This window comes from Sinohyriopsis cumingii, chromosome 3 (genome assembly GCF_028554795.1).
Source record: "Sinohyriopsis cumingii isolate HCF-2022 chromosome 3, ASM2855479v2, whole genome shotgun sequence".
In the NCBI taxonomy this organism is placed as follows: domain Eukaryota; kingdom Metazoa; phylum Mollusca; class Bivalvia; order Unionida; family Unionidae; genus Sinohyriopsis; species Sinohyriopsis cumingii.
In genome coordinates, this window is record NC_142963.1 from 98,393,094 (window position 1) to 98,537,272 (window position 144,179).

Genomic DNA, 144,179 nt, shown 5'->3' on the forward strand with positions numbered 1-144,179 from the left:
ACAGATTTTCACAATCATTCAGCTACTATATGTAGGTGTCATATATATGCTATATGTTAGTTACAAGCAATTGTTTACATACCGACATCGTGAAGGTACCATATGTGTGCCTCATACTGACTTCTTTACCGTATGCTATAGCTGTTTTAGCCGATCAAAAATTAATCATATAGTCAGGGTCGGCGCTACCAAATAGGCAAACTAGGCAGCCGCCTAGGGCGCTGATTTCAGGGTGCGCATTTTTAATTTTTTTTATTGTTTATAAATTTGGAAATTGATATTTTCCGGGGGGGGGGGGCGCCAGAATCTAACCTTGCCTAGGGCGCCAGATAGTCTGGCCGGGTCTGGCGCCGGCCCTGCAAATAGTCTTTTAATTGTTCAAAGGACGCTTTAAGTTCCTTGAGCAAACCGATCCATTGACAAATATATTGCACATTAAGTCCCGTGTTAATTTCCACTTGTATTAAAGGTTATATACATGTATACATACGATAGTTTTGCCTTACAAAGAGATCACTGTGTGTCAACTATATAACCTCGAAGTTATATCTTGTGATACACTCTTTGCAATGGAGAACATGGATGTTAAAGAGTTAAAAGGGAAAAAGCAATCGGCCTCGAACAGGAGAGTTTTATGTATTCTTATATCTATGATGGCTGTTTTCATCGTTGCTATTATCTTGGTTGGAGTTCTTGTCTGGAAGTTTTCAAAATGTGGTGATGATGTGACGCCATTATCTGAAAATCTCAGAGGAATAATGACCTTTGGAACCACCACTGAAATTCCTAGAACAACAACGGATTTGCACGGTGACGGACCATGGAAAACTCTACGACTATCTCGAAGCGTTGTTCCCATTCACTACAATGTCACTCTCTATCCCGATTTTTATGAAAATAATGGCTGGTTTTATGGCAACGAGACCATACTCCTCAATGTTACAGAAATAACCAAGTACATCCTGATACACGTTAATTATTTAAATATAACAAAAACGCATCTGAGATTCAACTCTAATGGGACAAGTATACAAATTGAGGAACCATTTGAATACCATCCAAACCAGTTTTGGGTGATACAGACCAAAATGCCAATTCCAGGAGGGTCTTTAATAGCTCTGGACTTGCAATTTGATGGGTCTCTAACAAGGGCTATTGTCGGATTTTACAAGAGTACCTACATCAACCATGACACAAACGAGACAAGGTAACGACAACACACGCTCTAATACACACACTCTTTATCAACTATCAAACAAGCATTAAGGAAATTGTTTATACTGAATACTTCTTTACCTGAAAATATGTTCTGTTTTTTGCATTCATAGATATGAATTAGAAATGTGCGTGAATGTGCATCTGTGATGTCAGTTCTGACGATACTTAGGAAACAAAATTTGATGATCATCCAACCGTCCTAATGATCAAAGCACTTTCATCATAATTTTAAGTGCACAACTAATAGGAAGTAAAATTAATTTTGCAAAGCTTTTAACGGTCTCATAATATAAGAAGCAACATCTTTTTTCGAAACTGCTTCAGCACGAAATTACTGTGGTAGTGTTTGGAATCGGATACACCGTTCATGATTGAACACCAGTTTCATTAAAAGCGATTGGTGAATGTATGATAATACAATAAGTTCTCAACATGACTCATTAGTTTGTCCACGTGGTGTATTGCCAACACGGTTATTACTTGATGTTCAGAGCAGCGTAAATTTCGCTTAATTGAATTTCGACCAAACTTCGATCACTAAAATTTAAATCTATTAATTCACCATTTCACTGAAACTGAACAAAGCTCTACCATAATAGAAACATAACTTATTGATAAATAGCATCTCTATTATTTACATGATTACCACAAAAGATAAGAAAATAGGGGAAAAATCTCTCTTTTTGATCGTGTCCTAAAAGAATTTGCGATGTGTCATTATTCAAGTATAGATGTCCGTGCGAGATTTGTACTTAAAATATTCAGAGGATCTAAATGTACTTACATATTTTCATTTGATAACATAGAGTATATGGATGATAGGTACTTGACACCAGTCTCATTCAGAGTTTTGTTGCAATAATCCCAACTGTTATGAATCGATTGCACATTTTTTGCCATGCTAATGGATGTAAACGGCTATGTTCTACTGATTGTTTAACTTCTTGCAAATCGGTAAACTTTGAGGACTATTTTCGGTTCCCAACCAGTTTCCTGCACACTTTAGGTGAAGCTCTGTCTACTCTATGCCATCTCCTTACGCCATAATAATAAAAACAAGTTTAACCAATGTCATAGCAAAGTCCTTTCTACACTCCAACACTTACCTCTAATGCCAAATAGGACATAGAGGCTTTAATTTTAAAAAACTTAATGTTTGCCTGGACAATATGTTTCAAAAACTGTTGTTAAATGTTAGGGTCATATAACGTCAGCGTAGGTGTTCTCACTAAAGTGACACGATTTGGGTTTTGAAAGATCACAATGCGTAAAAAAAGCGAGGAATGCTTGGCAGAGCAGGTGTAGGATGCACACTTAATGTTTGAAAAAAATCAAATGCCTGGTATAACCAAATATTATTTGGCGTGAGAAAATTCCTCAAATCACTGTTATGACCGATCTGTCGTTACTCTGTTTATCATAATATATCGGAGTCGATAACCCTTGGCGTGCCAAGATCGGGATATGTATTCTGGCGCAGAGTGAAGAGTGAACTACAAGCTAACCAAAACTGAATGCTTTATTGATGAACTAAACTGATTTGACCACAAAACGTAGAAAAACTGGAATTATAAGAAATCCATGATCATGGTTGGTATTTATCGATGGGTATATTGTAACCTACTTAATCACAAAGTTAACATAAAGTCCATAATATGGGTCGCCCAGCCCAGGCGCTTAAGCCATATCCTCGTCATGATATGGTCATATAGTGTGCTGAGAAAACAACCAACCAACCAACCAAACTTTGCGACAATCGGATATGGTGACATTACACAGAAGAGAAGAGCATTTGCAACTGAGATTAAAATGTGTGTTTGGCTATGTTTCAGCATGTCAGGCGCAAACCGTTACGGACAGGAAATGGTGATGATTATTGACAATGGATTTGGAAGATGGATACCAAAAGCCCTGATGTACCAAATCTCCTTGACTATTTTTTTTTTTTTTTTTTGTGATCAACCATCGTACTGAATAGTCCACTTGTAACTATTCATATAGAGAGATTCCTAGAATTGCTTTCATAGATGATGCCCGATTTTTTACCTTAAATCATATATGTTGAGGTTTTCAAAATAATGCTTACTGTAACAACTTACCTACGAGTACCACAAAAGACGATTACTCAAACGAAAAAAAAAACAACCTAAATAGTTCTTCGTGTCGGGTATATTTTACGAAGAAGAAAAATAAAGGCAACAGCCATGTTTACGTTGGACAGTTTATGATCAGATTTGAAACAGTGTATCTTATTTTAATTTACCCTTCCGCAACAATTTCATCCATCGACAATATAATAGATTTTAATGATTTTTTTCGTCTGGTAATATATATTTCACCTATTACTGTAAAATACAATAGAAGAGTTCCATGGAATACTACACTGTGCGTGTGAATGGTGTTATGATGATTTAATCTTACGCAGGTAGACAAGGCAGCACCACTATACACTGTTAATCAAAACTGATGAGTTCAGTTTAACATAGTCTCGTATGTCATTTTCTTTAAATTGTCATATTTTTCCTCTCAGAGACCGCTCCGGTGGCCTAGTGGTTAGAGCGTCCGCCTCGGATGCGGGAGGTCGTCGGTTCGGTCAAAGACTTACAAAAATGGTACTAACAGCTGCCTCGCTTGGCGCTCAGCATTAAGAGGCTAGTGTTAGGACTGGTCGGCATGGTGTCAGGATAATGTGACTGGATGGGACATCGTGCTACATGTCTGCGGCATGATGCGCCAGTGCTAGACATCGCTATAAACTGCCACGCTGCAGACATCGTAGCGATTTGACTGAAATTGTTTTAAAGCTACGTTAAAAGTCCAAATCACACACACACTTAGACAGACGAGGAAGGAACACTTAGTAAAGTAAATCACAATACACGACATCAGTAGAACACGGTGTCTCGTGACTGAATAGCTTTCTAATGGTCTGCTGAGAGAGGCATGCATGAACACTAGGTACCATAAATCATAACAAAAGAGTCCCGTTGAACACGGTGTCTCGCATAATAACGGCTTACGTAGACAAGGTAGAAACACTTAGCACTGTACACTACAATACTCCATTCCCTATGAACCCGGTATCTCGCACGTGAATGACGTTATGAGAACATATTTTTCGTCTTACACAGACAAGAGAGGAACATTTAGTACTCTAAATCACAATTCAAGAGTACAGTGGAACACAGGGTCTCGTATGTGAATGCCGTTCTGATGAAATAGTGTATTCTTAACCAGCAAAGGCAAGAACACTTAGTACTGTAAATCACAATATGTTAGCTTCATTGAATTTCAGGGAATTCATTAATTGCAGATTTTTAGAGATATGCCATTTTCGCAAATAACCTAAGGGCGAAAATATAAAATGTTGTGGTAAATTTACTCTTTATGCACTTGGGCAATTATGCATTATTGCCTGCATTACCCTTCGAACACCAATAAAATGAATACGGTGGGTTTATTCAGATACAAGAGGTACTCATACCGCACATCAACACGTACATCTTTCAAGCATGGCTGATCTTTATTTAAAATTACTGACTATGATCAATCAATTACTGACATCAATAAAGCCACATCGACCTGTTTTCATTACGGACTCTTTTCGTATCATGGTACAAACAGTAATCATGTGGTAATATAATTGCAAAATTTCAGTTTATTGCAGCATCTGTCTGTAAAGATGTACGACTTCCATAAACATTAGCACACAATCTTAACACTGTCGACAGTGGCTCCACCAGTTTTCTGCTTTCCTATGCAAGGCAGCTACTCGTAAACTTGTCAAGGAACAAACGTGAGACATATAGCAATATTTTCTGCAAGTTTGAGATGAACAGGGATTGGTGTAGCATATATAAGACTTTGAAACATTCACCTAGTACAATCACATTATTGACAGTAGTACCCGAAGTTCCTGCTTACTACTTACGAGATACAGACTATTGTGCTTCCAGCTTCAGATATATAATAATAATATCTCACAGTTTCAACTGAAAACTACACATGACATGTGACATTCAAAAACTTTAACACAGGGCCTAACGTAAATTTAATTCTTGACGTCACCACCGAAGCTTGAAAACTGATACTTATGCTTAGTTATTTGCAGTAGAGACGAAGCCCATTTAGAATATATTTACCCATTATGATTATCTTTACCCATTTTGACTATCTTTTTGCCCATTATGATTATCTTTACCCATTATGATTATCTTTACCCATTTTGATTATCTTTTTGCCCATTTGACTATCTTTTTGCCCATTTGATTATCTTTGGCCCCTTTGATTATCAATGCCAATTTTGATTATATTGACCCATTTAGATTATCTTCTTTACCCATTTTGATTATCTTTTCCAATTTTCGATTATATTTGCCCATTTTCAATTATACTTGCCCATTTTCGATTATATTTGCCCATTTTTGATTATATGTGCCCATTTAGATTATCATTACCCATTTAGATTATCTTTTCCCTTTTTAGACTATATTTTGCCTGAATGAACTTCTATCCTGATTCAATACGACAACCAAATTACCGGTTTTAGTCACTATACTCTGCCCTGAAAAACAATACAGAAAGGCGCATTGGTCGGAACTTGGCAACACTAACATCACTTTTCAAAGTCGTCATACATCCAGCTATTATACAATACGATATCCAGTTTGTTATGCCATTAATATGGTTGTCTCAATGTTAGGGCCATTTCGCAGCGTTGACCGTTACTCTGGTTATTGTATGTAACAATGGCATTCGATTCTGCAGATATCTTGCAACATCCAAGTTTGAACCAGTAGCAGCCAGAAGAGCGTTTCCCTGTTTTGACGAACCTAACATGAAGGCCGAGTTCACGGTGACCCTTGTTCACAGACCCAATTACACTGCACTCTCTAACATGCCGGTTGAGGTAAGCTTTCTAAATCATTGTTATAATACGTGAACAAATGAATTTATATAATGTTCTTGTAACTCTTACTGTTCATGGGCGTCCGCATTTGGGTGGAATAAAGATGGAGGAATTCAAAAGAAAAATTCATTGTAAGGTATATAAATATATCCCTCTAATTTTCGCTTAATCCCCTCACCCGGACTATGGCTTGCCACCCACCCGGAAAAATTCTTGCAGACGCCCATGTATATATTGTTCATCAATATTTAAGGGATAGGGGTGCTGCAAACCATATTGCTTGTAAAATACGCCCTTTCACATCACAATCACAAGGAAACATCAGACCATATCATGAGACATAATATTATTCCAAATCTGCAACTTTACATGCAAAAATGTGTACACTATTTAGCAGGGATATCTAGTTGTTTTAGCGAACGGGGGTAAAACCGAAATACTTTAGAAACTCCATGTCGTTTTGAAGCTAATTAAGGCATGGTGACACATCAATGTGGTCGACTTAGAACTGGCAAACAAATAATTTTCGGTTATCACTCAGATCCTTTATAAACTTCCTCGTACAGGTTGTAAAAGAGCTGTACTATCTCCTCGTATCGGTATGGTATGTGTGTATGTGCCCTGATATGAGCATTTGAATTTGATAGGAAGATATTCTTGCTAAAACATTTCCTTCTGTAGGTCAATCCATAACGATTAGTATAATAAGATTCTTGTAGACCATATAATAATCACGTTTGAAATGTTCTCCCCTTTGATTCTAACGCTGTTTGGACATCTTCACATGATAATAAGTACGTTCAAACTTTATGTATGTTTCTTATGTCGTCGATTGTAAATGTGATTAGCTAAACGACGGCACTGGACAATTGGCCGAACGCTTTGTATCCGTTTTGGCCCACGCCCTTTTCAAAAGCCGAACGTTTTGTATCCGTTTCGGCCACGCCCTTTTCAAAGGCCAAACATTTTGTATCCGTTTCGGACACGCCGTTTTCACTCATAAACAAATTGTTCGGGTTTGGTTCGTAAAGTTCGATTAGCGATACCTTTTTATAAAGTTAAGCAAGTTTTAGAAAGTCATTGCTCAAAGTTATTTACCTGGATGAAGATTCTCTGCTATGAAACTAAAGGCCTTTTTTAAAACTGAATATCTTATTTTTATCACTTTTCAATGGAAATGCTCGTAAGTAGCAAGATAGAATTGTAAAATTAAAGACTGTTCTGTTTTACGGTCATTTTGAATCATACACACGTATATGTGGAGGTCTTTAAATTATAATGCCAGATTATACAGTGTTCAATAATTCCAGTATAATTATATGAATAATTATATTTATACCAAGAACTCGATATTAGATAACTTTATACTAATTTTGTTATGCTATTTATATTATCATTGCTTTAATTTTCTTCAATTTGATATTTTAATGCCCAAAATTACACAAACAATAGATTCCCATAACCTTTTATCACACAATGCATGTGAGGGACCCTGAATTCGTTCCTATGATACATTATTATGTAATACTAAAGGTACTCACATTATAAAATAATGTTTTTATTATAACGGAGGGCATCATCAAGGTCATGTATTTTTATTGTCTTTTATTTGTTCATCATGGTTTATAGGGTATCGGAGTTTGGGCTTTCAATAATGGTCTACAGCGTACACAATTTCGAACGTCCGTGAAGATGAGTACGTACCTGGTGTGCTTCATAGTGTGTGACTTTAACTTCAGTGAAACTACGACAAAGCACAACACAACGGTAGGACGGCTTTAATAACTTTTGTTTTTAAATATTTAATAATAGATACTAAAATGTATCTGTGTGAGAGCATTGATGTTGATTAGAGTGGCGAACAATGTGATATCGCCACTGTGGCAATATCAACTGTGGAATTACTTTCTTCTCCACTTTAGGAAATTGTATGCCCTTACGTATGTTATATTTTCCATATTCTCCACGTTAGGAAATACAGCTGCTCTGAACCGACATCAAAGAATAAAGTTCTTTAATTTGCGATTTTGACTCTCGTCCCATTCATAGTCATGTTTGAAAACGATGGAGAAATTTGGGGATATGTGCGTATTGCTTTCGAAATCCGATTTACGAGTATCTGTTATCGAACTAGACTGCAATATTTCCAAGGGCATATTACTCACGTTTTATTGCAACAATAAAGAAAATAATCATAATTATACCGTGCTAAAATAGTCATTATTCAATTATTTTCTTTAAATATGTTGCTTTTAGGAGGCTGAAATGTTTTTAGACTTCTCTATGATGCAACCTCAACACCAAAGATTCAGTGTATCCATCCGCGCTATAAATATGTTAATAATTTTTTTAATCTTTTATCTTTCGTATTAAAACAGTGATTAATTACACAAATGACGAAATAAGAAGCATTATTGTAGGACATTAACTCTGAAATTTCTTAAACTATTGTTAAATTTCGGAACATGTTTAATCCGTGTAGTAATACAAGGCTGGCTGCATTGAAATAAAATGGAAAGTGTATAAGCTAGCTTGCATTGTTTGCCTTTAAAATTAAAACGAACTGAAATCTACGGGATATGAGATAATATTTCGGTCGTGAAGTGGATACATTTCGTACTGTATCTAATGGCAATACAATGTTTCCACTTCATTTGTGAAATATTTTGCTACACTTACTCAAAAATACAGATATCCTCTATTTATCCTTCAACGCTTTGAGCTTTATTCAACTACTGTGTAGCGGCTCGTAGCTGTGTGTGTGGACCGCTCCGGTGGCCTAGTGGTTAGAGCGTCCGAGGGATGTGAGAGGTCGTGGGTTCGATCCCCGGCCGAGTCGTACCAAAGACTTGCAAAACTGGTACTAACAGCTGCTAGGCGCTCAGCATGAAGAGGTTAGTGTTAGGACTGGTCGGCATGGTGTCAGGATAATGTGACTGGGTGGGACATCATGCTACATGTCTGCGGCATGGTGCTCCAGTGCTAGACATCACTATAAACTGCCACACTGCAGACATCGTAGCGATATGACTGAAAAATTGTTAAAGCTACGTTAAAAATCCTAATCACACACACACACACACACACACACACACACACACACACACACACACATAACTGTGCAGTATCAAACCTTTGGCGCCTTTTCTCTGAAATATTGTTTGGGTGGAAATAAATTTTAGCGCAACAGTGACATAGATATTGTACTGAGCTCTATCTACAATATGCATTAAAATACTATTTACAGTGCGCCGCCAAGGCAAAAACTCAAACCTTCTCAAAATATAAACATTATACCATCATATATATATTTCTCTCCATTAATATATACGTTTAAATATAACAGCTAATAAACTGTAAACGGAGTGGGGATGGAGTGTACAGGGTACATGATCTTTTAGTTGTGTGAAAACATAATATATTCGATACCCTTGATGCAATCTTTGTATTTTGATCCCATTAGTAGTATTAAATTCAAAATGAGCGGTATCTGGCCTTCCAATGTCAATATCTACTTACAAATAATGTACAGTCCTACTAGGATTCAATGGCATGCTGTTTGATAACACTGAGAAGTCCAAGTTAATATCAACATTGGATGTGGGATTTAAACAACATGTAAATAGATCTCAGCCATGAAAGATCACCACGGCTGCATTACGGGTTGATGTTGATCAGTAGTATTAATTTGTGCAAGTAACATGTGATATATTTTGCAGTGAGCCACATTAAACCAAAGACCATTTAAGATTATATATATATATATATATATATATATATATATATATATATATATATATATATATATATATATATATATATATATATATATATATATATATGTAACATATACAATATTATATTGCTAACACATTCTGCCATAGAAGTATACATCACAAGTAAAACAAGATATGTTCAATGACGCCTAGGATAAGCCGTAAGCCTCTTTTGGGCGTGTTTTCAATAGAGTCCTACATGTCGTCATGATTTAATTGGTATACATTTTATCAATGAATATACAATAAAATAAACGGATTAAAATAACAGGTTACAAGGACGGTATTCTTACAAACCATACAAGTATGGTGCATAATAGCTGTGTCATTCAAATTGAACAATACACGCATTTAATCAAGATGAATTGAATATTAGGCTTTAAAAAAAAGGATGAAACGTGGATCACGGAGATCTTTGGGCACGAATTAGCGTCCTACAATGGAAGTATTTATTTAAAGGTTGAAACATCTCTCTATTTAATCTTGGTATTACCAACGACTGCCTTCGGTATTATATTGATGATGGTATGACGCTCTAAGAACTAATGTTAAATATGCTGGGCCAATGATGTTCACGGTGTTGTATACATAGTTTATTCTGAATTGTTGAACTATATTTTCCGCATTTCATATACCAGCACAAAAAAAAACAGATTGGAGAACAGTAGATATTGAATCCTTAGTTTTAGTTTTAATCCAGGACGGACTGAGCCCAGAAAACTACGAGGAGCACAAATAATCAGAACTACACTTAACCGATGCAGATAACAAATTATTATTTTTAATTTTTTTTCTCTCGCACAATTACCATGTTTATCAAGTACGTCAAGCTTATTATGAACTTTCTTCATCATACCATCTACTTTTGTCTCACCAGATAAATATTGAAAAAAGTTAGAGACCTAAATATTTTACTGGGTTTTCTTAATTCTTTCTTTTGGGTAGGAAAATTTACATAAACATTGATACATACAGAAGTGAGCTTTAATTATTTATAATATTGGGATGCTACTTATAAACAATGAGAGAGAGAGAGAGACTCTTTAATAAGATTTACATACATGTTGGGAAAAGTTACAAGAACAATTATTTTCATGTTGGCCTGTATATGTCATTTTAAAAGTAGTGATGTAACCTGTGGAAAAGGTTCTAAATATTTATATATGCAGTTTTGGTGGGAATTTGTTAAATATTTTCCATGTAACTGAATGTCATTGTAATAAGGCCGCATTCTAGAGCTTACTGGCACTTACCAAAGTGGTCGCCCCACAGATGATCACAGCTAGTAGACCTTTCTGACAGTCAAGATTTACGGTTGCTTGTCCAGTGTGTACATATTAGACACTGCATTTAGCAGATGGAAATATAAAAATCAGTTGAGATTTGTCTAAAGTACATTAGAATAAGCATGGTTATAAAATAAATGATTAATTGTCTTATTGGTCATTTTGTGACTATTTTTCTTTCTTAGTCATTTCCCCACCTATACTGAAATTTTGCCCGACTGCAAGTTCTTCCTTTGCCATTGGAAACTTGTCTTGACTACCATAACAATCTTCATAGAGTTTACTGATATCTTATATGAAAACACCCACATTTGTCTTTATGTGTGTCATGGATGCCAAACAAGAGGTCGTTCGAAACTTGCGGCACCATTCCATTTCTTAACAAAAAAATACTTTTTGTATTTGTATGTTCAACCTTTCTTTTTGAACTCGCTTATACCAATTCTTTTATTTTATTTAAATACTCTTTCAATTTTTATCTTGAAACTTTCGTTCATTACCCCCGTCAGAGGACGAGCAATAGCTAGCAGTAGTAATTGTAAATAATAATAATAATAAAAATAACCATTATCATTGATCATTTAAGCAGATAGAAGCTAGCTGCAAAATATCATGCAAAAATAAATACACAAGCAACTCGTCAAAACACACACACACACACACACACACACACACATACATATATATATATATATATATATATATATATATATATATATATATATATATATATATATATATATATATAACTGACCGCTCCGGTGGCCTAGTGGTTAGAGCATCCGCGTCGGATGCTGGAGGTCGTGGGTTCGATCCCCGGCCAAGTCGTACCAAAGACTTGCAAAAGTGGTACTAATAGCTGCCTCGCTTGGCGCTCAGCATGAAGAGGTTAGTGATAGGACTGGTCAGTCTGGTGTCAGGATAATGTGACTGGGAGGGACATCATGCTACGTGTCTGCAGCATGATGCCCCAATGCTAGACATCACTATAAACTGCCACACTGCAGACATCGTAGCGATACGAAAAATTGTTAAAGCTACCTTAAAAATCCACACACACACACGCACACACACACACATACACATTAAACTGAAGTTAAAGTTATACAAGGTGAACATACTGTTATCTTCCTGATGTATGACAGCTACCAAGTACAAATGTTATGCTGTCATCACATTTGGTACATTCCTTTATCGCAACTGATATTAGTGTTAGCTGACTACTGTTTAGTGGGTCGCGGTCACAGGGATCATCTATCCCAGTTCGACATTGCTTTCTACATGTTTCGTTGCACATATTTATGGCTCAGAACCCTTGTTATTTGGCTCCTAAATAGCTTACGGAACCTTTCCACATTGTCTATTCGCAGACACAGAATTCTTCAAATAACAATAACTTCAGCAACAAACTGCGAGGTTTCACTCAAAGTGAAAACCTATTAAATTATCCACATGTCACTGAGAAATTATTACAACGAATAAATAAACTTCACAATGTCTTAAACTTAAGTTTTGTACAGTAATCATTTCGTTTCATGTAAAAATGATAATAACAAAATACTGATCCTCAGGTTTTCACAGGATAACAAGTTTTTAATTTGCTGAAAATATATTTAAATCATGACAGTTATTTATAATATCCGTCGAGAACTGTTAAAGATTAGGGTCGAAAGCGTTAGTAAATACTTTAACCGGTTTCGCGTAATGTATTAAACAACCCGTAACTGGTTAATTGCAGTCAGAAACACTTCATGTACAGAGAATGCGAACTGGCAAGAACTACAACATGATCAAACTTTTCACTTTCTAAATTCTAGTTAATGGTTTCTCCTACATTTACTAACACGCTTATATTCCCCACTTGATTTTGCACTTTACGTATATATTCTACCTCTAATTATGGTATCATATTCTCCGCCATTTCGTACAAGAATTAGTACCAGTCAGGCTGATTCTCAGGATCAAAAGATTCCAAGTTTGGAATTTTGCGTTGACATATTTAAAATGATTTAGTCGCAAGGGGTTAATACGCATGAACAGTGAAAGGAAGAAAGTACGGTGTGTGTGTGTTTGTGTGTGTGCGTGCGTGTGTGTGTGTGTGTGTGTGTGTGTGTGTGTTTAACACTTTTTCAGTCATAACGCAACGATGTCTGCCGTGTAAGAGTTTATAGTGATGTCTAGCACTGGGACATCATGCCGCAGACATGTAGTATCATGTACCACCCAGTCATATAATCTTCACACCAGACTGACCAGTCCTAACAGTAACCTCTTCATGCTGAGCGCCTAGAGAGGCAGCTGTTAGTACCAGTTTTGTAAGTCTTTTGTATGACTTGGTCGGTGATAGAACCCGCTACCTCCCGCATCCAAGTCGGTCGCTCTAGCCCAGGGGTCACAAATTCAACCACTGTTAGGGCCGCATGAGGACATTTTCAATGACCCAAGGGCCGCATCACCTTTGTAATCTCTCATGACACTTGTGATGTTAATAAGTATGCGGGTCGCATTGTTGCGACCCCTGCTCTAACCACTAAGCCACCGGAGCGGTCAATTGTTTGTGTGCGTGTGTGTGTGTGTTTGTGTGTGTGTGTGTGTGCGCGCATGCGCGTGTGTTTGTGTAAAGTTTGAATAAAGATGACATAAGACACATTTGCAAAATTTAAATCCATGCGAGCCTATTGTCTGGAATATAGAAATGGACTGTTAAATTGAACAGACCAAAGACAGAGTGAACAGATACAGAATGAAACTGTTTGGACATGTTACCTGTGACTAAAGCATGGTCCAAACTTACAAATAAAACATAAGTCATCATTATCAAAATAGCCTGCAAATTAAATTAATTAGTTTCCTAATATGCCATTTTACTGCATAAATAATTAGCACTTGTGATATTAAAATAAAATGTTGCATGTTCCTCCAATTTAAGGACCATCTGATGTCATGCATGTACTCAAAAGAGTTAAAGCATGAGATTAGTCATAGGAAATACGAGTATATTATAATGGAAAAGAAAACGAAATACAATTCTGAAATTCGACATTAAAGCAATTCCAAGCAGTTAAGTGTTATGACCGAAAATAATCATAAGCCAAAATAAAATATCTTTCACTTTCTTATTCTCTTGATAATTTATGATGTTCGCAACAGCAATTTGCGACTAAATTTGTTGACTATCTGAGCAAACATTTCTTTGAAGACCGATTTGTGATGAAAATAAAACACACTTTATGCTTTCAAAGCTATATAGCTGCATACCCAGTAATGGACTGGTAGCTGACCCGGGTTATTTTCAAAACAATATGTAGAGTTTACATTGTCCATAAAAGAAAAGAACTGTCCACGTTACAGAATAACTCCACTTTTAAACTAACGTGCACATAAAAAAAAACATTAAGAACACATAATTTTAAAGGTATATGCTATGGCAAATTTGGCAACGGAATCTCCGACTCATGCTCTTGACTTAGCCTCCTGCATCACGTGTGCTTCAACTTTAGCTGAAGTCGATGGTTGCCTATCAATCAACTAGAAATAATATGCTGATCGTATGCATTATTAGGTACTAGGACAAAATGGTAGCGGACAAATTGGTACGGACAAAATGGTATGGACAAAATGTTAAGTGGACATAATGGTATTGGACAAATTGGTATTAGGATTAAATGGTACAGACAAAATGGTACGATTACAATTTTATTGATACGAAATGTAAAAAAGCAGACAAGTATTTACTGAATAACATTAATAGACTGCTATTGTGAACTGACCATGGGTGATTTATAATAATTGCCCATACAAACAATTTTTTTTTAAATTTTAAAATAAAAAGCAAGTCAAGAAAATTAAAGCGCAAACTGTAAAGCTACATGACAAAAGACAAGTACATAACCTCTGACTATTATAAAATATCTTAGAAATAGAAAAAATAAACTAAAAAATGTCACACATTCAAGGCATACTCAATAAAATGTATCATATGAGGTCAAACTTTATTTGATCTAGTGGCAGACAGTACACAGGTCTCGTAAGTCTTACCAGGTTTTCTAGGGTGTCACTTTTCCGCTAATCGCAAATGTCACAGTTGCTGCAATATATTGTCTGCGCATTTTTGACATGCGCGCAAACGACGGGACACCAAAATTTAAGTGCAGTTAGAAGAACTTTTAAAGGCAAGGAAGAGCATGGAAGCGTGACACAAACACTAGATCAAGTTATTCCTATGATTCATGGTAAAGGCTTAATTTCAATGCCAGAAAGCCAGGATGCTGAAGGTCATCATAAAGTTATTTTTAGTTGTCTGATTTAATAATGAGACCAACATAAACTCTATCTTAGATGATATGAATAACCATTGTCGATTAGTGCGTGCCTGGGTTGAATGCACAGGTATATTGACATAAATTGCTTTTTTAATTGTTGCGAATTTTTCAGTCGTTAAAATTGCATTGAATTACTATTTAATATCGTTGCATTTTGTAGATTCGGCGTAAGTTATTTGCAGTTTCACTTAATTTTTTTCAAATAAAATACAATTAACATTTCCAAAGTTACACGAATTTAATAAAAAATCATTTGTATTGATATCTTTTTCAGTTAGTTTATGGATGTGTGAATATTTTAAAATGTGTATGAAAATTAAATTTTATTATGATTTTAGGTAATTATTATTTTCATTAGCAAGCGAAATTCTAATATATATAATATATATATACCATTTTATTCTGTTTTGTCCCATACCATTTTGTCTGCAACATTTTATCCATACCATTTTGTCTATACCATTTAATCCTAGTACTATTTTGTCCCATACCATTTTGTCCGTAGTATTTTGTCCGCACCATTTTATCCATACCAATTTGTCCAATACCATTATGTCCACTTAACAGTTTGTCCATGCCATTTTGTCCGTACCATTTTGTCCGCTACCATTTTGTCCGGCCACCCATTATTATATTTTGTTTTTAAGAAGAAATAACATAATGCCAACATTTATAGTATATAGACAATCCATTGTAACGATTAATAATGTGGAAGCAGAAAAGCTTTTATGTTAGGCACAGATGCTCTGAAGATGAAAAAGCACATTTTTAATCTAGCAAGGCCAGAAAACTGGTTCTTTTGCGCAGGCCATCATTGCAAGCGACCAGGCAAACTAACTGACTCGGAAATAAAATGTTTCAGTTCACTGGAATTTTCAAAAATGTTGGAAGTCAGATCCACAATGTTTACCAAATGCATACTCAATAATGCGCATCTTCTATGGAGCTGACGTGGTTTCCGGCAATTACTTGACGTCGACAACGGTTGGGCCCTGGGAACCGTTGTTACTCATTTCCGCTTTGTGTGGGTCACTAATATAGAAGTGCAGTAACAAATTCCTCCCACCACAACGACAATTCTATTGGACGAGGTCAACTGCATACATCAGTACAAGCTGTCCAGTTAAAAATTCCAACAAGTAAGATCATATCTTTGGGTTTCTGAATTTGAAGAAGAGCTTTTTGTATAAGAAAAATCAGTCCAAAGAGATGTTTCGACGCAAATATTCAAAACTATTTGTTTAAGCTTCTTATAATTTCTCAAAGCCAAAGTCCCCCCCCCCCCGAATTACCAGTTTTACACAGAGCACACGTGGTCTTCATTTTGTCCTTTTCAAACATAAAAGATCTTTAAGATTGCGGTCTTTTATTCACGTTTTTACTCTGGCATGTCAACTGTCATGTGTAAACACTTGCAGTGTTATCCAGCTAAGGAAAGCTGTATGTACTGTAATGAATTGACTTGCAAACACCCTCTCGATCGACAAACAAGCAGTGATAATCATGACAATCTAATGATGTGTTACTAAATTCGTGCTTTTTTACAACACACACCCAAGCAACAATATTAACTGGAGTACCTTCCAACTTACCATTTTGTAGCATACCTTAGCATTAGGCTGTACCGAGGGAAAGTGCGCAGATCGATGTTCATTTGTAACACAGCTTGTTTTCAAGGAAAAAGATGGGAGTGAAAAAGTGTATGCAGATGGGTTTTTGTTCATGAATTTAAGGATGTAGTTAAATACGCTTAGTGTTACTATTTAAGGCGGTGGGGTGGGGATGGCGCGGGGAAGGTAACTACTAACCGGTCATCAGACGTTGTAACTGCTTACCGCCAATACTCGAACCGTCTCCGGTTATCCGTGTAATCGTATCTGTCCAAATATAAATCATGCTAGAATCAGCCGTTTAGTAATTTAGTAATGTGGGACTGAGCGTATCTCGAACAATAGTCTCAAAAAAGAATCGTTCGTCAATTTCATCTCAATCATTATATGTTTAATTGGAATAATCATTGTTCATATAATTATATTATCTTCAATTCATCTTGACTCAATCATATCTTTGCCACATATTTGAGCATCGTATGAAATTGAATTATTACATTTCCAAATCCGGAACATCACCTAAAAGCTGTATGGTTAAATCAAAGCGGTATAGGAAAAGACTCTGGCCTGTAAGGCTAAATGCTTTTCTCAACTGAATACAGATAAACTTTCTTCATTTAGAAGAAAAAAATCTAAACTTATTATTTTAAAAGGGTTTCTTTTGAATCAATGAATATTCATTCTCAAACATCATTATTAAAAGTTATCCATCGTTCAAATTTTTTACTATAAGTACGTTTTTTTTCTTTCAGTTCAAGGACTATTTTTCTCGTTTTGAATTAATTGCTATTTGCACAATTACACACACACGCACACACATACACACACAGATATATATATATATTACTATCTGAAACAAAATTCCGTTAACCATATAAATCTTATTACATATTACATATAAAAGCAAAACATCATGGAGAATCTTCATTTAGACAGTACATGATAATACAAGTAGTTTATTTACCTTTACGTTCAGTGTCTAATGCTACATGATCTCCTACAGTTTGAAAGCAATGCTATTACCAAAGAGTATAAGAGTGTAACTGGCTACATCTTATACATATGCACCCACATTTTTCTTTCTGTGTGTCACCGCCTCCAAACAAGCTGTCGTAGGTTCAAAACATCCAAAAACATTTCATACTCTTTTGTATTTTCATGTTCATACTTGTGATTAACTAACACATCCAATTTTTTTTTAAATGTATACTTTTTTAATTTTGATCTTGATTGTTTATCACTTCCTTCCTAAGACAGGAAATAGCTGGTTAATATCATAAACGTCTGTGTAATAAGTAATTAAGGAGAGGGAAATCACTCTTCAAGCCCGCCAATTCCATCTCCCAAGGAGCTGTTGTGGGGTTCAACGCCATTTTTCAGCACATGATAGGCTATGCATGGCGACCAGTACTAATGGTGGAGGAAGAACCCGGAAAAGCCCGGGAAGAACCACCGACCCACGAGAAGCTACTGGCAAGCTTTCTCACATACCCACATTAGCCGAATCCTAGACTCGAACCCACGCAGACAGAGGTGAGATGGCAGTGATCGGTAACGGAGAGCGCTGGAGACCACTCGGCCACTCAGGGGCCCCCTCCCAAGGAGTAATAAACCACTTCCACATCAAAATTATGCAACTAATCCGACCCAAATTATGATTTTTCTGCAGGTGCTTATTATTTCTCACACAACTCTGAGGGCCTCCAGGGTATGATCCACCCATTATAACACGGAAAAGATGGATAAAGCTTCTTGAAAAAGTAGGAAAATGTCCATAAAATTATATTTAACTTAAATACGTTATTCTGCTAAGTTTGTATTATTATTATTATTATTATTATTATTATTATTAAGTTTGTAGTATGAGCACATATTTATTGATAAATATTCTTTCATATTGCTGTGACTCTGGGGTATATCAACCTGTTTCCCATATTTTCATAAACAGTTCAAAAAGCAATTGTTCTAGTAAAACTTTGGTACACAAATATATTTCGAACCCTTTTCTAACATTTTTTTTTGAAGAGTATGGATGACAAAACCTTTTCAAAAGAGAATACGTATATAATGTTTTTTTTTTTATTTCGTATACGAGAACAACTACTGGCAGAAAAGTTCTCCCAGTGATACCCCTTCCAAAACATACTACCTTACAGACTTCGTGTGTCTATGACATTGTATTTTAGATTTTTCATATTTAAGAAAATCATATTTTCGTACGCTGACAACAAAGCGACTTAATATATTATATTTGTAGATTAATAGACCATTATAGACAGTTTGAATGGGCATATCAGCAGTTATACCTATTTTATCTCAGATGTAGTAGAGAGTACATACGTATATGAATAAACCACAAATTCATTTTTCTATGACATAAATGTTAACGTTTGAGGGAACGAACCTATTTTATTCGATGCTTGTCCCACTAGTCAATATGTTTAATTTAATTCTTGACTGAATTAAGAGCAAATTGATGAACAATCAAACGTATTTGCTTCGCGACATTTTCTCAAGTTAAATGTCCCTCAAACTATAAACCATTAAGTATTAAGTAATGGTGTCTAGTGCTCCCCAGCGTCGAGACTGGTACCCTGCTCAATTAATAACTAGTGGTCTGATTTATATAACCATGCTGACTGAATCTCTTAGGGAAGGTATAACCTATTCATCCACCCGATGTTGGCACCAGATGTATTATATCGATTTTTCACGTGCGTTCTCATTTCTTTCCTTTCATGTTATTTTCTTTTGATGGGCTTGGGTATTTAAGGATATTTGATGTATGGCTATTATAATATTATGGGTAAGCATATCTACCAAGAACTGGTGATGGTCACCTCCCTTTTATTTTATGGGTTCCCGTTATGTTTGTATTTGTTTTGTCTGGATATTGTGAGTTATGTAATCTGTACCTTGAGCCTACCATCTTTGCTGGATCCCCACTGTTCCTGAAGAGCAGTAATTTTCTTATCTCTGTCTCTCTCTCTCTCTCTCTCTCTCTCTCTCTCTCTCTCTTCGGTTGTATTCCTCAGTATATTGTTTCTCAACGCTTAAGCCTCGTGTTTAGCCTCAACTTGCCTCAACTTGTCTCAGTTTTGTCTGCTGTGTAATGTTTTATTACATGTTTTAACATATAACTAGACATCGTGAAAGAGGAATCAACACTCGCTACATTTGATACATTAAACGTCTACACTAAAATTTCGCATGTCTTTAGAATAGAAACAGTTAAAATTTGTCAAAACAAGAAAAATAAAAGAATGTAAACACGATTCGCTCAGGAATTTATAACTGACTCCGTTAGACGAGTACTTGAATGCAATTCATTTTTCCGTTAATGGAAATTACTACATACAGGAAAAGGTACAGCCACAGACAGGAAGGCACCAACGCAGAGGCGTAGCTATGATATTTTGCGCCCGGGGACGAACTATAAAATTGGCGCCCCAGCCCCTCCCTTTTTAATCACATTTTTGAATATTACCCTTGTTTACTTATTATAATGTAACGTTGTAAGCCTCATTTTGGCGCCCCTGTACCTTGGCGCCCGGGGACATATGTACCCCCCTGCCGCCCCCCCCCCCCCCCCGCTACGCCTCTGCACCAACGTATGTTACGCCAGTCTTGGGTTCCTGGGAGAGACATTATTTGACAGACTGATGAATAAACACGGACACGATTTTGGGAATAATTTGGTAAACAACTTGAAACAATGTTTAGACGACTTCTTTATTATACCGAACAAACATATATCTACAGACGTATACTTCCATGATTTTAATAGATGCAAATCATGCTCTACTGTAACAGAACGAAACTCGCTTAAAGTTTAAAATGGTAAAATATTTCAAGTTAAACACAGACAGTGATTGAAATTCAAAACAATGTGATATGTGTGAAATATAAAACATTTTACATAGGTTAGACAAAATATGAACGAAGAACGAGAATGTCAGTCTACAAACTGTAGAGTCATTTAATGATAAAACTTGCTCATTCATTCACTAAACGCCAGCGTCACCCGTTACATGATAATAAATGGATCAGGGCGATGAACAAAAGGATGTAACAGATGACGAGACCTCAGACAGAGGTCCTTCAGCTTCGTGTGCAAGTGTTAATAACAAAAACTCGAGCTGGGTACCACGACAAATTGTTCTATCCATACCGCGATACGTACCATGGTATAACGCAAAAATAGTAGTGACCAACAAAATTAATTTTATGGACCATGGACCTGGGGTATTTTAAATAACATTTCTGGTTCTCAAATAGCTAGGAAAATACCATGATCTGACTTCATAGCATAATAGCACCATATTGTATCCATTATTTGAAAAACAACGAATCAGCTCAAGATAACAGAAAATGAAATATCTTCGCTCAAATGAAAATCGCAGCTCCACCCACACCCCATGCCCAAAATTTAATGATGTATACATTATAGTGGATCAATTTGCTGTGTGTATCGTATATAATATTTGTTGCATAAAATGTCAGCTAAGAAATGTAACTAAAGTGTGACGATTACGCCGTATAAAAAATAAAAAAAATTGCAGACACTATACTGTTCATATAAAAAGCAATGAAACTATCAGTACGATCTCAACACCAGGGTCAGATATTTACAGAAGAGCGCCAGTAAACATAAAACACACATTGACTCAACAAACGAGAAAATAGTGCACTTGAGAAATTACATAATATTTAAACAAAAACGACTGCTCTCCAAAAAATCTTTGGACGATTCACTAACAAATGAATATATTTGCATAACAGAATGAAATACGCTAGTAAATAAATAAAATTATGATATTTCCTTTCTTCTTTTCTTCAGTGGGAAATTTTTGTAAAAGTTGGATTTGGTCCTTATAATCATCATCGTTCGGCTGCCATGTTGGTATACGTTACATGAGTCAAAAAATGTATAATAAAAGTTCACGAATATAATTACATTTGTAATATTCAACATTCATTTTTAGCGAATACAGCTATTTTGTAAAAACTTTAAATTGTTTGTCGTGAAAAATGAAAACATGTTTAAAATAAAAAAAAATTCATAGCGAGCTTACTCGAGGATTTCCGTTAATTCCTTACTTGCGGAAACTACCGAAGTACCGGTACAGTGACAAGGTACCTTGGTACGTACCACCGAGAAAAAAACCACGGGTATACTGGAAATTCCACGCAACTCTAGCAAGAATATCAATAAAGTAGCTAAGAATACGAACCTTTACTTTGACAAGAACCACATTTGTTTAGCATTTAATGCCACTGGGTTGTGAATTATATAACATTTACAATAACAACAAAATTAACAACACAGTTAACGAATCCGGAAAAACTTATTAAACGAAAAAGATAAGGACCTTCGGGTCGTTACATGCTTTAATTTTACAAGCAAAATGCTTTATGCAACACTAAACGCGATACAATGAAAGCAGATTTTTAAGGTATTTCATTCTGATACAGTCAGTGTTGGACTGGTTTTATCATTAGATAACCAAACAATATGAACCCTCGAAATGATTTTGTGTGTCCGTGATTGCTAGTTTTAAAAGACGCAAAATGGATTTAGATAACTCCGGCACCACAATAGTGGTTTGGACATGTGGTTAACAGTGTGTAACACTTACAACTCTAATTTGTACACGTACGTAAGCCATTTACCAGGCTCAACTTTTTCCCCAAATCTGTTATGCACCTCGATTAAGAACACTGCACTCAAACTGGAGTGTCCACTGAGCAATCGTGGTTACAAAGAAATATATAAAGCTCTGGAATTTGTTACCTGGTTTTTCGGTATGGTTGTTCATAACAGTGTTGAAACATTTTACCTAAAGATCGCGATGGCCGATCGAGCTTAATAGATGCTAACTCGTGCCAAGGGATTGTTAGAAAAATCAACTGGTGCATGACAATTTTGAGGTAGTAAATAGCTGTTGGACACTCATATCAGACGTGACTCAAATCAGGTTTTATTAACGCTATTTTCATTTTTAAAAGAATAGATGATTAGTAAACTCGCCCGACATTTCAGGAGTTGGTATGAAAATATTTGTTTATCTTCAGGTCAGGGTATATGCCACACCGGATAGAGTGGAGCAAGTAAAATATGCGTTAGAGGTTGCAAAGGTTACAATGGACTTGTATGAAAATCTTTTCAACGTTCCGTATCCTTTACCAAAACTAGGTAAGATTTTTCGTTTTAGCTTTCTATCTTGTAAGCAGTGTTGCAGTTGCTAACCTACTGACGTAAACCGCTAGTTGGGATTTTACGATCCATTATTTCGTTTTAACGTGTCCATGTGGCAACTATGTAAAAGGAGGGTGTTACCTGTGTTCCATTTAAAGTCTCTTCCCTTATAGATATGCAGCTTATCTTAGCATTATACAGTTTTGTTGTTGTTTTGCTTCTTTTTTTTTTTTTGTTTGTTTGTTTCCTTTTTTCATTTCGATTGTTCACGTGCGGGGTGAAATCTGCACGAGTTACCTTGAATTCCGCCGTGAGGGAGAGACGAAATGTGTGTTTCAGATCATATAAGATGAATAAGTGTTGACTTTGAGAAAGTCCTCAATTTCTCTTCACAAAATGAAATTTAACCTTTTCATGAGAATGCAGGATATTATGGATGAATATCAGTCCTTGATGACCCATTGTTCCAAAACAAGCAATATAAGAAAGGTTTGGAGGGGAAAAAACTAACTAGATTTGACGGAGCTATTTAGTGAAACCTGGAACATTTTGGATTATATCATTGTGATACATCAAGACTATCAATACATCGCCACATTCCAGGTTATTGGTACATCAGCACATTCAAAACTGGAATTGATTCGGATCACCGCTGGAATTAATTTGGAAATCTAAACATTTGGACTTATGGTAGAACGTTTAGGACTATTTGGAATATAATTCACAATACGCTAAGTTCTGTTTACTTTATTACTTCGGGGAAAAATTGCTTGTTGATTTTTACCAAACTTGTTGGTTTTCGTTCTTTTCTTTTACTTAGTTTAATACCATGTGTTCATAACAGTATAATGCAAGTAAAGCCGAATTTATATCGCGCAATATTTATTTCCTTATGAATAAGCAAATTTAATTACAGAAATATAACGTTTCATTTCCAGATTTCCTCTTTGTTTTATGATATTATGTTTTAATTTTAGTATTCAAAAAGAGCTGCCACACTGGTCTCCATAGTCAGATGATAGTTTCTTGATGACCTTGCTATAATCAATCTCAAATGAGCTTGATCACATATTGTCCGAAGATAGACTCTTCGGTTAATAGTCTGGACTGGTTTCGGTTTGCGGGTTTGACGCCATTTTACAGCACATGATATGCATGGTGATCAATCCATTAGTGGAGGAAGAATCCGAGAAAACTCCGAAAAGAACAACCGACTAACGGGAAGCTACTGGCATGCTTTCTTACATACCCACGTTGACTGAGTTAGACTCAAACCCACACGGACATAGGTGAGAGGTACGTGATCTGTAAAGGCAAGTGCCCTTGACCAATCGGCCAACCAGGGCCATGAGTAATCTGTGCATGGCCAGATTGTATTTGATATAGCTAGTCTTCAAAGTCGCCCGAGTTTATTAGTTCGATTGATAGCTGTGAAGATTTATGCTAAAGATATTTACCGTAAAGATATAACTGAACTATGTTTTATTTATTTATTTATTTATTTATTTATTTATTTATTTATTTATCTATTTATTATGTAAGTAAGTAAATCATTTGGCAACGCACCGCTTGTAATGTACTGCAAATCATCCGGACGAGCCGCATGCAAGGGAAACAACTTTTAAGCGACTATGATTTATTTCGTGGACAATTTATGGTTCTTGATACGGTTTTACTTAAAAAGAAAATAATAAACCCCATGAAATTAAAGAATAGGTTATGTCAGTGGGTTTAAAAACTTGTCTACAATAAAAAAAATACCTCAGCCGATTGGGATAACATCGTTTAACGATTCAAGGTTCTTAAATATAGATAGGTGTGATCACATATATGATTTTGGCATAAATAATGTGAAACGTAAACTACTCGGTGGTGAAAGCAAAACTCAGCGAATAAGCGGTTTCGTGGCAAAAAATAAACTATTCTGTCCAAATGAACTGCGCAACTTCAAAACAAAACGTTCATCCCCCACCCCCGCCCAGCGACAAAAATTATATTTGTATATACTATTACCTTCTTTGTGACATATTTTTTTCTAAAAGTCGTTATTTTGAATTCATGTGCTTCCTTTACAGACCTTATAGCTATACCCGACTTCGTGTCCGGAGCTATGGAACACTGGGGACTCATTACGTTTCGAGAAGTGAACCTTCTGTTTGATGAAAACGAGGCTTCAGGTGCCAACAAACAAGGGGTGAACCTTGTAGTCTCTCACGAAGTATCACACCAGGTAATTTTTAAGTAATACATAATGAAGTTGCAAATGTCATTATTGCATTTGTATTACTAACCTTGACATTGAATAATTTCTGAAGATTAAACAAATCCCGAGAGAGTTTGTCCTTTAGTAATTTGACCTCCAGTTAATAGCTTTATTAATAATGTTGTTTGAAGTCCACGCAACAAAGACATTTTTAGGTGGCTTAAGTATTTTGGAGTTCTGACATAATTGCTGTTCATATAGCAAACGAGTACCATGTTTCCAATTTAATTTTAAATTGATTGATGTAAGACCACTATTTATTTTGTATATTGATTTCTTGTTTCCGCGCTATTTGGAAAAGGCATCGGGATGTTGTTAATTTGCCATTATGCGTGCTTAAGTTCATTATTGCGCTTGGGCCTATTGTAGTACAACTGATGTTTCACCTTTAAAGACAAAGACTTAAAAATCGGAGGGGGGAAAGGCGAGGAAGGTAGAGTTTCCGGATCGGGAACGTAATCAGTAACTTCTATAAACGCAGGAACGATTGGGTTTTTGTAAGGTGGATTGCAATTTTTCGTCACCATGATGTATCCAAGAAAAATTCATAAACCATGCGCGTTCATGTGTGCGTGTGTTTCAGATGGCGATTATCTCTTATACTGTTTGAGATACTTGACAAGTTGTAGCTGTAGCGTCTTCGGCATTTGATCTTATTTTACAGTGGTTTGGTAACCTGGTAACAATGGATTGGTGGGACGATCTGTGGCTCAACGAAGGATTTGCAACGTTTATGGAGTACATAGGAGCGAATGAGAAGGAACATGACTGGGGCATGGTCAGTTCCGGAAAATAGAATATTGTTCAGATTTGATAAGCTGCATTCTTTTTATTTTTAATAAATTAGAGGCAGATAGATTTATTTGTATCTGACGTAAAAGCAGACTTTCGGTAAGCTGACACAACAGCAAGCATTCTGCAATAACAACATAATACTCTTAGACATTTCTGCATGGCCAGACCGGAAATATGTTATCAGTCATGGCGAACGAGGGAAATTGAAAATAAAGCATTTTAGTCTGGCATGTTTATTTTTATTTAATTTGTACAAAATCAAATGAAAATTAATGTTGAAAATTAGTTTTTTTTAGCAATATTATGACAATCTCATATTCAGATTAAAATAAAACGTCCGAGCAACCAGAACAGTTGTGAATTTTTGCAGACTAGTTGGAAGTGAACAGAATATGGCTTGACGGCAACTAATGACAAAACTCGTTGCTCCGAAGAAAAAGAAATCTCGAATTTATAGATCTATCAAAATCTGATCTAGATTCCATATTGATTTTTAATTTTAAAATATTTAGTATCCAAATGTTTTTCACTTTCCCGTGATTGGTTCCTTTAAAACCTCGTTTTCTTTGTTCAGTCAAATTTAAATTGCATTTATTATTTCCACTGCACTCTCATCAACAGACAGATCAGTTTATCACAGATGAACTGCAAACAGTAATGGTCCTTGACGCTGGCGAGTCCTCTCACCCAATCATCAACAATGTGGAGAATCCGGACCAAATCAACGAGGTCTTCGATGCAATTTCCTACAGCAAGGTGAAAAAAGAAATTATTAGATAGTATGATCTTAAAATGAACTGTTATATATTCTCGAAGCTTTATTAGCAAGAAGGTCCGAACAGAACTTAGGTATAGTTCTTGAAGAAAATTTGCCTCATTGAAATTTAAGATGCAGGTAAAAGAGCTGCCTGAAACGTACATAAACTCTGCTTTTATACTGGCGAAATAGAGTGTCAAAATATTAAAACTTCCGCTTGAGATTTTGCTCAAACAATTTATAGAATACGGAGCCATACCATTTTATTCAGAGTTCTTTGTTAAGAACCTTTGGATAATTTGGATGAAAGGAAAACCTGGTACCGCTTTATTTCTGAAGGTTCCATTCATGTCATTTATTATTACGTTTAATTCCACTTTTTTCTGGAAGAGCTTACTCAGATAAACTCCAATGACATCGCTTACGCTCTACTTCTCGTAAAAACCGTATTTATGTTTTCTTTAAATGTATTTATATACAGAAATTGTCCAGGAAAAAATGTATGAAAACATTTTGCGAATATGTTTAGTCATGCTCTTTCAAAGACTGTGGGGGCCCTAGTGGCCGAGTGGTCTAAAGTGCTTTCAGTTACGGATCACTGCCATCTCACCTGTCTGCGTGGGTTCGAGTCTCGGATGCAGCCAATGTGGGTATGTGAGAAAGCTTGCCAGTAGTTTCTCGTGGGCCGGTGGTTCTTTCCGGGGTTTTCCCCGGTTCTTCCTCTTCTATTAATAGTGGCCACCATGTATAGCCTATCGTGTGCTGAAAAATGGCGTTAAACCCTACAACAACAATAACAACACCAAAGAATGTGATGTATCGCATGAATTATCCGTGTCTAACCTAAATTTAATTTACTGTACATTGTGTGCGATGGAGCTGTTTTTTGCTCAAGTCCTGAGAGAACACGAGAGAAAATGAAAACAGAAACCAAGCTAGGAAGACAATGGCGTTTTACAATCAAAAGGAATAGTTCTCTATACGTAAGGGGACAAATGATATTGTGATATCGTGTCATTTCTTTTTATGAAATAGCTTAGGCGTTAAACAGGTTCATCAATTTTGTTTTCAACAGGGAGCATCCGTGATAAAAATGCTTGAAACCACTTTGGGAAGAGACAGTTTCTTCAAAGGCGTGTCACAATATTTGCGGAATTTCAGTTACCTGAATGCAAAAACAGATGATCTTTGGGCCAAACTAGGAACGGTAAGATATCAGTTAAATTTAAACAGCTTCGTCAGTTTATGGAACATAATAAAATAGTCACCTCACTAACTAGCTCAAAAATCATAATGATTTCACAAAAAATGGAATAAAATATGCTATTAAAAATGGAAATTAAAAATATACAGCAGATGAAAGTGATACAAATTGAGGACACTACATGAGTATCCATTTCAAATTCACTTTATAAAACGAGTCGAATAATTTATACTATTTGCAAGTATTTGTGAGCAAAAAGTTGTAATTATTCAAGGAGTTTCATAAAAAAATTTGCAAATGTAAGATATCATGCATCGTATGACGAAAAATACTCATTTTATTTTATCAAACTGCAAAATAGTGTATCAAAATGATATTATAAAGCTTCGAATGACTCGGTCGTTATGCCTTTCTTTTTTTCCTTTTTGACATTATTTGTTACGTCACGAGTTCTTCTTACACGTGTGAGATACATAGAGGATCTCAAATTGATAATGATGTAGCGTTGAATTTATCAAACGAGTTGAATAGTGCCCACTTTTGCTAGCCTTCTGTATAGTTGACACTTTACTTGTAAGATTGTGTAGATTAATAGTTTTTGATAAGTCAGCATATTAATATATCATTTTATGTGACCCTGAGTAATCCAAACAAACACGTGAAATTCTTGCGCAGTATTATCTTTACTGATTGTGTGCAACTGTGGGAATTTTTCTTACCCCACCTTCTACAACCTTTTTTAGTATCACTATCAACATTTTGGCGACCTTTTGCTCGTATCAATTGCCGAAGAGGCATTAGAGGTACAAATACTACGTTGTCGGAATCTGTCCTATTTGCTATGGAAGTGGTTCGGTCAATGGGTAGAGGGCGGGGGTTACCCAAGTGACATAATGTTATTCAATTACGGCATTTGTATGTGTTAAAAAGCTTCAGTGACCTAATGTTTCTAATTATACAATTTCGAATTTAAATAAAATTTGTGAATTTCTACTGTGTTGTTCCAAATCAAAAAAGGCAAAAATCCAGTCACAAATGCATTACAGTAAATCTGGAATTTCTGCGTCCACTAATTATCCCCTGAAATGAATATCCAGTTATTGGAATGCTTAGCAGTATTAACTGACACGCGTTGGATGAAACATCGTAAACATCGTCTAAATATATGTATATGGCTTAACTAACTCAAACCGTGTAAAGTATGTCACAGCACAGGAATTTCTATGGTGTTTGATGATGCTGTCAGTCAAATGTTCTACTGATTTAGAATTATAGTTCTTGGAATTATAATTTGTAAACTAATATTTGTTTTTAAATGTTACTGGTTATAGAACTGCGTATTATTAATTAAATTTTCGTCTGAAATGTACAACGTCTGCGCAAGTATGAAAAAATTGTTTCTTGTTTCTTTTCAAACTATTTCCAATTATTTAAGGCCCGGAAAAGTAGGACATTATTCATACATTTACCATTACGTCACTACCAATTTAGGATCCTCTGTTTATGAATCCAATAAGCAATAACCTGTCATCATTATAATGATTTAAATGAGAGAGGACATACATCGAAAATGATCGCAATAACACTACCCATTACGTTCAACAACCAGGCGTTTTTTTTTTTTTTTTTTTTTTTTTTTTTTTTTTTTTTTTTTTGAAGTGATGATTGGCCATATATTTATATTTGTAACTGCTTTATATCAGCTATAAATACGGATCAGAATCAGGTCTAGTTTTGTTACAAACGAAGAATGTTTGATTGAAAAGCATAGCACCATATACTAGCTTTTTTATACTAAACGTTTGAAACTATTCAGTAAGTACCGGTGTTGTCAAATATAAAAAAATAACGGATCAGAACTGGGTAAACACGCTGTTTTGCTCTGCAGAAACATAAAAGAGTAAGGTTTATGCATTTTCAACAAAGCTTTCTCCAAATGTTAAACATTGCGCAATTAGTGCATAATTAATCAGTTCATTCAAAATAATGCTAAAAGAAAATCTTTTCGACCGAAATTTAATATATTTTGAGGGTTCGGGTTGGAGACGGGTTGGATTTTTTTTCTTTTCTTTTTTTTTCTTTTTTCTTTTCTTTTTTTTTTTTTGCTTTAGCCTGAGTTTCTAATTAAAGAAGTTTCAGGAATACCAGCTGGTTGTTTTAGGTATAAACATTATGTGTCCCCACAAAGGAGCCAAAAGAACATTTCAGTGATCGATTTGAAGTGATTTCATGTTCGTAAATACCATTCACATTTATTCAAGTTTAAATTTTTAAAAAAATATTCTCGTTTCTTTTAAATTTACAGTTACAATTGATCATTGCAGATTTCAGAATTCTAACTGTTCTGGGCTTGAGTTTTATCTGCGTTTTGTACTACCTGGTTAAAACATGAGTCATAAATGCAATAAAATATTTCATAAACTTTGGACATATTGATCATAACTTTTTTCTAATTAACAGAGTTCTTTCCACGGACGACTTCTATTCATACATTTATCTATTGTTTTAATGATACTGTACAAATATTTACGAAAAAGAAAACTTATTTTAAGAATTTCTCAACTAAAATATTTTTATTTCAGGTCGGCAACACATCTGTGAAGGTCATGATGGACACCTGGACTCGACAAATGGGTTTTCCCTATATAAATGTTACCGTGATCTCAATGCATGAGGTACAACTAGATCAAAAACGTTTTGGCGTCAATTCTTCCATGGCTATTCATCAATCGGATGCGCCATTCGGGTAATTATTACTTTACTTCTCTTGCCGGATGTGACGTCAGTATTATACAAGAAGGACAAGCTCTCTCTATCTCTTTAATTAAGAAAACGAAAAGAAGGAAGAAAAGAATGAAAGAAAGAGAAAATTTAGCAACCGCCTGCTGTACTGATCTGGTTTTAAGACTCGTTGATAAAGAACATATTTCTGCAGGAACTACAAATGCGTGTACTTTCAAATGTGTTTTGTTGATTCAAAACTTCGTTTTTGCATAAGCACTGTACATGACGAACTATAAATGGAATTTCGTGTCTCGTTTTTACGAACTTTTTCACTTAGTCCATAAGTCAGCTAGGTCAATCAGTCGGTGCTACTAGGGAAAACGACCGTGGTGTCATTGTATTTTAGATTACCATACGAAAACAGAAAATCGACGAAAGACCTTCCAACTAAGTAGCTTTTTGTCTGCATTAACACATCCTTATTTACTGTTATTATTCTAGTTAAATTAAAGTTTCTCTGATATATTGATATTTTTTCATGATTCGGCGATGTCCGTCAGGAAACAACATACATCAAGCGAACACGGTTTTAGCGTTATAATATTAAATTAGAATAAGATTGAACTCGCGCTTTTCTATGAATATTTTATGTCAGACATGAAATACAGAATTATGTAAATATACCTAAAATATAGATGGATGAATCTGTGCAAAAAATACTCTTTGTTCCTTGATAGTTGGTGAATCACATTCCTGTTTTGCACCTTCTATAGGTGATTTTCACGTAGTTTCAATGCTTGCGTTTAAATGTAATAATATAGGTTGCTGTATAATGCTTTCAAATTATTAACTGTTCTTGTATGAAGGATTCCTTTGATAGTCGTATGCTTATAAAATGTAGTCGGTCACCTCATGGTTCTATAAAGGTGTATGTTTCTCTGGTTAGAAAAATCGATGACTATTGTGCGGAATTCCTTAACAGGCTTTATAATGTAGTCGATCTTTGCTGGGTAGAGGAAAGGATGCGTTTAAATAGAATAATCGAGTTAGTGTTTACAAAGAATTCGTTTTCAACATGACCCATTTAGAGGAAAGAAGTTCTTTAGGATATCGGAAAAGTTAACGTTAACGACAGAGACAAATACAGCCGGTGCATCGCCGTCAGGGTTTGCATAGATTTTTCCCAGACCTTCAATACCTTTTCAAATACCGCAGAGAAATCAACCACTTTTTCTCTCCACTGTGTGTACGGTTTTCTCTGGATGTAGCTGGGCACACTTCCATCTGACTTTCCAGCCAGGGTCTTCCACATTGTGCATTGTATATTGGACACTACGTGCAAACCAGTAAGGCTCTGACGAAGACAACATCCTTTGCTGACCAGATAGCCAAAGATGTAGATATAGTCCACAAACTTCGGAAGATCAGAAGATGGGCAAAAATGCATGCATTCTTTGTAGCCAACGAGCTCGTCTACCTTGGAAGTGTCGTGGACTCGGTTACTGTCGAAGGTATTTTCGCGTAGTTTGTGTATCGAAATGTTCTAGAAGTATCCGAGTTTGCTGTTATGGTTGCCTTAGGCCTTATGCGAATTACTGCTTGTTGACACATACCCTCAAAATATAATGTCCACTTGGTGTATCTTAGATTAAAGCAAAGAAGTCTGCCAACGAAGAGGCAGGTCGATAAAGGGTGGTAGCGCTACTAGGGTCGGCAGATTTATGTCCAACAGCCCATAATTTGACTGCAGCAATATCTGGTAGATTCCAGGCCGACATGTTAAAATGTAATGGCCACGAGCTTTGGTTGTCAAACGTCGCGGTTGTACTAGAACAAAAATGCTGTATAGCAGCCGATAAGAAACTCTGCAACCGATTGCAGCATATATTGGTTCCAGTCAGGAAAAAGGGATGCTAGGGTAGAATACGAAAGCATGGATGTCGAAATCTGCGGTTGTCTTGGGGGTAAATACGTTACAGTAAATGAATAATTCGGTTTATATGCCCTGTTTGGGGACATGGATGGGAAACAACTCAAAGGCACACATCCATGACGTTCCAAAACCCCTGGGAAGGGAGGCTAAAATATTAGACCGGCCCCGGGGTGCTGGTATAGAACACAGCAATCCAGGCTCTATCTGTATGTGTGTTTCTCTGTGTACGTGTGTGCGTGAGCGCAAGCAGCAAACCCTTGAGTCCAAACACCTGTTTCACATGTACTGCAGCAGCAGAGAGACTGAGCCCACCAACTATTTCGTCCAACAGGACCATCTATCGAAAACTTTTCTGATAGAAGTTCTTATTTCACAAAAATAACCCTTCTATCCAGAAACTATGATGACTAAATCCTCTTTTCTGGATAGAAGGGTTATTTCGACAGCGATAACTCACTATAAAAAATGTTTCTTCACGTGGTGACGTCGACGAAACACTTTGTGGTCCAGTCTCTCTGCTGCTATCATGTAAAATATTTTAGGATTTTTAGTTAAAAAATGTATCTAACCCAACTCGGTATCGTGTCCTAGGATCATGTAAATTTATTGTTACAAACCCGTGTGGTTTTCGCTGTGCATGACTGAAGAAATTTCTGAATCTATTTATGTCCATGTCTCCGCTGCACCAAGTCTGATGAATATTTCTCAGCGTGTGTGCGTCAACTCCGTTAAACACTGCAAGAACGTTACAATTATCTCTGATCACTTTTGGAATTTGTGTATACCGCTGAGTCACATAAATGACATCAGTGTTTTTGTGTCGACCACGGGAGAATATTCTGGCTGGATTTTTTTGTTTATCCAACATTACATCATCGTACACAACTAAGTTGTTAATTGATCCATCAAGGTCGTCGACGGATGGAGCTTCTTCGATGTCAGTTATAAAATCAATAACATCTTCGTCGTTTATCGATTTTGCACTTTCGTTAAAATCTTTTAGCACTTGATAACACCGCTGATCGTCCACAGACGGGGCTATCAAATATAATTTATCCCACTTCATCCACTTCATTATCAAATTAAGTCAAATTAAGTAACAACTGCATCTTACCCGACCCAGATGGACCTATGATAATCATTCGGATTGAATTTGGTAGCGCTGAGTTATGTTTGATTGGCTCTCGTCGCTTTGTCGCGGAAAAGTCAGTGATTTCCATTAGATATATCATAAAATAAATATGGATTTATATTGTGTGAAATGCCGAGCACGTACCCCAACTACGGATACAACAACAATTACAACAAAAAATAATCGACAAGCGCTTACAGGCAAGTGTGAACGATGTGGCACAAAAACATTTAGATTTATTAATAAAAAAAAGCGGAGGTGATATCGCAGCCAAGTTAACAGCGCTGCCAGGAGCTCCGTGGGCTAAATATCCAGGAGAAAAACATCTTCCAGGATATAATTACTGTGGTCCAGGAACCCGACTTGATATCAGACTTGATGCTCAGGATCATCCAAAACCCGGTGAGTATCCGATAAACGCTATTGATAGCGCGTGCCATGCTCATGATGTAGCTTACCGAAGCAAGGATTTGCAACAGCGCCATCTCGCGGACGTGAAATTAATTCACGCGTTAAATGCCATCCCTGATAAATCTTTAAAAGAAAAGTTAACATCCTGGTTGATAAAATCCGCAATGAAAGGTAAATTAGCGTTAGGTACTGGTATATAATGGAGTCGATTCATTATTCCCCAAGCGGATACTGGAGAGGTAACGCAGCAATTGATAAACTTGCCAGCGCGGCATCAGTAACACGCGCGGTTGCCAAAAATTGGTTATCCCGACAGGCAATATGGCAAATTTATCTACCGCGCCCTAAACAAATTCACTTTGCGCATTTCGATGTTAGTGTACCAAATGAGGTTCATCAGGCTGATATATTATTTCTGCCACATGATACTATCCGAAGACGCACATACAAGTACGCGTTAACCATAGTTGATGTTGCCAGTAGATACAAAGATGCGGAACCGTTAACAACTAAAACAGCATCTGAGGTTGCTTCTGCGTTTGAAAGAATTTATCGGCGAGGACCTCTGCGATGGCCAAATTTATTACAAGTTGATCCTGGCAAAGAATTTCAAGGTGCAGTATCATCGTTGATGAAACAACATAACGTCACCATACGACGAGGACACACTGAAATTCACCGTGATCAGGCAATTGTTGAGCGATTCAATAGAACACTTGCTGAGCGGTTATTTGGATATCAATACGCGAGGGAATTCATTCAGGATACGAGATCGCGCGAATGGGTTGCAAGATTACCGAGCGTGATAACTGCGCTAAATAATGAAATTACCCGAACCACCAACATGAAACCTTCCATCGCGATCACAAAAACACAAGGTGTTTTTCAAAAAAATATACCACTACAACGAAAGAAAGAAAAACAGCAAATACTGGGTAATGTTACTGTAAGATATTTATATGAACCAGGTGAACTTGAAGGTGGTAAACGAAGAGCGACTGATCCCATTTGGAGTGTTACCACACACAAGATATCCACCGTGACAAGATCCACTGGCAGACCAGCAATCTACAGGCTGGATTCAACTGCTCCTCAACGCGGATTCACCCGTGAGCAACTTCAGGTAATTCCCGAGGACACACAATTGCCGCCAAAATCACTGAAGTGACTTAACTAGCGCTGACACCCCGACGTCGATTACACTCAAGACAGGTCAACATGACATTATCACGTGTATGACCACGACTGTTATCTTTTCTGTCTACGGTAAATTGTCTTGAATTTTTATTCGAATACTGCCATAGCATTATACAATTACAGCTCGCACAGTGATTATTCTGTTGTTGTTTCAACGCAACAATGAAGTCATCGTCAAGATCAAAATCGCGATTATTTTTTTTGTCACTCTGTTTGTAACCGGCGAGTTTTTTTCTTATTATGTTGCTGTTGTTTTCATCGCTATCAGCGTTTGAATGAAAATCCGAAGGATTTTTCAAGACAATTCTTCGCAGTTGAGATATTCTTCTGACTCTGGACACCGCTAAGTAAACTAAGTTTGACCATTCGATTCGATCATCAATGATCCAGACAGTTGTATCTGAAATAGTCAGTCCTTGAGAACAATGAATGGTCATTGCGTATCCTAGCGTCCACGGGGATTTATTCATCGCTAGTGCATCCTCGACAGCATTGATGTCAACTAACACAATATCATTCAATACTAAAATCTGTTTCTCTGTCTTTCCTGGAATATCAACATCTATATTTTGTAACCGCGTATCAGTTGGTCTATAACATAACGGCGTTGGCAGCATTGGAAACTTTTCTTGTTGCAACCGAAATAGCTGTTGTTGAAGTGTGTCTCTGACTATCTTTCTACTTGCCACTATCAAATCGTCTGGTTTCCACACTCGTAAAAAGTCACTCATCGAAGTTTCAGGAATCATCTCGCGTATGATTTCACATTGAATTTTATTCGGTTGTAGCCTGATTAGTGTTTTAAATTCTTTCAGCGTTGCATCAAGTGCTCGGTAATCATCAGACACTTCTTCGTGATAATCAACAAAATTCCTCAGCCAATCATGCGGAGATGCGCCGACAAACGGAGGTGGTTGACCGTGATCGCCGCACATAATCACTGCAGTATTTTTCGTTAACAGCCAATCAAGAAATGTTTTTAACGTTTCCAGCGATACCGTACAAATCTCATCCCAAATTATTATATCATTGATATATTTTGTTCCCATTCGATCTGACGTCCACACACCGCCGCTGTATTTAAAAAAGCTGTGATAAGTACAAGAATTGACTCCTCGCTGTTTCATCTCTCTGGCAAGCCTGTGTGTGGGTGTTAGCACAATCATATCTGATTTTCGAAATAATTCAATCGCTCGAGTTGTTTTACCAGACCCGCCCGGCCCGTTCAAATAAACAGTTTTATGTCTGGTGATTGGATCATCCACAGACGGTGGGGAAGATATTTCTGACATCTCGGATTTATAATAATTATCCTCGATTGCAACATCAGCGGATTCACAATACTCGTGCAACATCTCGGCTTTTATTCTCCACGAACCCCATTCATCTCCGCCGCAGAATTTCATTATACCGGTCAGTGATTCTGAATATTTCTTGTCGATGTAAAATGAATCCGTGGCAACTCTGACTGCCATACCAGGAAATCGATTTACCATCGATAACAAATTTATAGAAACATAAGCCAGCATTGAAGATCTCAAATGTGTGTATTGAGGCAATTCTCCGTCGATATAACTTACAATTGTGCCCAACTTTTTCCCGTCGGACAAGAACACATCCTCCCTGTTACAAAATATGTCTCTGGCAACCGCGTCGGCGATTATAAAATCCAATTCAGCTTCATCGATAATCTACCGCGAGTGATGCATTTTATGATCAAATGCTGCACCCTGAGTAAATTTACCGATTATTCTTCGTCCAAGATCTTTCGCTGTGCTTTCACTGTTTTTGAGTTTGATCTTGAGAATTTTAGGAGCCTCACTGACAATGACATCCATCGGGGTATTTGGACACTCTCGTGCATACTCGCCGATAACTTCTTCGAGGGTAACACGCTCCGGTGTTGGTAACCAAACTGAGGTCTGCGGTCGATAACATATGATTGCTTCACTGACAGTCAACGATACCAGTATGCCGCTGTCAAGCATATATCGCAATAACACTATTGGTACCCAGCGCTTTTCGACGAAGTGTCTGCCAAACCAAACATAACAAATCGGATGAAGCCCCGTAGCCAATTCAAACGAAGTCATACGAGCAAATCCTGTCAGGTCAGCGTCGGGTAAACTGCCGTTTACGGCGACTCGTGTCATCGAGTTCGTGGGATGTCCAAACCGCGCAAAGTATTCGCGGCACTCGCCGTTCCCGAGAAAGCTTCCTGGGTAGCATGCAATCATATCCACGGAAATCATATCCCGGTAGTTATACCGGGTATTCCACAACCCGCCATGACCATACTCGACACAACTTAACTGTATATCTGAAAGAAACTGACTTCGGGTTGGTCTCCACGAATTTCTTTCTCTGGCGGCGTGAGCGGCAACACTTGGAACTGTAAAACAATTAACCAATAACTGTTCATCGCTAGCATTTCTCACATACGTTTTTGCGAGTTTTTTCATTTGTTGTTGCAACGATTCTGTTCTGTATAATTCTCCGTTGGGTCTCACAAATTGATCATGCTCAGAATCTTCAGAGCTCCTAAATAACCACACTGACACAGGGTCGGTTTTACTCAGCGCGTAAATAACCTCGTATATGTTTCCAGAATAAAACTTGACAACACGGTCTCGTGGAAATATTGTAACCGCATCAGTCCACGCGTGCGAATTATGATCAATAATTTCAATCGGTGTTCCTGACTTTTTATAATGCTTCGAATTCTATAATATCTCTCCGGTTAGTGTTTTTACTGTTATTGAGCATTTTAATTTACTTGATAGCGCAGCAACATCATTTATTGTTGCCCCGGTATTCTTAACCGATTCACCCCATGATGTTATTTTTTCACGTCGCAGATCGGTTAAACCGCTTCCTCGTTTTGCGTTTTTAAAGTGTTCCATTACTCGCTCGGCTACACAATTCAACACCAACGACGTAGTCGTCGACGCAGTCATTCGCATCGGAGCGAGTTTATCAATTTTTGGTTTTTTTACAGGATATATTCCTTAAATGACTGCGGTTACAGGATACGCTCGAGCGTAATATGGTATATCAATCCCGGTCAGCATTCCTGGTTTACAATTGCTGCTTAACAGAGCGGTCTTTCCGTTAGCAAGAACAGGGTCGAGTTTGTCACAGATAATCCACGTATCGTCTTCAACGTTGACAATAAATTTTATTCTGAAAAAATATTTCTTTTCACGTTGATGAAAATCAATATAATCAATAATTGTTTTTGCTCGGGCATCAGTCATTGTAGCATCGATGATGACCTCATCACTGACATCGTCAGCGTCGCAGATAATTTTAAATGTCGACCATGCATGAGATGCGCCGTCGTCGCGAAATTCTTTTTTACCCTCGTTGATAATATTAAACAGATCAGTTAGATGCCGTCGTCGTGGATCTGGGTTTAGCCTGTCAAGATCGAATCTCCCGGCGCCAACTGCGGATAATTTCGAAAACACTGTCATATTATATTTAAGACAAATATTTAAATAAGAAAATATTATATATACAATGAACAACTGCAAATGGTTAAAAGTTGGATCCGTAACAGTCTGTGGTAAGCCCTGCAGGAAAGAATTCTGCGGTGAACACATACAGAGCATCAAACGAGGAAGCACAAGACCTATTCGTTGCCTGCGATGTGGCAGTGGCGTTAGGGGTAAAACACAATTATGTGCTGGGTGTGGGGGGAAACGATACCGGGAACTCAGGCGATATTACAATAAAAAAAATAACGGAGACGCGCTAAAATCCGAAAGTGATTATATAACTAAGTTTTCAGACAAATTATAAACTAGACAAATACATGAAGTATATATGAATCAAGAATTTGTCTCACATCCCACAATCAAGAATTACGAAGCATCACGACAGGGAATAGTGAGACACTGCAGGTTGAAAAAACCAGTTGGTGTTGTTACTAATTCTGGTTATCTCCATTTTAAGGTTTCTGGCGGTAAAAGCTACTATAATCATAGATTCGTGCACGAGTGTTTCCGCGGAGAGATCAAAAACGGCTTTGTAATTGATCATATTGATAATAATAAACTTAATAATAATTTATCCAATCTGAGAGTTGTGACGCAGAGCGAAAATTGCAAAGCTGGTAATACTGGCCGTAACAATAAAAGAGCCAAGAAGGTTGTTTCAATAAATTTAGGTACGAATGAACAAATAATATTTCAATCGATATATGCAGCCAGTAAGCATTTTGGTATTTGTGCACCCTCAGTACGAAAAGTCGCAGAAAAAATATATAAATCCGCGTTGGCAAAAAAGTATAATAATCAGAAAATTATATTTCGTTATCACGAGAATTTTCCAAACGGAGATAACTCTGCAGCGACTGTGTGAAAGTCAATGATACAATTATTTCCCCCTTGACTTTGTCAAGGTGACTTTGTCAACAGAGCGCTATAACACTTTACAGGTGCGAGCAGACGATTTTCTGCACAAGGAAGTAAATAACCCACCTGTATAAATTTCACGACAGGTAGATCAGTATATAATAATTTTTAAACCCTGTATTATCAGATTGGAAAGTGGCACAATGGTAACGCGTTTGACTTTCGTCCCGGCGCTATCAAATGTTATGTTCGAATCCTCGTTACGGACATACTATCGACGGGCCCGATTTATAGGGTTTTTATAATAGTTGGGGGGGGGGCCAACGAAGTTGCACAACTTTCTCCGTTATCACCCGTCAGGGGTGATCTTTTGCCCCAAACGGGATTGATTTCAGGGGTAGGGGTGCAACTTCGTTGGATGTAGAATTATAACTCCGCATCTGTCTGTGTTGTCTATATGTTTGTATCGTCCTAGGATAAGTTAGAATTAAGTTATATGTTTGTGTACCGTCCTAGGATAAGTTATATATACAATTGTAAAATACAACTGCTGTAAATATGCTTCTACTGTAAATACTACATGTTTGTGCCGTCTTAAGATAAGTTAGAATTAAGTTATACCACTGTGTAAGCTTGCTAAAAGGCGGTGGCATTTTAGAAGCTTTACAGATGTAAATACTATGTGTTTGTGCCGTCCCTAGGATAAGTTAGAATTAAGTACTAGGATAAGTTATATGTTATGTGTTGTCCCCATATGAGCCTTGCTAGCATATCAAATGGTAAGCTAGGAGGTTCACAAATGGGGAATGTCTCGTCGTTTCGCAAACACACCCTCTGGGCTTTCTAGACTGTTATTTGGCAGTTTAGGAGCTCAATCGGGGGGTAGTGTTTCCTCCCCCTCCTGAGTTTGGTAGGATGTCATAAGACACCCTAGAGACTCAAAGGAGATGTGATGTTTTTTTATTTTAAATATTTAAATATTTAAAGATATAAAAATATATATAAATATGAATCAAGAAAATATCAATAATGTGATTGATGCTATTAAAAAGTTAGAAAAACAAGGATTTAATATATTACTAAATGTTGAAACTATTCTGTCTGATTTTGAATCATTATACGAAGCTAAGCGCGCAGGGCGTTATATTCTTCCTGCTCAATATCGATTCATAAAGATGATTCAAAATAATTTGTATAAATCGCTGGCCAGCGTAGCGGAGACAAAAATAAATGAATTTGTTCCACTGTCTCGTGCAATCGAAAAGATCAGGCTGGCACTGGCAGCCGAGTATGAAACAAAGAAGATAATTAACAATCGGGTCAGAAAATTAAAGCATTGTATGTCCGCTGACGAAGTCAAGGGTGAAAATCCAGAGAATTTAGAAAGCAATGATAGCTTCGTCACGGATGACGAAGTAAATACCTCACCTTGATTGCATTACTTCCTTGACGTCGTCCTTGATTTCATCAAGGAAGTGAAATCGGGTACCTAGAAGTGAAATCGAAAGTAAAAAAAAAGTAATATTTTTTTTTTACTGTGTAAATTATGCAACTGTCCGATTTCACTGATTGCTACTAGCAAATACACCCATGAATCCGTGACTTTGGTCAGTGGTAAAAAAATATATAAAGTAAAATATTTTTAAAGGATGGAAATATCTTCGATATTTTTAAAAATCCTAAAGGATGGAAATGTCTTCGACATTTCTACTGCAGTATTTTATCAAGATGATCCCGTGAAATGCACGAGTGAGCAACATTGAGGATTTGGTCTGCGTCACAAGTAATCATCGTGATATTGTTTTCGCGGAGTTGCTTCAGCTGAAAATCTGTCAGTAAAAAATCATCATTGTCGTACTTATCGATGATTATTTTAACAACGCCCGGAAAATGGTTTCCGGTAAATATTTTTCGGATGAATTCTTCAAGCGCGCTTTTGTTGTGTATTAAACATTTCACGTGTTGATACATACTATTATTTTCGCGTTCATTTAATATAATTTATTACGACAGTGCTGTCGCTGATGGTGATGTCGTTGGAAACGCCAACCGGGCTATCATCGGAATCACTTTGTGATTCACAATCACGCTGTGTTTCACTGTCACTGTCAGCGAAATCACTGTCAGAGACATCTTCATCACTGACAACAAAATCACTGTCAGAATCACGCTGTGATTCACAATCACGCTGTGTTTCCATGGAAATGTCAGAACTGTCAGAGAGATCTTCATCGGAATCATACTGTTGGTAATTCGAAGATTTTTTGGACATTATTATGATAGCGATATCGCTAATTGAAAGTCCTTGAAAAAAATCGAAGATTTTTTACGACTTCACCAGCAAATTAATACTAACAGTCTCCCCACGCAGGTCCAAAAGTCTACCCTGTTGGTCAGTGACTTTAAAATTTATCCTTGTCAGCGTAGGGTTATGACACCGCAGAAATACAGGATTGATTGGCTCTTGCACAATCAAAAACCCAGGTGGTTCTCTAGGAGTAAATGAATAAAATATAAACCCTTGCTGGGCTTGATTTGATATTGTTGTGTCTATGTTGTAGCTGCCATCGATTACGTCACATACAAGATTGACCGCGACGACATCAGTGATATTTACGATTCCCGGAGAAATATGCCGGCCATCGCTCACTGTGGAATTATTGTGTGCTAAGATAGTTGGCGGTGGCAATATTCGCTTGTACTGGTCAAGAATATCCGGGAAGTATTCATCGACGATATCAGTGACGTGTTTTCGTAGCGTGGCCACGGGGACGTATCCTGGAAATTTAAAATTCGGTAGTTCAGCTTCGGTCAGCGAGAACCTATTCAGAAATTTTTGTTTATCGCTGGGTTTATTGCCAATTATTGACAGAATCATTAGCTGGTTATAATGTTCCATATCGTAGGCAATCTGATTTAATATCTCAATTCGTTTAATAATTTCTTCACGTGAACCTGTCACATCGGAAAGATGTTCTTGGAGGCGTTGTCGTAGATGCGCCAGTTGCGCTCGGTGAAACACATTAACAATTTTAAAATATTCAGTAATTCCGCTTATACGAACACTAAATCCCTCCCGCAACCGCGGCTCACCGTTAAGTTCTGGGAGGGTAAAATACCACATAAGATCTCTGTCATCTCCAGGGGGGTTGGGGGCCAAGCCAATCGACGTTGTTTTTTTTAGATCATCAAGATGTTGTTTGTATTGCGGTGTAAGTCCGTGATATGATTGTTTATCGGTGATATAATCAGACTTCGTTGGTGTCGGTGGTGGCAGTTGTGTCAGTGGTGGATTTTCAGGCCATTCTAGCACGGTTCTGATTGAACTGTTATAGATATCAACGGCGTAACCCGGTGTTGAGATTTCGATGATCGTGGACAGCGTTGGCTCGTGTGCAGTGATTGATATTTTTGCTTCTTTTCCGGTGATACGTTTGATTTGACGCTGTATTTCTTTGTTGATTTCTTCTATCTGATAACTCCCAGTGGGAAGTGTAATAGTATTCCAATCTGGTGTCCCGTCAGGGTTATTCTGATATGAAAATACAAATGAATTATCGGCAACTGTCCGTGAAATGATGTCGACCTGATGTTGGGCCAGCTGTGATATGCTCGTAATTGTGCCAGCGCTATTTCGGTAACTGGAATTGCAGTTGGAAAATTAACATTAAATTCAGGTTGCGTCGAGGATATTGATATCATTGTGGTCCTTACCGGAGTTGTATTTGCGGCTATGTCGAGCAAAGCTCGATGCTGAAGTATCTCCGTCATTATTTATCCTCATCGTTTTCAAATTAAAATTCTTTGCACGCTCGTAATCGTTGTATATGCTGGACATCAACGTGAATTCGGAATCTGATATTGTTGTATCGTCAAGGCTGGATGATATCAACGAGGACAATTTCGAGTAGGCGCTGTTGGCCGCGCTGTTTACCCGGTCATATTCGTGTAATTTTGTTATCGCGCACGAGGATATTTTTTTGCAATTATATTAGCAACTCCTGCGATCGTCGTTGATGATGAAATTGTGATTGTGATCGCGATTGCGGTCGTTACCGGAGTTAACGCAGACAATAGCACACTCGTGGATGCAACTACCGCGGATACCGAATACACTATTGTGTCTAGCTCGGTCACACGCCGTTTGTATTTTTTTATTTTTGTTACGCATTTGTCAATGGTGTTTTTCAGCGTTGACTGCCATTCGCGTACCTGATCATACCGGTATTGCTGAGCGTCTAATGTTGTCGTTGATGCTGATTTCATTTTTATTATTATTTACGTTGTGACTAAATCACAACGTAACCAATTGAGGTGTTTCTGCGACGAATTCCAAACACCACCAGTAAGATGTTGCGGTTAATTTCTTGTCTGCGGCTTCAAGTATAAATATTTCTTCGGTTCCGCTGTTCAATATTACAGTTACAACCCCGGAAAACCTGTCGGTGGAATGACGCCATGGAAACGTTGTGAAGATTTCAAATTTAGCGGCGGAAAACACAGACAACCTGTACACGCCAGTGGCTGTTGCTGTGTATTTGATAGTATTATTTTGTCGGGACCATGTTGCGAATCCCGATGATACCGTGAATACGATGTTGGTGATATGCCCGGGAGTAACTCCAGTGGGGACTTTAATCAGACTGGTTTTGTTAACGATCTCAGGAATCCCCGCTACGATGTTTTGCTGTGTTTGTTTGATCGTGTCAATGTCGGTCTTGATTTCAGAAAGTTTTACGTCGATGACTGGAGGAGTCCCAAAGAACTTATCAATGGACTCATCAGCCTTTGCGAAGTTTCTTCGAAGTCTTGTAAACGAGCCCACGTGAACATCATACTCTGCCCGCAACGTGGCTAGTTTACCGTCAATGGTGTCTACATATTTTTTGTTGGTGGCATCTTCAGGACCTTCCGAATCCGCTAACACAGTTATTTTGTTACCGTTCATGCTGAGTTCACCTGTCATTGTATCACCGGTCTTCGCTACACGGGCTAGTGCAAGTTTTTGCATATCATCTCGGAGAGCTGCAATTGATATCGACGAATCTCTGATTCTGCCGCTGTCAGTGAATACAACGATGTTGTCCGTGGTAGCTCCAATAACCCTGCGAATTATGTCATTCCACTTAATGTTACTGGTTTTTAGTTTGCCGTGCCTGTCCTGAAAAATAACAACCTCATCTGGGTCTATCCCGGTTAACGTTAAAAGATTATCAATTTCATCTTTGGTCGCATACGCTGATTATCAATTATGGGGTTGTTTAAATTTGGAAATCACATCTGTGGTGTATTCATGCACGACTTTGTGAGGAGGACTCGCTGATTTCGAGATCGCATCAAGAACATTTAATACTTCACGACCGCATATCGGAGGATCAATCAGTGTTTGTGTTGGTAACGTTGACTGCCAAACTGGAATGTTGGAAAATCTTTGGACGTACCTGAAAAACTCAACTGGCGGTGCTAGCCCGTACGAATCGAAATAGATAATTCCATGTGGATCGATCGCGTAAGCAACCCAGTGAGTTCCAGGACCTTTCTTGTTGTCGAGATTAATAATACCGGTTTCTGTGCTCGCCGGTCGTGCTGGTAATTCATCTCGCATAAATACACCTCTGAAATTCTTTATACGTAATTGTTTAACAGCATCAAGCAAATCAAAATTAGAAGCTGGAAGCTTCAACATCGGTGTGAAAACGCTAGCGTTTTTCAAAACACTTAGAACTTTTTTGGGGTACCATGACGCCGGAGTTCCTGGAAGTCTTAGACCGGATCCCTTTTTTTGTATCCTTTCCCGGTGGCTTTCTTTAGTGCCATTCCAGCTGCGGTTCCAACTGCTCCTAACGCGGCTGCCTTTGCTGCTGAGGCTGCTGCTGGTGCTAGTGCTGCGGCAATTATTGGAAGAAATGGAAGCATTCCGCCGGTTTTTTTGACCATATCTTTGACCGCGGCTGGAGAGAGATCAAGTCGAACTCCAGTCGTTGCTTGTTTCGCTTTATTGAAATGTTTTTGTTGGGTTTTAGTTAATGACAGTTTGTTTGGACCGCCCGCTAGCTGATCGTGTTTTAGTGTTATTGATGTCCCACATGTGCTCGCGTTTTTCGATTGTAATTTCTTCACCTGACCAGAAGTCAGTGTGACATTAACATGACTGTATGACATTTTATTTAATACGATATTGATCTAAATGTTTACAAGTTTTCCACGGGAGCATCGATGACTCTCATTCGACCGCCAGTACCTTCACGTAACATTGCTTTATCGGAAAGTATGACCGCGACGGCTCTGTAATTAGCTATAGCTCCTCTATTCACGGTAGCCCTGAGGTGAATATCAACGACAGACTGTCTGGTTAAATCAAGATGCTCCAGCGAGAAGTAATAGATTGGATAATGAGATATAAAATCCAACTGTGATATTTGCAAACCAGTGTCGATATTTAGATCACGCGCTAGATACTTTGTCAATCGGTGATATGCACGTGCAACATGGTTGTTAGCAAAATTTAATTGTATATTTTCAGCTGGTTCTTGATGCCCGTTTATTTTCAGAGAAACGTCAGTGACACCAAGTTGATCAAATATCATATGCGGATGTGTTTATGAGTTTAATCGTGCAACATCCTGAAAAGCAATGAAAATATGTCGCGGCGCTGAAACCCCCTGCTGTGTTGCTATATTCCACGTGAATAAACCATTGATGTTACTTTGAATACTATCTGTGGTTGTTGTAAACCACGATATCAGCGTTTTGCCACCCTGATCCATGAAAGAAAGCAGTCGCTGTTCTTGGGCAATTGCAGGGGACAACACTGGCATCCACAGTGATAGTTTTGTTATTTCTACTTTACCAGCATCACCTATAGGTCGCCATAGCGCATCATTGTCGTCGCCTTTTCTAACAAGCACGACTGTATGTTTTGCTCCGAAAATTACCTTTCTGATATCCCGGCAAAATCCAAAGATATGAGACAGCGGAATCGCACAAGAAAAATTTCTACGATTACCTACTAGCGTTTGTCTGCGTGTAGCGAAACCTAAATTAAATTCTGCATTAGCACCACGAACCAACGGCACCACATCAGCGTCAGCGTTACCGGCAAAGTTTCTTGGTCGTCTAATATTGTACTGATCACTGTTAGGAAAATTAGAAGTGTCCTTGGCAAACATCATTGATGGACCAGATGATCTTGTATAATCATCAGAATATCTTGCCAGACCAATTATTGTTGTAGCAACATCGACATTATTCTGAATCGCTTCGATATTTTTTCCATCAATCATATAAATAGCGCTACTAAACAGCGCCATAATTCCATTGTTGACAAAACCGATTTTAACATCAGGTCCGTATTCTGTGTTATTGTCTCTTATAATTTCACCTTCTACCTCAATAAATGCTTCAGCAGGCAGGAAATATCTACTGGCATCCTGAACCTGAAGTTCAATTCGTCCTTTTCTGTTTGGATCTCGTGCGTCATACGAATAATACTGATAATCACTCACTGATTCATTTTTAGAGGCTGGCGCGTCTATGTCGAATGCTGTGTCGGATTCATGTTTGTACATTTTATTGTAAAAGTTATCGTCTAAAACGAAGACCACTTCCCGCGACCAAACTCGTGTTTATTTGTTCAGGAATTTCGTTGACTAGCGCAGCTAGCTTTTGATTTGCGGCTTCGTTTATTACTTTACTGACATCCGCTGGCATGTCTGCGGTGGCTGGTAATTTTACCGGTGGAGGTTTTCTGCGTACCAGTCGTGCTAGTATGCCCTTGATCGCCGTGAATGCTTTACCGGCAGCGCTACCAGCAGCGCCAATAGCTTTATCTTTAACAGCATCAAAGGCTTTCATGCCTAATTGTTTTACGATCGGTATTGCTTTAGGTGCCACTCCAGCAAATAAACCCGTAACAACATCGCCGAATCCGTTTCCATAAGTCATCCTGTATACGGGTAGTCGTGAATTTATCACTCTGACCATGACTGGTCTACGTTGAGAATTGTGTACTATCATTTATTTAATTAGTTATTTCTCTAATCGCGGCGACTTCAGTCGCTATCGACGAGCTCATCAATAAGTTCCCGATAGATGTGAGTATCCATGATGCCGCCGCGAAATAGTCGCTGACAGATATCAGCCGCTTCATTAATTATTTCCGGAGAGTTATTTCCAGCTTGTTTTCCTCCTATGAGAACTTCTAGCCGTGATACATCATTGATGATATTATCAGGACAAATATTTAAACCCTTTCCAGTTTTTGGTTGTTGTCCTACAATTCTTGGGGCTAAAACATCTTGCGGTAAACTTTCAGGAGATGTTGTTAAACCAATTATCGGCGACCTAGTTGGCTCGGATTTTTGACGACGTGGACTTTGTTCAGATGCAACCTCATATTCACTTAACGGGACCAGGTCAGTATCTGCTATCCTCTGCCGTTGTTGTTGTAAAGATGAAGAAGGTTTCTGCTGGGAGGATTCTAGTTGTTTTAACTGTTCGGTATAAACTCTTTTTGCTTCTTCAAGGAGACCTCTGTATTCTAAATCATCATCTCTGGCTTGTTTTTTGTTTTTATATATACGATATAGCCATTTAATAAAATTATCATCATTCACGTTTTCAAAACCGGGTTTTAAGATACTAGATTTATTAAACATACCAATTAATATTTTTCTGGGCAATTCTTCTCTTGGAGTATTTCTAATATCTTCAGCAAAACCCTCCCTAAATTTTGCAATCAGTCCAATATTTTCCTTTATTGGTTTGGACGCGAGTTCAGCACGAATTTGCCCAATACCTTCAAGTATTTCTTTGCCGACGGGCGGAGGTTGAGCTACAGCTATATCAGTTGGAAGATCTCGTAAAATCTTTTTTGTTTGTTTGGTTCTTCTAGCAATCTTTTCAGTTTGCTCAGCGGTTTGTTTTAACACTGGAAGAATACCCTTTTCATCTCCCAATAAAGCTTCTTTGGTGACCGCCGCAGCCTTTTCAGTAGCTGTTGTAACGGGTTTAAATAATTCTTCTGCACCTGTTGCAAATTCAACTTGTGCTTGCTGCCGTGCTTGTAATTTTTCTCTGACACTGTCTCGCACAGGAAGAAATTTTTTTATTGCTTCTAGTCGCTCTCGAGCTAGTCTAGCAGAATGTGCTTCTCCGATGTTGGCCATTATTGTTAACTTAAATTTTTAATTCACAACAGAAATCCTAAAATATTTTACATGATAGCAGCAGAGAGACTGGACCACAAAGTGTTTCGTCGACGTCACCACGTGAAGAAACATTTTTTATAGTGAGTTATCGCTGTCGAAATAACCCTTCTATCCAGAAAAGAGGATTTAGTCATCATGGTTTCTGGATAGAAGGGTTATTTTTGTGAAATAAGAACTTCTATCAGAAAAGTTTTCGATAGATGGTCCTGTTGGACGAAATAGTTGGTGGGCCCAGTCTCTTTGCTGCTACTGCTTTATAGGTATCTAGACCGTAAATCCCATTGCTGAACTTGGTGATGTATATACCCGTAATATTGCTAAATCACTTCTTTCATTTTTCAAAGAATCTGAGACTGTTAAATTTGAGTCACATTATTTCAAAATCCCCACCTTCCAGCTGTCGTTTTTATAACGGTAGGACTGCATACAAAGAACGATTGTTATGTATATTTGATTTAATTATATCTGATCTAATATATATTTATTTCAATTTAATTGTTTGTTTGTCGGTTTTAGATTTTTTATTTTTCATTACATGCTATTGTAATGTAAATGTATTCACTGGAGATGTATCCAGAAAATAGTTTGACCTTGACTGTTCATTTTGTAAACAACAGATGTTGACCTAGCTCCTGACTTTGATTCAAAATTAGTAGAAACCACGTAAATAAGTTCTAATTTTTTAAATGATTGGTTGCTGTCGAGGTCATGATGGGACTACTGATTTAAGATGTAAACAATTTTTTTTTTCTTAGAGTAAAATTTTTGGTTTTCGTCAGGGCCACACAGGGTGTACGTGATCTTTACATAATTTCGACGAGGTTCTGAAACATGATCACGTGACCCCTTTTGGCGTTGTAAAATACGCTGTAACCAATATTTTGGAGAGATATTCTCAGTAGTATTTGGGCTCTTACTCTGGAAGTTGTATGTTGTGCTGTTTGGAGTTATATCAAATTACGTGGATTCAAAAGGATTAATTCTTTGTTTCCTGGAAAATACGTGTGGTCGTGTGAAATTCCTTAACGAAGACAGCTTTTATAAAAAAAAAAATGTTCTGATTTCCAAAACTGGAGAGATATTTCTTGCTTCTACAAGGAACTGTAGACTTCAACACTACATATTACATCATATGTCATCGTCTTCCATCTTGGATTCTTCGTCAGGACTCGAACTTGAAATCATTAGAACATTTTATCATTAGGACTTCAAAAATTTTATTGGATGATTATTCTTGGATTCATTTTGGATTTGATTCTTAAAACTGTAACTTCATATTTTTTCAATTTTACAGAATTTTCCAGGGAAATAAATTATTGTATTTTTCAAAGCTTGTTGTTTTCACTCTTTCTTGTATTACTGTTTATTCGAGCCTAGACACGTAACATAAGACGATATTCATCAGCGCATTTATTCCCCACAAAACGTGATATTCGTTAGCATAACAAGAGGTGTTATCATTTCATAATAATCTATATGCACTAGCACACCCCTACTATAGTGAGATTTTATGTCATACTAAAAGGAAGAAATGATAAACATGGTACAATGCTTGCACTGAAAAATCCCCAAACTTGAGTAAGTTAAGAGAATAGTTTTTTTTTTTTTTTTTCTTACGCGTACTTCGGTTTGTACAATCATCCGAGCACCGTAAAATAAATTGTGAAGCTTTAAGTGAATAATTCAGTTTGGTGTTCTCTGTGATCTGATAAGGCAAAACATCTACGTTAGTTCTCATGCTGGACATACGCATACAGAGCTCCACCATTCGCTTTATATCAATCCTGTTATTAAATTTTGCAGTGTCAGACTGATGGCTTTTTCTCATCCACAATTATTTTATTGTGTTTCAATTAGCACCAAAGACGTGCTGCGCTATTTAAAAAAATAACTGGCTATACGGCACTGTTAATATCGATTTTTCTGACATATGTCTTAATGCCCTAGCGAATATCGACTTTTGTAATATGATATGCTTGAGTCTTGCAGCGCTTTGACTATCGAATTATTATTTCAATGTTGTCATATCTTTATATGAGTTAGCTGGTGAACTGCGCAGTAAAGTTTGGATTTCATTTTTTGGTGTGTTGATATATTCATACATAATTGGTTTGGTGTCGAAGGAAATGCTGTATTGTACTAATAAATCAACACTTCTTAGGCGAAGAAAGTTAATTTAAATCTGGAGATTGTATCCTTCTCCTAAGATTATCTCTCGTTTGCGTATGGTTGATTCATGTACGCATAGAATTGCCATATACGAGTTTTATGAAACGTTTCCTATAGCTGCTGCTTTACTTATCTTGAAATCAATCAAAGATGCCAAATGGCCAATATCCAGCTGTTACCCTAAAGTCTGCAGACTACTGATTAGGAGATGAATGATTTTGATTTTCCTGGGAGACGGCGATACGATGATCGGGGAAGAGATTTCCAAGTGTAGAAGCAGACAAAGCTGTATCCAAGATTTGCCTTAAACGTTACGAAATGAAAAGGGATATCAAACAAAAACTTAATTTAAGGACATACACAAATGTTTGCATGTGTACATTTTATATATATGTATCTCTCTCTCTCTCTCTCTCTCTCTCTCTCTCTCTCTCTCTCTCTACACCCCCCCCCCCAAAAAAAAAAATGAAGAAAAAACTCTGGCACATGTATACTAACTATAGTTTAATCCAGTATCTTGAACGCACTATTATGAATAGCGTTTATTTTATATTTTCTCATAAACTGTTGTTGGGGAGTCCAAGGCTCCAAAAAATGGCACAATAATGTGTCGAGGGTAAAAAAAAAATCAAAAACAAACCCAAGTCAAAGAATTTGCCACTCCAAGTGATACCTAACTGGAGTGCTTACTTCACTAAAACTAAAACATTGTCATTAATGAAAGTATATACTCACAGCAATATTTTACTCATTGATATAAAAATCAATTTATTTATTGTCATCCGTCACAAAATTGTACTTAAATGTGCATTCAGATTTTTTGTAGTATGGGCTGCGGAAGAAAATGATATAATTTAATATATTTAAATTTAAACATTGAAAAAACATAGGGAAGATAATTTGTGTAAAATAACTTTAATTAAAAGACATATATTTGTTTACTTAGAATCACATGCCTTTATCAAATGTCATATTGAAGAAGGTAATAGTAACACGTGGCCTCTCCGTCTCGGGCACGAACAGAAAATATGACGAGAAAACGAATTCCTTCCAACAACGCAATATAATCACGATAAGATGGAAACGCGGTGAGGCAAACGTGTACTTTATGATGGGTTACATAAGACTACATAGGAAATAGGCATTGTCCAGATAGTATGATCAAAAAATGACTGTCTCTTGCATTCATAACCCATAAGAGTTGAATCTTTTCATTGCAGATACAAATGGATCTTTAAGGTTGACTACGCCACCAGTACGGGTGAGACCGGTAACTGCTGGATTCATGGACAAGAAAGAGGTAACGTGCATTGAAGCAGAACGGATTGTTTTGTACAAAACAAAAGATGGCTTGAAGAGCGGAAATTTATTCAAATTAGTCACGGTCAGAAAAATAGTTTTTTGTTTTTTTTGTTACTGTCCCTGTATATATTTGGCGTTGTATTCGTTTGGCTCTAATACTAACACATGTATATAATTAAAAAAAAGTGTCGCTTACTTCATTCATTTCGATCCTTATGGGTTGCTTACCCTATCATTTGCTTAGTACAGTCATCATTAAAATTATGGCTCACAGGAAGTGAGCAAAATGGCCAAAATTGAAGTATCACTGGGGTGATTTCTCATTTTAAATGAATAAAATATTATACATTTGTCTGGACAGTTAAAATATTTCGTACATTATCTTCTCTGCTGACATTAAATGATACTATTAAAATGTTGTAACCTGGGAAGAGTTGTTGTTGTAATTGACAATAACGAACATGTGTGCTCAATTAATAAAAAACACAAGTGTTGCTCCTCCACGGGAATTTAACCTATTCTGTCAGAGTAGTGTGGTTGCACAGTCGAAGTGACTTACCACCGAAGGAGTTGAAATTCAAATCTTAGTGAAATATGAGCTTATAAACAGAGGTATTAATTTATTGTCATATTATGTACTTACTAATTCAAACTGATTTTAGTATGTTTAATCCATTGTAATATTTATGTATATCAGCTTACAAAGATGCTATAAAGACATAACATAGTGTGTATTTTTATTTTTCCTTCTTTGTAATGTATTTAGTCATACGAAATGTGTGAATATCAAAAATTAGACGTCGTCTAGATTACTAATTTTTCCGATGTTCTGAAAATGATCCCAACATCAAGAAAAAAATGATTTTCTATATCGAATAATTAGAATGCAATCGTCCGTCACTGTCTACGACAGACAACTAACTATGATACCATTATTTTAAGTTTGGATATTTTGACACATGTACATACGACCCACAATCCGTGGAACTTTCTGTAAAATACTCAACTCTCTTCATCGCCATAACCATAATAAAGCATACATTCTACCAGACACAAAATATATTCGTACACGTAAATTGGCAAAATCTAAATCAGCAGTATAAGTTAAGGTCCCTCGATTCTATAGCTCTACACACACACACACGCGCGAGAGTCCCACCATGTGATGTATTACATACACATATATGTCGGGAACAAAGTGTAATGCGTTTAGACGCATAGCGTGAGTGAATCTTTCCCCACACAATGGACCAACATGACTTTTAAGTTTGAATTACAACTGCTCATTTCGACCTTTACCGATGACCTTAAAAGTGAACATTTCTGCGGCATCGACTGCTCATCGCAATCGAACGTATCTTGAATCATCCTTGCAATCGAATGTATCTTGACTCACCCTTGCAATCGAATGTATCTTGAATCATACTCGCAATCGAATGTATCTTTACTCACCCTTGCAATCGAATGTATCTTGACTCACCCTTGCAATCGAATGTATCTTGAATCATGCCATGGTTTCAATCATGAACAAGAGGATTTCTATTTTTGTGTCATCATTTTTTTTTTCTTTCATTCTTTTTCGGTGGTTTTTTTTTCTTCTTTTTCTTACGGCCCCCAAACAGGAGAAATGGTTTCATTACTTTCATCAACCAGCACTCAATAATCACAGCAATAAACAGGAAAGTGACAGAAGGGGACAAATTTTGTTTCTTGACATAACAAAGTCTATATCAGTCTATTCACTAAGCTTACACATTCGATTATTAATGTAGAAAATATGTATATGCCTCTTACTGTAATTAATTCATTGTTGGCCTCTCTCTTTGAATATGTCATGGATTATATATTTCTACCAAGGATAAAAGAGGTACTTAAAAACAGGCATCTAAACACGTCTCATGCACCTTTCAACATAGGAATACACTGCTATTGCGCTATGCACTTTTAAACATGTCTAAATGGAATACAAGCGACTGTCCCTTGCACTTTTTCCACGTGTCGGAATGTAATACACTGTGATTGTCCCATGCAATCCAACATTAAGTTCTACGATTACAACAGGCTGTACAACAGATAGTGATATGTTTGCGAACCTATTTTATTTATCTCACATTGTCTAATCCTTACTTTGCTGTCTCAATAATATATTTTTTATTGTTTCAGTGTCTTTTCCTCTAAAATTGGACTTAAGTGCTGACACATGGATCAAACTTAATTTGAATCAGATGGGTTACTACAGAGTGAACTATCCGGATATAATTTGGCGACGTTTCCCGAAAGCGCTTAAAACGAATATAACAGTAAGTTATGTTACAAGCAATTTAAGGTACACACAAAGTAAGACTTTACGCTAACGCGGTATCTTTACGCTAACGCGGCATCTTTTTATTGCCTCTTTGGCAATAACCCTAGATATCGCAAGTTCAGTTCATGAAACGTTACGCAACACGCTTTCCGATGCGATCCAAACACTATAAAATAATAAAATATTAGGGAATATTTTTAGTCTTAAGAGAGCGATCTTTTCATTATACACCTAACGTATATCCTTTATTCTCCAAATTCGGCCAATGTAGAGTTTTGTGTTAATTTATCACTGTTTTGTTTAATTAGGGACTCGTACGTACGCGTGCACATGTCCCTGGTACTATAACTTCAAAACAATAATTTATGTCAAAAGGTATGCGAAAATTAGTATGAGAGACAACTTGATACAAAGTACCATATGCCATAAAAAGTTAAATCGGCAAGATTCTCTCCTGATGATAATGATGATCATGATGATGACGACGATTTTAGCTATTATTATTATTATTATTATTATTGGTGTCGTTCTTGTTGTTAATTTAGTTGCATAATAGTAGTGATGGTAGTTATTGGTGTTGTTGTTGCTGCTGCTGCCACACTTGTCATTCTCTTAATATAATAATGGGGCTTATTTCCAAATTTTATTTCATAATCTCCTCTGAACCCAAAATGTATAACAAGACACTTACTCCGCAGTAAAATTTGAAACTATAAGAATAATTATCCTTACTTATATCTAATACAAAACGAACAAGAATAAAGTTATATTGTCTATACGTTCATTTGTGTTGATAAATCCTGTTGTTGCATTTACAGACAGAGTTTCTTATAAGATATACTGAACTTTTATTTTAAGATTTTGTGAACGTGTATGGGTCTTGTCGATGCGGTGACTTTTTTCAAACATAAATATCAAAATTCGAATTGTTATTGTGAAAGAAATGTACAGTATGAACGATCCTAGGTATTATATGAATGTACGACGAGCAAATACTTGGCAAGGGAAATAACTATAGGAATCCAGCGACAACATTTGTCCCCCTTTATGATACATCGTAGGTTTTCACCATCCAATATTGATCTTTTGGATTCGAGTATAGCCTACACTCGTGAGTTTGATTGATAAACTATGCAGTATCTAATTATAACAAACAGTCCCCTGACATGAATGAACGATTAGTATTGACTAAACAACAGAAGGTGTACAATACAATAATTTGTTATATTTTACCTATGAATATAATTGTTCATTATATTATGGTTTACATATATTTGCACAAGCGTTCTGTATATATTTTTATGATCACATTTTAATATGCATATTTGTGTTGTTGTTGCTTTTGCTGCTGCTATTGTTGTTGTTTTGGGCTTAACGCTATTTCTGTGCGCAAGAACGGTTATACATGGCGGCTAGTATAACTGGTGTAGGAAGAACTCGGGAAAACCCCGGTAAGAACCACCGACCCACGGGAATCTAATGGCAGCTTTTTCACATACAAACATTAGCATAGCCGAGTCTCGAATCCTAGCGGACAGAGGTGAGATAGCAGTGTCATATGATGGCGAGCGCTTTAGACTACTCGGTCACCCGGGGTCCCGAATATGTATATTGCCTATTATGTTAATGCATATTATTTCAAATTACATTTTCAAATAAGAAGATTTAGTGCGAAAAGATAAGACTAAAAAATGTTAAAATGGCCAAGTAGCACTCTAACGGTTACTATTTAAAACCTTGCTAGAAAGAGCCTATAAAACATATTGATATTCTGCAGCAGTATATTATCGTTCACACTTAATTAACCCAGTTCTAGTTTGACCTCACATTATGGGTATGTAGTACTCTATGACCATAACCTATACTTTCCGCCTACCTACCCCTTCCTCCTCCCCGCACATTTTACTTCAATGCTGATTTAACAAAGGAAAACATCAAGGATATAAACATGCACAAAAATTGCTCATTTTATTCATTGATTTTTACATTTTTACTCGATTGTCGCTAAGCCGTCCCTAACACTGGCATCTTCTCGTTTCAAACCAAGCGGAAGTTTTAATTGTAAAAGAGGGACATGCTCAGTGTCGCTTCCGTTTGCTGGAAGAGTCCATTTCCATTGAAGTGGTGGAAGCAAGGCCTACACACACACACACACACACACACACACACACACATATATATATATATATATATATATATATATATATATATATATATATATATATATATATATATATATATATATATATATATATATATATATATATATATATATATATATATATATATATATATATAAACCAGCGTATTCTGCATTCTATGTATGCATTGTCTCCTAATATTTCCAAATAATTTGAAAATGGAGATAAAATATGCCGTTACGTTTTAGTGTTTCGGAAATTTATGGAATTATTCGGAGCTTACGAAACACTATTATCTACATCATTACTTTTGTGTGAAAACCAGACTCGCCCACACAAATATGGACTCCGTGTTAGCGTTGAAATTCCGTTAGTTTTGAAACTTACAGAAGACGACAATATTCGGGACCGCTTGGTGACATTCGAGCTAGAAATTATAAATCAGTGAATGAAAGTAATAAGTTTTATATACTTATTACAGCCTTGATGCTTTTCGTTTTAAAACGGGAAGAGGGTATAAGCTGCCTGGAAGGGGGTAGGCGGTAACTACATGGGGTTTGGGACACGTGCTATGCAACTTCCCACCCCCCACCCCGATCCACCACTTGTGATTGTTGATTTATAGTCTTTTCTTGAAAACAAAATATTCCTAGTTTATTTTATCTTTTCTATTTTGTTATTTTTAGATTTTATCCCCAGCGGATAGGTCAGGTTTGATTGATGACGCTTTTAATTTAGCACGTGCTGGATATATAGACTACGAACTGGCCTTGGGAATGACGTCATACTTAGATGTTGAAATGGATTACGCCCCGTGGAAAAGCGCTGCAGAAGGCTTAAACTTCATTTCCAGAATGTTCTCTTTTACTCCTCACTTTGGACTCTGGCAGGTATTTGTCAATTCCGTTTTGAAGAATGCGTTACGGAATAAATGCACAATTCTGTTATTTAAGGTTAATGTGCCCTTGATGGTCAGTACGTCATATTTATTGGCCATGGGACTTCATGTGAGTACCGCAGTAACTATACATTGTAAATAACTCTTACTCGTAGGAGTACATACATTATATTGGGTAAAATATGTACAAATGGTTAATCAAAAACAAATTTTGAATTAGCCCCCTACACATTAAGTTTTACAAGGTAAGTTTGTCATCGGTAACATCAATGACCGTTATATGAATATGAGCACTACGGTGTGAAAACACATGTGCGTGTGTACTTTCGTGGATACTTATAGTGGTTCTTTCGAATTGGTTTTGAAATTTCTTCGACTTCATCATTTTCTGGTGAAATTTTTAACCTAAACAAAGTTAACTTGTTTGATTAAGTGGCAGTTAGTTCAATATTGTTTTACCTATTTGTAATTATTGTAATCTAGGTACCCCTCTCGGTTAAAATGAATTACAATATATAGTTTATGCTGTGATTATTTGAAAGTGTATGCCTAAAATTCATGGCCTAATGACAGAGAAGGGTTGCTATACATTACATCGTGCATTGCATATGCATATGTTTTCATATGCACTTACAATCCAACACAACGACAATTATTCTTGTGCATCCATGCAAGAAAAATCATTATATCACACGACTGTTCAGAACCTGTTGAAACCTATAGGAACAAGTGTCCGCATACCATCTTATATGTAAACACTCACATTTGTATGTGTTTCTCGGCTGCCAAACAAGAGGTCTGGAATTCGAAACTCGCGGCGGAACCCCAAACATTTTTTAAATATTTTTATTTTTTGTTTTTATCTTCAAACTTTCTTTTAAACTCTCTCACCCCAAGCTTTTATTTTCTTTTAAATTTCTTTTTATTCTCGTCGTAGGATGTGCAATCATTCTAGTTTTTATATAAAAACACCCACATTTGTCCCTCTGTGTGTCCCGGCTGCCAGACAAGAGGTCGCGATTTCGAAACTCGCTGCTACATCCCATTTTCAAATAAGAAAAAAGTTTTTTAGGTTCAAACATTCTTTGAAACTTGCTAATCCCAATTTTTTCATGTTTTTTTTTCCTTTCTTTATTTTTCATGTTGATTTTTTTTTTACCACTTGCGTCCTAGGACGGGCAATTAAGACAGGTCCGCAAACAGTTGTACAATTCTTGACGAGATTATTTTCTTGCCGGTAGAATCAGTATTTTTGTAAATAGCAAAGAATGTTGCACCGCATGATATTCACGGAGGAATGAAATGGTATAACACAGTTTTCGTAAGTACAATTCCGAAAACACAAACCTGTCCACAAACATACATGCCGGTCCTAGAGATCAAGGGAGATGTCGATAACGAATAATACCAAGCTTATAAGAAATGTAGCACACTTTTCGGTACTAAAATATAATTAAAAATGACAAGGTAAGACTTATATGGGCATTTGTCCCTAGAGTGGACCATTTTCAGTATATTTTGCGCATATAGTTTTATAAATTTCGAATTATGACAAAACATGACAAAATGTGACTGAATCTTAATCTGAGTTGAAATAAAACCGGAAATAAATAATTTTATTCAATTTTCATTTAATATTCGGTTTCCCCAATGTTAGGTAATATTTACCATAGAACGCATATTGGTACGTTCACATTCTTGTCTTGGAAGAATTAAATAATAAAACATCATGTATTTTAAAGATAAATGCGGAGATACTCGGCTATGTTATAGCACGAAAATGTTACTTTTTTAACAAATTGAAAATGTCATTAAAAATCTTACCCTACTCTTACGATGATATCTTCCTGTCGTGAGTGGATTTACTGAATGACTAACCTTGTATAATGAGATTTAATATCTATATTTGCGGAATCTGAATTTTATCGGATGGCTTGAAAGCAACACCTGATTTCAGCATGTATATACCTTTCATTTTACCTTTCTTCACTAAAATTAGAAACAAACTCAGAAGGGGAAGAGTCGCTTTAAGAGCTGTCGAGCCCTAGTATATTTAACTTCTCCGTCTCCTTTCTCGGTGCTTTCATTTGTCGAACTCTTTGTTAGTAATGTAGTCTTCCCTGTTACGGTAGCTGTAGAGTCTGGTTTATACGAATCTTCATGTTCAAATTACCCGTTTTCGGCAATGTATGAATATTATTTGTCTTTCTGTCCATTTTTACTTTTTTCTAACTCTTCGTCTGCCTTCAGTCTCGTTCAACAAATCTCTTAAGTAACTGAGAGATTTGCCCTTAACTGACTGTGTGCTTATGGTCTGTACAGTTGATTGTTACCAGCAGATTTGCTCACCTATTTTTTTCTTCTGTCCATCTATACATTTATATCTACTAGCACTTTTGTGCATAAGTGATAAATAAAAACATGTTTATAACGTACTCTCGAGATGGTAGAACGTATCAAAGCATAGAGTACTTCCTACTTTTACATGGTGAGTTTGAAAACTTTTCGAGCGAAATCTTAAATGTGTATTATCGAAACATATTTTATGTCATCTGCCCAAAACTGAAAACAAATATGAAATTGTCAATTTATGTCATCTAAGGTTTATTTTATTATGAACGCTAATAAATCTGCCAGCCAATCAGCAAATTTACTAAAGTTTTGTAAGCCTCGTTTTCATCGTTGCAATTATCTGTATAGGCCTTTACTAAACCCTTGAATGGTTACGGTCTCACAGAGTCACGCTTGAGGTCTGATTGAACGAGACAACATCTGTTTTTGCAATTTTCCTTTATTTCTTCTTAACATCTGTATCTCATGATCTACCCCTTTCGTCTTTCGATCTAGTTGCTTGACCTAATCGGCAGGTAAACAGTTTTGGAAATAAAATATTTACGTTTTGTTGCAGAGATACATTTCGTCAAAGGCCAGTCCCATTTTGACAAAGATAGGTAACTGGACTGATACTGGATCACATCTGCAGACGTAAGACCGCCATGATTTCAGAGCTATATTAGAATATATTAAAACAGTAGAATCAAAGACTGGCTTATGGAGACAGCGACAAAAGAACTAATGGATGAACAAAACTAGGGAGAGATTCGAGGAAAGCAAGCTAACAGACATTTATAAATCATTGCTAACCGCATACTCTTTTAGTCTGCACTTAAATATTTGCTTCTCGGTTTGAAACCTAATATTGTCAAGGATGAAAATATTTTATTTTAGTTCACATACCTATTTATTAAGCAGATATATTAATCTGCATTGTGTATTCGTTCTTCATATCGATGAAATATTCTTTCTATTATCATTATTACTACAGCTACATTACATCCTCAAAAACAATTCTAAACTGATGTGACTAACGTCTTCTTTGTAATCCAAAACTATTTAAAAACGTGCGTCTTATCCACTCGGATCGTCCAGTTCGGTTAGTGCAATTTTTGGAGAATTGCCGCTCTTTGCAACTAAAAACAGTGTGCGGGATTTTAATAGCGAGACACGCTTTCCGCAGATTTTAAACATGCTTGATGATTGGTTGGTTTGTTTTTTTAATTGGTCAATGATACTTTTGGAGTTGGAAAAGGTTTTATGTCTAGTACAGATCGTCCTATAACAAGACTGGAGCAATGAGAAAAGGGATCTAAACTTTGTTTTATCAACCTCTGAGTTAATTTTTTACATCCTCATATACTTATGTTACTAAACTAGACACTGAAAATCGCTTTAGTTTATGTACGTGTTATCTCGTTTATGTTTTATATTTGTCCGACGTTACTGGTTAATCGCTTGGATTCCCACATTTATTTTGACTTTAGTGTGAACTTCATTATTGGAAAAGCCATCTCAGTTTTAAACTATTCTGCGAGCTATAGCAACTTGAAAATGTTTGACACAAAAGCTGGACTGAATGATTGTAGAATTCACTGTCGCTTTGTTGTCATAAATAAATATAGTGAACAATCATTTTGCTGATTCTAGCATAAACAGTTCGGGAACCAAACCAGAGACTAAATAAAAAGCTTGATTTGTGCAGTAGAATTTCGAGGTCATCCAAAAATATTTCATTTAAAATCATTGATATTATGTTTAAATTTTATACAAAAAACGATACAAGCTATTCAAAATATCCATGCATCTTTTACAAAATTTCATCATCATTAAATAGATTACTGAGGTCGCAAATCATAAATCTAGCTTGCGGAAACGGAAATGATGAGTGTTTGGATACTGCGAACGCCTATTTCCAGGCATGGATCCGGAACACAAGTTTCAGGTAATTCACATAGTTGTACAAATTAAACATCAGGATTATTTGTAATAACGTTTTAGATCTGATGGATAAAGGTTATCTTTCCCATGACGTTCATGGCACTGATGAAAGTTAATTGTATTCTATCCATTTTTTAAGTCACTGTATTTCCTCAAGAAACAACCGTGGATGACCACCTAAGAATTTTAATCGACCATTATGCAGTCACTTATATATATATATATATATATATATATATATATATATATATATATATATATATATATATATATATATATATATATATATATATAACAATGAATCACTTATCATGAAATAAATTTTGATATTCTATTTTCTCATTTAGACCATATTTTGCACTATTCACAGTGATACTTTCAATTTCGAACGTTCTATAATTGAGTTTCATTACAAGTAAAGCATTTTATATTGAATGCAACTGGCGGATTTTAATGTAATGATATGAATGACCTTTTAAATAACTATTACTCTAAAAGGCACATAACGATACAGTATGGTTGAAACAGCTTTTCTTGTAAAATGGTTTTGGACAACAATAGATGTGCAACGTTGTAGAAGTGACCTTACGTTTTATTGCTTATTAGAAGCGCCGTGAATGTGGACGAAACATGCGTTAATACCGCTGTCTTTCTGTCCCACGTTCGTACTTCAGTAGTAGACATTTTTTCCCAAAGTTTGTTTCTGTAGATATTTCTATCGGTAAAATGACTATGTACTTTATCATTCGCCAGCGCTTTAGCGAGTACAACCTTCATGCTTTTAAGATGGTCACTACGCTCTACATATCTTTCTTAACTGACTTCCTAGTGCTGAGATAGCCTGGTTCTTTGCGTAAATTTCAAATAAATAACAGTTTTCGTCCAACAAATTTTATCATTGTTTTATAGAATCCCTCCAAATCTACGCTCTGCCGTGTACACATATGGTATGATGCGATCAGAAAAAGTCAGCGACTGGGACTTCTTGTGGAACAGATACCTGCACGAAGCTGTCCCGCAAGAGAAAATCAAGCTTCTTTACGGACTGGCACAGACCAAGGAAACGTGGCTTCTTGCCAGGTAATCACTGTCGTTACTAAACTATTTGTTTTTCTGTAGTAATTTGTTCTTGAAAAAAAATCCATAATTTCCCCGTGCAAGGAAAAGGGCACATGTTGTCAGAAATGAGGTGCCGTCAATATTTTGTTGATCTTTAAAATATGATTAAAACGCATTCCATTTAGTTGGTCCAAAAATATGTTTAAATTCCATTAGTTCTACTCATTCGCCATTCGGATTAAAAACTTTCTGATGGTGTTACTCTCTCTTAATAAAACAAATTAAAATGTAGTGAAAGTCTCGAAAGGTTGTTTAGCAATAACCTATGCCCCAATTAGAACTTCAGTTTTAAAGCATGAATGTTTTGGGTATCTCTTGTTTTCTTAAAATGATGAGAAAATGTTATCGAGAAGAAAGATATGATATATCAGATATGTTTTAATCATCTTAGACATTCTGTAATTATTTTAGTACAACAGTCTAGCCAATGTTAAGAAAACATTTCACGTTTGCAGCACTTCCACTGGTACATTATTAAATAGAAAATAACCGGTACGATGTCACGAATATGAGAAAATCCTCTTGAAACCCCAAAACTTGCTTATATGTAGTGAGCTTTAGGTAGTGAAGAAAAATTCTTTTAAGGAACAAATCGAACCACTGCAACTTTTCATCTATTTTTAAAGATTCATTGAGTATGCAAAGGATGAAGAAAAAGTCCGTTCTCAGGATTTCTGGACAGTCTTGACGTACATTTCTCAGAATCCGGTTGGTAGAGGACTTGTCTGGGATTGGATCCAGGACAACTGGATCTACATGGTGAACAGGTGCGCCTTTCAGTACATACTGGTTTTTTTTTCTAAGGACATTAAATTCTATGTGATAATTAGTAGGGCCTTTGATGTAGCAGAACGATACCTGTCAAGAATTGGAGAAAATGCTCCGCAAAAGCAAATATTATATCTACATAAATATTTCCTTCGTATCTTTGGCCATATTGAAAAATGACAATTGAAATTTAAAAATTCAAGGCAACCATTTGTATAGTTGGGAACGATTAAATTTGTCTAATAAAAATGAACTTACGGAGCAAAACAAGTTTTTCTGAAAATATGACTGGATCATATATTAGGATTCCTGAACAAAATACTCATTTATTTTCACGGGACATTCAAATAGGTCATTTCTTTACAGTACTATTACAATTTTGCTAATCGCAGGGAAAATTTGTTCCAGTATCATAAAGAAATGCACATTATTGTACTACTCTCACATGTGCATGTGCGTTTAGGTCAAGTTTGGCACGTGTACATCGCTTCACCTATTTCCATACATCTGTATGTTTAGTTAGAGATTTCTGTGAGTTTCAACATCAGTGTATCAAAACGTATATATCTCCTTCGAAAATCAGCATTGACAAAAAGGAAACTCTACGATATTATTAAGTAAATATAATTCAAATTCCATAAATAATTTCATAACACGAATGTGCATGTACTATGCATGGTGTTATTGGCATTTGCCTTAATACAGGTATTTATCTTCAATTTTCTTTATAGGTTTACGTTGTATTCAAGATACTTCGGAAGACTAATACCAAGCGTTATTTCTAATTTTAATACAAGGTTCCAACTAGCACAGGTAATTATAGTTGACGTTTGAATACAATGTTCCAACTAGTACAGGTAAATGTGGTTGATATTTGAATAGGAGGTTCCAACTAGTATATGTAAATATAGTTGACATTTGAAAACAAGATTCCAGCTAGTACAGGTAAATATATTTGATCTTAAAACATCACGTAAAATTATACTCTCAATATCCACCTACTCCATCATATACAAAAATATTTTAATTTAACAATGTAACATATTATCAACATATTTTAATAACAAATTGGAATGGATGGGTACCCGGACCGGCCACTCAGGTTTGCACTACTCAGAAATACCTGGCCCGGCCGGCTTTTACGAAAAAATAATTGATCTTTCCGAGTCAGGCCCCCCTCTTTCGCCTGTAGTTATGTAAAACAAAAACATTTTATGCTTGACAGAATTGGGCGTGAAAGAGTGGGTGGGAAACGCGGACGAAATGGAAATGGAAAAACCCGACCGTATAAACCAACCCTGCCGGATACCCGCAAAATGTTTCCGACCCTTCCATCCTAATATACAAACATGCTACAGAAAAAGTTTTCAAGGTCATTTAACCTCACTTAATATTATCCTTTTCGTAATTGCTACAGCTACAATCAGGTGGATGTGAGTTTGCTCTTGTCGCACTCAAGTAGTTGGGAGTTTCCTCTTGTCACATTTAGCTGGTTGGGTGTTTGCTTTTGTCACATTCGGGTGGTTGGGAGTTTCCTCTTGCCACATTCAGATAGTTGGACGTTTGCTCTTGTCGCATTCAGGAGTTTCCTCTTTTCATATTCAGGTGTTTTGGTGTATCCTCCTGTCTTTACTTGTTGCTGGTTTAGTTCCCATTCCTTTTATTCCTTTACAACAAACGTATGTATAGTACTTTGCGTTTAGTATTAGCTCTTCAAAGTATATATCTTTTATTATTTTTCAAATCGTTGGCTTCTACTGATACATTTGTTAATAAAGGAAAACAATGAGACAGTATTGACATCCACATTCAAGTTTATTTCCTTCTCGTGAAGAATAAGAATATAAAGTATCACTGTCTTATTCCTTCCCTGACTTGTATCAAGAAAATTATGGATAGCAAAGACTCCTACACATTTAGAGTAATACACATTCACATTTCTTCAACTTAAAGTGGTTAATAATCTTATGAACTTTAGTCATTGCAGTATTTTTCCACTGGCATCTTGTCATTAGGGCTGGTTCACGAACTTTTCTACGATGAATTCTAAGTAGTTCGGATACCAGTAATTTTCTTGTGTACTTTCTCACGACAGGTGAAAGGCTTCTTTGCAAAATATCCAGAGGCAGGAGCAGGTGGTAGAGGGAGGCAACAAGCCCTTGAAAGCATTGAGGCGAACATAGCTTGGATGGAAACAAACAAGGAGAAAATTATTAACTGGTTGCAAAAGACTGTGAAATAAAACTTATTCAGCACAGTACAGTGTCACCTTTACCATGGTATAATGACAGATCTTTTCTTATTATGATGTAATCAGGTAAATTAAATAAAACACTTGCATTTGATTTATGACTTGTGAATTACAGACATCGAGAAAATGTATACATAAGGACGCATTTAGCAAATTCAAACGTTCCAGATGTACCCCAGGACAGGAAATCATCGATTAAAATTCTTAAGTGGTCATCCAAAGTTTTGTTTCTTCAGAAAAGACGTGTTAGAATGCTGGAATTAGTATTTGTGTGCGCTCTGTCCTGTCCTTTTCTTTCCATTAAAACCATACAGTATCCAAAGTGACCAAACATGACTCGAGCAGAAATAAATTTGTTAGTATAGTGCATCTCCTTCTGTAAGATGACCAACACAACGTTATCATGCTTCCTATAAGCCAAGCTATGGCATCCCCCATAGTACCGAAGTGCATTGTCTTCTTACCTATTTGTACACGACAAAGATGTCAAAGGAATTACCCTATCCATTCTGTTACAGATATACAAACCTACAGCAATTGATTCGGAACTAAGTTTGAAATGTTTCTATTACATTCGCGCACAATATTGATGTTTTCACTGTGTGTGTGTGTGTGTGTGTGTGTGTGTGTGTGTGTGTGTGTGTTTAAATAAAATATAGACTGCGAAGGGTTTCTTACATATAGGTAAAGCAAATACGAACATCTGTGTAGACGAAAAATAACTACAATAACTTCTGAATACGGTATTGTATGGATATTTCAGTTTGCTGTGATAAAACGTTGAAGGGGCACTCAGAAAACATTTCAGTTTGAGGGTGAATCACACGTGGGTTTTTTTAGTGCTCTAGAAAACCTATACAAGCAGCGCGTTGTCATTATTTTCACGTGATTAATAACTAGGCATTTGAACTATAAACATAATATCTACAAAAAGAGGATTTTTAAAAACGAAACAATCCTGTACTCAAACTACTCAAACTGGAGGTAAAATTATGACGTTCGAGTAAATCTAATCGTTTAAACATGCATGATATGTAACAAGCCTAAGCAAGCCCGGCCATGTACGAATAAAGTGTGTTGTGTTGTATTTTTATAACGTTGTGTATTTTACTTTATAACACACGCACGCTTATATTGGCAGAGTAGTATTGTTAATCTCTCATTCCTTAAATTAAAAATAACGTTATGTATTTCAGTATGTATATATTCGGCAAATATCCAAGAGCTCCTTGAGCTAGACACATACCTCAAGTTTAGCTTATTATTAATTAATTAAGACAAATGGGTGTCTGTTGATTATCCAGTGCCAACATTACAGTTTGTAACGCGTGCACCAGCCAATAAATACGCAAACCTGCAGTAGTGACAGGTCTTTCTATATATATATATATATATATATATATATATATATATATATATATAGAGAGAGAGAGAGAGGAGAGAGAGAGAGAGAGAGAGAGAGAGAGAGGAGACAGACAGACTGAAAAATTGCTAAATATTTTTCTGTATAATGTAAGAATTTCAGTCATGCCATGCCACACCTGTAAATAAAGAAATAATTCCGATGGCCAGAAAAAAGAACGTTTTAAGAGCTAGAGCAATAAGTATGAACTATATTATCTTTGTAGCTTGAATATTATTTCTTTGCCAAAGATATTTGACTCGACATCATTCACTCTCTTCAAAATGTATGTTCCCTACACTATAGTATCAAGAAAAAGCCGCTGTGTTGCATAACTCATTCAGCATTACTTTGTGGCCGCACAAGATACAATAGATTACAATATGTCGAAAAAGCAATGTATGGCAATGGATTCGTTTATCCAACTTCCACTGTTTTCTTAAAATGGCAATATTTATATTAAGAGAGTAAAAATAAGATACAAACTGTAACGAATTTCCGAAATGGGGCGGGGGATGAAAGGAGGGGGAAAGACTGACTACAAAAGTTAGTATACTCCCCAAAATTCCGATACAGAAGCAAGACTGGATTGAACGTTTTTAAAATTAAAACACACATTAAAACAGTGTTTTATTGTGTAAATATCCGATATATCTGATTTTGTGGTACATTGATTATATATTTCATCTTGGCTTCGTCACACGTTTAAAGATCGAGCTCTTGTACCATATGATCCATGTTTGTATAATATATATATATATATATATATATATATATATATATATATATATATATATATATATATATATATATATATATATATATATATATATATATATATATATATATATATATGTATATATATATATATATATATATATGTGTGTGTGTGTGTGTGTGGACTCTACGTTGACAACACTACCCGGTTGTTGCATTATCTAAGCTATATGTTGACAACACTACCCAGTTATTGCATTATCTAATCTAAACGTCGACAACACTACCCAGTTATTGCATTATGTAATCTGAACGTCGACAACACTACCCAGTTATTGCAATATCTAAGCTATACTTCAAAAACACTACCCGTGTATTGCATTATCTAAGCCATACGTTGAGAACACTACCCAGTTATTGCATCATCTAAGCTATACGTTGAGAACACTACCCAGTTATTGCATTATCTAAGCCATACGTTGAGAACACTACCCAGTTATTGCATCATCTAAGCTATACGTCAACAACACCATCCACAATTATTGAATTATCTAAGCTATACATCGACAACACTACCCAGTTATTGCATTATCTAAGCTATACATCGACAACACTACCCAGTTATTGCATCATCTAAGCTTCACTGGGACAACACTACCCAGTTATTGCAATAGCTAAGCCATACGTCAACAACACTACGCATGTATTGCATTATCTAAGCTATACCTTGACAACACTACCCAGTTACTGCATTATCTAAGCTATACGTCTACAACACTACCCATAGTTATTGCATTTTCTAAGCTATACTGGGACAACACTACCCAGTTATTGCATTATCTAATCTAAACGTCGACAACACTACCCAGTTATTGTACTATATAATCTAAACGTCGACAACACTACCCAGTTATTGCAATATCTAAGCTATACTTCAACAACACTACCCATGTATTGCATTATCTAAGCCATACGTTGAGAACACTACCCAGTTATTGCATCATCTAAGCTATACGTTGAGAACACTACCCAGTTATTGCATTATCTAAGCTATACATTGAGAACACTACCTAGTTACTGCATCATCTAAGCCATACATTGAGAACACTACCCAGTTACTGCATCATCTAAGCCATACGTTGAGAACACTACCCAGTTATTGCATTATCTAAGCCATACGTTGAGAACACTACCTAGTTATTGCATTATCTAAGCCATACGTTGAGAACACTACCCAGTTATTGCATCATCTAAGCTATACGTCAACAACACCATCCACAATTATTGAATTATCTAAGCTATACATCGACAACACTACCCAGTTATTGCATTATCTAAGCTATACATCGACAACACTACCCAGTTATTGCAATAGCTAAGCCATACGTCAACAACACTACGCATGTATTGCATTATCTAAGCTATACCTTGACAACACTACCCAGTTACTGCATTATCTAAACTATACGTCTACAACACTGCCCATAGTTATTGCATTTTCTAAGCTACACTGGGACAACACTATCCAGTTATTGCATTATCTAATCTAAACGTCGACAACACTACCCAGTTATTGTATTATCTAATCTAAACGTCGACAACACTACCCAGTTATTGCAATATCTAAGCTATACTTCAACAACACTACCCATGTATTGCATTATCTAAGCCATACGTTGAGAACACTACCCAGTTGCTGCATCATCTAAGCTATACGTTGAGAACACTACCCAGTTATTGCATTATCTAAGCCATACGTTGAGAACACTACCCAGTTATTGCATTATCTAAGCTATACGTTGAGAACACTACCTAGTTATTGCATTATCTAAGCCATACATTGAGAACACTACCTAGTTATTGCATTATCTAAGACATACGTTGAGAACACTACCTAGTTATTGCATTATCTAAGCCATACATTGAGAACACTACCTAGTTATTGCATTATCTAAGCCATACGTTGAGGACACTACCCAGTTACTGCATCATATAAGCTATACATTGAGAACACTACCTAGTTATTGCATTATCTAAGCCATACGTTGAGAACACTACCCAGTTATTGCATTATCTAAGCTATACGTTGAGAACACTACCTAGTTATTGCATTATCTAAGGCATACGTTGAGAACACTACCTAGTTATTGCATTATCTAAGCCATAGGTTGAGAACACTACCTAGTTATTGCATTATCTAAGCCATACATTGAGAACACTACCTAGTTATTGCATTATCTAAGGCATACGTTGAGAACACTACCCAGTTACTGCATCATCTAAGCTATACATTGAGAACACTACCTAGTTATTGCATCATCTAAGCTATACGTTGAGAACACTACCCAGTTACTGCATCATCTAAGCTATACATTGAGAACACTACCTAGTTATTGCATTATCTAAGCCATACATTGAGAACACTTCCTAGTTATTGCATTATCTAAGCCATACATTGAGAACACTACCTAGTTATTGCATTATCTAAGACATACGTTGAGAACACTACCTAGTTATTGCATTATCTAAGCCATACGTTGAGAACACTACCCAGTTACTGCATCATCGAAGCTATACATTGAGAACACTACCTAGTTATTGCATTATCTAAGCCATACGTTGAGAACACTACCCAGTTATTGCATTATCTAAGCTATACATTGAGAACACTACCTAGTTATTGCATTATCTAAGCCATACATTGAGAACACTACCTAGTTATTGCATTATCTAAGCCATACGTTGAGAACACTACCTAGATATTGCATTGTCTAAGCCATACATTGAGAACACTACCTAGTTATTGCATTATCTAAGGCATACGTTGAGAACACTATCCAGTTACTGCATCATCTAAGCTATACATTGAGAACACTACCTAGTTATTGCATCATCTAAGCTATACGTTGAGAACACTACCCAGTTACTGCATCATCTAAGCTATACATTGAGAACACTACCTAGTTATTGCATTATCTAAGCCATACGTTGAGAACACTACCTAGTTATTGCATTATCTAAGCCATACATTGAGAACACTACCTAGTTATTGCATTATCTAAGCCATACATTGAGAACACTACCCAGTTATTGCATTATCTCAGCCATACATTGAGAACACTACCTAGTTATTGCATTATCTAAGTCATACGTTGAGAACACTACCCAGTTACTGCATCATCTAATCTATACATTGAGAACACTACCTAGTTATTGCATTATCTAAGCCATACGTTGAGAACACTACCCAGTTACTGCATCATCTAAGCTATACATTGAGAACACTACCTAGTTATTGCATTATCTAAGCCATACGTTGAGAACACTACCCAGTTACTGCATCATCTAAGCTATACATTGAGAACACTACCTAGTTATTGCATTATCTAAGCCATACGTTGAGAACACTACCTAGTTATTGCATTATCTAAGCCATACGTTGAGAACACTACCCAGTTATTGCATTATCTATGCTATACGTTGAGAACACTACCTAGTTATTGCATCATCTAAGCCATGCATTGAGAACACTACCCGGTTACTGAATCATCTAAGCCATACGTTGAGAACACTACCCAGTTATTGCATTATCTAAGCCATACGTTGAGAACACTACCTAGTTATTGCATTATCTAAGCCATACGTTGAGAACACTACCCAGTTATTGCATCATCTAAGCTATACGTCAACAACACCATCCACAATTATTGAATTATCTAAGCTATACATCGACAACACTACCCAGTTATTGCATTATCTAAGCTATACATCGACAACACTACCCAGTTATTGCAATAGCTAAGCCATACGTCAACAACACTACGCTTGTATTGCATTATCTAAGCTATACCTTGACAACACTACCCAGTTACTGCATTATCTAAGCTATACGTCTACAACACTGCCCATAGTTATTGCATTTTCTAAGCTACACTGGGACAACACTATCCAGTTATTGCATTATCTAATCTAAACGTCGACAACACTACCCAGTTATTGTATTATCTAATCTAAACGTCGACAACACTACCCAGTTATTGCAATATCTAAGCTATACTTCAACAACACTACCCATGTATTGCATTATCTAAGCCATACGTTGAGAACACTACCCAGTTGCTGCATCATCTAAGCTATACGTTGAGAACACTACCCAGTTATTGCATTATCTAAGCCATACGTTGAGAACACTACCCAGTTATTGCATTATCTAAGCTATATGTTGAGAACACTACCTAGTTATTGCATTATCTAAGCCATACATTGAGAACACTACCTAGTTATTGCATTATCTAAGCCATACATTGAGAACACTACCTAGTTATTGCATTATCTAAGACATACGTTGAGAACACTACCTAGTTATTGCATTATCTAAGCCATACATTGAGAACACTACCTAGTTATTGCATTATCTAAGCCATACATTGAGAACACTACCCAGTTACTGCATCATCTAAGCTATACATTGAGAACACTACCTAGTTATTGCATTATCTAAGCCATACGTTGAGAACACTACCCAGTTATTGCATTATCTAAGCTATACGTTGAGAACACTACCTAGTTATTGCATTATCTAAGGCATACGTTGAGAACACTACCTAGTTATTGCATTATCTAAGCTATACGTTGAGAACACTACCTAGTTATTGCATTATCTAAGGCATACGTTGAGAACACTACCTAGTTATTGCATTATCTAAGCCATAGGTTGAGAACACTACCTAGTTATTGCATTATCTAAGCCATACATTGAGAACACTACCTAGTTATTGCATTATCTAAGTCATACGTTGAGAACACTACCCAGTTATTGCATTATCTAAGCCATACGTTGAGAACACTACCCAGTTACTGCATGATCTAAGCTATACGTCAACAACACTATCCACAATTATTGAATTGTCTAAGCTACACTGGGACAACACTACCCAGTTATTGCATTATCTAAGCTACACTGGGACAACACTACCCAGTTATTGCATTATCTGAGCTATACGTCGACAACACTACCCAGTTATTGCATTATTTAGGCTACACTGACACGTTCATACACCAGAATACAAGTTCGTGATCTTTCTTGCAAGACGCAAGTCTAAAATCAAAAGGACAAAACAAATGCGAAAATTAACAAGCAAGAGAGACTGTCGGACTAGAGTTCATGGCGTACAAATAAATAAATAAATAAATAAATAAATAATTAAATAAATAAATAAAAATAAATAAAGTTTTTAAATGGTTTTCATACATGAACTTCTGAAAATAAATATATAGTGGTAACAAGGGAAGTCTCCCTGCACCGTAGCGGACTTAGGGTTGAGAATCCAAAGATATTTGGACATAAAATCGTATTAAAATCTTTACATTAAATTCCTGGGATTATTTTGAAGAAGAAAACGTTACTTACATAATTGCACATGCTTCAATAACCTGTCTTCGAAACAAATTTCCATGTGAAACTACGGTACAGTAAGTGGAATCGATAGTTTGAGATTCCGGGCTACAAGCTGGACGTTTGTAAGTATGTTTAAAGTTGGAGTTATCAAAACAAACGATCGCATATATGCAGGTATTACGTTTGGCCTAGCGGTCAAACGTCTCTCACGTAAATGTCCAGTCGGATGTCCATCCAGATGTCTGTCCCTACCACAACCAAGGATAAATGTCATTGTTCGGTAATCCTTCTTTTATATTCCAATCCTGCCTTTAAGGATCTGCCTGATATTGCATAGAACTATGCATATTAACGTTAACGTATCATATTCATCTATCGTTTTAAGTAGGATTTGTATAACCAGATATAGCTGATGGATGGATACATTTAATATAGGAGACTGCAGTCAACATTAGCCTTTATGCAACAATTTAAGTTTACACATTGGTGTGCTTCACAATTGCAAGAAAAATCAGACTTATGGTAATTTATCTAAACCAGACTGTAGACTATCTAAATAGTGATCATGTGACTATATCATGTGATGGTCGTTCATGCACAAAGTAGTTACTGTTCAATACTCATTTTGATCACGTGATAATAATAAGTATCATGCATATGAAAACGTGAATATGAGGAACCTGCTTTCCTCTTTCAATATCCTAATTATTACATTTTCAGTAACTCAAATTTTACAAACTTTCGTTCACTAACGCTTAATCATGCCGCCGTGGAGCGTACCGCATTATTCTCTGTTGCCGTTTTTATCCATTCGTATCTTGCCTGAATGTTTGGACCAAAATTATAAATGCTGAAGTGCAATCCTGATTTCAAGCATTTGATGTATTCGTTTTGATGACAGGTGATTTCTTTCTTTCATAAATATCCAGAGACTGCAGCAGGTGAGTCCTGGAAATCATTGTGGAGAGCAAAGCCATGAGTGCACTTATCGGGAAATCGTTGGCTTTCTGCAGAAGAATTTGAAACTGTATTTCTACAATATGCCATCGCGTTTACCAAGGAATAGAAATACGGTTTTACTTTAAATAATGTAATCAATCTGAAAAGAAAACACAAAAAACTAAGTTGCATCTGTTTCACACCAAGAGAACCAATGCTATCCAGAAAAATAAACCAAACGTTTAGAGCGTTTACGATTTAAAAATTTAAATTTTGTTAATATGATAGAATTGCAATGGGTTTGTTGCTGTTGTATTTTATTTTGGTTTGGTCAGGTTTTTGTCCCTGCTTATATTTTCTTCTCTGCGCTATTGTATTCTTTTTTGCTCTGTCGTGCTGCGTTCCACCACGAAATGTCATTTGAACAGAAGCAAACGTGATCCAAGCAGATAACATGCTACGATGTCCAAACACAATATTACTCCCATTATCCAAATACCGTATATTCCATTGTGGCGAAATGTGTTGTCTTTGTTATTATATTCGCCTTCACATGGACATATTCATCGTTGCATTGTTATATTAATAAAACATTAAAATAATAAAATGTGATAAAATGTATGTCCTATGTGGTCATATTGTTTCCATATTGTAGAACGTGTGGATCTTCAAATTAAAATAAGAGTTCTGTTCTGTCAAGTATTTCACTACACCTGAAATATATATAATGATCAATATACAGCAGACATAATGGAAAGTGCTATCCCTGGATTATATAGGAGAATGCTTGATAATAGTAGGCATAATTAATATTTAATATAAATGAAACTATCATACCGGTAAGAGAATTTTGTATTCGTACTCTACGGAGATTCGAACCAAGGTCCGCGAGTAAACGACACCCTCCGCCTTGCCTGCACATACCAGCCCATATTACATTACGACTAAGCAAACGTCACCAACAAATGATGCTACCTAATCGGTGTTATATAAACTCGAGTGCAGACACACTCGCATGACGACCAAGTAATTAATTCTCATCTACCTACACAGTCATCCTGGAGTCCTATGAAAGAAATTAAGATTTATAGGATTAAGTACCGAGAATTGTAAATATACACCAGACAGAACGGAAAGTGCTATTCCTGGATTATATCGTCTAACAGTATTTATACGAAGATATATTCAATACTGGTACGCGCCATACATTTGACTGACGGATAACTTCAGTCGTTGCTAACATTATCATTCTACTTGGTTGAAACTCACTTTTGGAGAAACATTGTCTAAGATTGAAGCAAAGATGATTCCCAGATGTGACATAAATCAACGTTTGCTCAAGCAATGAGTAAACAGTGGCTTAGCAAATCCATGTCGCAGGTTGTACAGTTATATGATGTTTTATGACATGGTGGAAGTAAATGAAGTTATCAAATTTATATATAACTTCAATAATGAAATCATCTACACCAACTACTCCTCTCTGACAGTTTTGACTTAAAAAAGCAATAAAAATAGTTTCGCCATGGAGATTATCTCTGTACACAGAAGTGTAAACTAAATTCCTGCCATTTTATACCCGGTTATAAGAGCGTGGCAGCAAATAGAAATATATTCGTTTATATATATATATATATATATATATATATATATATATATATATATATATATATATATATATATATATATATATATATATAGAGAGAGAGAGAGAGAGAGAGAGAGAGAGAGAGAGAGAGAGAGAGAGAGAGAGAGAGAGAAATAAATACATATATTTATACACACACAGATATATACATGCATACATACGTAAGAAGATGATGAATTTACTCTTTTGTGAATATTATATATAAATTAACAAGAAATGCACGAAAATTAATTGATGACATAATAGACTAAAACATCCTAGTTTCAACGTAAACGCTAAGGTAATGCATGACCAGCTAATGATAAGATAATACACGACAAACTAGCAACGATAAAAGTGCATCCTCAACGCAAAAGCTAATGAAATGCCTGCATGGTAAACGCTGAGATGATACACACTAAACAATTAAGCTGCATCCTAAATGCATAAGCTAATGAAATGCAATCATGGTAAACGGTGAGATGATACACACTAAACAAGTAAGTAGTGTCCTAAATGCAAAAGCTAATGAAATGCATAACTGGTAAACGGTGAGATGATACACGCTAAACAATTAAGTTGTATCCTAAATGCAAAAGCTAATGAAATGCATACATGGTAAACGGAGAGATGATACGCACTAAACAATTAAGTTGTATCCTAAGTGCAAAAGCTAAGGAAAAGTGGAAAAGCTAAAGAAATGCATAAATGTTAAACGGTGAGATGATACACACTAAACAATTAAGTTGTATCCTAAATGCAAAAGCTAATGAAATGCATACATGGTAAACGCTGAGATGATACACACTAAACAATTAACTTGTATCCTGAATGCAAAAGCTAAAGAAATGCACACATGGTAAACACTGACTCATACACAAAACTATGAAATTTTTGTTTCAAAGAAAAACGTTGAAGCAATGTTTTCGAAATGCATTTCAAAAGTTCTTTTGTTTTTCTTGTTTTTTTTTGTGCTTGTTTTTGGGGTGTGTTTGGGAGATTTTTCGAGGGGGCAGGGGGTTAAATAAATATTTTGAGTCTGTATCAACTATAGAGACTGATAATAAACACGGCAGATTAAATATAAAAACGAAGCCCGAAACACTTGTACTAAAAGCTTTTACCTTCGTTAAGTTCGTTAACATGTCGCATATCGACTACAGCTGTAGAATCAAACTTGTACGATTTTCATCCTCGGCTCCATGTTGTAAGTCAGCTACAAATATATAGTACGTCTGCAAGAAAGCATCAGTGTAATGCGCTTACGACAGCGATAGTTCATTAGAAGACAAAAGATGTATGTCCGTTTTACCTTTGGACTGTGCACATCGTAAGCATGGAATAAATGATATATAATTTTGTGATAGGAGGAACCTAAAAGTATGTGTTATCAGCATAATTTGAGTCTCACTGCATATCAGTGTCTATCTGAGAGCAGTGCCAGTTGTCCAGAACATCATCTTGGATATTTAATATCAGAGGTTGTTGGCGGGCACAGGTGAGTGTCTGGACATATGCTTTTGGATAAGGAACAAATGTTAAATTAATTAAAATTCATCATCACTCACTCTAATGAAACACTAGCAGAATCGGAGAGCAGGCATTCAAGTGGCTGGGCTAGTTAGGAACTGTAAGCAACACCGGATCTGCTTTTGCAGACTTCATATATATATATATATATATATATATATATATATATATATATATATATATATATATATATATATATATATATATATATATATATATATATGCTCACATTATCCACGTATTACTAATTGTATAATAAACTAAATCGTCCAGTTACGTATAGATCATGCGTTTATTCTCTCGTTTATTCAGAAATAAAATCTTTATCTCACCTCTATTCGTTCGCCGCAATGCAACCCTGTGAAACGCACACAAACATTCATCAGTACACAAGAAGACATTCATGCGGATAAAAACACAATTACATAAGATTCTTTATATAGTTGATCTCATTTAAAACCACACAAAGTATCGGAAATTTAAGCAATTGTCTCCGAGCCCTAGTAGCGACTTGAGACATAACCACGTGTCACGTTCCCTCGTGACCTTTGTATTATGTGTATTCATAGACGATAAAAGGCACGAATGTAAACAAAACTTTACTGCAAACGAAGACAGTATAAAAACATTGTTACACGCACACGGGTATTTACTTGACTGAGCGGTTGTCAAACTCTGGCGCGATTCTCGTTAGAAGTCATAAGTTTACCCCGACTTTCCAAAGACTTCCATACAACTTCAGTTGTAAATTCGAAAGCCCAACGTGTCCATTCTATACCTAAATTTTCCTCTAATTAATGCAAGACCACAGATAAACCAAACCGCCAATATCTACCAACCTCACATCTGCATGTTTTACCTTCATCAAGTTTCCGTACTGCCAACCGTTCACGCCTTAGAAAATATATGAGTACCCCCTAACAATGGGAACTATTTTAACTCCGCCACCTTAGGCCAGTCAATGTATACTTTCCAGGCACATTTCGCCAATATAACTGCACCATATTCGCCCACATGGCGACATAAACGGTGTCTACCAAGTCCCTTTTTATTTATTCCCTTGTGTAATTTACCGGTTTAATACCTTAAGTACTGTCCTTGCAGTCACGCTACCAATGTATGCCACTAGATTTTGATATGGACTATTTTACGACAGGGACATTCATTCGGTTTTGGTCGGAATTCACTACTAGTGAACCATGAATTCATGGAAACACACTAACACTTCACACCGTGACGTTTGCTCCTAATAATTAACTCATTATTTCGGGCTAGGAATATTTCCATGGCGCCGAATTCCAATAATCACACAAGTAATCGCACAAATCTAAGAATTCCTTAAAACGGGGCGCTATAACCAAGTGCGCATACTCTAAATTTATTACAATATACAGCAAGATCGTACTTAAGACTACAACCATAAAGTCGTTAAAGGTCAACGATGAGACAATAAAAAGTCAAAGACAAACCCTGAAGAAAATTTTTTGAATTGCTTTTAAAAAGTAATTTTGTGAGTTTATAAAAGTATAAGTCTTCATAGCATGCATTCGAACTTTCAATGTCGACAATACACACGCTCCAGTAATCTTTCTAAGTAACCCACAATTTTTGTAATGTTTATTCAATCCCAAGACATGCTAAAGTTTTGTCTTTTTGTTTCTTGTTTCGGTTTACTTTGGGGGGGGGGGGGGGGGGGGTGCGTGAGTGTGAGGTATATTTTATGATATTCGACTGCATAAGGTTTTAACACGCAATGCATTTCGTACATAATTCCCGTCATTGTAAGGACCGAAATGTATGCTAGTACAGAAGAAAGACATTAAGAGTTATATTTAAATATATAATCAATCCACGTCAGTTCAGTCCATATCAAATAAAGCATAAGCACTCCAAGCAGAAGATGTTCTTTTTACGATAGTGAATCTGTTTCTAGAAGATGAAATGCACACCGTAGTTTCGCTTCCTATAATGAAAATATGGTAACCTCCTTTGCAGCAAAGCGCACTGTGTTCTAAACTATATAGTTCGAATCAAAATGACTACAGAATAATTACGCTTGCTCTAAGATATCAACAGACCGACAAAAAAAATTATCTGTGCAGTTTGATGAAATAAGCTAGATGTATTCGCCGTTACATTGTGTTAGTATAATAATCCTTAGATTTACTAAAAGCAATATTTGGTTCACATAATTCTTAAATATTCCAACATGCACATTTACCTCATGTATTCGCTTATTATTCACTGTGTCTAACTTATAAACAAACAAAGACTCTGCATAATGTGCCTACAGATCAGGGTTTATTTAATTGTTTTACTGATTATTCATAACGAAATGCATAGACTGAGATCTGCCTGAGCAGTATGTGAGATCCAATATAGTTTTGCATTTTGCAGATAGACTCGACCAGTAAGAGAATATACAGACTTTGTAAATGAGGCATTGGCCGTGTAACATCGTTGTTTCTAAGTAGCTGAATTCAAAACACAGCTACGTTTTTATGCTAAAAATAAACAGCACATGTTCGATAGGTCCATGGGACTGAAGTCTAAGATACGTACCTGGGTAAATCTGTAAAGTTTATGATACGTTAATAAACAAAAGTTAATGTATGTGGAGTATTCGTGGGGTGGGTGTAATTTGGATTGTTAACACAGCTTTAACAATTGTTCAGTCATATCACTACGATGTCTGCAGCGTTGCAGTTTATAGTGATGTCTAGCACTAGGGCATCATGCCACAGACATGTAGCATGATGTCCCATCGTCACATTATCCTGACACCAGGCCGACCAGTCCTAACACTAACCTCTTAATACTGAGTGCCTAGCGAGGCAGCTGTTACTTCCACTTTTGTAAGTCTTTGGTATGACTCGACTGGGTTTCGAACCCGCAATCACCCGCATCCGAGGCGGACACTCTAACCACCTATATATAATATCTTGAATATATATATATATATATATATATATATATATATATATATATATATATATATATATATATATATATATATATATATATATATATATATATATATATATATATATATATATATATATATAATTGCGGAAACAATATATTAGGTCACATTCGAGTATGTGGGTACCTTGTGAAATTATTAACACAAGGTGTAGTCAACCCAAGCAACATGTAAAACTGCAAGTAGAAGTAGACGCTATACACTTTGACCGGTAGGTGACTTAGGATATATCCATCGTCAACAACATATAAATGGAGTCATACAATTGACCGTTCGGTGACTTAAGTAGCTAAAGACCATGATTGTGCATAATATGCACTAACCTTCGAACGAACCTTTTACAAGATTTAATTAAGATGATCGTGTTTAGTCGCATAAATCAACGTTACTTCATGTATCGATAAAATGTTTACTTATTAGTTCATGTTACGGGTAATACATTTATGTGTTATTATATAACATATGGAGAAGTGACTTGAATGTACCATTTTTATAACTGAAAGGATGTAATCATCAGTACAAACACTGCGCTGCAGTAGTTCTGTATGAAATTGAATATTAGCTTCTCGACGGAGATCCTTACAACAAGCCATAGTGTGCATAGGATTCCTACCATTTAATTTCGAATGATACATGTCTGTGGATTTGAAAGATCCAGGATTCTGCTGTAGCAATTAAAGGTAACATCTTGTTGCATTTATTTCATTTTCCAAATTACAGTGTATGTCATAATGAAAAATATTGATTTAATGAAAAAGCCTTAGTTATTTACGCTAAATGGAACATACAATATGTGTCCAATGATGCTATCAAATATTTATAAATGAATGTGACAAATTAAGGAACGAATTTTTATATTCTTGTATTACTTACCGCCTTTGCTCTGTTACCTCGTTTTAATCATAGAAGGAATGTCATAATATGTATTCCTTAACAGAAATAAATACAATCGAACCAAATTTCAGCTTTAAGGAGAACATGAGTAAAATACTCCGTTCGACACTGGCGACAGAAAAAAGCATGCCAATTTCGACAGCTGGGATGAGTAGCACAGTATTTTCTCTGGGTTCTCTGTTCGAACCCCTTTCCTGACGAGCTATGTTTGCCGAGCGTCCGTCCAAGGTAGGATAGTCTTTAGGTGTATTTTCTGCTATTCAAAGACCACCTAGATACACGTCGACATTATAGCTGGGGTGACCATGTTAAGGTACGATAATGTGTCCAATCGGCCAAATGGCAGTTTTAAAATTCCAACTAAATTAAGAAAATGTTTCCATTGGCAAAGTCTAAAGTTTCTAATGTCATTTTATTAAAGTCGATTGATTGTAAATTATCACGCTTTTTTATTGTTGATTTGATTGGCGGTTTCGCTTTGTTTTGTTTTTGTTTTGATAACACCTCTGTTTATGAAACTGATTGTGCCATTTCGCTAGGAATGGACAGCATTACCAGCAGTTATTGTATTACTTTACCTAACAAGCTGATAAATCAGAGTACGAGTTCGATAACCGATGTGTGGAATATAAGACGATAATCAGTAGAAATAAAAAACAATAAATGGACCAACAAATGAGGATGGTGAACTGTATTTCATAACGCTACAACTAAATAAATATATTTCAAAGTGTACTTCCGATCGAGTTTGCAAAAGACGAATCGAGACACAAAGGTTTAAAAGGGTAAGTCTACTGCGTCCGATGGTGAATTTGGATCGCGTCCCCGAATATATTTGTATAATACGGGCACTAAACTTATCAAATTAAATATCCTGATTGACTGGGGCATACAAGTGTTGATTTATTTTTATCGGCAAAGGCTCAGTACGTTTTCGTTGAAATTTCCAATGACAATCTTAGCTTAGGCAAAAGGGAGTGATAGATGGATGGCCCAGAGTAAATGTTGTAAGTATGCTTAAAAACCGAGTAGTCACACCGGAGAATTATGTATGTGCTATTTTGCGATCAAAGAGAGTCACGCTGTTAGGTGTCTTTCCAGGTCTGTTCCCTACAACAGCCAGAGATCGAATGGCTAGGCTGGGTTTGTTCTCGTTGAATAATTAAGTCTTGTCTTTAAGAATGCCTCACATTGTATTGAAATATGGACAATATCAAATCCATCGGAATATTTCTAGTTAGATTTTATATAACCGAAGGGAGCTGACGGATAGATATGCTAAATACACATTGGTCCTTCTGCAACACTACAATAGCGTGAGAACATTTGAACGTGTAGAAATTGTGGAATTAATTTTTACTCATACTGTAATTATTTCAACTTCTATTGCTGACTGCACTTTATTTGAATCGTTTATTGTTTGACTAGATCATCTAATGATATACCACAAACGAAGAATATAAATTCCTTGGTCATGTGATAAATGCATTTAAGATCAGTATCATGCATCTGAGAAGATGATTATGAGTGTCCTGCTTCCTCTTTCAATATATGACTATTTGTATTTTGAATAACTCGACTTGTAGCATTTTCCTACAGTATTATCTAACCATGCCACATTACAGTATTATCTAACCATGCCCATACTTCCCAACTGATGTCTTCCTAACTCCCGTCCTATTGATAGTGAACCCTAGAGTCTCTACGTGAAAGTATACAATTTTAAGATCTTCATATTTACAGAATAAAAAAGTAAAATTTCAAAGTTTCTAGTGCTGGTATTAAACGATGTTGACGTTATAGTCCAACATCTAATGCCGTTGCACGGGCATGCAGACATTTATCACGCACACCCGTGTCACAGCGCCCCACTTCACTCATTTATGTGAGATAAGGAGTGACAACTATTAATTATGATCGACTGGTGCATACCATGAAGTTGTCGAAAGTGTAGAAATAGCGGTTTTCCATTATTTAGTTAGCGGAACACACTCTTTCACTTGTTCGTAGCAAATGTGTGATAGCCAGGTTCTATGTTCCGAAGTTCAGCCATGATGTACGAGAAATCAAAAGGAATATACATAAGTGCTCATTTAATATGAAATTTATGAAACGAGGTGAGTAATATTTTATCTCACAGGATAATGCTTCTATTTGTCATGTAATGTTAAAGATCTTGCATTAACCAATGACGTTGGTATGTGATATTTCTAAGTGTTACGCGTTAATGTTGCGGAAGATTTTTCTTCTATGACGTCACGATGTATATAAAAATGGACTATATTAATGTTTCACAGTTGTATAACAAATTGGCAAACACACTAGTTATTGGACTGTACAGTCCGCTGTCGATCATACATGATGTAATAATATACAAGCGTTTACGTCCAACACTGGCTCCAACTTCGTCGTCTTGATATAGCAAATAATGTGTTGAATGTACCGTTAAGGACCAACAAAAATCACCCTTTTTGGTCAGTAGTTTGCACTCTGGCCTCTGTTTTCTTTTCTTCTTCTGAACCTCAAACATCTTCTCAAGCCATTAATACTGTCAAATCAATAGTTCTACGTGTAAGTTGTTCGAACATTTTGAAATCAAATTTTCCCGCTCATATTTACATTCCTCCTAGAGTGGACCTATTGCCAAGCATGTAGAGAAATAGCTTTCGTCCTAGCCTATGCCAACCACAGGTGCTCGACGCGAGCTTGATGTTGAGAAAAAAAAAACTACAATAATCTGAAGGAAAATAAATCATACAGGGTGACAAAAATACCTTAGATTATCCCCATGACCCGTTCTGACATAGGACCCTCTCTATCATAATATATAAGAGAGAAACGTAACTTCCAAATACTTCGTTCCAACCATGACCCTTCTGCTATTTACGACTTTAAAGGCATACGACCATGCTATATGACTTGTTTTACTCATGATATATTTTTCTATTCATAAAGCCATCATTGACTTTTCTGCGTTGTACCAAACTGAAGTTACGGGCTCCGAAACGTGCGATTTTCGCGATTTTTTACTGCTGAGACAAGTCCGAGCTCATGTGATAAGAAGTATAACCTACTGAGCCAATCATATTTCGGCGTTGACGTGTGTGCCGCATAGTTTGCCTATTTTGAAAATAGAATCACATGTACACGATGTATGTGCAGCGAAGAAGACAATGTATAATTCTTGCATGGAACAGGATTCCTAAAGTTGAATCGAGTTAATGGTAAGTAAAAACTTACTTTTTCATCTACCACTGTTCTGTAATTCAAGAAGGGAGGCATCGTAGAGTCGCAAAAATGGTACATGTAGCTCTTTTCACCGGTTTTCACATGTGCACGTACTTGTCCCAAAAGACAGAATTCGCGAAAATCGGAAGTTACCTACCTTCTGTCTTATATATTATGATAGAGAGGGTCCTATGTCAGAACGGGTCATGGGGGTAATCTAATGTATTTTTGTCACTCTGTATGATTTTTTTTCCTTCAGATTATTGTTGTGTTTTTTTTTTTTTTTTTCAACATCAAGCTCGCGTCAAGCACCTGTGATGCCAACCGCAAATACGTAGGTGACTGTAACGTGGAGCATAGGCATCAGCGTAATGTTTCAGTAGCTATATTATAGACCGTGTGCAATGTCAGCATAGAATAAATACCATACATAATTCCCGTGGCACGAGGAACCTAAAAGGATGCCAACGCCAAGAGAATGATATTACATGTGGCACTTAAAATTCAGCCTGTGCGTCTGCATCTGTTTGTAGAATATATATATATATATATATATATATATATATATATATATATATATATATATATATATATATAGTTTAATGTTAAAGGTCATATGGTTTGATTGTGTTTACAGTAGAAGCCTGGTTGATGCTGATGATCTGCTCGCTGTCCTATTTGTTTACTTTCAATGTTATTTATTTGATGTCTTACTATGTGCTTTGATCTGTACGAGAATACAAGCCCGATAGGAGAACCGTATATATGGCGTGTGTCAATATACGTGTTAACAAGCACGGACGAGGTCATTTGAGCACTCAAGAGGGACGTGGCTTTTTTAACATCTATAGAGCTAAAAGCTCACTTTATTTCATACCGTTTATAGATACTTATAGACAGACAAGTCCTTTTATATATTTAGTTTGAAATCTGTATCTTTACTGTAGCATAAAAACAGAGCTGCACGAATATGTTCAGATTCCAATCTGTGAGTCCTCGATTTTAAATAGACTGATCTAATTAAAGCACCCGCAATTGCACAAGCAATGGTATTTGTTTATCTTGCATTAATATATGATATAGAGGGTGATGAGGAAAAGAAATGCATTTTTATGTTGGAGGTGATTTGTGTTAAAACATTAAACGGCAGGTGAGTTACTTAGAGATAATTTACAAATCCTTTGCTTTGTATTCCTAATGGATCCACAAGTTTGATGATCATACTGCAATTCCAGACATATCTGAAGAAGTACATATAATAAATGGAACTTTTAAATAAACTTTGAATTATTTTTCCTTTATTTCCTTTCCTCAACAACTGTGTATTTTTTCCTATGTTAAAAGAATACTCTTGGTCAACATATATAAATCACGCAGTGACTGCACTTCCAAATGTAATTAAAGGATCGTATACTTTGAAATAACCCACCATTTCAACAACAGGCGCACCTGTTATGGAAGAGCCAGGAATATAAGACCTTGACATAGTTTTTACACACCAAAAATCTGCCGATTTTTTTTAGTTGCATTCTTACGTCACTATTAAATAAATATAACTACATTACCTCCGAAATTGACTCTTAAATTAGTTTTTTTTCAAAAGAGATTATTATTGTTTTTGGTTACCATGTTAATATCGAGCCGGAAGCAACATACTAAATGTGGAGGGAGATATTGGCACGAGACTTGTAGGAGGAGCCTCTAACTGTTTATTCAAATGGGAATCTAACAATATGAACTGTCAGAATGTCTCTGTTGTTGTTTTTATTTCATGTTTTTCTACGGGATGATACATAAGGCTTATCTGATTCCAAATTTCTTATTTTTGATTCAGTTTTAAACCAGTCCTTGGATAAATATGTTGAAAGTACTTATAAAAGACAATATTTACACAAATGTTCCAATTTTTCAGAAGTACCTACAATTTACTATTATGTATGGGCTCTTATATGCTCTATAACCGCTTCCATGGCTCCCAACGGAAAACCTCAACGCTTCCTTTGCATGACTAACCAGCCCCCCCACCCCCACCCCCGCCTAGACCCCTCCTTCTTTGACTGTGACCCAGATGTCGTTTCCCCAAACAAATTACATATTGTATGCTCCTTCTGTAATGCATTTATATGTATAATTTGGCCAAGAAATTTTTTAAACTCCTTTTAGGAATCTTTTGAAAACAGCAAATATCATTGTCTTCAACAGCAAGGACAAAATAACAGTAGATATTGTCTCTGAAGAGACATCTTTAATTCACTCGAATTGCGAACTAAAATGTCATGAACTCTCAGTCTTGAACATTCGTATGGCTTTGCTCTTTTCACAGACCGCTTCGACCAAGTTGAAATGTCCCGAAGACACAATTCCTAAGGTTCATGATCAGAGAGTACACACATGTCCGTACAGTAGACAATACAATTTATTAACTCGGGTCCTTATTCCGTATTGCAACAGCAAGAACATATTAGATTGTCGGCATTATTCGAGCGACTAAAATAATAAATACAATTAACTTCAACATCAAGTTTTCATACAATTTTTCATTTTAATTCCTAAGTTATGAGTAACATAAAACGATCTATTTCCTGCATAAAACAAATTCATATAGGTTAAATATGCAAGAAATTTCTAATTTAAAATTACAAGCAGGAATTCAAATATACAGTGGTTCAAAGTTAATGAAAGCGTTAACATTATATAAAGTTGTAAACAAAAAACATTGTTATGTATCCGACATAAATGACGCGTTTGTAGGAGAAACAGATGTGTAGGTATATAGACGCGTACTACAAGAAACATTCATATGTAGAATTAAGATAAACACACTTACTTTATAAGAAATTTGAGAAAACAAAACAAGATCAGATTTGTATAATATGTGCACTGAAATCTTGTACATAGAACAAAGTGTATGAAGATTAAGCCCAAATATGGTCAAGTCTGCGAGTAGATCCAAAACGAAATAACCAAGAATTCAGCAAACATGAAACTCCTTCACATCTTTAAAAACAAGCACTCTAACGCCATGGGTATGAAGCCAGTTTGAACGCTAAAAGCAAGCCTTTCTTGTTCTGATCATCTCTTATAAAGAATTAAAAGCAGATGTAAGCGTATTTTGCAGACATATTTTCGTCGTTGATGCATATTTATATACGATAATAACAAACATAATCTTGCTTAAGTTTGCATTCCAACATAGTAATCTCTTCCATCTTATAGTCATTAGAACCAATATTTAAATATGATTTACACGTTAATATGTCAGGTCCTCTCTATTTTACTTGATCGAACAGGTTTAATGCTCGAAGGTTCAATCTTCTCATAATTATTTAAAGATCCCCAAATTAATTTTCAAAGGTGTTAAGTTTCTCTATTTGTACGGGTTATTAATTAATCCAATGACCGTATCTATAAAAAATGTATTTCGTTGGTCTGTCTGTATTCTTACTCGGTGTATGAATCAAGATTCCAGAATATAATATAGACATTATCGGTGTTGGTATTTTATTTTTTGGTTTTTTGTTGTTTTTTGTTGTTTTTTATTTTTTATTTTATTTATTTCTTCACATTTATGCATCTATATCATTATCACAGTATGTAATCTTGATTGTTCGCTGACGTTGAATTCTCGGCTACTGAAAATCCGAATTATTTCGAGACGCTAAGGGTCGAGTCGTTATCCGGATTTTCTTATACTTAAGAAAGAGTTCGACTCTGAGAATTTCTCTCATAGTCCAGTCTTAAAAAAAATGCATGACAGGCTCCCTTGGAGCTTGTTACGGGAGAGACTGAATCATTTTGACATTTGTTTCGAAGCGATTAGACAAGTTTTTCGAAGTTGATGATACATACTTGGTAGAAACTGTTACTCACTTCCTTTAGCGTGTCAATTGAGGTTATGACGTAGTTCTTCACGCATGCTCAGTTGAAACCAAGAAACACTTAGGAAACAGCAGTTCAGCTTCGTTTTCGATGCTGGTGATAGGGAATCGAAAAACGAATGTATTGTTTTTTTCCTCCCCTTTTGCTCGAAAATGATAACAAACTCTTTCTTGAGTAGCAAATTGACAGGTGTAATAATAAAGAATTTATGTTCCTTATCACTCAAGTCAAATCTATGTATAAAAATCCGTTGAGTAGATGATATCAATCTATATCAGATGTTAAACATTTGAATTATGTAAAACATCCATCTTGTACATTCTTTTATTTCCCGTCCAGATTTGTAGGTAAAAATATTACATAAACATTTACTGACAGTATCCATGTATATTATGTTTAATATGTTAATATATCTGGTTTTCAAGTAAACGCGCGTGTGTGTGTGTTTATATATATATCTGTCCTATAAGATATAGTCAGAAGTCAAAATCATGCAATGTTTTTAATTGTTGTTTTTGTTGTTGTTGTTGTTGTAGGGTTTAACGCCATTTTTCAGCACACGATAGGCTATACATGGCGGCCAGTATTAATGGTGGAGGAAGAACCCGGGAAAACCCCGCAAAGAACCACCGACCCACAAGAAGCTACTGGCAAGCATTCTCACATATCCACGTTGGCTGAGTCCGAGACTCTAACCCACGCAGACAGAGGTGAGATGGTAGTGATCCGTAACGGACAGCGCTTTAGACCACTCGGCCACTCGGGGCCCCTGTTTTTAATTAGTGTACTACATAACTGTACTACATAACTGTTCGACCGCTCCGGTGACCTAGTGGTTAGAGCATTCGCCTCGGATGCAGGAAGACGTGGTCCCGAACCCTGGCCGAGTCGTACCGAAGACTTATACAAATGGTACTTACAGTCGGCTCGCTAGGCGCTCAGCATTAAGAGATTAGTGTTATGATTGGTCGGCCTCGTATCGGGATAATGTGAGTGGGTGGGGCATTATGCTCCATGTCTGCGGGATCATGACCCAGTGCTAGACATCACTATGAGCTGCCACACTGCAGACATCGTATCCATATGACGAAAAAAATGTTAAAGCTAAAAGTTAAAATTCCCAATCACACACACACACACACACACACACACACAAACGCACACATCATTGTTCAAGGCTAATTTAGTCCACACTAGAAAGGATCACACCTCACACCTTTCAGTGCGTAATTAAGAGCGAATCGCCTATGGCAGGAAGTCTTAGTTCAGTCGACCGTGAAAATAAATTTTATGAACTTGGCTTGTACAATTTTAGACGAAAATAGTACTTAGTATTCTCACCCACCCCATCCCCTCGAAAATTGTACACATTATTTAAGATTAGCTTCGTTCTCTTATTTGCAATGTTTCATTTATGTATTTTTGTGTTCACTGAGTGTCTTAATATTCTGACTAATCTAGTAAGTCTTAATTTGTTTTAAATATTCAAGCCTGGCCGGTCTAGTTAGTCTTACAGTTTGTGAAACATTCAAGTCTGGTTGATCTAGTTAGTCTTAATTTGTTTGACATATTCAAGCCCGGCTGGTCTAGTTGGTCTAGTTTCTTTCTAAATATCCAAGCCTAACTGGTGTAATTAGTGTAAATTTTTTTGAAACATTGATGCATTACTGGTCTAATTAGTCTAACCTTTTCTGTAGCATTCAAGCCTGATGGTCTAGTATTATAAATTTGTGGGTAATATTCATGTCTGGCTGGTCTAATTAGTCTAAATTGTAATTTACTATTCAAGCATTACCTGTCTAGTTAGTCTAAACAGTTGTGTAATATTCAAGCCTGATTGGTCCATTAATCGTGAGAGTAACTTTACTGAGAAAGTAAGGGTATGACTTTCGTAAAATGTCTCAATGCATTTTATTTACGCTTGGGTGAGATCCATTCTGAATGAGAGTATAGTATTTTAAACTTCAGTTTGAGCCAGTTCTCTTTATGTATTAACTACTCATATTCGTAAGAAATGTCACAAATATGATGATTGCATATTGTAGATACCCAAGATTTTATAATCTGATTCTCACCGCCCCTCCCTACAATCTCCAACTGTAGAACCTAGGAATTTGAATGGCGAGATTGATGGATAGAGGGTCGGGGTTCTTCCCTTTCTTACTTACATTCTCTCTGTAAAATAGATATCCCTCTCATCAGTCGTCAAAAAAAGTATCCTCCACATATTCGATACATCATGCTAATTAAATAGGTTTCATTGTGGCTAAACTTAACTGCTTTAGTCACCTCCTTGTTGACATAATCATGCGTGCTGATGAGCTGTCAGTTCACGTTTATGTGTAACAACGGTGATGCGCCGAATCTCCTATCATAAGAGTCAATGGTAAAACTGTACGATATCGCTACTTTGACAGTCTTGTACCGTACAATATTTTATACGTTTCGATCCGCCCATTTTAATTAATTAGCCCTCTTACTAGCAGACCGTACAGTATAACCCCGCACCAAACATAATGATTAACTGCATGCTTATATATTGCCTGTGCTTTTTTTACTCTCCACTTTTAATAAAATCATTGAACCTTACTAGTGTTATCAACATGCCAACGATCGGTCAGTTGATGCAGGTGTTTAATATTGTTGTTCTTTTCTTGCAGTGGTGAAACGAGCTTCTCCCCGTTATCTGAAAGATTTACAAAGCTAGAATCTAAAGTGTTTGTTCTTGCAAGGTGTGGATGAATTTATTGGTGATTAAGACAAGAGACCGTTTCCTCAAACTGCCATTGTAGATAAATCTACCAATCTCTGATCCGACAATCTGATATACAGCAGTTGGCTCTTGACAACTACTTTGTAAAGATGCTCGGTTCTCCACACGGATTTAGTCTGGTTTGTGTTTAATATTGGTATAGAAGGCATAATTTTGTATCTGATTTTGATCGGGCCACTGTCCAGTAGCACTTTACTCCTCCAGCAAGAAACTGGATTTTGCATTAACCAGACGTTCAAAAGCAGTTATCATCTGCAGTTATTTTCATTTTGGAAAAGCTAGACCGAGCAAAGTATGTACTTAAATATTGATTCATGTTCAGGTTAGAGACTTGAGTGAGTTTGTAAAATCATCTTTAACAATAATGAATTAAATTGCTGGTGTCTAAACATAGCAACAAATCGTGAAATTTCTCAATTCCAAACTTAACGTTATTTTGCAAAATTTTAGCGTTGGTAAACAAATCAAAGGGCGTCATGCAGCGACTGGATTTGACAGACAAACCAAAAAAATATGTCCAGCTCGGTAAAAGGACCATTTACCTGTGTGTTTTCCTTTTTATCGCATTGCCGGTAATAGTAGGAAGCCTGGTCTGGTATTTCACCGACGCCAAATGTACCAGTTCAAAAAAGGACAATGCTGGCGACGCCTCAGCTATTAACGATGATGATCGCACCACCACCACCACCACAACAACGGCAAAAACAACAGTTGCTCAGCCATCGTTGGACGACGCTCCATGGATGAATTTACGTCTTCCAGAACATATTCAGGCTGTCCATTACGACATTACGTTGTACCCAGATTTTTACAATAACAGCGGATGGTTCTATGGAAATGAAACAGTAGAGCTCAATATCACACGGCCGACAAAACATGTATTGATACACTTTAATTACCTGAACATTACAAGCACTGTTCTTGTGGATAAAAATCAGGAGATGATTCCGGTGAATCGTACTTTTGCATATGCAACCAATCAATTCTGGATTGTAGAAGCGATGAGCATAATTCAGCCTGGCACCGTTTATTTAAAATTGCAGTTCGATGGATCTCTAACGAGAGCGATCGTTGGATTCTACAAAAGTACATATATCAACTCCAAAACAAATGAAATAAGGTAAATTACTGTTTTGTTATTTAACGTTTGGATAATGCCATTATCATTTCTAGCTGACAAACTTTAATATATCCAAGCTAATATAACAAAAATGCTTTTACTTTCCAGCATGTATTTTGTTAGTTTCTCTCTTGAGTTTCTGTTGGTTTTTGTTTGGCTTATTTAATTGTGATATCGTCAAGAGAATACTAATGTTTTGCAGTTTCTGATTATATGTGTACAATCAGGTTCTAATTTTCTAAACTGTTTGCTTCCAGTGACAAGGATGAATTATAGTTTTCACTGTTTCTGACCATCTTGGTTTATTTTTATACTAGATGAATTTCGATAAATTTCAGTCATGTAGTCTCACCGACCCACAGTAAAACATTGCTTATAAATTTCGGATAATCAAAATGGGAGTTGGGATAAATTAATTTGAGTAACACCAAATCTGCCATCTTTAGAAATATATGGGGTTCGAATTTTACCTCTACGGCATGATACGTGAGGTTAGTAAGCTGATGAACCTCCACAAGCTGTAGGATAGTCAATCCTTGACGGATAAGTGTATTTGTTAATTATGTTGTTTGTTTTACGGTTCCAGTGTGTACTTCCTTAAGCAATATCATCATTTAGGAGTACAGATGGGTCAGTGTTATGGTAATCACACTAAAAGTAACACATGGATATTAAATTGGCGTATCTTTGTAAGGTTGTATGCATCCTGTGTATTCCCAGGTTGATGTATGTGTTTGTACAGATGATGTATAGTACACTATTCGTATACTTAATTACACAACATACAGAAAAACGTTACCCATCGTGGAGAAAAAGAGGTTCTCAAAATATGGTACGAGGACCACTGGTGGTCCGCGAGCTCATTCAGTTGTTCCGAAGTAAGGTTGCAATTATTACCAAACATTACTGTCTACATTACAAAAGATCATCAAGCGGTCTTCAATATTCATTTGGTTCGCGAAAACAAACATTTGAGAAGTAGTGGTGTAGAACCTATCTGTATATCACATGAATACCGGAAGCAGATTGTGTGCATTACGGTGAAGGACGCCATATCATAGCAGACAACTAGCATTGCAATTAGCGAAATTCTGATGCTTTGCTAATAACCAGGTTCACGTTTTAAATATAGTTGGTGTGATAATTTCAAATGCTAATTCCAGCTACATGTTTCTTATGGGTTGGAGATTATCTGTAATGATAAAATACCCCTATAAATAATTTACGCCTCTAGAAATAAAACAACTGCAATATCGACGTCTCTTCAGAAGCTAGATGTCACACCAATACAAAATGTTCGCTTTGGGTTTTCTCCACAATGGTAAAAGAAACGGATACTATAGCTAATTTTAGCTTCTTTCATCTCGCCAAGTTGGATGAAAGCAAAACTGAATTGAATCTCGACTAGTCAGCATATTCTGTAGTGTGAAACTAGCTTAACTATTTCCACTGATGACAACATTGCAATAAAAACAATTAATTCAGCTGTCAACAGCAACCATTTTAATATATCTTGTGTTGGCATATGTTAAAAATGGGAGAGATAAACCTCCTTCTCAGATCTGAGCAAACTGGTGGGTATTTTGCAAATCTTTTATTCTCGTTTGGTGGTTTCAAATTAAAGCTTTAAAGGTCTAATAAAACACGTTATATATTATTTTTGTAAATTTCTAGAAAAGTTAAATATAAGCGAAGTATGACCTGGAAGCATCTGTACTTCATTCAGTATGGGATGTTCATGCAAAGTCTTTTCATTTATGTAATTTAAACAAACCGTCAAACTCTTTTAGTACCTGGATTGCTTTAAACGCAGAATGCCAGTGGTAAAATTGTGATAATGGTGGATTTAACAAATATCACACGAATTGCTGTAATAAAAAATATGGTAAAATTTATTTCATCTTTTTAAGTCAAATAATAAGGACCCGTACTCATTTCTCTGTAAGTAATACTGAAAACATTAATTGAAAAAATATAGTGACACCATCCTCCGCAAGTGATAAGTATCATGTTTAATTGCGATGTGCATTGGCTTTAATATAAACACATCAAAAATAATAAAGATCGATAGCATCGACCTTCTCTGTACTTGCTTTAAACAGTGATACCAACCTGAGTTAAATTCAACCTTCCCTGTACTTGCTTTACACAGTGATACCAACCTGAGTTCAATTCAGCCTTCCCTGTACTAGCTTTACACAGTGATACCGACCTGAGCTAAATGCTACCTTCCCTGTACTAACTTTATAAAGTGATACCGACCTGAGATAAATGCAAACTTATATGTGCTTACTTTACACAGTGATACCAACCTGGGCTAAATAATACCTTCCCTGTACTTGCTTTACACAGTGATACCAACCTGAGCAAAATGCTACCTTCCCTGTACTTACTTTACACATTGATACCAACCTGACCTAAATGATACCTTCACTGTACTTGCTTTACACAGTGATACCATCCTGAGCAAAATGCTACCTTCCCTGTACTTACTTTACACATTGATACCAACCTGACCTAAATGATACCTTCACTGTACTTGCTTTACACAGTGATACCATCCTGAGCAAAATGCTACCTTCCCTGTACTTACTTTACACAGTGATACAAACCTGACCTAAATGCTACCTTCCCTGTTCTTGTTTTACACAGTGATAAAATTCTGAGCTAAATGCAACCTTCCCTGCCTTGCGTTATACACAGAGGCGGATTAAGGCTCACTGGTGCCCTAAGCAGTGGCAAATTTTGGTGCCCCCCTCCTTTCCACGCTGACCCAGTCCATTTTAGTTGTTGACCTGTCTGACCAGATATACAATGCAGGTTGCAGCACTACAAAAATTTATTCATATGATAACACAATATACTGTACAAACTAAGCCAAGCTCAACTTTCTGGTGCCCCCTTTGGCCCTGGTGCCCTAAGTACGTGCTTTAGTCTGCTTAATGGTTAATACGCCCCTGGTTACACAGTGATCCAATTTTGAGCTAAATGCAACCTTCCCTGTACTTGCTTTACACAGTGATACCAGCCTGAGTTAATGCAACCTTCCCTGTACTTGCTTTACACAGTGATACCAACCTGAGTTAATGCAACCTTCCCTGTACTTACTTCACACGATGGTGACAATGGTGATGACAATTTGAGCTAAATGAAGTCTTCCTTGTACTTACATTACACGGTGTTAATAAATCGAGATCAATGCAACCTTCCCTGTACTTACTCTACAAGATGGTGCCAATCTGAACTTATGGCGACCTTCCCTGTAATTAATTTACACTGTGACGACCTTCATGAAATGTTTTTTAGCTGCTGTACATGCTTGCTTCCAGTTCCTGACAAATCTGTCCCAAGCAAAATCAAATCACCAAAATATAAAAGACTGCCAGAGTATTTATTCCTGAATATCTTCAGTATAAAACTTAGATAGTACTACCATAGACAAAATATTGGGCCAACTACATATGAAAAAAAAATAAACGCTTCTATAAGTTTACAAGCAACATTTAAGAAAATATGACCTATTACGATTGCTACAAAATAGAACAAAAACTCAATATCGTCCAGACAACGTTTACTACCAACTTGCCATGTGCTGAATTGAAACACCTTAACCGTGATAAACTGGATAAACTTACTGAATTAGTTCAGAGGAGAAGATAGTCATGCATAGAGTCTATTATTTCCAGTATAAACGAGTCTGAGAACTATTGATACCAGATGGAACTGGATACCTCCAACGTTACAGGGACTGGTTGAATAAGTTCTAAAATAATAAAGTTATCAACTCAAACTTTATCACATTGATGGATCTCTTGTCGCTTACATATTTATATATATATATATATATATATATATATATATATATATATATATATATATATATATATATATATATATATATATATATATATATATATATATATATATATATAATATTTAGATATAGATGAAGGGTTCAAGATCCAGTCACAGTCATTGTCGACTGGTATCTAAATATCCTACTGTCTCAAAACTCTTTCGAAAGCATTTAATACGTTTCTCCCTACATAAATAAAAGCTTATCCACGCTGAGCACAATCTGGATTCTGTCAAAGTAGCTTGGCCTCTTCTTCTTTATAAATATGTAAGCATGGGGAAAAGAAGTATATAAAATTCAACAAACGTTTTCAAAGAATGCCTGGAATCATATTAAATGTTGATCTTTTGAAATTCATTCTGCAACTATGTTTAAAGATTTGAGCTGGTCAAAGAAATAGTTACAATACTCGTGTGACTAATTGCAAATGATCAACAATAATAACTCCCGAATATATGATATCTCTTCTAGAACCTGTCTCAGATATTCATATGATCAACAATAATAACTCCTGAATATCTGATATCTCTTCTATAACCTGCCAGATGTGCATTCTTTTAATGAACTGTCTGTCTCAGAGAGGAAATTATTACTTTATCTCCAACAGCTGTTGCTGCCAGTTCTTTTCACTTACTTAGCGTTTTCTCTATAGATATGGGTAATTCTAACTTCTTTTCTTCATTTAAAACATCTTTCAGAAGTTACGTGGATCGATATAATCATAGTTGAAATCGAACATATTACTATTATTATTATTATTATTATTATTATAACATGGTCACGCTTGTAAGCTTGTAAAACAAATGACACTGAATGTAGTAAACTTGTATGTTTGCGTTTGTGTCATGTGTGTCAGTACATATGGATACAATATCTAAAAGGTGTGGCAATATCAATGTGCCATTGTAAGAATGGGCTTTATAAGTATCACTATATCTTGCATCTATGTGTATTTGCATGGGTGACAGTGTGAGAGAAATTGTATTTAATCTGATAATATTTATGTATTTATGATTTTATCAATTTTTCAATACAATCATGTCGTATAAGCATTTGTTACAATATGTATGTGTCAGCAAATGAAAGTACCAATCCAGTAAAAATTGTGGGCAAAACTCAATTTTAACTTTGTAGATGCAAACTGACAATGATCTTTTAATATCTTCTCAGCATGATTATTATGCTCTACAACTTATGTTGTGAGTGTATATTGGACCTATATTAAAGTTTCGAGATATCACAATTTGAGAGACGGGTCCATTTGAATTGCTCGCTATATTGTATACATATAACTTTAAGTGATTTCATAAATTGGTCCATGCAAAGAAAATAAAATATTGTATTCATCTTTCTCTAAAATCAAAGACATATCTTCGCTTCTATCTTTTGTTATTCCATGTACTATATCAGCTTTCTTCAGATGAAATATTTAATAATGTCCAGTGATTCACATATCATCCTTTCATTCAAGGTAAAGTACAAAGTAAAGTAGATGCATGCATTATGATTTTCTTATTCCTGCTAATTAGTTCAAAATCTACTTTGATAATATGTTCCTATGTTTTGCAACCGAGCAGTTTCTATGTCCTTGTGTGTATATTTTGTTCAGAGCTTTTATCGCTTCTAAATGATGAATTGTTCTTATTCTTGGTGCTAAAAGTTGACATTTTTACAAAGTTCGTTTCCATTCGGCTTGTTTCTTTGGATTGGCAGTCGAACAAACATAAAAGCTACTTCCGTTTTGCGTTAAAAATGGTTTGACAACCTTGTGGAATAGTGTTATCTGTATAAATGTTATCAGCAATGAGTTAAAGCTAAAGTTACTAGCAATGAGTTATAGATAAAGTTACTAGCACCGAGTTAAAGCTAAAAAGTAGTAGCAATGAGTTAAAGCTAAAGCTACTAGCAATGAGTTAAAGCTAAAGTTACTAGCAACGAGTTAACGCTAAACGTACTAGCAATGAGTTAAAGCTAAAAGTACTAGCAATGAGTTAAAGCTAAAGTTACTAGCAACGAGTTAAAGCTAAAGGTACTAGCAATGAGTTAAAGCTAAAGGTACTAGCAATGAGTTAAAGCTAAAGTTACTAGCAATGAGTTAAAGCTAAAGGTACTAGCAATGAGTTAAAGCTAAAGGTACTAGCAATGACTTAAAGCTAAAGTTACTAGCAATGAGTTAAAGCTAAAGTTACTAGCAATGAGTTGAAGTAAATTTACTAGCAATGAGTTCAAGCTAACGGTACTAGCAATGAGTTAAAGCTAAGGTTGCTAGCAATGAGTTGAAGCTAAAGTTGCTAGCAATGAGTTAAGGCTAAAGGTACTAGCAATGAGTTAACGCTAAAGTTACTAGCAATAAGTTAAAGCTAAAGTCTGATCAACAATAAAGTTTTTTTTATTATGGCTATTAGTATTCAATTCCCTTTTCTTAGTTCATTGGCTGGCCATGTACCTTTTTCTATTAGATTGTTTCATTCTCATGTAAACAAAGCAAGAGTCAGATCTATGTATAACTAACACCTTCTCCTCTTAATCATCTAAAAAAGTTCCATCCTGAATTATTGTCCTGTAATTCTTAAATGTTCTAGAGCATTTGGATAGTTCCTATCTGACTTTTCAATATTTTATGTTCTCTTTCCTTTGCCAAATTACTGCTGAAAATGCTTGTTAATATTATAAACGGGCATTACACAAAACATCTAATATGTTTGTTAATACTCCGTGATGTTAACTGACACAAAACAACAAATTTATTCCAGGTTTTAGCACGGCTTTCGTTATAAAACAAACAGACTCAATATATTATTATTGTATTTTTGTTATCTATTATTTTAAACAATATAATGTACGATTTTTTCTTTATTTAAGTCCCTACGAAACCCTGCGTAATGTCGAAAACCAGAAAGCTTATTTTCTCTACCTTAACTTTACCACACAATGACCTAGAGTTTATTCACACAACATATATTTTTACATATACCAATTCAAACTACACTGATCAATAACACTATATTCTGTGTCATTCAGCTCTCGTTAAAATATCGGATGGAAATTAATATATATAAGATTCTGTTCCATATAAAAGTAGTAAATTGTAATGTTTGTAACGTGCCACTGCCACATAATGTTTTTAAGCTAAACCCTATAACAGAGAAAATACTGCACCGTCTTCTTGCTTTCAATATTGACTGTTGTCCACGAACATTGTATTGGTCTTTCTAAAATTATTTGCAGACTAATATGTTTTCACAAAAAGGCATTGCAATATAATATGGGCTCTACCTTTCTGCTTTCTTTGAGTAATGTACGTTGCCTGTGTTCGTTATGTTCTCTTTTCTTAAATTGTATAATTGCATGCAACAAAAATATTATCTTACCTTTTCCATTTTGAATGTTGTCTTTATTAATTCGATTCTTTGTACTTCTATTTAAATCTTGGATTTATTTTTATATGTTTTGCTTTTATTTAAACTCTCAATCCAGTCTATTTTACAGTGATAAAAAGACACTGGGTTTGGTCTCATTTTTTGTGTTATAATCTGACTGATCTAGTAATTTTGAAATTTTGAAATATACTCTGAAGTCTTACTAGTCAAGTAATTTTCGAGTAGTAGATAAACCGAGCTTCTTGGAATTTGAGATGTATCGATATATTTATTTAATTAAGGGGGAGCCAAACCTATGTGGCACACAGAAATCAAACCCATCTAACTAGTACATTTTACTATGACACAGAAGTAACCTTACCTAATACAAATGTAAAATTGACCGACCAACAAGGAGCGTGTGTGTGTGTGTGTGTGTGTGTGATTTGGGTTTTCCAGGTTATTTTAACGGTTTTAGTCATATTGCTACTAACCCAACACCCCCACCCCCACCCCACATCTGAAGCTGACGTTCAAACTACTTAGGCCACAAGAGTGGTCAGTTGTATAAAGAAGTATTAGTGCGCACCATACACGTTGCGCTAGTTACAACATGACCTGCGGTTATTTATTTTGTTCGTTTCGAAATACATATGATGAAATACGACCCTTCGCAGAAATTGATTTCAAATATTGTGTCAGCATACACCGAACTTATTCTGGCTTTTAGTCATCATTGGCTAAGTAAGGGTTAGTTACTGACACCGAAGATAGTGAGCATAATATGGGGATATGATAGTCGTTTGGCGCAGTCATAAACATGTCGGGTAGACTTTCTGCAGCAAACAAACGGTCTTCTAGCGAATGATGTTCTCTCTATGGCCATCGAAATTAGTGCGCAATACAATTTACAGCGCACAACCCGTCATCTCCCAAATCAAATATTGACTGTTCCTTTATTGTAAATATTGGTTTTGCGTCCATTTGAGTCAAGTGTTCTCTGTATTCAACCTAAGAACGTTCTACAACACTAAATTGATTAGTTATATAGCAAATTTGAATCTCAGAATCTACATTTGAGCCCTTTGCCTATCGACTCAATACAAGACACAAATTTCATAATAATTTACTTTCTTATATTTCTTTTGCCGATTCAGAAACAAATCAGTTTTTAAATTTAATAAAGATATTAAATGGCTATAATAAATAACTTTGCGAACTGTATGCATGTATGTATACAGGTAGGTATGGGGGCTTATAAATCAACCTGCTCACATTTGTTTCACGTTCTAAAGCATAAATCACAGCCATAATACAGGATCCAGTGTGGTCCATAAATCAAGAGAGAGGGAGAGATCTAAGTACATGCACGTCAATTTATACCTGCAACAGTCGCAAAGAGTTCGGTAATGATATAGGCAATTGTTGAATCGTATGCATACATTTATAACGATCGGAAGATACCATGGTTTATTACCAATAAAACCACTTTTTAAAAACGAACTTTATAACTGCTGTAGATTTTAAATTGTAATTTGTCTTGTAACTAAATGATAGTAGGTCACTGTCAAGCTATCAGTCGATCCAACCTCAATATAAATATCACCGAAAATTCCGATTATTACATGTCATGATTTTTTTTGGATGAAACCTCAGAATAGACTTTTGCCTTTAAAACAAATTTATAATGTAGGCAATATTTTGTCTACTTTCATATAATCATTAATTTTGTTTAAAGTTTGATGAAAATTTTTGTTAAGACCACCCTCATCCCGGTCCTCTTTTTGTGTCGTAGGTTTTAATGTTAAGGTTGTTTACTTCAGAATTATTATTTCCTATCTTTCATATCTTTCACTTTAGTTTTCTTCAGATTTAATTTGAGAGGAAAATTTCGTTTAAATTATTAATTTGAACAGAACGTGCTCAATAAACTTTCGGACTAAATCACTATTTTGGTATTATTGCGAATTCATTTAGAGACATTTTGGATTACATAGCTGTGATATATCAAGACTGTTAGCACATGAACACTATTCCAGGCTATCGGTAAATCAGTACATTTCAGAACTGGAATTCATTAGGAACTACGCTTGAGTTCATTTTTGGAATGTTCTATTCTTTATTTCTTTTGATAGAGCAGTTAAGACTTTATGATTTAATTTACAATACCGTAAGATCTTTTTAAACTTTCACTTTGTATTCTCGAGAAATAAACTATTTGTTGAATTTAACTTAACCTGTTGGTCTTCGCTTTAACCTGCAAAACAACTTAAGTAGGCAGGGTCGAATGTTCATACGTATTAGTGCATGCAGGCAAGGCAATTGTTATGGCAACCTAAGGACCTTGGTTCGAATCTTAGTAAGGAACAAATGAGAATTTCTCTAACTTGTACCAAAATACCACTATACACATGCCATATGTCACAAACCGTTCTGTAACAGAAGAAGAAAATGGACGTTCAAACATTTTCTATGACTGCTGACTAGACAATCAAGTTTGTAGGATTTAATTTTTCTCTAGAGACATTTACATTTTCATAACGAGGTCATCGATGTTGTGTTCTCTCTTTGCTTGGTTGTTACAATCCATCCATTGAACACAGTATTAGTAGACAAATCGTGTAGACTTTTCTTAAATAGAAAATGTTTGCTACGTTTGCAGATTTCGGCGAACGGCATTTTTCTTTTTTTTTTTTTTTTTGAACTGACAACAACATTGACCAAATAATGGTGATGTTTGTTCAGGTGCAATGATGTATTATTTCTCCTTGCAACCTACTGTATATATCGCTCTTACCATCGGATGGAAACTGACAGATCAACAAAGTTTGATTTTACAACTATTTTCTATATTGAAGTTTGTCATTTTGATGGTCCATTACATCAATATTCTTTCATTTTTCTCCAGACATTTAGCAACGTCTAAGTTTCAGCCGACGGACGCCCGCAGAGCATTTCCTTGCCTGGACGAACCGAATTTTAAAGCACAATACACTATCAGAATGGTACATCTACCAGAGTACATTGCTCTATCCAACATGCCAAATGAGGTATGCAGATAAATATAGGTTTTTACTAAAATATTTGCAATTTTAGGATTTTACTTCAGGGATGTAAATGATTCTTTTGAAACTAGGAAGATATTCTAATTCAATGATTCCATCAGTACTTCAAAGGTCTTTGGTTCGGTATATGATAAACATACATATATATTATGTTCTTATGAAAAATACTTTATATCGAAACTATATGAAATGTTTCAGTCTTACGGCCATTCGAGCCATGGAAAACTGGCATATTGTATTTCCATGGGTTTTTTTGAAAATTATTGTGTAAAACGTGTCATCAGAAGACAAAAGTTTGTGTAACTTATATGTACGATGAGAAAATCATGCCCTCTCGATTAAAGGATCTGGCATATTTCCGTGCATTATATGTTGGGTTCCGTGCTTTATATGTTGGGTTCCGTACCTTATATGTTTGGGTCCGTACCTTATATGATGGGTATAACTCACCATACATACGTCCTTCTTTGTATACAAGCAATTACTCATTAATCAGGAATACAGATCAATACAAACCTACTTGATCAAATTATTGAGAATTTAATATACAGATGACACATAATAAATATTAAATATTCTCCTGTAGTGTGACGACTTGAACTGAACGGTGAAGAAATGCATTTATCATGCAAATAGTGAAAGACGTGCGGATCAAGCGATTGATCACTGGCAGATGTATAATTTTCACGAAGACACATTTGGAGAACTTGAATATGGAAACAAAATATGACAAGCTAAGTCAAACATTTATTAAAAAGGTAACAGATCAAAAGAAAGCGTACATTAGTGCAAAATTAAACTAATGATGTCGATAAGCTGGTAAAATATATTACGGAACAATTGTTGGGATTAAAAGGGATGGGATTGTGGAATTCCAGCAAGTACACAATGTAGCAGCTTAACAATAGCTTATCTTCACAGAAGACGACAATAGTTTTTCTTTTTAAAAAATCTTACTTGTACATTCTTAAGATCAATATTTAGTATCACCATCACTATGACGCTTCTTTCGGGTCGCTGTGAACATCTACAAAAAGGGATAGGAACTGACTGGGTGCTAATCACATGAGCAGTCTGTTATATAAATGTGTCCATTATTACCCTGGGAAGCGAAAAGAAATGTGAATGCTTGTATCTTTTCGACAATATGCTAGTGCATGGTCATTGTTTATGAGACCTGATCCAAGGATGCCATGGCAACAAGCAAAACCATTGCTAGAGAGCTGTGATGATCAGCACAATAACCTAATTTCAGTAGGTTCATATTGTCTGTTAAACTTACAATTATATATATATATATATATATATATATATATATATATATATATATATATATATATATATATATATATATATATATATATATATATATATATATATATATATATATATATTATAACAATTAGCACTTTGTATAGCGCCTAATCTTTAGAATCTCTAAGCGCTTTAGAACATTTGAAACATCTAAAACAGAACAAATCATATATAATAATATGATTTTGTTCTAAAACACCATGAAATTAAAAAACAAAATAAATGCTGAAAATATTTAAGGTACGAAACATTATTAGGTCTTTAAGTTTGTTAATGCAGTTGAAATGGTGAGTTTAAGAAGCACTCTTGAATGAGATCACTATGTCTTTGTGTCTATGTTAAGTGGGCAATTCGTTCTACGTAACTGGGGTCTGGTATGTAAAAGAAAGTTGTTCTTTAATTGATTGTTAGAGATAAATACAATGCCGTTACGAATGTGTCTTAATTCGTTGTTTTCAAACATAGACTACTGAGATGTACAGATGGAATCCCAGAATGGTCGTAACTAATTTTCAACGATCTCCAAAGATGAGCACCTATCTCGCCTGCTTCATCGTCTGCGACTTTGCCTCCCTGGAAAGCGTCACTAAATATGGTACAAAGGTAACATTATCTTAATTCGATTGGAAGATTTTCAAATTTTTTACTTGTAGTAATAAGATCAAACCAAGAAATGTCGACGTTGATATAATCGCCTCTATTGACATTGTTTTGGATTTGTAAATTTTTAGTCGCTACCCTAGTAAACAAATGTAAACCCTAGATGTGCCTTTACTACCAGTTTCTGTGTATGTATGCATATATATATATATATATATATATATATATATATATATATATATATATATATATATATATATATATATATGCGATGGAAAATAATGTTTAACTCTTTTCTTTATGCAGATCCGGGTGTTTGCGACTCCTGATAGAATTATGCAGGCGCAGTATTCCCTTGACGTGATGAAGACCACGATGGAATATTACCAGGAACTGTTTGGTGTCGAATTCCCTCTACCAAAGAATGGTAACAACTTAATGCCACTTTTCACATTCTTGTTCAGCTATTGACACCAAAGACTACATGCGTATCGTGTATGATAATATTGTCAACTCTTTGAAAAAGCATGCCATCGTGGTCCCTTAGTTCAAACGTGAGCGCATGGAATGGGTTATTCACTCTTTCAACGGTTTCAAAGATACTTACTTAACAAAAATGACGTGTATTATTAAATTCGCACCTACCATGACTCCTACCTGTCTGTGCTGATATTCAATTAGAATAAGTATCCGTTTCCTGTTTGTATTCCTGATGAAATTCTTTGTGTCACGTGACTCTTTGCTGAGGTTAGTTCCCTGACGTATTCCTAATGATTCACGGTGAAACGGAATATATTCTATACACGGGTCATAAAACTCTTAGAGCATTCTAAAACAATACTTAATCAAGTTCATTCCTAAAACAAAGACGTGGTGATATTTCTAACAGTTTGCCTGCTACCTATTCGAAACTAACATTTCGTAATGAAGCACAAAGTTGTCAAACGGTCTCAGCGTTAACTCCTAGCAGCGATGGAAAATGAATTATGTACTCTGTCTTTGTTAAGATGATGTGTTCATTCAAGGCAATAAAAGACATATTAAGCAGGAAAACTTTGAACAAGGTATACTTATTACTCATTCTGCCAGGCCTAAAGTATTCTACTGTTGTCTGGGACGGCTGGTCTGGAGAACACTCGGATAGGTTAGAGAAATTACGATAGAAACTGCACGAATTGTCACTCGCCTTAGAACAGACACCCCATACAAAGAGACTGACTGGTCAAATTTAAATGAAGGAAAAACCTTCACAAAGTATGTACCTTATGACCGATGCCAATAATACTTAAACCAACTAATTTCACCATTTATTGTGTATGCAGCTGTGAAGTAAGGAATCTACATCTAGAATTTCGAAGCTCTAGACTACAAAATAAAAGCGACTCTTAATTAATTCCAACTTATCACTATGGAAGACCCTTGCCGAAAATATAAGACAAGCATCAACCATATCAGAATTTAAATGCCTCATATACAATTATTGCGAAGATCACTCACTCATCTATAAATACGGTGTAAAAATATTCGAATTTCAAACAAGAATAGGAAACAAAAGTTGAAATCTCCAGATTCACTCATCTTTCTGCAGTTATAGAGACTAAATGTTTGGTGCAGTCGAAACAACCATGGTTTGAGGCCTGCAGAGTTGTAATGAAAAGTGATGCATAGCATCTAATGTTAATTACTTTGGAGGCTGCAATAATATTTGGTATTTAATCAATACATTTTAGTTTGAAAAGAATCACTATTTAATTAAAGGAAGAACATGGGACTTGTTTTAATAAACGCAAGCAGATAAAGAGTGAAAAATTCGGTCAAATGAGAGCAACACTGGGAATTGAAATTTCCATCGTGCAGCTCTTCAGAGCCAGGTATTCCTACATGTAAATATTTATTATATTACCTGCACACTTGATAAAAGGTTTATAATAATAATAATAATAATGACAATAATAATAATAATGGACACACACAACTGTTCAATTCCGTTTGACCTTACTGTTAATATTTGGTCCAATTACTGTGATATAGTGGTAATAAGGAAAATTAACCTTATATCAAGTGAACGATCTATCCTATTTGCAGGTGCCCACATCCACTAGTGCCTGTGCATGGAGAGGTATACAGTGAAAACTGTTTTAGGTTCAAATTTACTATTGCGCATAATTTACCCATGCGTAGGCTTCTGATAAAAATTGGTTTTATTTTATTTCTCATTATTTTCAACCAATCAGCGTCTTTCATTCTTTCAGATATGTCGTTAACGTACTACCTCACATTTACATGTCCGTCTCTCATAAAATAGCACGTTGCCTGTAACCTAACAAAATAATACGATGCCTGTAACCTAATTTTAGTGCCCATGGGAAAATGTGATAGTGCGGTGTAGACGGCAAAATACAAGGTGGAAAAACAGTTGAAGCAAATTATATCATCAAACATTTTAACCACTACTGGTGCATTAAGAACTATCTAGTGTCTTTCTTTGTCCCTCGAAATGTTGAAGCCCCAAATTTGGAAGACGGTAGGGACACGCTGTTTCTGCATTTGCAACAGTGCATATTTTTCGAGAGCTTGTGCCCCATCCTTTATTTTGCATAACGAAATGCAAATAAAATATATCTAACAAAACTCATGAACTAACCACATTTAACTAACTAACCATATTTAATTAACTAATTAACTAACCACATTTTAATTTTCAGTGATACAAAATATTCAAACGTATTTCGTTATCCTCATGAGGCATGGGAGAGTAAACTGAAAATACGATAAATCGGTGTATATAAAGATGTGCAATCTCTCCCAAGTAATTAGTGCCATTTGATGTAATACTAACTACTTTGAAAATAGTAACAATAAGCTAGTTTCTAATACAGGCCATCTATTCAACAGATATGATTGCTATCCCTGACTTTGTATCCGGAGCCATGGAACATTGGGGTCTCATTACTTACAGAGAGGTTAACATGCTATATGATGAGAGGGAAGCCTCTGCTGCCAACAAGCAGAGAGTCGCCGTAGTTGTCGCCCATGAAGTGGCCCACATGGTTCTCTCTGTCTCTCTGTCTCTCTGTCTCTCTCTCTCTCTCTCTCTCTGCATAATTCTAAGTAGTATGATTATTTTTTTTTGCTATGATTTGTAAGAGCATGGTATGGGACAAAACACTTTGGAATTTGATTTTTTAAAATCCGAATAAGCTTTAATAATAATAATAATAATAATAATAATAATAATAATAATAATAATGACTTTGTATAGCGCCTAATCTTTAGAAGCTCTAAGCGCTTTACAACATTAGACAACACCTATAAGATAAAAAAAAAAACATAATAATATTATTACAAAAACAAACACCATGAAATTAGAAAAACATTAAAAAAAAATTAAAAAAACATGCTGAGAATATTTCAGGTAGGAAAGTGGCCTTTACTGTCCTTGTTTTAGATATGGCGCGATTTTCATTAAAGGTTCCGAAACATTGATCCATTCTAATATTTGCATTACTTCAATCTTTGTACAATATAGGTATATACCCTCCTCTGTGTTTATTTTCCTTTATAATTCAATATGTTGAGCTCGTAAGTTAGGGCTATATTTTAGCGGTACCATAAGGTGAGCAATGATTGCAACGCTAGTTGTCGTTACGACACTCTCAAATAATGATTTATGCATATCTCGTGGGCAAATGTTTTACCTGTTGAACACGTGTAATCGAAAGATAGGTTTGCGTCACTACAAACTCAGACGTAGAAACAGTGGCGGCGCGAGGGGGTTGGGCTGTAAGGAGGACATTTGTCCGTTGCTGCCAGGCGAAGGGGCGCCGTAGGGAGTTTGTTTTTATTGCAGCTGAAATATTTATGGTATTTTACCTTCACCTTAGTGTAAAAAGGAAAAATCTTCACAAATTTTTATTTAGGATGGAGGGTTGTTGTTGTTGTTGTGGGGTTTAACGCCATTTTGCAGCACATGATAGGCTATACATGGCGGCCAGTATTAATGCTGGAGGAAGAACCGGAGAAAACCCCGGAAAGAACCACCGACCCACGAGAAGCTACTGGCAAGCTTTCTCACATACCCACATTGGCTGAATCTTAGACTCGAACCGCCGCAGACAGAGGTGAGATGGCAGTGATCCGTAACGAAGAGCGCTTTAGACCACTCGGCCACTCGGGGCCCCTAGAATGGAGGGAGGGTGAAAAATGACACGAAAGGAAATAGTATTGACAGCAACGTGCAATGATTATTTAAAACGTAATTTCTTCACATGTATAAACATATTATAGCTTTGATTCAAAGGTCTTTCTTTTGATATTATTTTCTTACACATACATGTGCAATAAGAGTTTCCGATTTAAATTTAGCACTATGCTCGTGATGGATATAATAAACGACGTCAATCCGACGTCAGTCCGATTAGTGATTATTTTTAATTGTGCAATTTTAATCTAAAGAAAACGCCGCCATATTCACACAGTATAATTTATCATTTACAATAATATTCGCTATACACTAAAGCTGGAAATATTTGCGCTACTTTCATATTTCCCATCTTCGTCAGTCATTTAAACTCTAGAGAGTAACTCAACAGCCCGGGATAGAGTTAGCATACCGTATCTAGATTGATTACTAGACTCGAGAAGACTTTAAATTTTGACCTTTGACCTGTATCGTCTTGAAGACATTTCAATTGTGTTTGTCATTTTAGTGGTTCGGTAACATTGTCACTATGGACTGGTGGGATGATCTTTGGCTAAACGAAGGATTTGCCAGTTTTGTTGAGTACATAGGTGTGAACGTCCATGAACCAGCTTGGCAGATGGTAAGATTATTCATGAGGCCCTCTCACTACCACCAATTGCTCCCTGACTCCACCCCACCCCTTTTAACATATGCTGATCATTTGCTTTCAGGAAAAACGTTTCTCTACGAAGCACTTTCCTTTTACATCGAGTCCATATCCTATATATAATGTAGCTTAATGCGATCAAATTAAAGGCGGAGGTTGTAAACCTGTAAACCGGTCGGTTTGATTACGAAGGGTAGGTACCATATGTTACAGTTGTGATTTATCAAGCTTTGGGCGACCTTGACATTCTTACGTATCTAACTAGATGTGCAAAACATTACACTTTTTAATAAGTCACTCGATCTACAGCGGCCGTGCGATCATTGAAAGTGTCAAGTACCAACCTTGGACAAAACATCTAATGAGATCCCAACATGGTACAGTTAACAGTTGTTGAACTCACCCTTGTTCAAATGTGCCCTCTCTCAAAAGCGATGTCCCAACCTGTTTACAATATTATAAATTGTCAAAATTAAACTAAACCTCGTTCATCAATGGCTTAGCAATCAAATGAATGGTCTCTACATATTCCTGATTTTGACAAAAATGAAATATTTACTGGTATAGGTTCGAAACCTTAAAGAATATTGTATGGTTGGTACCATTGTAGACCTTATGGGACATTGCAGATTCGTGTGCCAAATGTGGGATATTAAGGAACATTGCAGATAATGGTGCCAGTGTGGGATCTTAAGGGACATTGCATATACTGGAGTTATGTGAGATTTAAAGGAACAATGCAGATCTTTGTGCCAATGTGAGGTCTTAAGGGACATTGCAAACAATGGTGCCAATGTGGGACGTAATGGACATCACAAATACTCGTGCCAATGTGAAATCTTAATGGACATTGCAAATACTGGCGCCAGTGTGGGATCTAAAGGAACATTGCAAACACTGGTGCCAGTGTGGGATCTTAAGGGACATTGCAAACACTGGTACCAATGTAGGGTCTTAAAGATTATATATACTTATATCAATGTTTTGGATATTCAGGAACATTCCAGATGCCACAAACGTTTAGAAGTAGATTGCGTTTGTAAATTATGTAAACAAGAAAGAAGGACGGAAATATATACAATACACAAAGAAACAATATACTACACTTGTTGAGAAAATGAAGAAAACGTAAGCTATTCATAATTAAATTAATTAACTTGATCATTTAAAGTAGGGGTGGGGTGAGGAAATGAAATGGTTATTGACTTTAGAAACTGATATAATATCTCCTTTTTAGATGGACCAGTTTGTGGTGGAAGACGTTCAACCGGTCATGATCACGGATGCCGGTGTCAGATCCCATCCCATCGTTGTACCTGTCAGTCATCCCGATCAGATCAACGAGGTCTTTGATGCCATCTCTTACAGCAAAGTAATTATTTCAATATAATAGTGTTATATTCCCACTTATCTAAACGAAACAATTACTTTGCAATGATCGATATAATACTATATATTTTTTAAACATATGAACATATCATAATTAAGTTGTAGGATACTTATGATACTGTTTGAACGGAACAATGTAGCTTTCTTCGATATAAATGCTTTATATGCTAAAACTATACTGGTACTAAACTTTAACGGTAAAAAATAATAATGGCAGTCGTGTTGTCTTTGTAAACTTTAGTTGTTATGATATATTAAAGTTAGGATTAAATTGTGAAGGTTTGATATTTGGATGATTATTATGATATCTACTTTTAAACATACATCTATAAAAAAAAATAATAAAAAACCCTGGAGCAATTTATTCGAATAGATCTGAATCACACACAATTCTGATTGTTTCTTACAGCATCGAAAACATTCCTCATCTCAACACACTTGTCGTTCTATTTACTTAGGGTGCCTCTGTAATTCGCATGTCGCAAGAAATCTTGGGGAGGGACAAGTTTTTTCAAGGAATTGGAAGGTATTTGAAGAAACACGAATGGGGCACTGCCAAGACAGATGATCTTTGGGCTGAGCTCGGTAACGTAAGTACGAAAGATGAAGGAATCGTCAACCCTCCCACCCTCATCCCCAAAACAAAAATTAACAAAAAACGAAGGAATTTTTCCTATATAGTCCTTATCTTTGTTTTCAGTACTAAACTTTCCACTGTATCGAAATCCTAATAAATCAAATGTTGATAGAAATCTTCTTCACATATGAACTCACGGTCAAGTGCTTCTCATCGGCTGTCTAACATTTTTGAGAGTGGCTGGACTGTAAACAAACCAACGTGCAGTGGGTCACATATTTCACTTCCAGACCAACATCAACGCCTCGTTACTCACTGTGCCCTTGCCAAATTACACACAGACAACCATACTGTAATGCGCATTTTCTAACAAATAAGCAATTGCCTTTAAACAACACCAAGAATGCCTAAAGCAAACTCATGCATCATCACCAAATTAAGAGAGGATCAGCTAGTTCTAAATCAGACTGTGGTTACATTCGTGGGTACTGACCCGAAAGTAATAACTGTTCACAAGTCCTGTTAGGTTAAGTTAGTTATGGACAATTTACGTCAAACTCTTATATTTGCATGTCACTTTTTTCATCTTGTATCATAAAGTTTGGGCAGTGGCAGATGGCTTTATCTGCTCGGGAAATGGACGCACCCGCCCATCCACGAGTCTCATGCTGCCTTGCAGGTCGGCTTTGGTTAGCCAAAGGCTAAGGGAGTAAATCCTAAAAGAAAATCCGGAACTTCCGAGTGAGGCTGAAGAAAATTAACAAGCCAAAGAACATCAGGCTCAAATTCAACCTTTAACAACTGAAGGACCCTAACATCTGCAAGTCATTCCAAGCCACAATTGGAGGAAAATTTGTTCCACTCCTTGTGATGGATGGTGATGTCAATGAGATGACAGACATCTTCAACACAGTCATGACAGCAGCTGCCAAGGACATCATTGGCCTCCATCGCCCGAAGAAAAAACCCTGGGTTACAGAAGAGATTCTGAAGTTGTGTGATGCCCGAAGAGAACTCAAAAACACCAGACACACAACAGGGGCAATGGAGTACCGAGAAATAAACAAGAATATCAGAAAAAACTTGAGCAAAGCAAAAGAAAATTGGATTGGACAAAAGTGCACAGAAATGGAGAACAGTCTGATAAAGAATAACAGCAAAAGGGCATTCCAAATTGTAAAAGACCTCACCAGACAGAAACAACCAAGAGTCAGTACCATTCAAGACAAAAATGGAAAATGTCTCACAGAAGCGAGTGACACTGCAGAAAGATGGACTGAGTATTGAAAAGAACTCTACAACCATCAGTCCACAGGAGACCCAGAGGTGCTTGAGGTTCCAAACTCCTCAAATGATGATGACTTCCCCATTCTCAAAGAAGAGGTGGAGTCAGCAATAAGAGCACTGAAGAATGGGAAGGCAGCTGGAGTAGACAACATCCCAGCTGAACTTATCAAGAATGGGGGAGAATCAGTGAAAGAGCTACTAATAAAAATCTGCAACAAGATCTGGCAGACAGGTGAATGGCCAACATAATGGAGCCAGTCACTGATTATAACACTTCCCAAAAAAGGCAATCTCCAGCTGTGCCAAAATTACAGAACTATCAGTTTGATCAGCCATGCTAGTAAGGTAATGCTGAAGATCATCTTGAACAGACTGAAACCACAAGCAGAAGAAATAATCGCTGAAGAACAGGCCGGGTTCCGGAGTGGAAGAAGCACAACAGAACAAATATTCAATCTCAGGGTTCTGTGCGAAAAGTACTCGCAACACCAACAAGACATCTATCATGTGTTCATAGATTTCAAAAAGGCCTTTGACAGAGTGTAGCATGAGGCATTGTGGGCCACAATGAGAAAGTATAACATGGGTCAAAAGTTAACCAATACCATCAAGCAGCTGTACGCCAAGGCTACCAGTGCAGTAATTGCCCAAGGTTCTGTGGGGGACTGGTTCCAGACAACAGTGGGAGTGCGTCAAGGCTGCTCCTGTCACCCACGCTTTTCAACATCTACTTAGAGCGCATCATGAGCGAAGCCCTGGAAAACCACTGTGGGACAGTCAGCATTGGAGGGCGTAACATCATCAACCTCCGCTTTGCAGACGACATTGATGGGCTGGCAGGCAGTGAAGACGAGCTTGCCACCTTAGTGAAGAACCTGGATGAATCATCTTCCAGATTTGACATAGAGATAAGCGCTGAGAAGACAAAGCGGATGACAAATAGTGGGAAACAAATCTCAGCCAAGATTAAAATCAGAGGACATGAACTGGAAACAGTGAGCCAGTTCAAATATCTTGGTTCCATAATCACTGAAGAGGGATCAAGAGCAGACATTTTGTCAAGAGCAGCACAAACAATGGCAGCTATGTCAAAGCTAAGACCCATCTGTAGAGACAAGAATATCTGTCTGAAAACTAAAATCAGACTATTGCGAGCTCTAGTCATCTCAGTCTTTTTGTACTCATGTGAGGCATGGACCCTGACAGCAGAATTACAACGAAGAATCCAGTCACTTGAAATGAGATGCTACAGAACCATCCTGGCATCTCTTACAGGGACCACATCACAAATGAAGAAGTGCGTAACACCATCAGGCGCGAAGTAGGCCAATATGAGGACCTCCTCACCACCGTTAAAAAGAGAAAGCTGAAATGGTATGGCCATGTCACTAGAGCCAACAGTCTATCCACAACAGTCCTGCAGGGCAGCGTCCAGGGTGGCAGAAGGAGAGGTAGACAGAGAAAAAAGTGGACTGACAACATCACAGAATGGACCAGGAAAAGTTTTGCGGAGACACAGCATTGGCACATGATCGAGACAAGTGGAGGGAACTGGTCAGATGTTCAGCAGCACAGTGCCTCGACGACCACACTAGGTCATGAGACTGATGATGATGATGATGATCATAAAGTCTTTTTGGCATTCATAGCAAACAAGCTATGTGAAATCTGTCAGAATGTGTGTAGTGTTGGTGTTCCACGGGGTGCAAGTTTTGGACCATGTACATTTTGAGATGCCGAAACTAAATTTGCAACATCTTCTTTAATCATGGCATTTTTTCAGTGCTGTAAAACTTACTTACAGCACGACTTAATGTCTATCTGAAAATAAGTTGTAAAACAACACTAATAAATTAAATGTTAATAGAATTTTAAATAAAATTTAATTTAGAAACTAAATTTTTATGCAAAATTAAATTTTCATACGAATTTATAAACGTTGACCAATGAATGACATTTCAAACAAGTGGTAGATTGGGTCTGTACAGCTTACAACATTTTGTCCAGGGGTAGTAAAGCAAGATAGCTCACGTTTGCAGGAAATCGCATTATACATGTTCAAATATAAATAGAAATACAAAACTAAAGAAATAATTACAAGTGCAATGATCCATGTTTATTCTGTCATATATTCATCCAAATCGTGTGTGCGTGTGTGTGTCTTTGTGTGTGTGTGTGTGAGAGAGAGAGAGAGAGGGGGGAGAAAGAAAGAGAAAAATTTTTACGTGTAACATAGCTTTAACAATTTTCCAGTCATCTCGCTACGACGTCTGCAGCGTGGCAGTTTATAGTGATATCTAACACTGGGGCAACACATGCAGCATGATGTCGCACCCAGTCACATTATCCTAAACCAGGCCGACCAGTCCTAACACTAACCTCTTAATGCGGAGATCCAAGCGAAGCAGCTGCTATCACCGTTTTTATAAGTCTTTGGTATGATTCGCTAGGGATTCGAACCCGCGATCCACAAATCTGAGGAGGACGCTCAAACTACATAAGCCATCTAAACAGTCGTCAACCAAGTGTTAATATAAATAATGGTGCACTCAAATTTCCGATTTTGATGAGGCCAGTACGATTTCTATGGCAAAAATACATTGCGTCTCGGTGTCAATAACCACAACACGTCACAGTGTAATATGAAAATACAGCTCCAGGGAGACACTACATTCCTGAACAATGGTGCGATCTCTCTCATAAAGACCCAAGCCATGTCGTTGAGGTACTATATATCAACAAGGTAGTATGAAGTAATCCTGGTAACTTATGAAGGGTACATTGGACATGTCTTAATGAAATCTTGATGTCACTAAATGACACGCAGAAATGTGAAGCGGTGAGCGTGTATTAAAGTGTCTATTCATCCCAAAATGTATAAAGTTTATTGAAACATGTTTATCAGAGTATGTTCAACCATTTACAGGCCAAATAAGTAATAACATATACAAGGAATCGCAAAGTTGGGATTTATATTTATATTATTCGGCCAATACTCTAATAGGGCAATAATTTTCCCATATAGACCCTACGTCTATTTGCCTATACTGAACATTCCAGGGTGTCCAAATCCTAATAAAGCATATAATGATCTAAAAATATCTTCTAATCTGAGCTCACATAGAAATTCTTGTCATAGGTTATCCCGCATTTTTTAAAGGCTGGACTACAAACAAAACACCTTGCAGTGAAGTAATAGTTGTGAACTGAGTCCACTTGAATATGAGCGAGGGAGTGCAATGGACAACATTTACGCCATAACACATGATGTATGAAGCTCATGCCATTGCGTAGCGAGGGCATACGTTTGAACGAAAGCTTACATCAAGTAATACCTAGTTAACTAGCTTAACATTCTGGCTAATGGACTTGCTCAAACATGGATACATTGAGAGTATTGGACTACGCTGCGATAGTCATATATAAAAGCTGGTGTCAGGGGCCTATCAAAATGCAGAAAGTTTTCATCAAAATAATATTTTTTTTTATGGAGTAGTAGTTTTCGGGGGGGGGGACTCATAACCAATGGCGTATTGTTTTATCAGGAACACTAAAAAATCACCGTGTGACTTGTATATTTAGAACAACTTATAATTAATTTCAATACTTTCCGAGTTACTTTTGTCTCCTCATAGTAAAATTGTAGCATAAAGGTTTCATAATTGTCTCAACTTTAATTTATTTTCTTTATGTCTAAGTTATATTATGTTTCATTGTTCAATTTTAACTTCGAAACGATAGATTAAGGATTATGTGCTTTTCTTAGATTTTGGGAACCCTGATAACTTCCAGAACTTAAATCCAACTTGGAACATTTTGGACGGATTCTTCTGTCTTATATTTCAGGTGGATGCGGGATACAGCGTCAAGATGGTAATGGACACGTGGACCCGTCAGATGGGTCTCCCAGTAGTTAACATCACAAAACGAGACAACATGGTGTATGCAAGACAGCAGCGATTTCTGTTGGATAAATCCATGCAGTTCGACCCTGCGGAATCCCCATTTAGGTAGGATGTTTATAAGTACAAAGGGACATAAGTACTAATTTTCTACTGTTATATTTGAAAGACAGAACAGATAGCCACAGCTTTAAAATAGTTCTTGTCAAACTCTACAATCAATTGTTTATATCGCATATTTTCTGCTTCCAAAAATAAAAGCATGCCCCTCTTTGATACCCGTTGATTGTGTGTTCATTGGGATTGACGATTTTCGTTTATTACGATCTATCACGTGATGTATGTGGTATTTACGTTAATATTCGAAAGATAACACTTTTTCTGACTTTGCAACGTAACTTAAGGCACAGGTGTAGTGACTGCAACATCAAAAGTAAAAGTCACTATACTATTACTATATTCCTGCTCATTTCAGATTAAATTTATGAATAGAGCCGAATGGCAATCATTTGACCGCCAGTGCGGAGTAATAACACTTGTGGAGTTATAACACTTATAGATTACTTGTTATTTTAATGGAGCCCGATGGTGCTTATCCCGTTTTGTTTGTTTTTTTTTTTTTTTTTTCTTTATTTATTTTTTATCAATTTTATGGACTAGTTAAATTTTATATGCGAATGGCACCTAAATATTTGAAAGTGAAAAATGAAACTATTTGTGGTACAAATGTCAAATATAGAATCTACATACAGGTGGGTGTGTCCGTAAAATGACCGCTATTCAGATAGTCAGGGTCCTGTCTGAGAAATGTATTGAACACTGGGAGAAAGTAGAAAACCTTGTTTAAAATAACATTATTTTTTAAAAGCAGAGAATCATTTGATTATTTGATCATAAAGCGTTACTAACAACACTACCTATACCATTATACATGCGCTTTACAATTAAAGCATCTAGTTGTCGTATTTGGTTTGTCAAATTTATGTGAAGACAAAGTTTTTAAATTTGCGTTTCATTCTTTAAAAAGAAGAAAAGCTTGTTTGTCAGCAAGAAGAACTATATATATATATATATATATATATATATATATATATATATATATATATATATATATATATATATATATATATATATATATATATATATATATATATATATATATATATATATATATATATATATGTGTGTGTGTGTTTGTGTGTGTGTGTGTGTGTGTGTGTGTGTGTGTGTGAAAAATGTGACTCTCTGGTATTTGCAGTTTGTCTCTTCGTTTTCGAATAATTATTAAGCTGGTAACAATATTTCTATGATAGGTATAAATGGTACGTGTGCCTTGATTACATAACTTCAGGCAATTCGAGCGGAATAAAATGGATGCCTATGACAGACATAGAAGGTATGTTGTCTACATCATTATAACACTGACAAATTCCACATTTACCGAATATATCTTCAGCCGTCAAGTTTTTGGAAGCAGTATTTTGGTGTTACACTTATACGTCTGTCAGTTCGTCCGTCAGTCACAACTAATTTTAAGTTGTGTTTGGTACGTTTTCCTTACAGTTCTACTGTGTCATCATACACCTTTGTGTGTCGATGCATCTTGGTGTGGGCAAACCTCTGCCACTGAAAGGAAGTCAATGTGACCTGTTGTTTACGTTTCATTTGCTTTTGCTTCTTCTTTTGCGAGGGGGGAGGGGGGCGGAGTTAGCTTCCCGTACACTGCTGTCTGCAAGGTCATGCAACTTTTATTGGTCTTTAGATTGGTCGTCATAAATATAAATTTGTCTTTTCGTCTTTGTCCGATACATCTCGCACCATTACTGGCTTAGATTTGGGCTTAAGTTGTTTTACGGTACACTGTTCTTTGCAATAATCATGTTATGGGTGTTAATTGGTACTCTTAAGAATTCGAGGCCCTTTTTACATTTAATGCTAATGCTTAAAGCTACCAAAGGGAGCTAACTCTTCTTGTATGTATAAACATAAAGACGGAGAGACTGTATTCGTCTGTATACGTTTCTTATGATGCGGTTCAACCTGATGAAACATGCATAAGTTAAACCTTTTAAGCGCACGACATGGGTATTATTTTAATACCGTGAATAAGTATTTGTATTGGTCTGGAAAATGTTATATTTATTCCTGTTACAAATTTCTGGGAGCCATATTTTTGCTTTGTAAGAAAGACTTTAAGAATTATGGTATCCTGTAAGTTTCGATAAGTTAGAAAAATTACAGCAAATTAAAATATTTTCGAAGTAATTTAAAACAAATATAAAATACAATGCTCTTCAAAGACCCTTTTCTCAAACTTAATCTTAAACAAGACATCATATTCTAGCAAGAGAGATAAATGTTACTCATTTTGTGAATTAATTGCCATGTAATTAGCTTTGTTACTTCCCGATGGCCTAATGGCCAGAGAGTCTGCCTCAGATGCGGCACTTCGCGGATTCGAACCCTGGCCGAATCATAACAAAGACTTATAAAAACGGTGATATCAGTTGCCTCAGCATTAAGAGGTTAGTGATAGGACTGTTCGGCCTAGTGTCAGGATAATGTAACTGGTTGGGACATCATGAAACATGTCTGCGGCATGATGCCGCAGTGTTAGACATCACTATAAACTTACACTCTCAGATATCGTACCGATATGACATAATTTTTTAAAAGCTACGTTTAAAGTCCAAATCACACACACACACACAAATACACACACACACACACACACACAGACAGAACTTTGCTAGATCCGATGATTACGTAGTCTAATAATGTTATTTTAATACTGCATTTCCCAAAGGGAACTGTTTTCTAATAATGTTTTCCGGTGGGTAAAAAGCCCCAGCGCTGAAGGCGGGGCACTAAAGCCCACCACACAAAACTGTAGGAGAAAAGTACCCAAGGTGGAAGACAATATCATATGTTGTGTTCATAAGACGTAAAGTAATTTCATACCATGACGCTGAATGATACTAATGCCCATTTGAACAAACGTAATTAACGTAGACAGATATAGCATCCCCGAGTAAATGGAAAATGCATACTTTCCACCATAAAAAAAATCCCTTTTGACAGTCGAAGCTCTAAAATGCATCACGTGTTATACTATACACCAGTGCTGTCCAACCTTTTTGACACCATGAGCCACTGAAAAATGCTTTTCTTGAAGCAGAAAACTTAAAAGCAAGACTACATAGCTGCTCGAGCTCTGGCGGGCCATTTAAGATCAGCCCGCGGGCCGCGGGTTGGACAGCACTGCTATACACCAATGTAGACAAGCATCTGTGTCACATACGTGCCAGTGCAGAGATAGCAATATAGACTGGCTGTACAAAATATTGTATATCTTCCGAGGCGTTAGTAACCATCTAGAGAAACTCGCTGTCGCATTGAAAATGTCATTTCTTTTATAACGACGTTGCAATCGTATTGTAATTCTCACTGTCTTATGTTACTTGTTTAGACTATAATAAACAGTAACTAACGAAAGGGTGAAAACAACAAGTTTTGAAAAATATAACAAATAATTTATTTCCCCGGAAAAACACTTTAACAATAAAAACATAAGAAATTGCGGTTTTAAAAATCAACTCCAAGAATAATCCACGAATTAAATTTTAGAAGTCCTAGAAATGAAATGTTCTAATGAATTCAAGTTCGAGTCCCGACGTAAAATCCAAAATGGATGTTGATGATGTATACTGTAGCCTTTATTGTGCTGTTGTCTACAGTTCTTTGCTATTCCACATACAATGTTATTCCGGTGTTTGAATTTCCGAATAAAATTCAAAGAAATGTCTGTGTCCAAACATTCTGTATGAGCACTCAGATATTTCCAGGAAAAAGAATTAATCTTATAGAATCCAAATAATCTGAATTAAAATTAAAATATAATTCCAAACTGTCACAAACAGACACTTTCCAGTGTAAAAGCCCAAATGAGAAAAATTTCGATAAACAAAAGTTATACAGTAACTTGAGACGCAAAACAGATTCCCAGATGAGGGTCACGTGACCACATTTTAGAATGATTAAGAAGGTATGTACAAGTCTAATGGCACGTAGAACACAGTACAGCCTCGATTTCACCGCTACCAGTCACACACCAAAAATGAATGAAAAAAAAAAGAATTTGTTTACCTGATCTTCAATCAAGGCCAGGAACTATATCAAAAATATAAACAGTGTTCTATTATTAGGTATTTATGAAAAGATTCAGATCAAATTGAATTTTCTGGAAATATCAAATTCCTCGTAAACAAAATTACATTCCATTGACATGTAATTATTTTTTTTTCAAATGTAAAACTTGCAAGTAGACAATTAAATTAAATTAGATATAAATTGAATCAAATATATATAACAACTGCAATATCTTTCCCGAAAAAAGTTACATTTTTCTTAATATTAATACCTTCTGCAGATGGCTTCCTTGTACAGACTGCATTAGATCAGAGTACATCCTGGATCAAGTTCAATCCTAACCAGACCGGTTTCTACAGGGTCAATTATCCAGACGACCTGTGGCAACGATTTGGGCAACTGTTTTTACAATCTGGACTGTCTGTAAGGATTATTTCTTGTTTTATTTTGTTTTCTACTGTCTTTTTCTCAAAATAGAATCAAATGCAGGCAAAAACTTACCGCATCAATACATGTAATGTGTTGCATTACTCGGTTGTCCAATGCATGAGTGATCCTTTCCATAATATACTGTACTAAGATGTAGAAGTTGAACATTATTATTCTTCAGGTACATTAATTTGATAATTAGCATATTAATGAATGCATTTTTTATTATATTTATTCAAAGTATTGATATTAATCAAATCTTAATATTTAACGATATAAGATAAGATCGAATCGATTTGGTATCCGTCAGACCGAGAAACATTCAAACGCCAAAAAAACAGGATTTTTTCCCCCACTACACACGGAACAAACTAAGAGTGCGGTTTTTTATTTACTGCAAGTAGTTTGGGGACGGCATTTGTTGTTACTGCAGTTGTTTTGTTCCGTTTTTACGGGATGCAGGGGGTGTTTGGAGGTTGATGATGAGAGATTGGATGTTTTTTATTTATATGGGAGTGTCCAATTCATTTAGCTATGCAATATTAGAGAACATAAATACCCATAAAGGATAAGTGGAGTTTATAACGGTTTTAGATGAGGGCTGGTGTTAATGGTCTTGCTAGTTTATCCTTTTACTTTCAACTTTTAAGAGAAAATGCATTATATCTGCATTTAGAAAGACTTCCTGATGTCTTTGAACACCCTCTGAGTATATATTTGGAAAACGGAAGTCGAGTTTAAATTGACTCTTGAACAAGGAAACTACCGCTAAACAAAGCATTAATTTTCCCACCAAACTTATCTTCTTAACTTCGCAGTAATACTTAATGGCATGGAGATATTTTCCCTAACTTTTACCTATGCAATAACTTTTTGGCAGTTGCAGTAGATCCGTAAAACCAAACAACAAAGACAAAACAAAGGGACATTGCATGTGTTAGAGGCGGATACAGTATTATCGTTTAGAGGGAACATAAAAACCAAAATTGGTGATGATCTGTGGAACGGAACCCTCGGTGGAGGCTAAGGCAGCAAAAGCCCTGGAAGCTCCAGCATTGAAGAATAATTTTAACCTCTAACTGTACAGAAAACTTACTCTAGGAAACGTCCAAGTTGTTCCGTGCTCATTTGATGGGGAATAGGGACAAGGGCCGCCACCCAGTCCCAATCTTTGATTAATACCCTGTGTGACATGAGTAATCTATGGCATTATACTAAATGTTTAGGTAATTCCAACGTCAGCTATAAATGCTTAGCTGGAATAAAAGTCATGTACATACACAAAATGCACCTTGCAAGATCTTAAAGATTATTTTATTCAAGGCCGAAAGGTCCAAGGCCGAATGGTCAAAGGCGCTCGCATTTACTGATCACTCACATTTCACCTCTGTCCACGTGGGTTTGAGTCTCGGCCCGACCAACGTGACATGTGAGACAGTTTGCCAGTAGCTCCCCAAAGGTATGTGACTCTTGCCGGATTCTCCCAAGACCACGTATAGTAGTGGCCTGAATATAAATAGCCGATTATATGATGAAAGACGCTGTTAAACCCAAAGAACACAATGTTTTCCCCAACTCGTATATGTCAATATACGTTTTTGGAGATCAACCTGTGTTTGCGCTAAATAATGCGATGCGTCAGCGGAAGACTCGGTACCTCGCTACTACTACTGAGCTGATCACTCCGCATTCTTCAACTACACGTAACACTTATGATATTTTCAGTTATCCCCCTTGAATGCCTGTCACAGAAGATATAAGTGACAATGAAAAGAACCACGGCCGTTTGTGCATCTCACAAATCTTATATAAATATATAAATAAATAGTTCCTTGTTTTGGTACCATACGATGAAATTCATCCGCTATTTAGGCAGGAAATTGAAATTTATTTTGTTTTTATATACCATACGGGCTCCAGAATCGATGCTTAGAAGATCAAGTTAGCTATTCAGCTCAACCTTTCGTCAAATGTATCTCACTTACAATGGATGATCATAGAAAAGATAAGTGACTTAAGAGAGCAGTATGATTGGGATGACCTAATCTGTGGCAAAACATTATATGTTTGAAATTTTGTAAACTTTTTGATTGTATCTGAACATCAAGCAAATCAGATTTAGCAACACATCACAGTGTGTGTAACACCATTGTCAGGGAAGCAAGGGGAAATAACTTCATAGAGACGCAAAGGGCGCAGAGTCAGATTCCTTCAGCAAAAATTGATGTCCGTATCTTAAATACAATACGGTTCTATTTACTTTTATTCTAGCTCAGAATGTGCTCATTTTTATTGCTCAGTGTAAAACTTCTGTTCGCACAGACAACCAAGCGTTGCATATCATGATGGGCAATTATCATATTTTGACGAATGAAAATACAAGGATATAATTTTCACGAGTGAAAATATAAGAATGAAACCAATATGAATATTATAAGGTTTATATTTCACATTTAACTCTATAACAATGTAGATCTGTATGTTTGTTTTATCAGTGACTTATCGAATCATTAAATGTTTAGAGTATGACCAAACTGAATCTTTCTTCATGAATTTTTTCCTCAATAATTGTTGATTTTGATTTATAGGTATCTAATTAAATACTATTTGATTATTCATGTATATTCAAATAGCAATCTCAAATATGGTATTTTAGGTAGGGAAAAAGTTAATGCTCAGGTCAATCTTTGATATTTTTAATCGAACAAATGTTATATTGAACCTTACTTCTTATGTTAAAGATTACCTGCATAAATTCCTTCTTTAAATATTATGGACTCTGCTCACTAAAAGAGAGGTACATAATAAAAGCAAAACTACATGAATGGTATGCTTCAAATAAGGCGAAAAACTATATGGCGCATAACTATGTCTCACCCTTACAGCCTCGACGTATTCCTACGCCGAATGAAACTCGTTCTTTTAGCCCATTCAGAATATAACGCATTGTGTGCAGTTATCAAATAACTACTCAATTACATGGATGAGCTGTCTTTCGATACTCCGGTGTTATATCAGTATTTCTGTATTGCACGACCACGCTGTTAACAATTTGCATGTTGTCGCTGACGTCATTGCGTCGATATTCTGAGATAGCACTTAACAGTATTGCGCAAGCCCCTGAACCAGCGTTTGCCATGTCGGCTGCAAATCTACCTACTGAAATAAATTATAATGCAGTCATCAATATGTATTACGTTATGCTCGTGATATGAAAGACATAATGCGCAATTGCAATAATTTTGACATGCCAAAGTTTCAATCGGATTATTTCAGCCATTAATTGAAAACATCCTTACTAACCGTGAGTGAAATTAAGTAAAACTGTACATTTTCATCCTTATTACAGATTAGTAAAAAAGTAAACCGTGACGTTTATCAAGAGAAAGCTTAATATGTAAAACAGCAATAATAAAGCAGCTTTGCAGCGAACGTTTTTCCACAAAATCATTTACATTAGGAATCGTCAAGAAGGTACCCACGCAGATTTTGTCCTGTTTGGACTGCCATATACAAAACCAATAACCTTGAACTTAAATACATACCCTTATAGCCTATCAGGCAAATCTGTGTAATACTACCCTAGATGCAGTGTATCAGACTTTTGCAAATCCCACGCTTTGTAACACTCAGTCACACTGTTTATATCTAAAATTATTTGAAAAGTATAAAATATGGGATATATTACAAATACAAAATTAAATATGTGTTTACATATGAGTCTAATGAAAGAACTCATCTGATGGCCTCAACGCAACCCACATTATATATATATATATATATATATATATATATATATATATATATATATATATATATATATATATATATATATATATATATATATATATATATATATATATATATATATATATATATAGAGAGAGAGAGAGAGAGAGAGAGAGAGAGAGAGAGAGAGATGTATAAATATATACCAGACAGAACGGAAAGTGCTATCCCTGGATTATATAGAAGAATGCTTAATAATATTAGGCAGAATTAATATTTAATACAAAAAATAATATCATACAGGTCAGAGAATGTTTAATTCGTTCTCTACGGAGATTAGAACCAGGTCCGCGGGTAAACGGCTCCCACGAAAATCGGTACCGTTACCCGCGGACCTGGTTTCGAATCTTAGTAGAGTACGAATTAATAATTTTCTCACCTTTATGATAGTATTATTTCTATTATTATTTCCAAACGTAAAGGTCATGGCGCCTGTCGACAGGTCGGGTCTCATAGATGACGCCTTCAATCTCGCACGGGGTGGTTACCTTAACTATAGTGTTGCCATGGAGATGACGCGGTACCTCCACATTGAAGATCACCACTTGCCATGGGATAGTGCTTATCATGGATTTGATTATCTTTCGGATATGTTTGAGCTCGACGCAGCCTACGTCTATTTGCGGGTAAGATATTATTTCGAGAATTAAAGATAACTTTTGCCATTGATATAGAACTGACGTATTATCATTAATTATCATTATATTTATAGTGGATGAATATATATATATATATATATATATATATATATATATATATATATATATATATATATATATATATATATATATATATATATATATATATATATATATATATATATATATGGATATTCAAAGTATATTGGATGGTACATGAAATATAATATATTTCTGACATATATGAAGCGGCATACTTTGATTTCATGAAAAGACAACCGTGTTCTCGATTTTTATTGCTTGCTTTTTGTTACCTATATCTTTACTGTAAAGTATAATAACATCTTTAAATTGTATGTTTTAATATTTAATGCTTTTTCTTATTTAAAGTGTTTCTTTTCCTAAAGATGTTTTGCGAGTTCTTGTTATGTTTATCTTCACTACATAATTTTCCATCAGCACAATTTAGCCAGCAGTACGCTAACGTACTGTTAAAACCTTAATATATGCATGCGTACCTTGTTGCCTGCACTTTGCCATTTTATCCGCGTTTGCGCTCATCCGATCATGGTCAACAAAGTCCTAGATCTGCCATCGCATAAATAGTCAGAAGATGATGTTTAGTAATGTCCATTTAAAATGATAAGTAAATCGAACAGTACAGACCCTGATATCCATACGCACTGAGTACTATTGGAACTACGTGTCCGCTGTCCGAAGTTGGGCATTTTAAACTAGCAATTGAAATAGATTTGTATTGTCGTAAAATCTGTTTCCAAGATATTACTTTGGCAGTTGTAATATAGAAATGATAAACTCATCGTTTCTACCGTTTGCATCGTTTTGTTTGGGCTCTATGCCAGGCATGCGGAACATACAACCCATTTGTGTTTTTAAAAACCAGGTATCCGTCAAGCAAGAAGTTGCACATGTCTGTCTCATCATGTAGTCATGACAATGGATTTTGCAATGGTTTTATTTTTGTTTTTCTGTTACAGAATTACGTGCTGAAGAAAGTCAAACCGGTTATGGACAAACTAACATGGGCTGATGATGGAGATCATTTAACCAGGTAATTCATTTTGTTCCAATATTTGAGCTTTAATCCCAGATGCAAATGAGTTAATGAATACGTGATTTGGATGAGCCATCTCTAACTAACCTTTTTAACTATGCAGTTAATAATTTAGACTTTGATTTATTTGAACCATTAATAAGTCGTTTGTATGTGTTCATTTCAAGAAATAAGTCACCAATTTAGCTTTCTCAGCTTTATTCCAAGAATAATCAACCAAGAGCCGTAAAATATACAGGTGTGACAACATTCGACATTATTTCAACATTGCAAAGTAAAACATCCTTGGAATATTCCAACAGATAAGGAAAATTAAATATGGTGCCCTGGATAATTGCAGAGTAAGCCAAGTTTTTGCATCTGCTAGATACAGAGCATTAACCATTTTTTTTTGCAAGGTATTGATTGCGTTAGGTAATCTCAAACATACCGTTTTTTTCAGTATTTCTTCAAACAAGTACATTATTAATTTTGGAAATGATGGGACATATAGCTTGTTTTCTTAACCAACGCATTCATATCACTGTCAAATTTAGCATGCTATCATGGACATATAAATAGACAGACTAGTATATAAAGGTTAGGGAATTGTTCAAGACATATTTTGGCAAAGACCTTTGTCCTAATAATTATTTTTAAGCAGCAAGGACAGGTTATGCATGCATTTTGGTGTGGGGTGGGAGTCAAATGTCAAGCAAATTCCGTTGAAATATGATATTGTGTATACAATGGATTATGCAAGTGCTGTGTATAGAAATGGCATGTTTCTTTGAACACGAATTCCTGCGCATTCCATATGTTCAGTGACCCACAGGCCCAAAGTTCATGGGTGCTTTAAAATTTATTTGCGACTGCATGCACCCTTCGAGTTCATATATTAACAAGACAAGTGGCATAAATATTTTTTTTGTCTTTTATTCAACAGACTGATGCGTTCAAACATTATCACCCTGGCTTGCGGATTTGGGGACAAAGGCTGCCTAGCTAACGCTACTAAACTATTCCGTGATTGGTTGGATCTGAATACTACGTATGTTCTATACGATTCCGTCAGAGCCTACTCAGTTACCGGAGCTTCTTTTGATAGAATTAAAATGTGTCCTTAGATAATTATATAATGTTGTAAGCGAGCAACTATTAGCTAATGGTGAAAATTGCAAAAATACAACATCAAAGATTGTGTAATGATATTTTATTATATTCATATTTGTGCATATTATATCAGGAAGCTATATATTTCTGAACAAGTTTCGTATGTTATTAGGTCTATGTCATTTTCAAATCTCTCTCTCTCTCTCTCTCTCTCTCTCTCTCTCTCTCTCTCAGTAATCGTTAATTAGTGTACCTTCCTTTGAAATATGTTTATCAAATGTGTGTTGAATGCGCATTAAAAACAAAATGTATGGTACACGTTTTTCACGTGAACCTTTCTACCTCTTTTGTAATAGTAGTAGATAGATGGAATTTCCCAGTTTGTCAGATACAGTGGCTATAGAAAGTAATCGTGTCTTGATTTTTTAGTTACGAAAGTATACGTATTCAGTTTCCATGGCTGTTAGGAATACGGCTTTGAAGTCCATATTATCTAGTGATGATGCAGACAGCGTACGGAAAGCAATGGTTTCGCTACTCTACGAATTCTGTTCGTTTAAAATTTCCTATTATTACATATTATCCACAAAGATGCCTGTAACTTGTACCACCTCCCCTCTCACTTTATATATCGGTATAAAACTAGATTTCTCACTTTCCTGTAGTGTGCCCCCGAATCTGCGGGATTACGTCTACAAGTATGGGATGCAGAATGCCGGGACCGAAGCGGACTGGAACAAGATGTGGGATAAATATATGGTGGAGACGATACCCCAGGAAAGAATAAAACTTCTGTACGGGCTGGCAAACACAAAGGAAATCTGGTTACTGAACAGGTCAGAAATCTGCTTTAAAAAAGTAAAAGAATTGACACTTCACAATTCTTTTCAATACTTTGTGTCAGTTTCTCTGTCTTTAATTGCGAAATGTAGAGCTAAGTGTACACTTTTTGTATGTTGCAGAGAGCTTCACTTTCACAATCTTGAACTATAATTCAGAATCAAAATAAATAAATAAATAAATAAATAATAATAATAATAATAATAATAATAATAATAATCTGTTATTAAGTAGTATTGATTTTAATTAATGTTTTTACCTGGCGCAATGACGACAACTTTGACATTTCACTATCCACAGATATCTCGAATACACCAAAGACGAAAAAAAAGTGAGATCTCAAGACTTTTTCAGCGTTATCACCTACATAGCTTCTAATCCTGTAGGAAGCAGTCTGGTTTGGGACTGGGTCAGATATAACTGGGAATATCTGGTTAACAGGTGAGAAGCTTCATTAACCATTTGAATAAAAACGTTTCTCGCAAAACACGGTGATTAATGTTCCCCTGGCAACGTTGTGGTGCTGTTGACATCGTTAATTTTTTTAATGCTGAATTGCTTAATTGTTTGTATTGTTTGCTGTTTTGGTCAGGTTTGGCGCTTTGCGGCACATCAACACAAGAAGGTTATGTAGTGCGGAAGCAATGGAGTAAAGTTCCTTGCCCAAGGACACGTCACGGAAAGCTGAATCAGCCTGCTTTTCGATCGTGTGTTTGGCACGCTATCAGCTGATCCACTGCGGCTCTACTGTTTTGGTGATTAACGCCCCTCCCCCAAAAAATTGCTAAAAGGAAAAAACAAAAACCATTGGGATGTGGGAAGTTACGAAATAACCTTTGAAAGCGGAGACAAAGGATAAAAAATTTAAACTGGAAGAACTAATAGGAATATTAATTATTGACAACTTCAACGAAAAAGATAATTGGGAAGATGATATAAATATTGTAACAAATGGCAATAACGAAAATCTTAATTCAGCAATTACTGAGTCAGAGATCATTAATTGTATTACAATTTCAGAATAAGTTAAGAGTAGCAAACATCCGCCGTACGATAATGTATGAAACAAAGCATATCAAGTGTATTGCTGATGTTCCGGTGTCTTTGAATGTCTCTCTTTCGGTATAATATTTGAAAATGGTCTGATTCCGGATGCCTGTCTTGAAATAATAATTAGACCAATATATAATGGGAAAGGGGCCCAAAGCTATCTGATACTTACAGACCTATTGTGATTTAAGTTGTTTTAGTAAACTTTTTACATCTTATATCGAAAAAGACTTCAGAAGTTTTAGACTTGGGGAGATTTGTATTGCTGGCATTTCAATGCTTTCTTTCTGTTTGGAATTAACTTACATAAAATATTTTTGCTGGATCTTTTACATTTTATACATTCTAAAAATACTTTTTTTTCTTCAGATTTTCCTTGTCATCTCGCTCACTGGGGCGCTTAATTCCCAGCATTCTCTCAAATTTCAATACAGACTTTAAACTACAGGAGGTGAGTGATATAATAGTACCAGTATATTTTATTTTCACTCTTCAAAGCAGAACATGTTGTTGTATTCGTCGGATGAAGAATGAATTGGGTTTCAAACGTCCCTTATGTCTGTCACATAAATACGCTTTGAAATTTCTAGACTGGTTTTCTTGTTTCAGAAAGTTTTGCACATGAGCGAAACTTCTGAAGGAAAGAAAAAGTCAACAACAAAAAAACCCACGCATACGTCTTCTGAATAAGTAAGGTACTGACCATTTAATTTTCGGGGTGGGTGGGGGATTTGGGCAAGATTTCGGCCTCCGAATAGATTGAGAAAAAAATCAATTACTTATCTTGAGGTAACAAAACAAAATCATTCTCATTGAAAAGGAAAAATCATGCCTTCCACTCCCACCCTGCCCCACAAATTAGATGTTCGGTCCCTAAAGTATGTATGAGTTCAACATAATCCAGTCTTAAGATAAGAATGCAACATGTAGACTTATGAATGACTCGTGGATTAATATATGTGTTTGTACAGGGAGTTAATATTTATTTCTAAATTTTGTTTCATTTTAAGACAAAACACAAAAGTGTACAGTGCATAAAAACTAAAGTGCATGTGTTTTAACCTTCCTTGACAACCCTCCCACCAGTGTAATTACTACGGTATAATCAGAAAGGGTATATCCCTTCAGTGCTTCCTTCAATGTATTACGTAGATATAGAAAGGACTTAAAAAAAGATTGATGGCTGGAACTAAACGGTTGTAATATGACTTTATTATGTAAATAATGCTTGCCAAACACATGTGTCTTCTTTAGTTTTCAGTCTTGGGCGAAGATGAAGTATTTATTTCGCCGCTCGCTACACATAACATGCTGTAAAACATTCTTTCACAAACAACGAATATAGAATAGGCACAATGTTATGTATGGTAAATATTTTAAAACAACTTATTTTGATTTCATACAAAACTCGAAATATAATGTGAAATTTCCCACTTCAGGTGAACGAATTCTTTGCCAAATACCCCGAAGCAGGATCCGGGGAGCGTGCCAGGGAGCAAGCGTTAGAGAGTATCAAGGGAAACATCCGCTGGATGAACAACTATAAAAACGTTATCATAAAGTGGCTACAAGAAAACTCTCAGTAACTTTTCTTGCCATTTCCAATTAAGTTTGTAAATAGAAGATCGAATAAGCAAATCTAAGATCAGAGATTATTTGTTTTGTTCGTTTGCTTTTACTGGGGTGGGGGGCTTTTGTAACTTTTTAGTCGCTGTCGATATGTATTTCTTGTTACATTGTATATTACTGGACTCTTTAATAGTTTGGAAATGGGAACAAATGCATTGCGATTTGTAAAGGAAACTTTGTAACAAAAAGTTCATGGTTCATATTTTGTAACAGAGATTGTGTTGATTTTCAATCATATCATTGTTTTTTCTCTCTAAATAAATATGACGGTAATTGTCTTGAAGTCTGTTGGTTTTGACCCTAATCGGTACCACAAACTGAATGCACCTACTTCATCAGCAAAACATGACATAAAGATTGTTGGCAATGTCGTTCTCCCGCAGTCATCATACCAAGCGTAAGCACAGTCATCAAACCAACTGGATGCACAGTCATCAATCCCAGTAGAAGCACATTCATCAAACCTGGGGAAGTACAGTCATCAAGCCAAGTGGAAGCACAGTCATCAAATCAAGTGGATGCACGTGTATTAAAGGCACATTGTTGATACCATTTTTCGTTTATTATGAAATAGGAGAAAATATACTCTATTTACTTAGAATTCGAATCGAGAATCTCAAATCATAGAATATATTTAACAAACTCCAGATTATTTAATTATATTTATGCATAATTTCAAGCTTGAACTCATTTTAATTAATTACATCATGTATTACATTGCCGTGTGAAATTTTGCTTGACTAAAAAGAAAAGTCGCTTGTACTAATTTTAACATTTTATACCCTACTGTTATGAACTCTATCTTTGTGTTTGTTGTGGTCTAGGATGACGTCACTTCCACTCCAATCCAAGTTTACGAGAATTGTACAATTCAGTTCAATTCAACAGTTTATTCTCAAAAGTATATGCATGCTGATAAGGATGTTATTTAAATAAATTTAATCGTTTACTTAACTATCTATACAAATAATAGTAAAGCCAATAATATCGGTGACTATACTATAGCTGTGTCTGTAATACGTCTGCTTGATGAAAAAGATAAGAAAGATTTGTTAAGTATTAATATTACGGACTGAAATTATGAAGTAATGGTTGCAACGTTGTCCATGTTTCCAATCAAAACCATGCAATATTAATAATACCATATGCCGACTTGAAGCATTAATTGTCAAAATAGCATTCAGGTACCTAATTCCAGTTTTCCATCTGCAAACTATCTAATAGCGACCGATATAAATTACTGGTGTATTTGAAATTTACATCACGAACAATGTAGGTTTAACCTAGGTGTTACTCTGGACAGTACTCTCACATTGCACCAACATGTCATGAACATATGCAAGGCTCCATATCTTGAGCTGAGACGCATCAGCTCAATTCGCAAATATCTTTCAGCTGATGCCACTAAAACACTTGTGTGTTCATTAATACTTTCAAGACTGGACCATTGTAACTCAATTGTGTCTGGTTCATCACAACATCTACTCCAGAAACTTCAAAAAGTTCAAAAGACAGCTGCTGGGATCGTACTTAGAGTACCACGATCAGAGCACACCTCCCCGCTGCTCTGTACCCTACACTGGCTATCCATTCGATCCAGAAACAAACACAAAATTTGTTCTCTGTGCTACATTTCACTGTCGGACTCCAGTCCAAGATACCTATCTGACCTCACCCATGTGTACACACCAGCAAGATACTTACGCTCCTCTTCTGACAATCGTGTACTCATTATTCCCACTATAAAAACAAAGTCATATGGACAACGTTCTTTTGCATACCAGGCCCAGCAACGTGGAATGAATTGCCCACTGAACTTAGACACAAAGACAGAGTGATCACATTCAAGAGGTCTCTCAAAACTGACTTATTTCGACTGCAAGAACAAACTTAAAGACCTAATAATGTTTCCTACCTGAAATATTCTCAGCATTTTTTTAATGTTTTTCTAATTTCATGTTGTTTCTTTTTGTAATAATATTATTATGTTTCTTATATTATAGGTGTTGTCTAATGTTGTAAAGCGCTTAGAGCTTCTAAAGATCAGGCGCTATACAAAGTCCTCATTATTATTATTATTATTATTATTATTATTGTGCTAATGATATTCGGAATGTGTTAGTCCTGCAGATAGCCAGAACGGTTGATTCGGATTCCTTATTTGTCGCTTACACAACACACAAAAAATTACTCTTATCATGAATCAGCGCCAGTAAATTCTGTTATCTTCCAAGGCTATTGCATGTGAACCAGCAGTATCGATGGACTTTTTTAAAGCCAAATGGTGCATGTTTTACCAAAGAAAAAAGTAATTAGCGACACCTATCAGCAATAATCGGTTGCCTTGACCTTTAAAATAGAATTTACTGGCGCTGTAGTGTGATAGGCATGCAGGTTTCCAGACAAATTTGCCACGTGGCTTTGATCTACCGGCGTCTCTCTAGAGTCCTGGTTGAACGAAACTATTGTTTAAATAATGTTGATCAACGGGAGAGCCACTGCAGACGTCAAAAAGAAAAAAACAGAAGAAGAAATAAAAACACAACCAAAAAAAAAAGACCACGTAGATCCTGGTCTCATTGTGAAGATTCGTCTTGTCCAAGATTAAACAAGTCGTCAGTTACTATAACTTAAAACCTTTATCGTGCCAAACTATTTTAAAACAAAACTTAGAAGAAAAAAAAGTTGAGAATAGTTCCATATAACATATTAAAGTTTTATTAAAATTGTAATTCTCCAGTAGTGTGAACTTGCATGGTAGGAGCAATAGCTAAAACTGTGACAACTTCAGTCCAATGTAATTTGCTATTTCTACACAAGACAATAAGACCACAAACACACACACACACACACACATTTATAGAGATTAAATATCTTCAAAAAGCAGTTACAATTTAACTGCTCCATGGTACTCTTTAACATCGTTCTAGATGTCATCTCGAGTTCAAGTTGTCTGCAGATTCGTGTTCCATAAATACATTTTCAAGAAAGTGTGCAATTTTGCGGTTAACTTCTGCTTATTAAAGTTTTATTGTGGGGGATAAGGGAGTTGAAGAGAAGCGTTTGTAAAATGCTTCAAGGCATGGGAGATTCTTACATATCTTTATTGATAACATCTATTCTTGTGTTTCAAAAGTCTACGCGATATGCTTTGCAACATTTCATACCCAGGCTTAATCCCCGATGATGACATGTACAATAGTCATATATCACCCATCCATTGGGTTCTATCATTTCCTCGAGCTCTGCCTTCGCTGACATCAGTTGTCATTAACCAACGGGTTGCTAATACGGACAAAAATTAAGTCAGTTTCATCTTATAATTTAAACTTTATTTAAGCTTCAATAGTATGCTTTCCATCTAGCTCCTGTGCATGTCCCCCCCCCCCCATCTCTCTCTCATCGTGCCACCGAATAAGGAAACACGGCGAAAGAAGTTAAAATTATTCCGATAATTAACTAACATCAAATATATCGGATTGTTTTAAAAAGTCAATAGATATGCATAATAAGATACTGAAACACAATCTCGCCATTCTCCGTAATAACATGCGGAAATACTTCAGTATAAATTGCTCTAAATCAAAGCCGATAAGACAAGACAACCAACCGAGATAAATAGCTGCTACTTCATTGCTATCCGTTTCGTCAAACATTGATCATAGCATGATTAAAGGCAAACCGTTATTCCAAATCGAACTAAAACAAAAAGTACAAATGAATGTAAATGTATGCCTATAAATTTAAACATGTTCAGCACCAAAAAGTCTACAATTTATCTCGACTTATTTTCTTGACCAAGCGGCTGACTTTCCCAAACACTTAGGCAAATTGTTTCAATCGATCGAGATTTAAAGCTAATACAGGAAGTCCAGAGTGACCCAAATTGCCGCGGTGTTCGCTGGTGAAAACGGAAACGGGCGAATAAATCTTCTAAACACGATATGCATCAAACACTCAAACACTATTGTGTTATATCAGTTTAGTGATATTCTCTTTTTGATTTTCTTGTATAAAGCCAAGATATCCAAATCTTGGGAAATCTTCTGAGGACCACAACTCTGGTGTAATTTGGTCTGTCGGACGTAAGACACTGACTTGGAGTATTCTTGGGCAATTCTTGCTAAATCAATCGAGTCACGTGCACAGGATCGATGCTTCCGTTTACACACTGCGGTGGGTGGGGGCGTTCGAGGGGAAATGGCTCGAGCCTTTTGCGCTGGAATTATTTCTTTCCCGTCGAGAGAGTTTTCTGAATTTTTCTGTTCTTTGCCATCAATCATCTGAATTTGATCAGGACTGCTTTTATGAGTTTCATTTATAGCTATATGTCCCTCATGTTGACCAGGTTCAAGTTTTCTGACAATAATCTGTAACACTTTGTCTTTGGGTTTGTGAGCTGGACGTACGCGCGGAATGTGTGGCATATTAATGAAATCCCCTTGATCCACCTCTGCAGTCCAATTGGTCTTGTAATTCTCCTTTCGGGTCTCTTCTAGCGTTTGGAAACACTTCTGGTGAACCACTCTTTCCAGTCCACTCTGTGTTAAAATGCACCCTTCCAGGTCCGGCTTCGTCTCGCTCTTATCGAATTGTGTGAGCAATGGCCGCAAACTGCTGATATAGGCAGTATTAAACTTCAGATGTGGATTTTCATGCACAAATTTGTATTCCATTTCACGCTGCTCATTAGTCGCCTCCGGCTGCTGCTGGCTGGTAACTGACACGCTTGTACCCACAACACCGTGAATGGTGAACGCGTACCTGCAGACAGAAGAGAAAGTCACGAAATTTTCTCTTTGGGAATCTGCGTTTCCTTAAAGTTTCTAAGAAATAGTAACACCTATACGATTAGAAATATTAATACATATAGTAAAACTTAAGCGATTTTGCTAAAAGTTGCATCAAACTCGCGTTTTAGACGGTACATTTGTGAACGTTGCTAATGTAAGTAATAACGCGAACAATCAACGTCATGTATCACTCGGCCGTACCGTATTCTTAATCTTATATCTATAGTAATTTATATGCCTTAGTGTTATACTAAGGGCATTTAATTATGCCATATCTCTTAACATTCCATAGAAAATATGTCTGGGATAATACCAACACGACTTCATGAGGTACTGTAACCAATCCGACTCCAATAGTCTGAACGATTAATCATATTTATAGCGTTTAATCATGACCGAAAACAGATATATATATAACAGATATATATATATATATATATATATATATATATATATATATATATATATATATATATATATATATATATATATATATATATATATATATATATATATATATATATATATATATATATATATACATATACATACACGCATTTCATAGTCAGAGGTGAACCACTGATTTCCATTTTTTGATTGCTGTAGATTTCAGAGATTTTTTTGTCTGGCTGAAACCTCAAATCCTGCTCATCCACTGTTCCAAATCAATATCCATCTTAAAACTTAAGAGACAGAAAACAGTATACTTAAGTTACGCGTAGTGTGACTCGAAGCTGCTTCTGCATGGTTTTGTTCATTTATCTGACCTTTATTCACACTTTCATTCTAAATAGTCACCTTTTTTAACATTCATTTTATTGTCTATACACATTTCATATGATAAAGTTGTTATTATCACACCTACGAAAACTCACCAATGTGTTATCTGTAAAAATATCATAACATTTAGGAATTCTTGTCAGCACAATTATCGTGACAGTCGCCTCGTGTGTAAGACTAGAGAAACCGTTTTATCAACGACTCCTCCTACATAAGACTTTCGATCAATATCACAAATCTTGCTCCACACAAGTTTTAGGATTACCCTTAAATCCGCTAGTTTGATTACTGTGCAGTATATACTCGTATCTCACCCAATTCAAAAAATGCAATAATGATTACTTTCACATATATTACTTCTTATAAATATGATGTTCTTTTGTTACACACTATAACATATTTTTGTACCGCATGATGTATGGATATGTATCACGGTCAGGGGCATATATTACAAAATAAACACTGTTATCATATATATATATATATATATATATATATATATATATATATATATATATATATATATATATATATATATATATATATATATATATATATATATATATATATATATATATATATATATATATAAAAGCAACACCAACACATAGAATGTGTGACCGGTTTCGCTATATTACTTAATCAGACTGAGTTCAACTGAATTCAATATCATTGCCTATGTCATTATATATTCTGTTTCTAAGTGCTCAATGGCATAAACAAGATGACGTCATATCTTACATTTTTAACCTAATTGTCTTATTCTTTAACGAATAATTGACATGGAGATATGCATATACAGCACAGATTAATGATATTTTAATACATAAAAATACATAAAACTGGATCATAAAGATACATATATATTGATAACTATCTCTAAAATTTATGAATAGAGATAAACAGTTAAATTTATATTTTTATTATGTAAAATGCACATTTAAGAAAGATATAAAAAAAATTAAAAACATAAATCTTTAAAAAATCAACAACAAAAAAATGATATATTATATCTTCATATACTATTGACAAATGTTCAAAATTTAATCAGAACTCAAGTTATATAGTAAAATATTATGGTGTGCATAATACTTATAACCAAGTATTTTATAAAACAATAATCATAATGTAATAAAAATTAATTTTAAAATGCCTTTCTTTTGTAAAGAATTAGTTAGTTATTTTTATGACATTAGTTTATCCTTTCACTGGCTAAGTTATTCTGTAAATTAGAAGAATATAAAAATATTCTTAACTAATTGTAAAAAGGGGACATAATTCGATTTTTTATAATTATTTTTATATTCCTTTTAATTATGTGCTCTTTCTACAATTAGTTACGAATATTTTTATATTATTCTAATTTACAGAATATATATATATGGTTTATGGCCTCTGGACTTATGAAAGATGGTATAAGTCAAGTCAAACCGACCTAGGGAAGAGAGAGAGAGAGAGAGAGAGAGAGAGAGAGAGAGAGAGAGAGAGAGAGAGAGAGAGAGGGAGAGAGAGAGAGATGTTATATGTTGTAATGTAAAGCAGAAACATGATTTTGGCCAAGTGTAAAAACATTAAAAAATTTGTTGGTTTGTTATTTCGCTTAGTTTCTGTTCCAGACTAATTTCCATGCGCCGGTACATGAATGACTGAGCTATCGCTGTGTTCAAGAACCCAAAGATGTGTTTTGTAGTACTCTACTTTCTTCTTTAAAACATCTTTCATGTTTAAATCATAAGTGTGTTTTATATTGATTTAATGAATGTCAAGAAAAATTGAAACTAAAAAATGAAAACAATCAACTTATCAATATGCAAAGGTGATTGTGAATAGCCACAAAAGGCACAGAACTACATTTTGTAGCGGACACACTCGGCAGGGATGTGAGGAGTTCATTCGCTTGTCAATACACAATTGTCCGTAGTCAGTCTCAACTTCAGTACCAATAATATACCACTCTTTGTATGAACTTTCAATTAAAAGGAGAGTCGGCAAGCCTCGTTTTCTATTAATTGAAAATGTATACATCTCGTGGTATATCATTGATTTACCGTATATATATATATATATATATATATATATATATATATATATATATATATATATATATATATATATATATATATATATATATATATATATATATATATATATATATATATATTGCAATATTGGTAGGTAGTTATAGAACATGGTCTCTCACCTTTCATATCCGTTATACAGGATGCGAAAGCTCCTTAAGTCATGTTCATGGTCTTGTGGGTCATGTAGCAAGATGTCGGTCCACCGTGGTCGGACTTTAGGCTCTCTTCTTTCTATATATGGCAGGATGAAACTATTACGGTCTCTATTCATTTCAAGAAAGAAACTCTTATGTCACTGTTGATTCCGGTTATGATGTAAGAATATGTGTCTTTGGAGGCGCTCACCGGTCATTTAATACTTTTGAGAGAGTGACGTATGTAAGGTAAAGTTGTTTGCATTTAAAACATGCAAATTGACAGAATGTTAACATACCTCTATGCTACTTTAATGTAATGTGGCTGACATTTATTTGGATAGTGTACGTTTGAAATTGTACATGATCTAAGCACACTGCTAACTTAAATGGTTGCTCCCTTCTGCTCAAAAAATCAGCCTGAATTAGTCTGAAATAATTATCCGTAGCAGCTATTAAAATAGGGAAAATGAATTTCGGCAGACTAGACAATACAACTTCTGAAAGTGCAATGAATGAGTTACCAAATGTATAAACTATAAAAAAAAGTTATCGGCTCTTTTCTATATAATTTACCAAAGTGCTCGTTAATATTTTCGGATCAAATCACTGTTCTGGGACTATCGTACATTCGTTCGAAGACATTAGGTTATATCATTGTGATACATCTAGACTGTAATCATATCAGCACTGCTCTAGGTTATTGGCATATGCAAAATTGGAATTCGTTCGGAACGCAACTGGAATATATTAGGAATAGAATGCTCTATATTTTTGGACTCGTGATAAAACTTTTAGGGCTATTTGAGATTTAATTGTTATTGTAATATACTTAATATGTTTTAGAAATGACCATTACGAACATACACATCGCGCTGTCAAATAAATTATTTGGCAACATCCTTAGAATCAGTAATCAACTTAACAAGAACGATTTGATTTAAATCTATGACATAAAACAAAGACCTTTTATGCTCAAGACGATCGATCGTTTGACATAAAATAATATAGTCAATGCATTTCCATGTTCGTAAAAGTGGTCTGCAATCAGATTGCGCCCGTTTTCCCGTTTTTGAAGATTGTAGTGTTGTTGACACGTTTCAAGGTTTGAAAGGAGAGCACTTTGATATGAAACAAAAATATTTCATCTCATCAGGGACACCAGGACATAGTCTTTTAATATCACATAAATTAACGTGAAAGCATCAACATCCACTCTCACGCAGTAGATTACTAGTTTTGATTTGTCACGTGTTCATTTTATGGCAGTCAAGCTCTGTTGATAGACGTGGAAAGCCCTACGTAATTCTAAGTTTAGCTGTCTAAAATGCGATTTTCAGCCTTATTGGATTGAAAATGACCAAATTTTAAAAAATTTAGAATTTCGAATGAAACAGAGAAAATGAAAGCAAAGTTAATGTTTTGAAAATGTATATAGTAGGGCCTCTTTAATGTGTATCCAGTAGTCACAAGAGTCAAAGCTTAATGTTCTGATATTCTGGCAAAGGCTATTAAGCAAATGCTACTGGAGAATTTCACAGGACCTGAGATGGATTGGACACAACCACTCAAAAGAACCATGCAATGCAAATTGTTGCATCTGGAGCCATTGTGCCTATTTGGCGATAAATTGCCAACTAATATTAAGTCAGACACATGCTTAATATAAGGATTATTACACATAAAGTCTGAAGTGGGGCATCTGCTGCATTGACTGATGGGACTAGTTCTCTTGGGTTCTACGTAAGACACTAAGGAAAAGTAACAGTATGGGAAAAAACGTGAAAGTAGAAAGCGTTCTCCAGGAAAGAACTGGGTAAAAGTTAAGAAGAAAAAAAGACTTGACAAACTTCAAAGATTTATAAGATAATGTTGCTGATGTCAAAAGGATAATTGTGTAGGCTCTAGAATGCACAATATTTTAAAGCTGAATAACATTAAAATATATAGTTTTCGGATGTTATGTTGTATCAGCGAGAAAATCATGTGTGCGATTAATCAGCTTGTCATTCATATGTCACAAGTCTTATTACGATGGATTGAACATTTTGGGCTGATTCGAGAACTAAACGTTTGATAAAAGTGATAAAAGTGATACAATTATTTTCCAGTTTTGATTAAGGTTCGTCAGTATAGCCTAATAGGTTACCCGATTTTATGAAACAGAACAGAACGTGTATAAAGTACTTTAGGCCTCCGGCCCATAATACATGATAATAAAACAGTATGATACACAGTACGCTATAAACAATATAGTAACATACACTTGTTTAGGTGTTTATATTGTAACTTTTTTTAACAGTTTTCTTCTCCTAGTTTAAACGCAAAATAAAAGAAAATTGAAACGTTTTAACACAGTCTATGTTCTGAGTGGACCTTAAATTTAGAAATGTATCTACTGAACTGCTGATATAATACAGCCAGTCGAGATACCCGATTTTACCAAAATATGAGAATAACAGCTTGTTATTAGTTCAAAAATAACAGCACAATTGTCTGATTGTAATTTTTACTTAAATTAATATTTTACTTTGTATATAACAACTGTTTGAGCATATGATGTAACAGAGAGCAAATTATTTTCTGAGCTATAGAACCAGCCTATGTGTATTAATCTATTAAATACCGTATCGCAAAAAATGAACGTTACTGACTGGCTAAAAATAAATGCCGGGGGAAAGATTTAAAGTAATTTTCCTGAAGATGTCTTTGCACGGGTAAGCTGTTGTATTAGTAGGTTTCAGCCAAAAACCAGTCTGATTTCTTAAGAGTCGCAACAAATTTACTACTGGATGTAATTGGTGAGAACTCACCGACAGTGTGTGTGTGTGTGTGTGTGTGTGTGTGTGTGTGTGTGTGTGTGTGTGATTTGGATTTTTAACGTAGCTTTAACAATTTTAAGTCATATAGTTAAGATATCTGCAGTGTGGCAGTTTATAGTGATGTCTAGCACTGGGGCATCATGCCACAGACATGTAGCATGATGTCCCATCCAGTCACATTATCCTGACACCAGACCGATCAGTCCTAACACTGACCTCTTAATGCTGAGCTCCATGCACTCACCGGACAGGATTTTATAGTGATAACATATAAGTGATTTTAAAAAATCGCTTAACATATAAATTTCGTCATTGCATAGATCACTCATAAGATGTAAGAGTGATTTACCAATCTCACCAGAAAAGTATCGTAATTTCGCCAAATATTAAGGTTACGATCCATGAAAGTAGTTGCCTGCCCTGTACACCCAGTGAAAAAGGACCCGGATAAAATAGGTGCAAGGCCTTTTTCACCTATTTTATCAGAATGTTCGACTGAATTTGGTTGCAACTGTAGGAATAAATTATCTTTTGTTCATGGTTTGGACGTTTGTACTTACAGCAGCAAGTATAGAAGTACGTTGGATTTTACTTTTTGTATCCAAGAATCGTCTTCTAAAGTACTGAATAATGTTTTCTTAGCAGCGCAATAAATAGTGTAATACATATCCCCCAACTTTGCCTGTAGTAAACTCGGGCACATAATGCATGACTAAAAATATTTGCTTTCAAAAGTAGGTTTAGATAATTGAAATTTTTAAAAGTTAGGGATGGAAAATTGTATTGTATAACTAAAGGTGTTTTAAAGGTATTTTTCGCTTGTTTTTTATTTTTATTTAAAAAAGTACATTTTCCCTATATTATCAAACCAAATAAACCTATCCAGACAAAACCAGATCAATAAAAGAAGTTGTGTAATTTTTCTATAATTGCCATTCATTTTCTCAAATGTTTCAATGATTGTATTACCTCTTTCTCTCTCTCTCTTCCTTTCGTTGTGCAAATTTCTTATATATATTTCTTTATCGACTTGAAGCGATTGTAACAAATCCTGATTACTTCCCTTTGTCAAAGTATGTTGCATGGTGCGTTTAAGCCAATTTAGCGTAAAGCGTGTGTTTTAAATCTAGATAGGAACCAAACTACTTCTATACTTCTTTTCAGAGAAAAAAATTAATTCATTTGTGGAATATGTAATAAAACTGTCATATCAGCAAGCTCCCAAATAAAAATAAATGTATCGATATCTTCAAAAATTACGTGTCAGCTATGTTTTTGCAGGTACTTTCAAGAAAAGTGCGGTTAACTATCAATAATTCTTATGAAAGTAAAATTTAATTTAAGGTCACAGGCAACTAATTATTCTACGACCATCTATGTGAGGTTGTATATTTAATACAGTACAGATAGTGAGTGCACGGACAAACGGACAACGTGGGAGTCGTGGAACGAATCGTATCGTCATACCAAAGAGTTTACGTTCCACTGTTTTGTTTGAGTGTATAGTCAAACTCCGATTTTGTAGGGTTAAATTCAGTTCTATTTAATAAATATTTTTAAATGAACCCTATATGTTTAGCAACATTAATGTACTAAATAAATTCCAACCTTTAAATAACAAATAAGTAAATTCGTTCATCGGCGTATACCAAAGATTC

General features: G+C 35.8%; 3 protein-coding genes across 4 annotated transcripts in view; 2 read left to right on the plus strand and 1 right to left on the minus strand.

The window, feature by feature from the left end:
* Positions 1–556: 556 nt before the first annotated feature.
* Positions 557–66,696, plus strand: LOC149803367 (glutamyl aminopeptidase-like). Of its 2 annotated transcripts, XM_089953076.1 has the most exons (18): positions 557–1,207; positions 5,986–6,127; positions 7,757–7,894; positions 23,197–23,317; positions 25,396–25,550; positions 26,248–26,361; positions 27,000–27,134; positions 28,211–28,342; positions 30,922–31,085; positions 52,693–52,772; positions 54,938–55,074; positions 57,907–58,110; positions 61,027–61,103; positions 62,290–62,397; positions 63,303–63,473; positions 64,139–64,279; positions 65,012–65,093; positions 66,376–66,696. In XM_089953076.1, the coding sequence occupies exons 1-18, from the start codon at positions 570–572 to the stop codon at positions 66,520–66,522; spliced, it is 2,886 nt and encodes a 961-aa protein (XP_089809202.1). In that variant the 5' UTR covers positions 557–569; the 3' UTR covers positions 66,523–66,696. The 2 variants fall into 2 exon arrangements, with proteins under 2 accessions (XP_089809202.1, XP_089809203.1); XM_089953077.1 differs by lacking the exon at positions 65,012–65,093 and having other exon boundaries at positions 66,376–66,505.
* Positions 66,697–84,010: 17,314 nt separating this feature from the next.
* Positions 84,011–132,189, plus strand: LOC149803368 (glutamyl aminopeptidase-like). The gene is made up of 19 exons (XM_089953078.1): positions 84,011–84,138; positions 91,789–93,021; positions 103,145–103,286; positions 105,081–105,218; positions 105,522–105,642; positions 108,111–108,265; positions 109,925–110,038; positions 111,303–111,437; positions 111,913–112,044; positions 117,165–117,328; positions 118,534–118,616; positions 121,650–121,792; positions 126,010–126,213; positions 127,224–127,297; positions 128,226–128,330; positions 129,058–129,228; positions 129,533–129,673; positions 130,652–130,733; positions 131,722–132,189. The coding sequence occupies exons 2-19, from the start codon at positions 92,378–92,380 to the stop codon at positions 131,866–131,868; spliced, it is 2,895 nt and encodes a 964-aa protein (XP_089809204.1). The 5' UTR covers positions 84,011–84,138; positions 91,789–92,377; the 3' UTR covers positions 131,869–132,189.
* A 2,417-nt stretch (positions 132,190–134,606) lies between these two features.
* LOC149803369 (uncharacterized) overlaps positions 134,607–144,179 on the minus strand; it is an 11,377-nt gene continuing 1,804 nt past the window's right edge. Inside the window, exons 3-4 of the mRNA XM_089953080.1 lie at positions 139,685–139,796; positions 134,607–136,675 (exon numbers count right to left, since the gene is read on the minus strand). Of these exons, the coding sequence (XP_089809206.1) occupies positions 135,889–136,675; positions 139,685–139,796 (899 nt within the window). The 3' untranslated portion in view covers positions 134,607–135,888. The remainder of the gene's footprint in view (positions 136,676–139,684; positions 139,797–144,179) is intronic.

Coding starts and splice junctions, on each gene's coding strand:
- LOC149803367 (XM_089953076.1), top strand. CDS start 570: ATGGAGAACATGGATGTTAAAGAGTTAAAAGGGAAAAAGCAATCGGCC. Junction 61,104..62,289: donor ACTGGATCACATCTGCAGAC/GTAAGACCGCCA, acceptor ATCATTAAATAG/ATTACTGAGGTCGCAAATCA. Junction 64,280..65,011: donor TGGATCTACATGGTGAACAG/GTGCGCCTTTCA, acceptor TTTTCTTTATAG/GTTTACGTTGTATTCAAGAT.
- LOC149803368 (XM_089953078.1), top strand. CDS start 92,378: ATGCAGCGACTGGATTTGACAGACAAACCAAAAAAATATGTCCAGCTC. Junction 93,022..103,144: donor TCCAAAACAAATGAAATAAG/GTAAATTACTGT, acceptor ATTTTTCTCCAG/ACATTTAGCAACGTCTAAGT. Junction 129,674..130,651: donor TGGGAATATCTGGTTAACAG/GTGAGAAGCTTC, acceptor TTTTTTCTTCAG/ATTTTCCTTGTCATCTCGCT.